Below are 140,348 nucleotides of genomic sequence, written 5' to 3' on the forward strand. Positions count from 1 at the left end.
AGATAGATAGATAGATAGATAGATAGATAGATAGATAGATAGATAGATAGATAGATAGATAGATAGATAGATAGATAGATAGATAGATAGATAGATAGAATATAGTAACTCCAGAGGATTGGACTAGGCCACCCCTGACCCAAACCAGGCCAGCTCCCAATCAGATCCAGGTGCTTTTCAGAGTGGAGCATCATGTGAGGCAGAAGTTTCCTACAGGTGACTCTGCAAACAGGAGAGTCATAAATCATCCTGAAGGCAGAGCTCTGTGTGTTTTAACTGACACACACACACACACCACACACACACACACACACACACACACACACACACACACACACACACACACACACACACACACACACCTGTTTGAGGTGCAGAGACTCCAGGTTTACTTTCTTCTCCTCTTTTCCCAGACAGCAGCTTCTTGTCCCAGTTTTTACTTTTATATGCCACCAGCTTCCTCCAGCTCTTTCATGTGAAGGCGTCCTTGTTTCATTCTCAGATTTATCTCCCAGGTTCTGTCAGTCTGTGTCCCAGTTGCACTAGAAACTACTAAGACAGAAAAGATTTCCACTAGAGACTTTTGTTATGCATCATGAAACTGCTCAGTGTTTTCTTTTAATTACAGGAAAACATAAATACAAAAATATACAAGCATGGATAAAATTGTTGTTACAATGTAAACAATTAATTGAGAAATAAACTGCCATCCATCAAGTTAACTAAGAGTGTTCATTAGACCTTTTTTCACTGTTGTATTTTGGCCTCCATCCTGAAGAGGGCCCCATTGGTCAACTTTAAGTGAAACCAGATAATACAGAATTAAAGATGGCGGCCATGCAGAACAGGAAACAGAAACAGTTCAAAGTGAGTCCAGTGTTGAGATGCCAGACGCATTTTATTAACAGCGTGATCTTCTTCTTTTGTTCAACAACATATTAGCGTATAAAGAGAAAGAAGGAGAAAATTTCCACCTCAAAATCTCTAAAATTTTAAGAGTTGAACATTTTCTCCTTTTGCAACTCTGAAATTTCCATATTTTTCTTTATGCCAACATGTCTAATTTCTGATACTGATCTAAAAATTCTATTTTTTTCTAGCAAATTAAAAAACTGTTGAACTCACAAATTACAAAATTCTTAAAGAAAATTACTTAGACTAATGCAAATTTTTTTAGTTATTTCCTACAAAATGTTTGACTTTTGAAATCACACATTTCAAACATTTTCTAGGAAGTTTCTAAATTTGTTTCTACCTTTCACAGCCTTATTACTCATAAAGTCACCCAGTGGAAAACTGACAACTATAATCAGAGATAAAATTAGAGATACGTTTTTCAGTCAAACGTATCTCTAATTACGGCCAAAACGTAATTAGAGATACGTTTTGGCCGCACCATATTGTTCATTTGTTTATAAGTGTCACATTTTCAAACTTTAATTAGTGAACAATTTAGGAAACTAAATATGTCCAGCTGCATTTTTATCAACAAACTAAATATAATATTTAAATAATTAGCTTGCCAGCTTGTTTAAACTGTAACTTTGAAAGCAACAGGCTAAGTAACAACAATTATTGCTGTAGATTTTTGGCTGTGATGGCATCCCATAATCTTCCGTTTCATAGAATCTAAAGAACCAGCATAAGTTCTCAGGTTCTTCAGGACTGCGTTTCCCACAATTCCAGTTTTCGGCGCTGGCTGATGACGCATAAAGGCTGCTGCTGTAACCTTGTTGTGTTGTTTTCAGATGTGAGTGTTTAATGTGAGTTTAAAGTGTTTAACTGTTGGGCTTTCCAGCCATGAGCAGATTCATCCTGCCGGTTTCCGTGTTCGGTACGGTGGCCGGAAGCGCCGTTTTGATCAAGTGAGTAACTCAGAAAACTGTCAGGATTTTACTCACCACCTGCTGTCACGTTTTCTCGTTTCAGCTCCTGCAGTTTCTATTTTCTGTGTTGCAGCAGAATTAGAGGCTCTGCAGCCACAGAAACATGAAACTCAATGAATGTGATGATCTCACTAGTATAGTCCAAGTTCCTTTGAAAAGTTGCTGTGGATGGTGATGTTGTGGGCAGACAGAATCTCCAGTAGCAGTCAGTCTTTCAGTGAAACTCAGGAGGCTCCTGACTGAAGACTAAAGCTAGCAGCTCACAATAAGGTGTTTGCTGCCTTGTGCTATAAAAATAAAACTTGATTGATTCGTGCTGCTAATCCATGTCCTTTGCTTTTGCTGCTCTATTTGGATGCAGTAGGGCTTAAGGTGGATGGAAGATAGAGATGATTTGAACTTCGCAGTTCAGACTTTTCAAACTGAGAAATTTCCCTGTTTTCCAGAAAATTTCTGATGAATCTAAACATTTCTCAGTTCTTTGGCAGAAATGTTCTCTTCCAGTTGTACAATGCACAGTGGCATATTTATTATTGTTATCTCTATATATTTTCATAGAGAGGTGCATCACACTTTTTGGTTTTTTTATTCACAAACAATTGAGAAAAAGTTTTTTGAGTGGAAAAGGTGAATTTCAATTGGTTTCCTAGGAACCGTGTGACTGGGGGCCGCTGTCCCAGCAAGGCTGGGATTAAAGGGAAAACCGTCGTGATAACTGGCGCGAACACGGGCATCGGGAAGGAGACGGCGAGAGAACTGGCCAACAGAGGTCTGCAGACACAACACTTCTTTACTTATTCTGGGTGTTTCTTGCTAGTAACTGTGTTTTAAAAAAATAAAAATAAATATGTATATATATATATATATATATATATATATATATATATATATATATATATATATATATATATATATAAAAATTCCCTTCTCACCCACCGCGGGTGGTTCTTATCCTCTGAGCTCGGGTCCTCTACCAGAGGCCTGGGAGCTTGAGGGTCCTGCAGTATCTTGGCTGCGCCAAGGACTGCACATTTCTGGACTGAGATGTCTGATTGTTCCTGGGATCTGTTGTAGCCACTGCTCCAGTTTGGGGGTTACTGCCCCGAAGGCCCCGATGACCACAGGTACCACTGTGGTCTTCACCTTCCAGGCCCTCTCCAGTTCTTCCCTGAGGCCCTGGTATTTCTCCAGTTTCTTGTGCTCCTTTTTCCTGATGTTGCAATCACTTGGTATTGCTACATCTACCACAATGGCTTTCCTCTGATGTTTATCCACTACGACAATGTCTGGTTGGTTCGCCATTACCATTTTGTCTGTCTGGATCTGGAAGTCCCACAGGATCTTAGCTCTGGCGTTCTCCACCACCTTTGGGGGTGTTTCCCACTTTGATCTTGGGGTTTCCAGTCCATATTCGCACAGATGTTTCTGTACACTATGCCTGCCACTTGGTTATGTCGCTCCATGTACGCTTTCCCTGCCAGTATCTTGCACCCTGCTATGATGTGCTGGACTTTCTCAGGGGCCTCCTTGCACAACCTACACCTTGGGTCTTGTCTGGTGTGGTAGATCTGGGCCTCTATTGCTCTGGTGTTTAGGGCCTGTTCCTGGGCTGCCAGGATGAGGGCCTCTGTGCTGTCCTTGAGTCAGCTTTTTCCAGCCATTGGTAGGATTTACTGATATCAGCCACTTGGGTTATTTGCTGGTGGTACATCCCATGTAGGGGTTTGTCCTCCCATGATGGTATCTCTGGCACCTCAACCTCCGTTCCCTGTTGTCTGAGACATTCACTGAGCACATTGTCTGTTGAGGCTTTGTCCCTGATGTATTTATGGATCTTAGTTGTTTCGTCCTGGACAGTGGTTCTCACACTCACCAGTCCTCTGCCTCCTTCCTTGCGGCTCGTGTACAGTCTCAGGGTGCTGGATTTGGGATGGAACCCTCCATGCATTGTTAGTAGCTTTCTAGTCTTAATATCTGTGGCTTTTATCTCCTCCTTTGGCCAGCTAATTATTCCAGCAGGGTATCTGATTACTGGCAAGGCATAGCTGTTTATCGCACGGATTTTGTTCTTGCCATTGAGCTGGCTTCTCAGGACTTGCCTTATTCGTTGGAGGTATTTAGCTGTGGCTCCTTTCCTTGTGGCCTCATCGAGGTTGCCATTTGCTTGTGGTATACCTAGGTACTTGTAAACTGTCCTCTATGTCTGCTATTGTTCCTTCTGGGAGTGAGACCTTCTGTGTGGATGACCTTCCCCCTCTTTGTGACCAGCCGACCACATTTCTCTAGTCCGAATGACATCCCAATGTCCGTGCTGTAGATCCTGGTGGTGTGGATCAGTGAGTCGATGTCTCGCTCACACTTGGCGTACAGCTTGATGTCCCCATTTTTGAGTCAGGCCTATGCAGAACAGTAGCGGGGACAGAGCATCTCCTTGGTATATGCCACATTTGATGGACACTTGTGCAAGTGGTTTGCAGTTGGCTTCAAGGGTGGTTTTCCACAGCCTCATCGAGTTTGCAATGAAGGCTCTCTGAGTCCTGTTGATGTTATACATCTCTAAGCATTCAATGATCCAAGTATGCGGCATTGAGTCATAGGCTTTCTTGTAATCAATCCAAGCCATGCACAGGTTGGTGTGTCGGGTTTTGCAGTCTCAGGCAACTGTGCGGTCTACGAGGAGTTGGTGTTTGGCTCCTCTGCTATTTACACCGATACCCTTCTGTGCCGTGCTCATGTGTTTATCCATGTGTTTGCTTATCTTGGCCGCTATGATGCCTGACATGAGCTTCCAGGTTGTGGAGAGGCAGGTTATTGGTCGGTAGTTGGGTGGGACTGGACCCTTTGATGGATCCTTCTGGATTAGGATTGTCCGCCCTTCAGTTAACCATTCAGGGTGAGTCCCACTTTGTAGCAGCTGGTTCATTTGGGCTGCCATTCGCTCATGGAGAGCAGTGAGTTTCTTTAGCCAGTAGGCATGGATCATGTCAGGCCCTGGTGCTGTCCAGTTTTTCATACCTGAGACTCTTTCTTGGACATCTGTCACAGTGATGGTTACCGGGGCTTGCTCAGGGAGGTTGCTGTGGTCCTCTCGTAGAGAGATCAGCCACTGTGCATTGCTGTTGTGGGACGCCTCCCTTTCCCATATGCCTTTCCAGTATTGTTCTGTCTCCAGCCTTGGTGGGTCTGCTCTGTTGTTATTGTTACCCTGCCATTGAGAGTACACCTTAGTGGAGAAGAGCCGGTTAATCCTTCTGGATTCATTCTCCCTTGTGTATCTCTTTAGGCGGCTGGACAAGGCTTGGAGCCTCTGTTTGGCAGTCTCGAGTGCTTCAGGTATGGGCATCTGCCTGTACTTTCTGGGTACTGGTCTTTTCATTGCACCCTTGTGGAGCTCTGACAGTTGGCTCACTTCCCTCCTTGTTACCTTGATTTTAGCCTCTAACCGTCTTTTCCATGGTGGGTATTGGGTCTCATGGTTGCTCTTATAGCCAAGTATCTCAAGGATCACTGATGCTGAGTTGTAGATCAGCTCATTGGTTTCTGTTATGGTGTTGGTAGGGATCGTTCTCAATGCTGCATTCACATTCTCAATGAGACTTTCAGATGGTACTTCACTCAGCCGTTGTAATTGGCGCCGGGGAGGCCTGGTTGTCATTCGGGTCATGATTCTCTCTCTCAGGTCAGCAGCTGTCTCGTTCAGCTCTGTTTCGCTCATTGGGGCCGTGTATCCCCTCACTGGGTGGGGACTTGTAGTTAAGTCCCCACAGTCCTGACATCCGGGTTCCTCCCTTTTGCCGTAGCATTTGTGTTTGTATCTCGTCAATCTCAAGTTGTGATAGCAGTTGCCGTTTGCGGATGTTGGAACACTGAGCTACTAGTTGTTTAGCGCTTAGTGTTGACTGGGGATGTCGAAGTAACCATTCCTTCCCCAGTCTTTGCATGTAACCTCTCTCACTAGGGTTACTTGAGTAGTAGCATTCCAACAGATCCACATTTTCATCTCTCGCCCATTTCCGTCTTGTTCCAGTAGCCCATTTGTCATCAAGGTGCTCTGGTTCCCCAACACCTGACGCAGACCTTGTTTGGCCGGGCGACGTCTGAGCCGGCATGTTATGCAACTTAGTATCTCTCATGGTATGAGGTAGGCAGTAGCTTGAAGGGTCTTGCCTAAGGACCCAGACTGGATTCGAACCCTGCCCTCTCGGGTGATATACTGATGCCTTATGTATTGAGCTATATATATATATATATATATATATATATATATATATATATATATATATACTGTACACACCCACAATGTTGACATAGACATTGACATAGCTGACTGGACGAGACAGCTGCTGACCTGAGAGAGAGAATCATGATCCGAATGACAACCAGGCCTCCCCGGCGCCAATTACAACGGCTGAGTGAAGTACCATCTGAAAGTCTCATTGAGAATGTGAATGCAGCATTGAGAACGATCCCTACCAACACCATAACAGAAACTAATGAGCTGATCTACACTCAGCATCAGTGATCCTTGAGATACTTGGCTATAAGAGCAACCATGAGACCCAATACCCACCATGGAAAAAACGGTTAGAGGCTAAAATCAAGGTAACAAGGAGGGAAGTGAGCCAACTGTCAGAGCTCCACAAGGGTGCAATGAAAAGACCAGTACCCAGAAAGTACAGGCAGATGCCCATACCTGAAGCACTCGAGACTGCCAAACAGAGGCTCCAAGCCTTGTCCAGCCGCCTAAAGAGATACACAAGGGAGAATGAATCCAGAAGGATTAACCGGCTCTTCTCCACTCAACCAGCTAAGGTGTACTCTCAATGGCAGGGTAACAATAACAACAGAGCAGACCCACCAAGGCTGGAGACGGAACAATACTGGAAAGGCATATGGGAAAGGGAGGCGTCCCACAACAGCAATGCACAGTGGCTGATCTCTCTACGAGAGGACCACAGCAACCTCCCTGAACAAGCCCCGGTAACCATCACTGTGACAGATGTCCAAGAAAGAGTCTCAGGTATGAAAAACTGGACAGCACCAGGGCCTGACATGATCCATGCCTACTGGCTAAAGAAACTCACTGCTCTCCATGAGCGAATGGCAGCCCAAATGAACCAGCTGCTACAAAGTGGGACTCACCCTGAATGGTTAACTGAAGGGCGGACAATCCTAATCCAGAAGGATCCATCAAAGGGTCCAGTCCCACCCAACTACCGACCAATAACCTGCCTCTCCACAACCTGGAAGCTCATGTCAGGCATCATAGCGGCCAAGATAAGCAAACACATGGATAAACACATGAGCACGGCACAGAAGGGTATCGGTGTAAATAGCAGAGGAGCCAAACACCAACTCCTCGTAGACCGCACAGTTGCCTGAGACTGCAAAACCCGACACACCAACCTGTGCATGGCTTGGATTGATTACAAGAAAGCCTATGACTCAATGCCGCATACTTGGATCATTGAATGCTTAGAGATGTATAACATCAACAGGACTCTGAGAGCCTTCATTGCAAACTCGATGAGGCTGTGGAAAACCACCCTTGAAGCCAACTGCAAACCACTTGCACAAGTGTCCATCAAATGTGGCATATACCAAGGAGATGCTCTGTCCCCGCTACTGTTCTGCATAGGCCTGAACCCCCTCAGCCAAGTTATCAACAAGACTGGCTACGGATACAGACTCAAAATGGGGCCAATATCAGTCACCTACTCTACATGGATGACATCAAGCTGTACGCCAAGTGTGAGCGAGACATCGACTCACTGATCCACACCACCAGGATCTACAGCACTGACATTGGGATGTCATTCGGACTAGAGAAATGTGGTCGGCTGGTCACAAAGAGGGGGAAGGTCATCCACACAGAAGGGGTCTCACTCCAGAAGGAACAATAGCAGACATAGAGGACAGTTACAAGTACCTAGGTATACCAAGCAAATGGCAACCTCGATGAGGTCACAAGGAAAGGAGCCACAGCTAAATACCTCCAACGAATAAGGCAAGTCCTGAGAAGCCAGCTCAATGGCAAGAACAAAATCTGTGCGATAAACAGCTATGCCTTGCCAGTAATCAGATACCCTGCTGGAATAATTAGCTGGCCAAAGGAGGAGATAAAAGCCACAGATATTAAGACCAGAAAAGCTACTAACAATGCATGGAGGGTTCCATCCCAAATCCAGCACCCTGAGACTGTACACGAGCCGCAAGGAAGGAGGCAGAGGACTAGTGAGTGTGAGAACCACTGTCCAGGACGAAACAACTAAGATCCATAAATACATCAGGGACAAAGCCTCAACAGACAATGTGCTCAGTGAATGTCTCAGACAACAGGAACGGAGGTTGAGGTGCCAGAGATACCATCATGGGAGGACAAACCCCTACATGGGATGTACCACCAGCAAATAACCCAAGTGGCTGATATCAGTAAATCCTACCAATGGCTGGAAAAAGCTGGACTCAAGGACAGCACAGAGGCTCTCATCCTGGCAGCCCAGGAACAGGCCCTAAACACCAGAGCAATAGAGGCCCAGATCTACCACACCAGACAAGACCCAAGGTGTAGGTTGTGCAAGGAGGCCCCTGAGACAGTCCAGCACATCACAGCAGGGTGCAAGATACTGGCAGGGAAAGCGTACATGGAGCGACATAACCAAGTGGCAGGCATAGTGTACAGAAACATCTGTGCAGAATATGGACTGGAAACCCCGAGATCAAAGTGGGAAACACCCCCAAAGGTGGTAGAGAACACCAGAGCTAAGATCCTGTGGGACTTCCAGATCCAGACAGACAAAATGGTAATGGCGAACCAACCAGACATTGTCGTAGTGGATAAACATCAGAGGAAAGCCGTTGTGGTAGATGTAGCAATACCAAGTGATTGCAACATCAGGAAAAAGGAGCACGAGAAACTAGAGAAATACCAGGGCCTCAGGGAGGAACTGGAGAGGGCCTGGAAGGTGAAGACCACAGTGGTGCCTGTGGTCATCGGGGCCCTCGGGGCAGTAACCCCCAAACTGGAGCAGTGGCTACAACAGATCCCAGGAACAACATCAGACATCTCAGTCCAGAAATGTGCAGTCCTTGGCACAGCCAAGATACTGCGCAGAACCCTCAAGCTCCCAGGCCTCTGGTAGAGGACCCGAGCTCAGAGGATAAGAACCACCCGCGGTGGGTGAGAAGGGAATTTTTTTTTTTTTTATAGTTTTTTTCAATAAAAAGTTTTGACAGGTCTCTTTTTTTATTATTATTATCTATTATTTTTTGGCCGCATCAAATTGGTGTATTCCTCAAAACATTGACATGATCACCAACCGGATTCTGCCACTGTTGCAAACCATGAAGACGTCCATAACAGGAAGCAGTTGGAGGACGGTGTTTATTTATGTTTAATGATTTATCATGTAATCAAACTTATTTACACGTTATCTTAGTTACGTTTCTTATTTACCAGAAATACCACTAATGAAATTTATTTTTAATTAGCGGAATATTTATTTCGAGCTTTAAGAACATTGAATCTGCTGAGAGGGATTTCTTATGGCCTGCTAGCATAGCCGTTAGCATAGCCGTTAGATGCTCCCGTTTTTACGTTCTGTTGGTCATTGTCTCATTGGTCGTGATTCTACGATGAATATTGTTGCGTTCACAATAAGTTACAATACTAGTGTTAAACAGGGAGCTTCAGGAAGCGCGATCCGCCATAATGGATCAAACCGGAAGTCCCCAACATTAGTGGAATATCGTTGTCATGGAAACGCGGTTTCTGACGCACCGTTTCTTGGCTCTCCAGGGGGTCGGATCATTATGGGATGCCGCGACATGGCGAAATGTGAAGAGGCAGCGAAGGAGATCCGAGGGAAGACGCTGAACCCGCATGTTTATGCGCGGCGGCTGGACCTGGCCTCCATGAGCTCCATCCGAGAGTTCGCAGAGAGAATCAATCAAGGTGCAAACCGAACCCAACCAAACCCAGGAAACATGAGGCAGAGTTTCTAACGAACCTGCTGTTTTATTGCAGAGGAGAAGAGCGTGGACATCTTGATCAACAACGCCGGAGTCATGCGGTGTCCGGAGGGGAAGACGGAGGACGGCTTCGACATGCAGCTGGGAGTGAACCATTTAGGTAGAGTTTCATCCAACTTCACCGGTAAAAGCGCAAAACAAACAGAAAGAAGAGAAACGGTTTTCCAGACATTTTCACTGTTACAAATCTGAAAAGTGTGGCATGTATTTGTGTTTCTCAGTCACTTACAGAGAAGAACCCCTTGGAGTTTTTTTCCTCGGGAAATTTTCTCATACTTTCCAACATTTTATTTCCAAATATTTCTTTTTATCAAACACTAAGAACAGTCCAACTATTTGTAAATATGGTGTTTGCTAACTCTACTAGCCAAAAAGCACAGTTGGGTAGTAACTAGTTACTTTTACTCAATTACATTTACTTGAGTAACTTTTTTTAAAAACGTACTTTCAGGAATATTTTTATTATGCTGAAGATTTTTACTTTTACTTGAGTAATTTTATTACGAAGTATTTCTTCTCTTACTTGAGTAAAAGTTTTAATTTTTTTCCTGTCTGAATGAACAACAAACTATTTGAACCCAAAATCTATAGACTCAGACACAGACCTGCAGGTTAAAGTTTCATACGTTTTTTTATTGAAAAAACTGATTTGTAAAAATTTACTTTTTTCTGACTGTTATTTTTTGAATTATTGTCATTTAGTGCTGTAAAATATAATATTTATTTCTCTCATTTGTGACTGCATCTTATTTTTATGCCTTTTCTAAATGTGCTATACAAATAAATAAACTTGATTTATTGAAAAGCTTTAAATATGGAAAATAAATCAACATAACAGCAAATAAAATAAATTATAAACAAAATTATTCTTTGAAAAAGGGCAAGTTGATACCAAAGCACCAGACTGAAGACTTTTATCATCCAGCTTCTGGTAAAAAGAGAAAAACAAGAAACCATGCAAGTGGAAATGATTGAGTTTGTTTGAATCTGTTATGCACTTAATTGATTTATTGCCTGTTTGCTCGCAGTAAGAAGGTTTCTCTTAAACTTTAAACCTTTTCTACGCCTCTGACTTCCTCCAGGCCACTTCTTGTTGACGAACCTCCTGCTGGAGAAGCTGAGAGACTCCGCCCCCAGTCGTGTGATCAACCTGGCCTCGCTCGCCCACATCGTTGGAAAGATCGACTTCGACGACCTGAACTGGGAGAGGAAGAAATTCGACACGAAGCAGGCGTACTGTCAGAGCAAACTGGCCAATGTTCTGTTCACCAGGGAACTCGCCAAGCGGCTCGAAGGCGAGTCCGCCAGCCGCTGCGCTCGGTGTGGGAGGCGGTGTGCGATGAACGCGGTGTTCTAACCTGAGCTGTGTGTGTGTGTGTGTGTGTGTGTGTGTGTGTGTGTGTGTGTGTGTGTGTGTGTGTGTGTGTGTGTGTGTGTGTGACAGGCACCGGAGTGACGGTGAACGCCGTGCACCCTGGGGTCGTCGCCACGGACCTCGGCAGACACACCGGCCTGCACCAGTCGCAGTTCTCCACCACCGTTCTCAGTGAGTCTGCTGAACCGTTCATTAGGTTTTCAATAGAGAAACATCTGAAAAGTGTGGCATGCATCTGTTTCAGACAATCTGACAACCCTCAGGAAACATCACTGCAACCAAAAGTACTTTAAAAAAATCACCTGACGATCTGAAAAGTGTGGAGTACACCTCGATATAGATCCTGTGAGCAACTGGAGAAACTTTTCACTGCAGTTTCAACTGAAAATCTAAACAGAAAATTTAACGTCTTTATGCAAGTCCTCAATTGAATTCAGGTTTGAACTAGATTTGTCTAGTTCCTTAGATTTGTGTCTAGTTGCTTATTTTAAAAAGTCGCTAGATTTGTTGCTTTTGTGGTTATTTGAAAATGTTGCTTTTTGCGAAAAATTGCAAAATTTGTCACTATTGGATTTTTTTAATAAAAGTTTATTTGTTGCCACTAGTTTCTTTGAGAAAAGTCGATTTTTGGAAAACGCCCTCCGCGCCTTCCTACCATTAGCCACGTCCACATCGTCTATAAGCCACGCCCACATCTCCTCCAAGCCCTCATCCTTGGAACGTTTCAGAAAAGCTCTGTGGGCGGAGCTTAATTTTTATATTGGGTTTAGTTTCACTTTACTACTTCATGTTTAGCTGTGATCAGAAATCCTAACAAAATCTACTGATTTTTGACGAGTTGCTGTTCGCCTCCTCCTCCTCTGCCTCAGGCCCGTTCTTCTCCTTGCTGGTGAAGAGTCCGGAGCTTGGCGCCCAGCCCAGCGTGTTTCTGGCCGTGGCAGAGGAAATGGCGGGCGTGACGGGTCGCTACTACGACGTGATGACGGAGAAGGAGCCGGCGCCGCAGGCGCTGGACGACGCGGCGGCGCGGCGGCTGTGGGAGGTCAGCAGCAGGCTGGTGGGCCTGCAGGCCGACACGCTGCTTCCAGCCACAGCCGGACCCACAGAACCAGAACCAGCTGGAAATTAGCTTCACTTTGAACAAGAGGGTACAAGATATGACTCCAGGGCCGGTTTGTGACCATTGGATTCATTTTCTGTGGCACTTCAAGATCTAAACTTTTTCTTTTAGTCTTTTATAATATTAAATTTGTCCACAATTAACCAAAGATTTTACTCAAGTAAAAGTAAAACTACTTGAAAAGCGGTATTTAAAGTTACCCCTTTAAATAAAAAGGCAGAAAGTTTAATTAAAGATGTTTAAAATAATCACTTTTGTCAGAGACTGTTCTTCTGTGCTGGAGTTTCTGTTAAAGAAAGTTGGCCTGCAGCGCCCCCTGTCTGCCAAACAGTTGCATGCTGCTGCCTAAAATAAATGACATGAAGCTTCAGCTGAAGAAAACTGGCAATTAATTTCATCAATTTTTTTACTCACAAATATACTTTTTTATTATGTTCACTTTTTGGTACAGTTTTTATTTAAAAACTTGATCTACGTTTATTTGCAACAAAAAACTGAATGTTGCAAGTCACTGAATATTTTTAACTTATTCTAATGTTTGTAATGTCTATACTCCTGGACATTGTATTACATATTCTGTTTCTTGTTTTTCTAAGAAAAGGCATGTTTCTAATAAAAAAAATAAAAATAAACAAGTGAAATATGTTTTAGTATTTATTTTAAATTTGTTTTATTTGGGTTTGTCATCTCATGATGTTTGGATCCTGGTTGTTCATCATGGAGGCAAAAAAGAATTAAAACTTGAGTTCTGATGAGTATTTCTGCTCTGGGTGTATGGAGCTAAATTGGTGCTACAAAGTTGGTTGAAAAGAAAAATCTGAATCTAAAAAATTATTTAGAAACTTAGAAAAAAAAGCTTGAATTCAAGAAGAAGTTTGAACATTTTTTACCTGTTTGTTTTCAGTTCTAAACTTTTTTTTTTCCAGTTTTGAAATATTCTTATGAAACAAACCAGGGCCCCATATTAGTTCCATACATTTAGAATAGTTGTACTTTTCTTTCACTTTTCTTTCAAATATTTTCATCAGTTTCAAAATAAGTTTTCAGTTTCAAATATTCTTTGTTTCATTTTAAAGATATTTTTCTTTTGAACAAACTTTTTGGCACCAGTTTAGCTCCATATGGATGGCTTTAAAAGACCACTCAGCAGTAAGGCTGAAACTGCCTGTGGCGGAAATTCCCGACGGGTCGTTCGGCTCTGACGGAAAACGACGAGCATCAAATAAAATATGTTCTAGAAAATTTCTGAGATAAAATTTGAATTTTTTTTCTAGCATATTCTTGACGCTTATGGGTCAGAAATTAACTTTTTGTTCCGGAACATTTCGGACATTACTGAGTTTTTGTTTGCAAATTTCTGATTCGATGTTTTGGCATAAATTTATCACTACTTTTTTTTTCTATGTCCGCCATAAAATATTACTAAATAATTTTATTAAGATTTATTATCGTATTATTTTGACTTTATTTTCATAATTTTATTTCTCTATTTTTCATGAGTATTTATTAAAGGATAGATTTAATTCTCTGCCGGAGAAATGAGACTTTTAGGAACGGAGATGAACAATTACAGGAAAAGACTTCATTACCCAGAATGCATCAGTGGAACTGCGTTCAACGTCCAAGGTCCATGTTGTTCTCCTGCAGAGCCAGAGGAACAGACCTGAAGAATTTCTCTGTGACAAATTTGGGTTTTAGTTTGTGGTTCTTCAGTCGCGCTGAACAGAACCAGAACCGAAACCAGTTCATTTCCTGCAACAACCGAACCGACAGAACCGACTTTAACTGGACCGGAGAGAACAGAGTGAGTTAAAGTTTTATAGAGATTCTCCAATAAACTAGAGGAATGTTTGACTTTGAGGCCAGAATTTAGTCAAGTAAACAAAATAAAGTGTTTCTTTGCTTCCCGGTTTGATCCTTTTAAGCTCAAACTGGGATGTACTGGAAACCGGAACACAGCAGCAGAGACTTTGGAAAAGTATTCACACCCCTCTTTTACATTTTGTTGCATAAAATTCTCTGGATTTTAGGAAAAGTTGTGCAGAGGAAGAAAATGGATCCATTATTTTTTCCATATCCAGTTTTCAGGTTTTTAAGAAAGAAAACAGCAAGTATAAAATACTGGAAGCTTGCTTAACAAAACAGGAGTCCTCCAGACCACTAGGGGGAGTCTGCAGTAAGAAAATACTCAACTATGCTGGAGTTCTATAATTTTGTAAAAATATGAAGGATAACATGTTCTCTTTCTTTTTCCAACTTTCTTCTCATCCCATCTTTCCTGTTTCTGGTAGCTTGGGATTTGGTGATGAGCTCCCCCTAGTGGTCTGGGGGACTTTGCAGAGCTCCATATGTGCTGATGTTTTAGTTATTTGTGTAACTTTTTAAAATTTGTTGTTGTGTATTTTGGAGTTTGAATCATGCATGTTTGCCTCGCCTCTCACAGTTTGCTGTGTGTTTCCGTCTGCCGGCCTCCGTACATTATAATTTAGCCTCTGTTTCCCATCAGAATGGCAGAACACAGAAGAAGAGAAGAACTTCCTGAAGATGTTGGTTCAGATGACTGCTTGGCTTCATACACACACATCTACAGCCCAGATTTACTAAAGTAAGCATCCAATCCTAATTTGTTTGTATCTATTTGGGATTTCTTGGATTTATGCTGTATTTTTGTCTCACTGCTTGAGAGAGATGTGATGATCTTGTTTTGTTTTAGAGATCAAGTTGCTTTCATCACAGGAGGCGGATCTGGAATAGGACTTCGTATTGCTGAGATCTTCATGAGGTGAAGGATTTCCCGTCTGTTTACTGATTTCTGTTTTAATCTGCTGTTTATTAAGGCCAGGAACAAAAAAACCTAGCTAGATATATTATTATTATTATTATTATTATTATTATTATTATTATTATTTTAGCACATTGGCAACAGTGGAGCTGATGTTTGTGATTGGTGCTTTAGTTAATACTGGAAACCCGTGGTGGTAATCGAAATCAACATTGTTGAAATTAGCACGTTAGCATTAGCTTCCACTGAATAAAATGTTGGTGTAGCGCTTTAGCTTTAGCGCAGCTAATGATTGGTGCTTTGGGATTAGCACTCACTGCTATGTTTGCTGATGTTTGGGTATAAACACCTTTGTTGAATTTAGCGATTTAGCATTAGATGCTGCTAAATACAACGGTGGTGTAGCACTTTAGCACTGCCTTGAAATAAACGTCATGCTGTTATAAACTTTCACATTAGTGGAACTATTGTTCATTAGTGTTTTAGAGTTAGTGCAGCTAACATTTTAGCTAGCAATGCCTGCTAGTGGTGGTGGGTTGGTAGTTTTTGTTAAATATCTGGTTGGTGTAGCAATTTGGGATTAGCTCTGCTAAGTAGCACAGTGGCATAGCGTTTTAGCATTAGCTTCTGCTAAATATCTTCTTGATATCAGAGTTCAATAATTATTTATTATCTGTCTTTTCCAGACATGGTTGTGACACGGTGATCGCCAGCAGGAACCTGGACAAGCTGAAAGAGGTTTTCTTAATATTTTCCCAGTTCTGGTAGAATATTATCTATGTACCACAGCTCTGCGTCGACTTCATGAAAATGTTTTCCAGGCGGCGGCGAAGCTGTCGGCTGCTGCAGGACGACGCTGCCTCCCGCTGCGAATCGATGTGAGGCAGCCTGATGGCATCGCAGCCGCTGTGGACGAGACGCTGAAGGAGTTCGGCCGTTTGGACATCCTGATCAACAGTACGTGATTTAACCCGCATCGCGTCTGCTCACCTCAATTCCCCCCAAAATGATGCAGTTTTAATGAAATGCAGCAGAGTTTATTCTATCCCTTTCCATGTGCGTCTTTGTCAAGAAATGGATGTGAGGAAAAACAAAATGTATATATATTTCTGCTTTTATTCTTCATTATGTCAGTTGTGGTACTCCGTACATAAATCCCTCTTTAGAGACAGTGAAAAAACTGATTTAACACAGATGCTGCTGGAAACTTCCTCTGTCCTGCCTCTGCACTCTCTTTCAACGCTTTCAAAACCGTCCTGGAGATCGACACCATGGGAACGTTCAACACCAGCAAGGTGGTTTATGAGAAATGGTTCAAGGTACGGGACTCCATCTGTGTTTTCATAAAAACAAAAACATGTTTATTCTTCAAAATGTGATTTAATCTGAAACAGTTCACTTTAAATCAATGAAAAAATATCTTCCATTATTAGAAAGGAAGTGTATATTTTGACTTGGATCCAGTTTTAAAGACCCTGATACTGACCAAACATTTAAACTTCTGAATTCAAAGACAGTTGCAAAAAAATCTGAAAACAATGTTTTTCTAATATGTCTGGCATTTAGCAAATAGAAATAATTTGTTAATTCTAATGAAGCTAAAACAAGAGAAGTTTGGTCTGATTTTACTTCAGATAGTAGCTCTGTTTCCATTGATTATATAACTGCACAATTTGAAATTCTGAAACAAATTTGTTTAATGGAAACACGCTAATTAAAAACAACAACGTGTTTTTGTGAAGAAAGTTTTGACGTATTTCATATTGAAATTCATTTATTTTTGCAAAACTGCAATGGAAATACTTTTTTTCCGCATCATACAAATCACATGACCAACAACTGGATATTACTACTGGCAGAAACGACAAAGAATACTACAGGAAGTATTGTAACTGAATTACATGCATCTTTTAAAGAGGCAGGATCATATAAATTGGACTTTTCTTAGCTGCTAAAAGAGGGCAGTAAGTTTGCTAAATGTTTTTCAGTGAATTATGCTCTTCATGCTAACGCTAACAAGTGCGGCTGCTTTCCCAGGATCATGGTGGCAACGTGGTGAACATCTCGGCCACGCTGGCGTACCGAGGGCAGGCCCTGCAGGTTCACGCTGGCTCTGCCAAGGCAGCAAACGGTGGGAACAATCCTGGTTTTATTTCCTGCTTTAATGTGAGAATGATAAATAAATGACGGGAAGCTGCTGTGTTTTAGATGCTATGACGAAGCACCTGGCAGTGGAGTGGGGGCCCAGCGGAGTACGGGTCAACGCCGTGGCCCCGGGTCCGATCTCTGGTACTGAGGGTTACCGCAGACTCGGTAAACATTGAGCCCATTAGATTACTGGTGCGACTCAATTAAAGTTTTTTAATTAATGGCAATTTTAATCCTAAACTTACGCATGGACAAAATGAGCAACATTTTAAAAACCCACTTTTGTTGCTAACTTATTAAGTAATTAGACCTATGAGCTCAACAGATATTTATTGTTTTTAATCTGTTCTGATGAAATTTCCAACTTGTGAAATTCAAAAGTCAAAAATTTACGACTTTTGGAGAAAAAACATTCCAGAAAGTTTCTAAAGTTACTGTCAACATTTCAGATTTTTTCTCAGTTAAATTTAAAAATTTTGTAGCACAGAAATGTTTGAGTCATTTTGTGCAAATTTTTTACTTTTGGACCTCAGAAATTCCCTTGTTTATTTTCTTTTATCTTGAAGGTTTTTCAGCAGAAATGTTCTCCTCTGTCGTAGAAAACATGCCTGACTTGCTTGCCGTTGTTTCAGGCGGTCCTGGTGCCGAGGCCGCAGGTTCGTTCCAGGCTGTTCCTCTGCAGCGAGCCGGCAACAAGACGGAGATGGCCCACTGCGCTCTCTTCCTGGCCAGCCGAGCGTCTTCCTACGTGACGGGGGCCATCTTGGTGGCGGACGGCGGGGCGTGGCTGACTTCGCCCAACGACGTCTCGGCGCTGCTGGGTATAGCCGCCTCTAAACGCGCTAAGCTGTGAGTCCTCCTCCTGACCAGGTGGGTAGGAGGAGGTGCAGCTTCTGGAGAAACGCTCCTACGGAGAAAGGCTCTGATTGTCCAAACAGAAATATGAATATCTAATAATTACATTCATTTCATTCCTGCAGGTTACTGGTCACCGGAAAAGAAGAAGGACAAGTGATCAGGAGAAATCAGGACCTTTCTAAAGAAATTATGCAACTTATGGACAATGTTTATGTTTATTATGCATTCTGCTGCTTTAGGTGTTGGAAGGTTTCTAGTAGAGAAGAACACAAATAAATTATGTTCATACTGTTTATAAGGAATTACAACCGTGCATTAGGATTAATAAATTAGTACATTTCAGACAAAAAATGTGATATTTCTTAGAAAAAAATTATTTTAAAAAAATCTCAAAGATTTTGATATTAATTCCTGAAATTTTCTTGAAACACCTTTGATATTTCTGAGTTCAAAAAGTGAAAAATTTTCTAGAAAAATATCTTAAAGATTTTATAGAAAAAACCTGGAAATTCTAAAGTCTCATATTTAAATTTTTTGAATTTTCAATTTTGAAATGTCAAAATTTTTAAGATCAATATCAAACATTTTCTAGAAAGTATCCTGACACCAGACCTTGAAAAATTAAAATGTCAAAAATTTTAATCCTGGCTGAAAATAAAGAAAAAAACTGGGATAGATTAAAAATTGCAAAAGTTTTTTTGAGGAAAGTTTATACTTTTCAAAATAATCCTAGAAATCTTACATTTTTTCAGTGTTTTGGCAGAAATTTCTTCCTCTTTTTTCTGTCCACCCAAATACGTTGTTGTATGTAAAGCAACAATCCAGTTTGTCAGTACTGTAAAACATTTCCTTTGATTTATTCAGCAATTAAAATCTTTCTATTCAGTTGTTGCTATGACAACTTGCCTTCTCAGCTTTAAACTATTATCTACGAAACAGTTTAAAGCTGGAATTTAATTTAAATTGTTTAAAATGTGATTAAGTTTTAATGTGATGCAGTTCTGCTGAATGACAGCAGGGGGCGCCAGAATCCTGTAAATACATCGACGAGCAGCTCAGTGGCTCATTATTATGAAACGATGAAATATTGCCCTTATTTTTGTTTTATTCTGTTATTTATCATTGTTATTATTATTTTTAGCTTACTGCAAGTAAGCTACTGACTTTGAAGAAAGTCAAACAATGATCTGGATTTGATTATTGTGACTCAATGTTGTGCACAGAAAATTTTCAAAGGTCTGGCTAATAGGGTTTTAAGTGTAAGGCAGCGTAGACAAAAAGCAAAAACTTATGAATGTATGTGTGTGTGTGCGTGTGTGTGTGTCTTTATATATGTGCATTAGGGATAATAAGGATGTATTAAAATCACTTTAAAGTAAACTTTTTCTTATCAGAAATTATAGTAAATATCTGCTAAAATTAAAACATTTCTAGTTAAAACAACATATCTTCTCAGCCACAAATGTTGAAAATTTGCTAGAAAAATTTTTGTAACTAATCTCAGAAATTTTCTCCAAAAATTGGAAATTCCTGAGTTTAAAAAGTCAAAATTTTTAACATTTGAAGGTTTTTATATTAACTTTGTCAATTTCTCAAACTCAGATATTTGAATGATGAAAGACGCATGAACGATTTCTTGTAGCCGTCTGAATTAAAGTTAATATATTTTGTTTTATTTTCAAAGATTTATTTTATTTTAGTTTTGGAAGAAGATGTGTCTGTATGCCTTTCTATGATCTAAACATGACTCGATATTTCGAGAGGGTGTCTTGGCCCCCGGGGGTCCCCACTTGGTATCGCCCCTGCCCTAGTCGACCTAAAACAGAACTAACGGTTAAATATGGTTTAAAGTTTTCCAGTGAACGGAAAATGTCATATATATATTTTTACAAACACTGTATGTAAATACGCGGTTTCCATCGACGTTATGTTTTGTACAACAACTTCCGGTGGAAAGCTGCTGTGGAGCCTCACACTGCGGGGTATTTTCTATGCGTGCGTCTGACGTCATCGCTGAGTGTATGCGGCTGGAGGAGGCGGAGGAGGAGGATGGGACGCTGCTGATGCTGATGCGAGAGCTTTCTCTGTCTGATCAACATCGGTGGACAGAACCTCGCATCACGGATCTACCGAATCTCCTCTGAACACCTTAGCTGTATTTTCCTGGAGAAGAGAGGCACTGATCCGGAGAACGACGCCGGATGTGAGGAGGAAATAACGGTTCGGACTCGTCACTCCTGCTGGCCTCTCGGCTGGCACAGGTGGACAGAGCGGGGAGGGGAGCGTTACAAACGGAAACGGGAAAAAATGAAGACATAACGCTGGATTATAAGCCCCAAATAGGACAAACTGGCCGTTTTCGCTCATTAGGGCTGAAATGTTAACCTGTTAGCCGCTAGTGGCTAATTTGTGTAGCTAGTCGGCTAGCAGCCGCCTCGACCAATGGCCGCGGAGGAGGCAGATGCTCGAGGGAGGAGTTAGAGCCGGTTGTCCGGCATAAACACGGCGGCTTAACAAGCCCAACAGCTGGAGCTCGTTTCGGCTTTGTGTAGCGCTAATTACCGCCTGAGGTCCAGCCGTTGGTGCTGGTTCGGCTCGGAGGCCGCGAGGGGAGGAAGAGCTGATGTTGGATGTTTTCTGGCTCAGCAATCATGACAAGAAAGCAGGCTGTGAGTGAAAACATGTCCAGTGTGTTCAGGTACCGGGTTACAAGTGTTGGTCTGTTTTAATTAAACGGAACTGATAGTTTGACTCTTGTTCTCTGGGAATTCAACGTTTGGACCATTAAAACATGGCGGTGAATTTGAAAAGCTGCTTCCTGACCAAACAGGTTGTGTAGATGGAGCCCACAGTTGTGTCTGGCCCTGTGGGGCATGCTCAGTGGGAGCCAGAGCAGCCATTTCCGCTGGGATTTCAACCAGTGGACCCAGACTGTAGAGCTGTTCTGAGTCCCAGCAGTACTGGTCAGACTGGTTTGGACTTCAGGAAAGGTGACTATAACGATGCAGCGCCTCAGAAAAGTGTGGAAAAGCCTGTAGCCCTGGAGGACCTCATCACAGTCTCAGCTTTTTCCTGTGAGGATCTGCAGCTGGAAGACAAACAAGCCAGCGCCTACCTGCAAGGATTGACTTTAACTGAAAGTTTTGAGGAAATCAGCGACAGCACTTTGTCGTGGCTCTTCTCTCCAAATCTGACTGACGTGATGAGGAAGGAGTTGACTTTAAAAGCAGATTCCCATGAGGAATCCAACGCCGTCGCTGATCAGGGCGATCTAATAAGCCTCGGCTCTCCTTTTAACGTCTCCAGGAGGAATTCTGCAGAGCCGTTTCTGCTGGTTGACCTCTCTGGGGTCACCCAGGACTCGCCCAGCGAGTTAAACGCTCAGATTGCTGCAGAGGAGCAGGCAGCGGTCCCTCCCTCTCAGACTTTGTCACCTGAAACCGGAGACAAAGGTTTATTCCCTGATCAAGTGACTGATCTGCCTTTAACCAGCAGCTCTGCTGAGAGCTGCCATTCGCCGCCTTTGTTGGATTTCGATAGTCCTGCTTCTGTTGTACCAAAAAATGAGGCTCAGTCTGCTGTAAGCGGCCATGTTCCTTCTGAGGAAAGGAGTGAAAACGATGAAGACGCTGTGGATTTGATGGAAGACCCAAGTAGTTACTCTGCTAAAACACAGTCAAACCAGGAGGAAATGGCTCTGGATCTGTGTTTGACTGCTGAGGAGGTTCATGATGATGATGGTGGTTCAGAGGAGAGGCAGCATCAGGTGGAGGCTTTTGATTTAAACCAGCCTCCTCTGCCGGCGGCAGCGGGAAACGCCAGCCAAGACGACATGTCTTCTCTGAAAGCGGTGTTCGACGCCTTGGACCAGGATGGAGATGGCTTCGTCCGCATCGAGGAGTTTTTGGAGTTTGCGGCGGTCTACGGGGCAGATCAGGTGAGATGGCCGTTTCTCCCTGCAGGAGCCGCCTCTGATCGGAGCGAACGCCAAGTAAAATGATCCACAGATCCATTTATTATTGATTCTCTGAGAGTCCGACTTCAGGAAGCCCGTTTAACTCATCCGCTTGAAAACATCAGTTCCTGTCTGGGTTTTAGGTGGTCACTGAATCAAATATACACAAACGATTAATTGATTCATCATGATTAATCGACTAATTTAGTGATTAATCATTGGACTGGAGTATACAGACTCAATATAGGCCTTTTATTGGAAAAAAAAACATTCAGACTAATAATTGAGCCGAAACTACAAACTGCGTACATTTGGTATTTATGATGGAAACGTGTTCTTCCCTCTGGGAGTTTTAGCTTCACCTGGTTCAGATTTACAAAAATTATGCTATGGTGGAAATAAAAAATAAAAATAGGAAATGTATAATTTCTTGTGCGGTGAACCAATGCTGGTATTTGTTTCTGATGGGGATTTAAAATCTGCCAAGCATGTCATTAATTCAGACCGAAACCCGTCAATACGACAGATTCATCTGTTTGTTTCCACTTCCTGTGGTTTGGGATGATCTGGCTGCTATGTCCACCACTTCAAGCCTTTATCATTACTGCTAATAAAATAAACCAGTATAATATATACTAATTTAGAGATTTATCTTTGAATGAAAATGGGACAGATTGCAGTTTCCAGGCTGATCACTTTAAAAGGCCTGATCATCCAATTTAAACATTTTTAATAACTGACACTGTTTGGTATTTTAAGGTCACAATAACCCTAAAATGTTTCTGGATTATTAGAGAACATTGAACAGCAAATTAAAAGTAAAACCAAACATTTTTATCAACAGAATCCACTCTTACTTGATTTATAGGAAGCATTGAACGTTATGCTGTGACAGCAGCCATTGTAATCGATATGTGACACTAGCATTAGCGAGGGCTAAATAACGTCACTATCATACAAGTCCATCAGTTATTTATATATATATATTTTGGCATTTCCTGTTTACATGCCGTGTTTTTCATATTTAAGCAGTTATGAGGCTCAATGGTGAAATCTGAAAATGCCTCTGCTCCAGGTACCCAGCAGGTCGTTGCTCAGCAACCAAAGAGAGAGTGATTTGATGCTGCTAGCCTAGCTAGCCTTGCTAGGCTAGCTAGCCTGGCTAGCCTAGTTAGCTGTGAGAAGCTGAGCAGCTAAAGCTTTTCCTCTGCCTGCATCTCCCAGGTTATTGAATATTCAATCACTTGTGTTCTCTATTGATATTGATTCCATGTCTGTCCTGATGTTTATTATTGAGTGTTGCTGACCTTTAGCAGTTTATGGCGTAATCACTGAAGTGTGTCGTTAACCTAGTATCACTGGCTGAACTGGAACTGATGTTTCAGACTCTGGGCCGTTTCAAACAGTTCTGACTCTGTTGATGTTGGACCCAGTTGGTCGCCCTGCTAAGTCTTTTGAATCCCTCTTCTCTCGGGTCGAAGCCCGTTAGGCCACACCTCTGTGTCCCCGGTTAGAAATGTTTAAGGATTAGGACTGAAATGTTTTCTCATGAGTCAGACTGTCCACCAACTGAAAACCTGTTGACTGATTTAGATGCATTTATTTTGAAGGGCTAACTTTTACATATTTCCCATTAGCTTTGAATGCTGACGGCCATTTTCCCTTTACCCTTTTAAACCAACCACTGCTTGATGTCACACAATGCGTTTTCGACGACTGTCATTTTATTTATATAATTTCAAAGTGATGTGTACCAAAATATTAAAACTGAAACTGAGGACTTTGCTGTTTGTCAGAGTCCCGTCAACTGGAGATCATGTGTGACGACTGAGTTACAGTCGTCTCAGTGGTTAGCATTAGCTTTAGCCTGTTTGTATTTTATTTATAGTGCTTTCTGAAAGTTTTACAGAAATCAAGCACTGAAGTATATCAAACAAGCTCAGAGGTTTGGTATTAACTTCTAATATTTTGTGTAGCGTTAGTTTCCGCTAATATTTTTACATGTTTAGAGTTAGCTCCTGATTTATGTTCAGGATTTTAGCATTAGCTTTTGTAATTTTATGTATTTAGCAGATTAGCTTGTGATTATGTTTAGCTATTTATGGTTAGCTTATGGTCATTTTGTTTTCAGTGGTTTAGCCTTAGCATAGCTGAGAGTCTTCCCTTAGTTAGTGGCTAATGAAGCTAACATTAGCTACTCCCCATTTTAGCACAATTACAGTTGTGGCAATTTTGAAAAATGTCTGTCAGAAAAAGGAAATGCAGGATCAAAAATCATTTCTATGGTTCAGAATATGAAGCTACAATTGATGCCCAACAGATTGATATAATTTGTGATTTTAGTTCAGAAATAAATTTTTTATGATGACCACAGTGGCCATCTTGAAGGATCTAAACATTATCAGCACATATGATTTCTGTAGGTCCAATTATATATGATTTGACACCCAAAGCATTAATCTGTGGTAAATGAACATATTGGCTGCCATCTTCAATTACTCTGTAAATGTTGTTTAAAAAAATAATAAAGTCCCTGGGAACATTTGTACCAATTTAGGTTGGTTCTTATTTCCACATGGGGAAAATAATTCAATTATTAGACAGACTTGAAAATCTGCAGTCTTGCCCTCGTCCAGATCACATCAGAGTGTCTGTGCTGATCCGACCAGGCTGGCACTTTGCACACGCAGTGATTGCATCTTTTTGCTGCGAGAAGCAAACGCTTCGCTCCCCTCCTATCAGCTGGGATACGTGTTGACACGGCCTCCGTGTTTGACAGGGCTCTGCCCTCGTCTGTCCTTGCACAGCAGTAATCTGGTGATAACCGTTTTGAATATTATCCACACCTGAGCGAGTCCAATCCACAAAGTGATGGTTTGCGCAGCAGCGCCAACAGAAGCGCCAACAGAAGCATTTCAGCAGGCGGTTGGGAAAAACGAGTGAAACACCATTCAGACCGAGACGTTACTGTCAGGTTTCCCTGTTCAGGTTAAAATTAAAGATGATGATGATGATGACGCCTGTCTCTCTGCCCAGTAGTTGGATTGTTCTGATGTTGGTTATAAGCTGGAAACGGGTTTGGGTTTGGCTATCTTTGCAAATTTCCCAGGAAGCCGCCAGGCTGCAGGGAAACATTCATCTGGTATTTGCATGATTTCCAGTTGGGTCTTTTGGTTCAAACATGCAAATGGGGCTCAGGATATGTTACTAAGATGGCAGATATATTTATGCTCACACACACTGTATTGTTGTGAACATTTGGTCTGGATTAGATCCTCATGGTGCAACATGTTGGACTTTTCATGATTAGGCCTGATGAAATAAATCAGTTAATTGCATCATTTTATTTTATTTTCTCTTTTTACCAAAAAGAAGCAAAGTCTCCAGGTTGTTTGTTTTTAAGAATTATCTTATTTTATATTTAAAATGTCTTCCAGTTCCATTGTCAGCTCTTTATTAGAATTTAAGGGTTATATTATGTGTTATTAAATTATTCTCATAACTTTAAAATGATCTCAAACACATTATTATAATTTACCACAATCATTTCTGGGACAATTTGCTGTCCAGAAAAAATTTCATTGTAGGGCCACAGCAGTGAAATTTGTGCTTCAGTTTGAACTTGACTAATTTCTCAGGATGTTCAGTATTTTCTGCTCGAAATGTGAAGTAAAATGCAGTTGTAGTGAAAACGGTTCTTCTTTTTTTCCTTGTGACCTCATCATTGTGCGTGATGACCTGCTGATGAATGCTTTGCCTCCAGGGGGGAATAACCTGCAGCTCGCATCTTATTAGTGAGTTTTTCTGCTGAAGAAACCTTTCTCTCCTCGGGTCTCTCCTCGGGTCTCTCCTCGGGTCTCTCCCTGGCTTCGACCCCACTTCCTCACAAAAGCTGCGGCCGTGTTTCCCTTCACTCTTTCACCGCTAATCCACAGTGGAATGTCCTGCTGTCAGAAACCACCGTCGTTGTTTGTTTTTGAATTCCTCCCCTGGAAAAGTTCAAGATTATTGCTGCTGCTTTTGTTCCGACCCGCTGCTGGTTTCCTCCGTCTTGTCGGAGCGGGTCAGAAATCCCCGCGGTGGAAGCCCGTCTCTCAGGTTGCTTGTCTCGGTGAGGTCATGCACAGCGGCGGTCTGAGCCGCGGCGCTCGGGCGCGCCCCACCATCGATCGCACACAAATAGAGGAAACAGAAAAACCACGAAGCTTTGCTGCTCCTCTAACCAGCAGAACCCGCTGCTGCGTCCCAGTTCAGCAGAACCGAACGTGTAATTCAGGAACCAGCTGGCATGAGATTCTCACGGTGCAACATGAACCAGAAATAACCAGCGGTGGAACTAATTACATTTTTAATCCAGTTTATTTACAGACTCTGTAATTTATTGACAAAATAAGAAACATTTTCAGTTCAAAAACACGTTTTGCAACTAAACTGAATTTAAAAACATCTGAGCTCAAAGGCAGAAATTATAACTTTTAACCCATTTAAACCCACCGGTCAGAATAGTGACCAAGAAATTTATTTCACTTTCACAGACTCCAAAAAGCTTACTGATTAAGTTTTCAGTTAATGTTCAGCAAATACTTGAAGTTTAGAGCGTTTGGATAAAACTGATGCAGTATTGCATGTTTAGAGTAAATTATCTCATGAATGTTTGCGCCTTGGTTGTGCCTTGGCGAGGGGACGACTGCCACAAACCTCCCGAAGAAGAGATGAATCAAAACTGGTTTCAACGGATTTCAGTTATAAATGTTTGACCCAGTTTATCTGGTTCTGCTGACCTTTAGTTTCAGCCCAGATGTAGATTAAACTGCTCTGCTGGGACCTGCTGCAGTTAATAACGCCGATGGAGGCCGACCAGCTGCTCTGTTTAGCATCTTGTGGTTGTGAAGGAAAACGTTTCTCGAGCCGTTTGCTGCTAAATATAACAGATTATTAAATACAGTCAGGAGCTTGTCGCGTTCTCGCAGCCGAGGCGTTTCTGGATCGGAACATCATGACTCATCGCCATGCGGTGAGAAGCTGAACGCGTTCCCTCTGACCTCAGGCGAGCGTTTCCAGCGTCGGGTTCAGCCCAAAGGAAACCTCAGGTCACCTCAGCGAGGGTTTCCTCTGTTTACACAACCAAACACTCTCACTTCCTGTCGCTTACCTGGCAAAATCCTTGCATTCTTTCAATGATGGGTTGTCAAGGTTTGGAAAGTGCTTGGTTTCTGTACAAAACCTTGAAAATGCTTGATATTCAGACTGCAGAGTTTTGCTGTAAAATGAATCCTAACATTTGATTAAAAGTCATAAATGTGGAAAACTTTTTACAGTAGCAATAACGTGTAAACTGGAAAATATACACTTTTTATTCTCGCCTGAAGTTAAATCAGACTAAACTTGTTTTAGATAAATTAAAATGACAGAAATTATTTTGCTAAATGCCAGAAAACTTGGCAGTAATTACTTTTGCAGAGTTTCTAACTTTCCTTGAATTTGTGTTTCAGTATTTAATTTGAGCAGGAAGTTAATTCATCTTAACATGATTTACTTGAATTGTTTCATTGTAATTATTAGTAACTCAGCAACTTATTGATTGTCTTGTTATATATTTAACACCTTGTCTTGACTGGATGTGATCAAGCCGCCATCTTGGTAGGCAAGCGAACCATCACAAAGAAAGTATATGGAAAATAAACTTGAAGCTTAATCGCTGCAACTTAATTTTATTACGTTAGTTGGACAGAACCGAGGCGAGAGGTTCTCTCAAGCTGTTGCCATAGCAACCACCATGACGGTTGGTTGCGGATTCCTACCAAGATGGCCGTCGGCTTCCAAGTTTCCAGAAATGTGGCGACGCTTGAGAGTTGTGTGATGAAACTCTTGTTGTTTTGTTTATTTATTTCCAAAGTGTGGTTTTGGAAAAGTTTGAAAACTCGCCTTAAATTCTTACAGTTCTTGCCGTTTCCTGCTGAAACTTCGGACCCAGACCGTAATCTCTCCGGCTTGTCGGAGTTACTTTGTTGGGATTTTCTGGCCTCTTTGAGTCGCAGCTCAGCGTCGCTAAGGCGATCAGCTTGTTTTTATTTGTAACTGATATCGGGAGCGAAGGGGAGAGAGGGACGGCGTTCACGTCTGACACTTTGGACCGGTTTTGGTCGGGATCCTGACCCAGAGCTCCCATTTGATTCCTGTGTTCATGAATCGGTTTAAGTGTGCTGCAGACAGCAGGTCCCCGCTGGCTCCCAGTTGGGATTTATTTCCAGCTCCATGTAAAGAGCGACTGGTTGCCAGGTGAGCGGCGGAGCGATGCAGCATGTAGGTGCGCTTATGTAACCCGTTCCCTGCAGCTCCTGCGCTGCAGCGCTCCATGCTGAGTGTGAAACCAGGCAGTCGGCTCTTTTAATCAGCTTTTCTTCCTCATTTTTAACTCCAGGAACTTTTTCCTAACCTCTGTTTTCCTGTAGACGTTTTGAATTTCAGCCTTTTTTCCCTCAGAGTTTAAAGGCTTTTCTCTTTGTGGTGCGTAAAAAGCTTTTATGAAGCCGCTGTTGCACCCAATTCAGGACAGTTAAACACTCGAAATCTGCAAATGCAGATTTTTATTTCTGGAGGGCAGCAGCGTTTTATTGGCCGATTTCTGCCCTGTAATCACATTATACTGCTGTTTGTGAAATTATGTAGAGTGAACTGTCATCATAAATGTTTCTCACTGAAGTCACAATGCCGCTTACTCATTAACAGAAAAACCTTCACTTGCATCATTTATTACATCATGGTTGAGTTTCTTCTGCTGCTTTGCTGAAAGTAAAATCTGTTTTTTTTCTCTCTCGCTCAGGTGAAGGACCTGACCAAGTGTTTGGACCCCAGCGGTCTCGGCGTCATCAGTTTTGAGGATTTCCACAGAGGAATCTCTGCCATCAGTGATGGAGGTGAGGTCGATGCGTCTCGTTTCATTTGTTCCTGTTTTCACTGAAACCTGAAGGTGGATTATTCTGTTAATCCAGATTAAGTCTCAGGATGTAGTGAACTCTACCTCATCTATAATTTATGATGGAGTCGTTGCCTGTCGGGATAATATTGCCTCTGGTTCTGGATGCTGTGCAGCTTTACTGCTAGACAGCTGGTGCAATGTGTAACTATGGTAACTGGCTTTTCTTTTTTACAACTAGAAGTAGCTGAGTTGCATCTTAAATACCTGAACTTTGACCCCAAGGTTTACAAGTGTTGAAAAGAAGAACATTCAAACAGTTTCTTCCACCTGTCATAATAAACAAGGATCCCCTACTCCAACATCTTTAACCAAACAGTGACGTTTATGTAGAAGTCCCAAAGTCCAGTTATTGATACGGACCTGTGAGTTTTATCTAGAACACAAAACACAAAAGTCAGTGGCTGTTGAATCTGCAGAAGCCTTTCATAACTACCACGAAGGCTAGCTCTGCTAATCCATGTCATTTTCTTTTGCCGCTCCTGTTTAAGGGAGCATTCACACTAGCTTTGGTCGCTTTAATCCAACTCCAATCCATTTGTCTAGACCAGGGTGTCAAACTCCAGTCCTCAGGGCCTGCAGTTTTTAGATGTGCCACAGATACAAAAACTGGAATGAAATGACTTAATTACCTCCAGCTTGTTCTCCAGAGCCTTGCTAATCACCTGTTATTTTCAGGAGGTGCAGCAGAGGCACATCTAGAAGTTGCAGGTCACCGGTCCTCGAGGACTGGATGTTGACAGTCCGGTTCGGTCGGGAAGCGTGAAACTGATCTCTGATTAGGACTAAAACCAAAACTCTGATCTGGGTTTGGTTGAAGTGAACTCTGGTTCAGTTTGGATGCGTATGTGAAGGTTAAGCAGACCACTGACCGCTTCAAAAGCAGGAAGTGGACCACAGCACAGGGCTTTCTGGGTAAATGCCACCAAAACAAACCCAGCATTAGCAGGAGAAATGGTTGTTTTTTTACTAAAGATGAATGAGAACTCCTCCAGAGAACTGAATCCACTGAACCACCAGCTGATTTCTGTCGGGTTGGAGTAGCGGATCAGAACCTTCTTCATAATGATGGATGGAAGAGAAGCTTTGAATTTCCTCTTCCTCTCGGTGCTTCCATGAATCCTCATTTTCAGGTATTTGAGATGCTGACGAGTTTCCAAAAACGCTACCTTGTTGCCACGGTTACGCTTCATAACTACTCTCCAAGGAAGAAAAGTAAAAAAATCCAGAACCAAAAGCCATAAGACGGAACAAATCAGAGCTAATGTAACAGATCTGTGTTCAACATGGCGGTCCGGCCCACAGCATGACGCCGCCCCTCTCAGCTCCACCCCACATTGTTTCTGGGTTGAGCGTCTCTGGTTACTGACGGCATGAATAAGTCAGGATGTTTGGAGACACATGGTCTGATTGGCCGGCTTTCAGAGCGCTTGGACAGAGCGTCCTATTCGCTTCAATTATTCACCCTCCTCCTCTCTGCTTTCCCTGCGCCGGCCCGGTTTCTGGTTCTGGCCCGGTTTCTGGTTCTGACCCGTTCAGCTGCTGCAAAATCACGGCTGGGCTTTCCAGCCATGTAATGACAGATTCTTATAAAACACGTCCAACGTGAAATTAGTGGTTTGGCCTGCGTGTAAAATGTGAAACTAGAGTTGAGTTTGGGTTCAGGATTCCCACACGCAGAGGTTAACGGAATATTTAACATGTTTAACTGGTTATTTTTTATTTTTTAAATGACGGAAAAATTTGAAGCCCGTCGGTCATTTTGGAAAGTTATAATTCACACCCTGGACTGGAGCACATGCACAGACATTACAGACTTCACACAAAGAGTTAATCGCAGAGGAAACTAAAATCAATCGGTAAAAAAACCCTTTCTGAACGTCGTCTCATGGACTCTGAGCTAAATGCGTCTTCCTGACCGGGAGCTGACAGCGTGTTGAGTTACAGACCGAATGCTTTGGAGCGTCTGGTTAGGAAGTGCATTTCAACCATTGGTAGAAATGGTGCGTTTAATTCAAGTCTCCATACAAAACAGAGAAAACTAAAGAGATGCAATGCTGAGCTTATCCATGTATAGTCTGAACAGAGGAGCCGGCAGTTCATCATCCAGCGGTTTTAACTGGAGCTGGCAGACGTTGACGTCCCGCTAACATCCGTCTGTTTCAGGGAAGCAAAACCACGCAAAAAAAAAAATCAGCATAAAAACGCAGACCTGGACCACACAGGGTTAAAAAAAAAAAAAAAAGTTCAGTCGATCGGTTTGGATCAGACGGATCCAACTGATTGAACCAGTGCAGATTTCTCTGCAGATGCAGAGAGGAATTTGTGAGGCTGAGCGTTCAGGACGCAGCAGGTGAAGCGCTGCTGATTTAAGTTTAAATTTATTTTATTGTAAGTCAGTGGCTTTTGTCACAGAGAAAAAGTTGGATGATTTGTTAATGTGATTATAATTTGATGGAAAATGATTGATTTTTAAATGACGGAGAGCAAAACAGCGTCGCGACCTCTGCCCACACGGCTGAACAAAAACCTGCTTTAAGTTTTATCTGGATAAATCCTCATCCGATCCGCCGGATCCTTTTACTCCCATTGTGTCCAGGATGAAAGGAAAAGGAGCCAAAACCTGCAGATCCAGCCTGACGGGCTCCAACTGACTGCAAAACATTATTTATGGTTGAAACATTTTTTCTGCCTGAATCAAATTAAACTTTTCTTGCTTTTGAGACGTTAGAATTACAAATTATTTCTATTTGCTAAATTACAAAAAAGGAAAAACACTTTATTAAGAAATATTTATTATTCCTTAATGGCTCAATGACCTATTGATCTGTGCAGTCAAAATAAAGGTTGGCTTATATTTTATTTGACATTCTTATTGATTTTATTTAAATGATGGTTTTGCTCTTTGACCAGTCGGGTGCAACAGACATTTCAAAACTTAAAAATGTTACCTAATCAAATTCAAAAGCACTTTATTGATCCCAAAAGGTATTAAATGCAGCTCTGTTAGAGTTAATGCCTCGTTCTAGATGGTGACGGCTGTGGGCAGGAAAGATCTCCTGTAGCAGTCAGAATTACAGCACATTTGAAGAAGCCTCTGACTGAAGACACTTTTTTTTGTTTCCCAATGATTCAGTCTGAGGCTTCTTCAAATGAATTTTTATGGTTCCACTTTACAATAAAGTCATCAATGACTAGATAAATTGATAACATGGCTATTGACTATTGCACTCTTTATAAATCATTAATTACTTATTGTGCCTTAAGGGTGAAAATTGGAATAAATGCTAAAAAAAATTACATTTACAAATGATTCATGTGTTTAGAAGGTAGAATAACAACTCTAGATTGTCTCCTCTTTGTGCTTAATTCATGCATAATAAACGGTTATTAATGATTTATAAAGTGGTAATATATCTAAATGCTATTGGCCATCTACAAAGGACACATTATTGTAGATGTAAATTAAAAGTTTAGTTTATTTCAGCTGCAGAATGTAAAATATTAACAGTAAAAAAACTATTCCATTAGAAATGAAAAAGTGAATCTGCTGCTGGTTTGCAGTAGTGAAGTGAAGGTGGGGTGTTTGACAGTGTTGCCCCGGGCCGTGGAAATGCCTCGCTCCCTGCTGAGACTGGAATGTCTGGAGCAACGTTAAATATTCTCACTGTGACGTCAGACCAGGTCCTGCAGGTGCGTCGGATCCGCCGCCACTGGAACCAGTTCATGTTTCCTCCCAGTAAGGTGCCGTTGGCCGCAGTGGCTGATGGGACGCGTCTCAAGCCTCGGCTACTTTTGCTGCAGGTTTCTGCGGTCTCCTCATGGAGCCTCTGGTTCGCCTCAGATGGAGGTCATGTCATGTTTACCGTCACGCTTTTACTGCTGCCTGTAAATCTGCCCGACCAGGACATCTGGGGCTGCAGTGCGCTGTAAAAACATTCACACCAATTCTGTCACGTTGTAACCACGAACCTTTGTTTTTATTATGTGATGAAGCAGCAGAAAGTTGTGAATCATTATGAATTAAAATCCCAAAAGTGTGGAGTACATTTTTTTAAACAGCTCCAGGCTTTTCTGAGCTTCTCTTCCAGATTTTCACAACCAAGAATCTGTGAACCATAAAATTAAAGTCTTTCCATATATTGGTAAAAATCTGATTTAGACAAACTCAGGCTAGAGATCCCTGGATCTCTGGATTTCAACCATGTGGCCGTATGAAATCTTTCTATTTCAGCTTTTTGTTACTGGTTTGTGTTGGTTGCTGATCGCTAAACCAATTTGATCAATTTATTAAAATTTTCTATTTATAAAGATTACATTTTAAAGTTAAAAATCTGGATTTTTAACTTTTTTTTTTCTCCCATTTTTTGGGTTCTCATGGTTCAGTGATGTTAGGCTGCCATCTTGTTTTTCTGTTTAGCTGAACCTCTAATTCAGGTCAACTTGATGAAAGTGTGAAAAACATGCTGATGTTTCTGCAGTTTTCCACCCAGAGGAGAATGTAAACAGAGGACTCCTGTCCTCATCTTACCTGTTTGCACATCAACAGCCGCTTCTCCATGTTTGCTCAGTTTCTGTTTCTGTTTGTTTCTGTTGCTGCTGTGCACACCAACCCGCCTCCCTGCTCTGTCAGCAGGCCCAGAACTGCAACTCTACAGCTACAACCCGGGGGACGGCGCCGGCGGCTGCCCAGAGGAGTACGACGAGGTGAGACATCCCTTCCACTTCCTGTTGACCTAGTTGGTCCCTCAAACTTCCTGTTGTACCTCAAACTTCCTGTTGTCCCTCTGGCTTCCCGTTGGTCCCTCTGGTCCCTCTGGCTTCCCGTTGTCCCTCTGGCTTCCCGTTGGTCCCTCTGGCTTCCCGTTGGTCCCTCTGGCTTCCCGTTGGTCCCTCTGGCTTCCCGTTGGTCCCTCTGGCATCCCGTTGGTCCCTCTGGCTTCCCGTTGGTCCCTCTGGCTTCCCGTTGGTCCCTCTGGCTTCCCGTTGGTCCCTCTGGCTTCCAGTTGGTCCCTTTGGCTTCCCGTTGGTCCCTTTGGCTTCCCGTTGGTCCCTCTGGCTTCCCGTTGGTCCCTCTGGCTTCCCGTTGGTCCCTCTGGCTTCCCGTTGGTCCCTCTGGCTTCCCGTTGGTCCCTCTGGCTTCCCGTTGGTCCCTCTGGCTTCCCGTTGGTCCCTCTGGCTTCCCGTTGGTCCCTCTGGCTTCCCGTTGGTCCCTCTGGTCCCTCTGGCTTCCCGTTGGTCCCTCTGGTCCCTCTGGCTTCCCGTTGGTCCCTCTGGCTTCCCGTTGGTCCCTCTGGCTTCCCGTTGGTCCCTCTGGCATCCCGTTGGTCCCTCTGGCTTCCCGTTGGTCCCTCTGGCTTCCCGTTGGTCCCTCTGGCTTCCCGTTGGTCCCTCTGGCTTCCAGTTGGTCCCTTTGGCTTCCCGTTGGTCCCTTTGGCTTCCCGTTGGTCCCTCTGGCTTCCCGTTGGTCCCTCTGGCTTCCCGTTGGTCCCTCTGGCTTCCCGTTGGTCCCTCTGGCTTCCCGTTGGTCCCTCTGGCTTCCCGTTGGTCCCTCTGGCTTCCCGTTGGTCCCTCTGGCTTCCCGTTGGTCCCTCTGGCTTCCCGTTGGTCCCTCTGGCTTCCCGTTTGAAAGGAGCCACAGCCTGAACGCCCTCTGCACTCGGCTGTCGTTACCGTGTCGATGGCTGCGCAGGCCCATAACCATCCTGGCGGGTTTGGCTTCTGGCCCTCGAGGCGTTGGGTTTCCCTTGACAGAAAATCAACCGGCTGGAATGCGCAGCAGTGTGTGAAGTTGTGTGTGTGTCTGTGAAGTTGTGTGTGTGTGTGTGTGTGTGAAGTTGTGTGTGTGTGTGTGTGAAGTTGTGTGTGTGTGTGTGTGTGAAGTTGTGTGTGTGAAGTTGTGTGTGTGTGTGTGTGTGTGTGTGAAGTTGTGTGTGTGTGTGTGTGTGAAGTTGTGTGTGTGTGTGTGTGTGTGAAGTTGTGTGTGTGTGTGTGTGTGAAGTTGTGTGTGTGTGTGTGTGTGTGTGTGTGTGAGGTTGTGTGTGTTTCCAGTTGTGGTCGACATTTCTGGAATTCCGGCCACCGTTTGGGTTCAGGTTTGGGTATCTTTATATTTAACCTGCGTTTCTGCAGGACCTGCAGTTTCTGCTGCTGCGGTGTTGGTGCCCCCTGTTGGCCGTGGCTTGAACTACAACTCTTCTGCAAATGTTTTTCTGACTGAGTTACAGTTCAATGCTTGAAAAAAATAAATGTTTATTAAATGAATGTGATTAGTTGAGTAATTATATATAGCTTTCCTTCCTGTTTTATTGAGATTATTTTCTCACCAAGAATCACTGATCATTGGGGTTGGAACTAATAATTTAGTAATATTCTGACTAATTTATTGGATTAAAAAAATGGCACATTGTGCAGATTTTTCTCTTACTCACTTGAGCCCTTATTAAACATTGAAAATGCAAAATTGTTTTTTTTTTTTGGTATTGCCAAAATATAAGGTATTGTTTGAATCAATTAGAATCTGGTGAAGCTATGCTCTTTGTGGAGTTTGGCTAAAACATGTTGCCAGATGAATTTTGGTCTTTAAAAAGCAAAATGTAAATATTTTGTAGAGTTTTCGTTCAACTGCTCTCAGTATGTTTGGTTTTTTCTTCTTCTGTAGGAATTAATTCAACAATTGATCATTATTTCAACAGATTAATCGTGATTAATGCGATAACTATTATCTTCACAAGGTTCACACATCAAAAATTATAATGTTTGAAATATTACAAATTAAGTAGGATTGCCATGGTAACAAATTTTCCAGTTATTGCGATAAATGATATAGTTTTGAAGTGATATAATAGTATCAGCATAATGATACATTCTCAGAGATCAATAAACTTCAAATCCTTGTGAATGTTTAACATGTATCCAAAATAATCAAATTAATTGTGATAAAAAGGCTCATTGAGACCAAACATCAAACTTTTATCATTCAGTTTTTGGTAGAAAGAGAAAAAAATAAATGTTGAAAATGGAAGTTGAGTTTGTTTTAATTGACTTATTGTGGCAGGCCTAAAATAAGAAATGAAAGCAGACTCTCTTCAGTTCAGATTATTACAGCTGGGAAATGATGGGAAAACGTGGAGTGAAGCTCCAGCTGCTCCGCTTGCTGAAACGTGTCGCCTGAGTTTGGAAGAAGTTCGACCTGCGTCCGCCGCCGCCTTGCTTTTTTTCCTCTAGGTTATTTTTATTTGGCCTGAACGGCGTCTTTCTCAATGGCTGATCTGTTCTGTTGCTGTTTGCTGTGAAAACACGGCAGCCCAGGGTGTTTGGCAGCAGCAACGCCTCGTCAAACACGCTCAGAACGTAGTTCCTGAAAGCTCGCCTGTTTTGATCGTAAACAGTGTTGCTGTAGTTTAACAGTCTCAGTTTGGCCCTGGATCGCGGCTTAATGATTTCTAGGTCCGGTGGGTTAGGAAGTGGCAGCTGACCCAGCTGAGACGTCCTGCTCTTTGGACTCGGCTCCAGTCTCCTCCCCTCCCCTCGGCCCGGCCAGCCGCGCTCGGCCGAGTGTGGCTGCGTTTTCTCTGACATCCCCCCTGTGCCGCGCTGACGGCGCAGGAGTTATTGAAGGGGTTTTATGGCGACTCTGTGGGTCAAACCCGGTGGAAAGGATGATTCTGGACAAGGCGGTCGTCCCTCTGAGCCCCACTGCTTCCAGTGCCTCCAGTAAACTGGTATGTTGTGGTGTAGCTGGCGGTTAAGGTGTTGCCTTAATGTTGTTGTTTGAACCTGTTGCTTCGAGGTGTTAAAGCTTTGCTGATAGCTGGTGAGATAATGAGCTTAACTTGTCTGGATTCACCGTCTCTGAAGTATTTTGATCGTTTGTTTGCTTTTCTTCAGGCCAAGAGAAAATAGTTTATTTTATTGAAACAGTTTATTAAGAAAAGAGAGTTTTAACTGCAGAAGTGTGGAGAAACGTTTCATTCTCTGTTTGGCTTATTAAATGCAGGTTGTTCAATAAATGCAGGGCTGCAATTAAACACTACTTCAGTTATTGATCAACTTTCTAATCAATTTATTTGATAAGAAAATATGTAAATTTCAGAATTAATTTTTTTTCACTTTTAAACAATCTTTTAAATTTAAATAATTTAAATGAACAATTTTTTTTCTAAAACTCAATGATGGCGTCTTTTAGAGAATTCTTGATCGTTTGTTACAAAACAATTAATCTGCAGCTGAAGAGATTTAAACTCCTTCCTTTTTACTTAACATCAAAACACTGCAGGATGATCTGTTTTAATTTAAAGTTACTAGTTAATAATTTGATACCAAAAGGTGCGTCATATCATCCTTATCTTACAGCATTTAGATTTATTTTACAGGGTTTTGTTTTCTTTATTTTAAATGCAAAATGTTTTATTATTACTATTTTGGCCTATTTACTGCTCTGAATATGAGCTGTATACTATTGCTGACGATTAATCAATTATTTAGTTTATTTAAATTTTCTATTAATCACGATTAATCATTTCAACCTTGGATAAATACATCAAAATTAAAAACCGAATTTCTTTGTCTGTAGATGAATCACTCATCACTTCACTTTTGAGCAGATTTAAAGATGGGATGAAGGCTTTAAACGCATAAATCTTTCTTCGTTGGGTTTCCAACCCCGCTGGGTTTCAGCTCTAAACGCCAGATTCGTTTTCTGCAGCAGAATGAGGTGACGGACAGCGCGTACCTGGGCTCAGAGAGCACCTACAGCGAGTGCGAGACCTTCACAGACGAGGACACGGGAGCGCTGGTTCCCCCAGAGATGCACGAGGACGTGGAGACGGACAGCGGCATCGAAGCCACGCTGCACGACCCCGACGATCGGGGAAGCAGGTCTGTAAATGCCCTGTTGATTTCTGTGTTCTGACCCGGTTCTGACCTTTCGTACAGCATCACATCGGAGTGGAGTCAAATTACAATTTAATGCTATTGGGCTCTTTAGATGTGAACAAAGGTCATACATTTCCAGTTTGGTACCAATCGGATGATCCATGTGTGATTTACAGATGACCGTATGCGTATGGCGAGGGACTGCAGTTCGCCATTTGAACACGCCGACATGGTTCAGCCAGTGTTGACAGAGTTCATGTCATTTTACGTCAGTTTGCAAAGGATTAAATCCATATAAAAGAGTAAAAAGGCATACAGCAGAAAAAACAGGCGACTTCCTGTTGGAAGGGGGCGGGGCTAAGGTGATGTCATCAACTGAACATGACAATGTGACCAGGACTGGTCTGTATAGAGACATTTAAAGTCTGTTGCAGCTGTGACCTTGCATGTGGAAGTTATTGAACCTTGATGTTTCATGGTGAATAGTCAAAGTTTGCCCCTTAGCCACGCCCACATGCTTTGATGTTCAAGAAATCTTTTGATAACTTTTGACCTTCGATGCCTCAAGACTGAGGCATCGAAGTGAGTGATTCTGAAAAACTGGGACGAGTTCGATCAGATACCATGTCTATAAAACAGAGAAAATCACGACTTTGATCCAAAATGGCCGACTTCCTGTTGGGTTTAGACCATGGCTCCAAGAGACTTTTTTTGTCCTGTCAAGATACACGTGTACTGAGTTTCATAATTCTAGCTTACAGCATGTCTTGGAGCTGATCATTTACAGTGTTCTAGGGGGCGCTATAGAGAAATTGGGCCAAAGGTTGTTTCCCTCTGTGGGGGATGAGAATCCATCCCAGTCAGTTTGGAGCAGCTCGGCCCGAAACTGTGGCGTTCAGAGTCAAACGAATGGCAACGGCGTTGCAGGTCACGAGGCCACGCCCACCTGCTCCATGGACGCTGGTCGGGGTTGGAATCCTCAACATGTCTTCTGTCTCTGGGCACAGTTTCATGTTGATGAGGATGAGGTCAAAGGGTCAGATGGCGACCGTTCAGTTAAACATGACGCACTAAAAATCTGATGAATCGCCTGAATCTAATCGTTCTGCAGGCGTCGGAGCCCGACAGGTTTTCTTTTTTTAAAAGTATTTTTAGTTTTTCTCCAAACGTGGATCTGACCGCTGCTTTGAATGGCATCCGCTGCAGAAGTGATGAGTGTTTTGTTTTTTGGTCTGAGCGAGTTGATTCGTCCAGCAGCAGGAGGAAGTGCAGCGTAGCGCCGGTATCTGCTGACTGGGGAACCCGTCTGTCCGGCTTCTTGACACCGACGCCTTCGGACTTCCCGCTCCAGGCGTGAGCTGAGAATTCCAGGAAGTGTTGATTCAGCGTTTTTCTTCCCGATTTTTTTTTTTTTGCCTTACTCTGGCAAAAGCTAATCTAATCCCTTCATTCCTCTCCCACTGACTGAGGCCGTTAGCTGCTGCTGCTGACTGGAGGTCGGCAGATAAACCGTGTGACTCCAGTTGCCTGTTTACCAAACGCAGGGCTTGTTGGGCCGTCTGAGCTCCTGTTGTACCAGCAGCTGCATCAGTCTGTGGTTTTATTGCTACATCAGGACATTTTCCACACTCTGTCACCTTACAGACATCAGTGGGTTTTATTTGAACTTTGTTTCGGAGCAGAACTAACGTCAACGCATTTATACGTCAGAATGGACGTGTGAAAGTCCAGAAAGGAAATGAGCAACGGAAATCAAAGAATTTGATATTAAAGGGGAGCCGTTAGGCAACATGTACTTTTTGAGTTTTCCATCATGTTATAATGTTGCTCCCTCATTAAAAACACCTGGAGTGTTGCTTTGATGCGTTCATAAATGTTTGAAAAATACTTTAATCTCCATGGTTGTACAAAACTCCTAAGTGGCCCTAGCCCCGCCTTCGAGACGCAGCTCCGCCTCAGAGCGTTTTCCAGTTTATAGCACAATCAAGTTACTATGTTGCCTTCAGTCGCTATGAAAATGCTACAGATATCAAGTATGACTAAAATAACTTCTTGATCCAACGCCCTGAAATTGGGCCTCTGTCTCTTTAAAAGGTTCTGCTTTGATTCTTTCATGCATGTTTGAAAAGCTTGAATCTCTCAGGGCAACCACTTGGAGGCACTTCAACACCGGCTGACATCAATTTGTCTGAAGCTCCGCCCTCTTTTCTCCAAAGCCCCGCCCTTTTCCCCGAAGCTCCGCCCTCTTTTCCCCGAAGCTCCGCCCTCTTTTCCCCAAAGCTCCACCCTCTTTTCCCCAAAGCTCCGCCTACTTTTCCCCAAAGCTCCGCCCTCTTTTCCCAAAAGCTCCGCCTCTTGCATGGCGTCACTCAGTTAATCTGAAATCGAACATTGAATCTCATCACAAACCTGGATGACTTCCTCATGGATGTTTATGGCTCACCGAAAGTAGCTCAGTATTGACGTATATATTTCTATTTTTGATATTTATAGCTTTTAAGTTTTGACATCACATCAGTTTATCCAGGAAGTGACTCAAGAATAAAATGTCTAAACGGGTACTGATCAGCAACTGATCAGATCATCAGTCATTTGATTTTCAGATGCACCAAAACATAAAGTTAAGAGGAAATTTGGTTATGTTAACAACTAAAATGACAATAATTCATATAAATAACAAAATCAGACTAAAGAAAATCACTTTATTTCAATAAAAATGTGTCTGAGTTTCTGGTTAAAACATGTTTTTTATTGAGTGGGTAGAAAATCCGGAAGTTTTACTCAAGCAGAAATAATTCATAATAAAATTATTCTGGTGAAGGAAAGAAGTTCAGCTGAGTAACTATTTAAAAAGTTTGGTGAATGTAACTGGTTCCTACCGACTGTCAGTCATCGAACCCTAAAGTACGGATCTGTTCACTCGGCTCAGGATTAACAATCTAACAGGATTAGTCCCTCCTGCCTGCGTCCACACACACCCACACACACACACACACACACACACACACACACACACACACACACACACACACACACACACACACACGCGCGTTCGGACCTCGGCTCGGTCAGCGGTACCGTCTGTCTGTCGCTCAGCCTGGGATCTGATTAAGCCAATCGGAGCGCCGTCCTTTATGTGGCGTCTGGTCCGTCGCCGTTTTGCTTCGCGTGGCGTTGAACCGTGAAACTTCAGGATTCCTCTCTGGTTGTCAGGAGTTTTGACCCCAGTCGCCCCCAGGCTTTCTCGCCAGGGCAGCGCAGGGCGTTCAAAGATGCGATCGCGCTCGTCGCCGGCCCTCGGCGCCGGGGACGTCGGCGTGGGGCCCGCTTGCAAGGAAACGGGTAAAATGTAAGTTTCAAACTAGTATTTAGAACGTTGTGACTCGAATCCGTCGCCTCAATCCCGTTTTTTTGTTTTTCTCCTGGTGATTTTAACTTCCTCATCCTGCGGTGCCTTCAACATGTCCTTGAAACAGGAAAACAGACTCATGTTTTCATGAAGTTTCTCCCATTTAAACATCACAGATGGCCTTCCTGCTGCCACAGAGGTTGAGATTTACGAGTTCAGGAGGAGCCCTCGGGATTAGAGTGAATTAGCAGCTTAGCTTAACGAGCAGCCGCTGAACTTGACCAGATTGCTGCGGTTCCTGGGGAAAGATTCTGTCGTCTGGCCGGATTCTGGGTCCTGCACCAGTTTCTGTTTTTAAACAGGCAGGAAGTGTTTTTACTCATTTTGTCGCATTACAAACAGAAAATCCAGCGTCTTTTACTGGGACTTTATGCTGCAGGGCAACAAAGCAATTTATAACTGAAGTGTTTCAGTTTTTAAACACAAATCAGAAAATTTGTGTTCAGTACTTTGTAAAGATACTTTTGTCTGTGTGTACAGCCAGAAGATGGTGGAAACTTGTTACTTACTCATTGCATAAAAGTATTTAGATGTACAACGCTGAACTTTATAGTTTCACTTGAGTGAAATTCAGGGCCACTACTCTTCCAGTTCAGTAAACTGTCTGGATGCTCTGTTCTCTGAGAACAAGTCAAATGAAGGAAGAAGAAACACGTTTTAACAAAACCAACGTTGAAGTGAGACCTCGCGTTCACACAAAAGCTTTGATCACCCTGCAAGCTGCCTGAACACTTTCTCAGTACGCAAGTAAAAGAAGCTCTTGAGTAAATAGTCACTTCAACAAAGATGTTGAAGTGCAGATATTGAGATATTATTAAAAAGATGATAATTAAAGATTTGCAGAATTTCAGCATCTCTTCACTCCGCAGTATTTAAGTGCCATTTTAAAACCCCCCAAAATGCATTAAACTTTTCTAAGTCACTGTTCCTTTAAGTGCTGTTAGCATCCAGCTAAGTTTTCTTATTTCTCTCTGATTTGGACCTGAAGTGAACTGTTTGTGGTTCTGGTGCTGCATGCTGTCTGATTGGTGTGCGACTCGGTAACCTGACGTGTCGGCGCCCCCTGCAGGTTTTCCCTGACCTCGGAGCTCCACAGCCACTCCCTGGTGACGGTCATCAGCGGAGAGGAGGAGCACTTCGAGGACTTTGGGGAGAGCAACACGTCAGACCTGCTGCTGGAGAGCAGCGTGGACGACTCCATGGGGAAGGGCGACGCCACGCTGTCCCCGCCGCCGGAGCAGATCAACGGCTGTGCCGTCATTTCCCCCAGGTAGGAGCGGCCGCCATGGTAACGCCTCAGTGCCATTTATAAACAGAAACAATGTTTCCCATCATGCTCGCTGATAAGGAGTGAAACGCTGTCGCGTTCCCAGCTGAGGCTTAAATGTATCGAATGCGGTTCACTCCCTCCAGACTGAAACTGTGGTTTGGTTTGAATTCATATGTGAACGCCCAGCGGACTGGAGACTGCTCCAAAAGCAGGAAGTGGACTTCAGAGCAGGGCATTCTGGGTAATATAAATGCAACCAAAACATTCTTGCTAGCTTAGCGCTAGCGGGAGAAATGTTTGTAATCTGCTAAAATCAAGAAAAATCCTTCAACCGCTAAATTCTGATGCTACATTTTTTGTTTTTGTGAATGGAGGTACTTCTGAGGTTTTTGTCATTTCCTGCAGTGGTTCTTTGTGCAGCGCCCCCTCAGGCCAGGAGGGGAAGAGGTTTTTTAAAAACGATTTGGTTGGTTTGACTCGGTTAAATGTGGAAGGAAAACGCAGCAGCTGAAAATGTAATAAATGTTTGTTTAGATTGAGTTGGAAAACGCCATAAATTTTACCCTCAAAGAAATCTGCAGAATGTTCCACAGAATGTTTTAAACCGATGAATCACCAGAATAAATGTAAAAATAATCACCAGCTGAATCAGTTTGTTGCTTTATAAAATGAATTAAGTGAGTTTGATACTAAATGTCCACGTTTGGTTGCTGAGATAAAAGAAACAAACAGATTCACCCACTCAGTGTGAATGCGTCACTGTTTGGAGACAGTCACCCTCACGGCTGTGCATGTGTCCACACACACACACACACACACACACACACACACACACACACACACACACACACACACACACACACACACACACACACACACACACACACACACACACACACACACACACACACACCTCCGTATTCCAGCTCTCAGAACGTGCAAACAGCTTAAACGCTGTTTAGCAAAATGTTTCTTCACAGCAGTGACTCAAAATAATGATCAAATATTAACTGCAGTTTATATTTTATTTGTCCAGTTAAAGTTCTGCATCAGTTTTATATTATTGTAGTTTTTAAAAACTCAGACACTTTACAGTTTAATGCGTTATTCTTTCATGTCATAATCTGTAGGAAACTCCAGAAGGACAAAAAGGATTCTTCTTCTTTCGGCCAGCTTAAAGCTGCATAAGTGAATTGTTTCCATTAGCACATTTAGCTGCGTGTACCTGAGGATGATTGACATCACTAAGCCTTCCTAGCTCTGATTGTTACAGCAGTATTTGCTCAGGCGGAGATCCGTCTTTTCTCAGATTATCTGACTCAAAACAAACTAACATGGAGAGAAGTTTAACAAGTTTGTAAAAAAAGCTTTTTTTTATTTATTTAAAGTTACGTACTGCAGCTTTAAGTGCAGTCCTCGTTACTGCCCACCTTGGACCACAAACGGCCCCTGCGCCTCACTTTGAACACCCCTCCTTTAGATGAATCCACTGTTTTTATCTCTTGTTTTGTCCAGAGCTGAACCACAGCCTCACATCACTTTACGTCTTTAAAGCTCTGCTTTACAGGACTTCCTGTCGCACCTGAATGCACCTTCACCTCCTCCTGTCTGCCACTCACCTCCTGCTTCCTCTTCTTCTTCTCTCCTGCCTCTCCAGCGCCCCCGCCTGCCTCCCTGACTGCTTCCAGAGCTTCCTCAGGGAGGAGGCGCTGGACTTTTTCTGTAGCCAGTGTCACAGGCAGATCAGTCGCCTGGAGGATCTGTCCACACGCCTCAATTTCCTAGAGATGACTAGGTAACACGCGGCTGCTGTTCATGTCTGCGGTGCTGATTCGGCCGCATGTCGCCCGCATGTCTGCATGCTGCCTTGTAGAGACTCGGTGTGTTGTGGTGAACGTCGTCCTCATGTTTATTGTTCTGATCCCGTTTTGTTTTTCCATCCTGGCTTCTTTTAGTGGCTTTAGTTTCATGAGTTAAAAACAAAGTTTTCTTTGAAAGATAACAAACTGTTAAATCGGATTTATTTGAAGTGAAGTTTTTGTATCGTTTCCTTCATGACTGTAAAGGCCGGACAGAACCCGGATCAAATTCAGCTCCTGGTTTTTAAACGGCTTGCAGAAAAATATGTAAGGAAGCATGAAAATTGGAAACACAGGAGAACAAACTGAGAAAAATGATGTTTGTTTCCTTCCTTGTTTCTGTTCTGGTTTCCTTGTTTCCTTGCTCATGTTTCTGATTCAACCTGCAGGATTTTCTTTAGTTTTTTTTCCTCTAGAGATTTTAAGTTTGGAACCTTAAAGAATCTGGAGGTTAAAAATGTGAAGCAACTCTTAGTAACACTGATCAACAGACCAATCAGGCTTTGAGTTTAGTTGATTCTTCATCAGTCCTGATATGAAACCTAAAACTTTTTATATTTCTGTAAATCCTGTGTGTGAACCTGCTCTTCCATCAGAACCTTTAGAGCCTCGTAAACCTGCTGCGGTTTGTTTGCTGTGAGTCGCTGAGCTTTATTTTGGTGACCGTTTCTTCCTCTCACCGCGTTTCCTGTCTCCCTGCAGCGCCGGGAAGCGGCTTTCCAGCAAGAAGGTGGCGAGGTGAGTGGAGCGCTCGCCGTCGGGTTAGCAGCCGTTAGCGAACGGCGCTCTGACTCCTCCTGCTTTCCACAGGCATCTGCTGCAGAACAGCTCCATGACGCTGGACACCATGAGCGACCTGACGCGGGACATCCTGGAGCTCGCCGACAACGACATCACAGACAAGGTGACGATCAATTGTTCTGTAATCGATCGATTCCTGGCGACGCTGAACCAATTCAATACACTGAAGGGTTTTAAATGTGATCAAGTTGTTTAACTTCACTGCATATCATGCACTGGATGTGATTTGATTAATTTTAAATTATTTTTTATTACTCAGTAAAATCAGACTTTTTACAAATCTTTTTCTTTTTCCTTCATCAAAAAATAAACATGGAGTTTCGTTTTGATTCTTTCATGCATGTTTGATAACATGCATGAGGCGCAGCTCCTTCAGACTAGCCAGCAGCAATTAGCAAACAGCTGCTGAGCTCCTTATAGGAGCCGCTGCTCAGAGCAACGCTGGTAAAACGTTAAAGGAGCCATGATGGCCTCCAGGAGGCGGGCGTTTTGTAGCTGAATGGTTGCCGTGGAGATTAAAAGATTTACCAAACGTGCATCAAAGAATCAAAGGTTTGGTTTTTCCACAAAATTTAAACTGAATTTCTGGACCGATTTGAACAGAAAAATTAGTTTTTGAATAAAAAATTGGAATAGAATTACCATAAACGGAGAGATTCATTTCTCGAGTTGGCATCCAGCCTCAGGCCCTGACCTCTGACCTTTCCCAGGTGCTGCTCCTGGAGCGGCGCGTGGCGGAGCTGGAGAAGGAGTCGGAGGCGTCGGGCGAGCAGCATGCCCGGCTGCGGCAGGAGAACCTGCAGCTGGTGCACCGGGCCAACGCGCTGGAGGAGCAGCTGAAGGAGCAGGAGCTGCAGGCCAACGAGCAGCTGCAGCAGGAGAACCGCCGCCACAAGGAGGCGCTGTGCAAGCTGGAGAGGGAGAAGGGGCTGGAGCTGGAGAACGCCCAGGCCCGGTGAGGAGACGGGTCGCGGACCGGCTTCAAACCGGCTGCTAACCTGGGATTATAATCTGGAGTACGGAGAGAAATCAGGGCCAAAAACTGAGTTTAAAAAATTATTTCGGACAAGTATGGAAAAAAAAGTTGAAACTGGAAAGAAAACTAGGAATTAAGATTTGAAAAAGCAAATATTTTAAATTGGGGAAAAGCAGTAAAGAAACTAATCTGAAAAGTTTTTTTTTGTTTGTTTGAAATAAATGTTCATAGAACTGATTTGGAACATGAACAAAATGTTTTATTTCAAGACTTCAGAAATGTGTTTTCATATTTTAAAGTCAGATTAATAATCTGTCTGTTGCTCAGGCTGCAGCAGCTGGACGATGAGAACAGCGAGCTGCGGTCCTGCGTTCCCTGCCTCAGAGCGAACATCGAGCGACTGGAGGAGGTAAAACGGATTTTATTCCGTTTCTCGTTCTGTTCGTGTGTTTTCGGTTTCAGTGGCTCAGACGTTGTTATGGTTTCAGGAGAAGCAGAAGCTCCAAGACGAGGTGGAAACTCAGACAGACAGGCTGAACGAGGAGACGGAGTCCCGCAGGAAGATGGCCGACAAGCTGAGTCATGAGCGCCATCAGAACCAGAAGGAGAAGGAGAGCACCCAGGAGGTGGGCGGGGCGGGCGGGGCCGGTGGGCGGGGCCGGTGGGCGGGGCCGGCGGGCGGGCGGGGCCTTCTGCAGCGACTTGGCTGTTGCTAGGCAGATTCTAACGTTTCTCTGTTTCTGCGTCAGCTGATCGAAGACCTGCGGAAGCAGCTGGAGCATCTTCAGCTCTACAAGCTGGAGGCCGAGGCCAAACGAGGCCGAACCCCCGGCGCCGGGCTGCAGGAGTACCAGACCCGGACCCGGGAGGCCGAGCTGGAGCAGGAGATCAAACGACTCAAACAGGTGAGCAAATCTCCCGCTCTGGTGCAGCGACTTAAAGGGACAGCAACATGAAACTGTAGCTTTAATCTTTCCATCGTGTTTTTATGTTTTTCCCTCATTAAAAACGAAGCTGAAGTTTTGCTTTGATTCTTTCGTCATGTTTGAGAAATCACATAATCTCTATGGCAACCAGTCAGCTGTTAAAACTCGTGGTTGGCTCTAGCTCCGCTTCCTACATTCAGCTCCGCCTCCTACATTCAGCTCCGCCTCCTACATTCAGCTCCGCCTCCTACATTCAGCTCCTTCAGACTAGCCAGCAGCAATTAGCAAATGCCTGCTGAGCTCATTACAGGAGCTGCTGCTCAGAGCATCGCTGGTAAAAAAAAAAATGGAGGAGCCATATTGGGACGACTTCCTGGAGGCGGAGCTTCAGACAGAGCAGCACCTTCTTAAAGAGACAGAAGCCCAATTTCAAAATGTTCAATCACAAAGTCAAATTTATTTTTTAACCAAATTTGTTTTATGTAGCATTTCTGAAACTGAAGTTGAAAAAGTTGCTTGATTGTGCAATAAGCCGGCAGCATGTGCTTCGGTTGGTGTTTCCAGGTTTTAACATCTGACGGTTTGTTTCCAGGACAACCGAACTCTGAAAGAGCAGAACGACGAGTTGAACGGACAGATCATCAACCTGAGCATCCAGGGAGCCAAGAACCTGATGTCGGCCTCCTTCTCCGATTCCCTGGCAGCCGAGATCAGCTCCGTGTCTCGGGCCGAAGTGAGTTTAAAACAAACCCGATTCAATTTAACGGGAAACGGAACCGAGACGAGTTGGTAAAAACGAACAGCGCGACGACTCGGTTAGAAGTTTGATGGTTAAAAACAGGAACGGAGGAAACTGTGACATGTTGAGATGGATTTGTTTTACTCTGGCTGCAGTAGAGAGAGGGAGAGCAAGACTTCAGCAGATAACAGAAAGGCTGAACGAAGTTGATCAGAGGAACTTTTGTTTTATTGTTTCTGCTTTTAACCTTTTTGTAATGAAGATCTATTTGCTGTTGGATAAACTCCACTAAACGGATGATTGGGTCTCGCTAGCTAACCATGCTAATTGATAATACAAGCGTCTAAAACCGTCGGCTCTAAATGATTTTCGTAAACGTTTCTTGTTCACTCTATTATAATTCCTTGACACAATCAGAGTTGCTCAAACTGGATCTGCTGGTCAGAAATTGGTCGATAAATTTGACCTGATTTTTGTAGATTGACAGATAAGAGGAGAAACCGATTAACTTATCAATTCTGTTGCCATATTTAGCAACTTTTCAGGTCAAAAACGGTTCATCCAGAACCGGGTTCAGCAGGTCAGAATGTTGAAATATCTGATCGGCTGTAGATCTGACATATTCACTTCTGTTTGTGTGCCTGCAGCTCATGGAGGCCGTTCACAAGCAGGAGGAGATCAACTACCGGCTCCAGGATTACATCGATAAGATCATCGTGGCCATCATGGAGTCCAACCCCTCCATCCTGGAGGTCAAATAGACCTCAGGCGCCGCCGCCGCCTCCACAGGCTGTGAACTTATTTATAACTAACACCTGGCACCAGGAAAACCAGGGAGAGGATGTGAAAATTAATTTATTGGACCTTCTTAAACACTCACGACTCCAGACTGGTTTAGAAAAGACGACGATGAATTTCTACAAAGTCCAAGGCTGTCAGTAAAAAATAAGCTTGTTTTTGTTTCTTTTCGGTTTGAGTGGATTTGTGCGTTAGCTTCCCGAGCGCCGTTGGGTTCTGGTGACTTCCATTATTTGGCTGGAGGAACCGAGCCCCCCCTGGTGGCTGAATGTGGAAATGCAAGTGTACATTAGCTCCTCTTTTATTCCCAATCAGTTTCTAATTGACCTGAAACGGATCTGCTAGCTCTACCAAAACGCCTTAGAGGAAGGTTAGTCAAAGTTTCATTCTGCTGAGCGCCATAAGCGACTCGGTCCGACCCGAGGAAACCGACCCAGGCTGAGTCGTGTTTTCACAAACCGAATGAAGCGCAGGTCAGGGGTCAACAACGGCTGTCTGTGAAGCTCAACCCGATGAGGAAAGTTTCTCCTGATCAGAAACTCCTCCAGGGTTTTGTGTGTGTGTGTGTGTGTGTGTGTGTGTGTGTGACGTTGCTTTTTCTGTGTTTGTGTGATCCAAAATGGCAACACTAAATGCGGTGAAAAGCATAAAACAATCATTCCTGTAGGGAGAAACTGACCAGATGAAAGAAGTGATTTATTGTTTGGTTTATGTTTACAATTAAACAGGGTCCTGGATGTCAGGCGGGCTGGAATAGCGCTACATGCATTTAAAGGGCCAGCTGGGGAAAACACACGTCTTCCTCCCTGCAGTCTCTCTCTGCGTCGATTCAGGATAAACCCAGAGAACTCGGCCCCGCAGCTCAATGAGTTAGCCGTTAGCTGTAAACCTCCAGAAACATCAGTTTGGTTTCGGTGAATCTTAACCTTTAAACAGTAATTTACAGAAACAGATCATTGGAGGCGGTGCGCCACTAAAAGTCTTCCTGTCAGAAAAAGTGAAGCTAACGACTACTATGAAAAGAATTAGCAGGTAACCTCAAAAGATTAATCAAATTCACAAAAATCACATTGATAATTTGAACAGTGATTGACAGAGGTAATTGTTTGTGTGGTGGATGGAGGCGGTGCACCACCAATAGTCTTCCTGTGTGAAACGCTTAGGAAGAACAGAAAAAACTGTCGCATTTATAGTCGTTTGTTTTCTAAGCAATGGAAGAAGCTAAACATTCATACAAATTGATTTGTTTGTGTATCTGGTACTTATGATCAGGAAGACTATTGGAGGCGCACCACCTCTTTAGTTCCCCATCTGAAGATGGGGAGTTTTTGTTTTTTTTAAAAGGAAAACTCTGCAAACAATGTAACGGTTAGCTTGAGGCTAGTGCTAGCTCTGGATTTACTCCGTATGACACTGCAGTGTAAGATATTGACTGCTCATAGCTCTTCAACAGAACCAGTGATTCTGTCCCTTTAAATGAATCCCGACCAACCCACTATCCCAGTGCAGCCCGCCTGATCCCAGCGTCGTCTTGCTGAGCGAAGCAGGAAAGTTTAACGTGTTTTTACTGCAACGATGAAATGCCGGCATTTTGACAAGTTGTATGTGAAGAATTTAGCGTCGTGTTTTGCACTATGATTTTTTTTTTTGGATGAAAGGATTAATTGTAGGAATCTGTTGGAGAAGGAACCGTATCACACTACGACGCCATGTTGAGTCGAACATATCCGATGATTCTGCAGCGTTTCTTTAAATGCAACTCTGAGCATCAAGCTTGGAGATTTCAGACATTTTTGTAGCAATAATGCAGGATAAGAAATGAATGGAGGGTAATTCTTCTTTTCTTCTGCTGGGTGAAGACATCATGCACCACGAACAGTTTCTGGACTCTTAACGCCGACCTTTGACACCAGTACGTCTGATTTCCTTGTTTCTTCACTCTGTCTGCCTCTTTCTCACTGCTCTTCACTTGCCACGCCATGAAGGAATAGACAAAAAAAAAAACAATGGCCTTGGATGTAAATGTCTTGTAAAGTTTTTTTCTACACTCATTCTAGATTCTAGGTATTTTTCTAGTCGCAGCAGAGGAGCGGAAGGTCGCCTGTGCCATGTAGCATGTAGCGTGTACAGTTTCCGTCGGGGTTCTTCGTCTCACGCCGGTATTTATTCAATATGATACACTGACCTGTTCTGCTGAAACAAACATGTTTGTGCTTTATTGAATTCACATTTATTGACACTGATCATTGTGGCGGGAGAGTTTTAGCGAGGTGAGAGTCAGCGGAGCTGCACAAGATGGCCGCCTGAGGCCGGCGCGCTCTTCCGTGAAGCGTTCTTCCTGTCTTCCCGGAGGGAGTCGGTCCTGCATGGATGCACAGAGTTCTTGTACATCTCTGATCCACGATCACTAAGATGACATTTTAAAACCTCCTGGCTTTCACAAGGGTGAAAAAGGTTTAAAGTTTAATAATTCCTGATTTCTTTGAGTGAAAATACAACATAGATGCATTTAGGTGTTTTATTATGCCTGCATATTTTTTATTTTTGTAGATTAGATTTGCACTTTGACCTGATCCATCGTCTCATTTCCTGGTTTAAAAATGCCCAAAGACTGATTCTGTTCTGGATTTTTTTCTGAAAGAAACTGACCTGGTAGCAGAGCCGGTCCAACAAAATCTATGGCCTTTGACAGAACGTGGTTTTGGGCCCCCAAACGACCATCACAGCTAAAAAATACACACAAATTAAAGCAGTTTTTTCTTCTAGTGCTACTTCTAAGATGTTGGCCTGTTAAACCAAACATATTTTACTCTGTTTTACTGTCTGTCTGTCTCTAAGGCGCTAAGTTGCTGCTCAGTTTGCTTCTACCTTGGTCCGGCTCTACCTGTAGTCTAAACACTGTTTCTCTCTAAACCTGATGATGAGCCCTGGGTAAAGTCAGTTGGTTTTAAGTTAAGCGATATACATCCAAGCTGTAAATATGAACATTTTTGCAGACTTCTTTCCTGTTTCCTTCAAATGCGTCTGAAGGTTTGCTGAAGGCGTCGCCATCAGTCTTGCTCAGCTTGTGTGACGGAGAAGGACGGGAAGCAAATACTGTAGAAAAGAGAATCTGTAAGAAGTAAATTTATTCCTATTTTCAAAGATAAATGTATAAATTAATGTATAAATTATAACAGTATTGGGTACAGCTGTATAATATTTTTGGAGCTCCCTACAAATGATTTACTCCTAATTGTTACTGGGGAAATATCTCATTTATTGTAAGAAGAGAATTTAAAGGTAAAAAGTGGAAGTAAGAATAGAATAAATAAATGGAATAAAATAAACTGTGTTTTGTTTTTATGTAAGCACTTAAAAAAATCTTTGTCATTTATGTTGAAAGGTAATTAATGTGATTAACACCAACAATCACTTTACTGACTCAACATTAAGGCTCTAACTCCCCCTGCTGGTTTGAATGTTTACTGCACTTTAAATGTTTTTAGATTTTAATGTTGAAAAATGGCATCAAACTGTCATGAAAGCCACATGTTGGTGTGAAAAATTAGTTCAGTTTCAAAGTGCAAGTTAGAGGCAATAAAAATAAGTTTTTAATGCACACTGACTATCTGTTCCAACAAAAAAAAAAGTTTTTCCTCATCAGTAAAAATGCAGCAAGTCACTTTCAGTTTTCACTGCAGCAATAAAGTAAAAAATTAAGACTATTGAGAAAGAATCGGGAATCTGCAGCTCCAGAGCCACAAGTTGCTTTTTGACGCAGCTTAATATGAAATAATAAAAATATAGATTTTTCTTTTTTCTATTTGTTCCCGGCTTGTAAATTTGATGTTGGATCACCAAAAAGCAAAAAAGTTTTTTTTTTTTAAATAAAGCATAAATATGTTTTCCATATTGTCTGCATTATTGCCCAATGAGTTGAGTCAAAATGAAGATCAAATAATTTTCATAATTCTTCCCCTGACGCGTTTCAAACAGAAAATGCGCTCGCATTGATTTATTTTAAAAACAAAACGGCACCCGGAACCAAAGTCACAGCTGTTGCACTACCCGGACGTGTTTTGATGACGGACGCCTGAGAGTTAAACGGTGTTTTTTCTTCAATATTTCCATTAAACGTCCAGCGTTAAGTGTTGATAAATGTTGTGGTTTTGGTTCTGGTGCCGGACGGGTTGAAGCCGATTTACTAAAATCATTCCGTCAACAATCAGAACCTGAATTGGAGGGAAACTATTGGATCGATGGTTTTGATGTCAGGTTGTTGATTCATTTCGATGGATCCGGGTTCGGTAGGTTCGGCGGTTCGGCTGAACGTGGCCCAGTGCTGCAGGTCTCTCTCCTCCTCCGCGGATCGTAAAGATGTTTCTGACGCCTTAAAAACGCTGAACTCGTATTTGGATGACGGGGCTGAAAGCAGCAGCACCGCGGCGGAGCGGGACGAGTTCCGGAGGACCCACTACAGCCGAACCCTGCGGGTTCTGGTCGGGCAGCTCCAGGCTGCCTGGACCCTCAGTCTGTCCTCCGGGCTGTGGGAGCCGCTGTTCCTGCAGGGGCCGCCGGACCAGGCGCTGCTGGTGCTGCTGGAGGCCGTGAGCCAGCTGCGGTGAGGCGATAATCTGGATTATCTGTTTTAATCTAAAGGGGGAATAAGTGAGGCCACGCACCGGGACGTGAAGGAAGAGCAAATCCATCCCCCAGTAAACCAAACTTTTGAGCCGAATCTTAGACATGTTCATTTTTTGCACTGAAAGAATGCAAAGAAAGAAAAATTTATTTTAAAACTGCTGCAAATTAAATTGAGATGGATAATTTACATTCTGTGGATTAATATTTCTTAAAGGGTAATTTTGTTTAAAGACTGGATAATCCATTATTTATGGTTCATTTTTAAAAGTTTTTATTTAAATTTCTATTTCCATTCTTTATATATACATATGTTTTGTTTTGGATATTTAAAGGGGGATTGTTATAACAATGTAACTACGAGTTTACGAAACGCATCACACTGAAATCTGACTTATTCTGTGCAAAACTAAAGTTCATTGACCTTTCAGTCATATTATCAGCCATTATTATTGTATCGATTGAAAATCATCAAAACAATATTATCGTTTATCGCAATGGTTTCTGGGACGGTTTATGTCCAGCCTGATGGGATCCTCTGTCCGCTCCCTGTAGCCCCAGCGCGGCTCTGGACCGCCTGGTCAGCGTCACGGAGCGCTTCCTGCAAGGCGGCCGCCTGGCGGACCTGCTGTGGTCCTTCTGCGTCCGGTCGGTTCCATCAGACTCGGTCCAGCTCAGAGAGACGCTGCTGGCCCGGTTAGCCGCTCTGCCGGACCTCACGGCCAACAGGCTGCACCCCAACACGCCCCAGCTGTTCACGCCCCAGCGGTTCTACCCGCTGCTGGCCTCGGAGATGCTGGTCGCTCTGGAGAGGACCTGCAGCGCCCTCAGAGGTGACGCCATTTTGGCGGCATTTTAGCTAGCGCGAATTAAAATTAGCAGCATTTTAGCTAGCGGAGATTTAAATAAGCGCCATTTGAAATTAGCGCCATTTTAGCTAGGAAATTAAAATTAGCGCTATTTTAGGTAGCGGAGATTAGATGTGTTATCTTTTGATTGTGATCAACTGCAATATTTTCCATTATTGATTGATTGATTGTCTCTGCTTCCTGATGTCTTCCACAGATGGTGTCGATTGCTCTTTGACATTTGTAGCTCAGACACTGGGGAAAGTTTGCCTCCAAGGTCACAGTGGTGAGTTTGAAACCAGGCAGGCTGACAGATTTAACGGCAGCATTTGGTGAAGTAGTGGAAAAATGGCTTCCATGGAAAAATTAGGATCATAAAGAGATGACTGGACATCTGGACAAAGATTAGAGCTCACATTCAGCAAAAGAAATAATATATATATATATATATTTTCCCCAAATCCAGTTTTGGCAAAATCCAGGTTCTTTTGTCCATACTGTACTGAACTCAAATCTGAATTTTGGCAAGCGTAGCGCAGTGCAAACCCTGGGAGACCAATAGAAAGAAAATATGTGGACAACGTGCAACAGAAAGATACATGAACAAAATAGCTGCTGTCTCTGAACTGTGGAAATAAACGGTTATAAATTCAGCATCTCTGATGTTCTGCTCCAGAGCGCCACCTGCAGTAAGCCCCGTCCTGCTGTGTCTGTGCAGGCCCGGTTCTGGCCGTGATGGCGCCCCGCCTGGCTGTCTGCACGCGCTCAGACATGGTGTGGCAGAGGGTGACCCAGAAGCTGCTGCAGGACGTCCCGGAGCGCTGCATGGAGAGCGTGCTCACCGGCCTGCTGCAGGCGGCCGACAGGTGAGCCGACCGGACAGGTGAACGGGCACCGGGTCAAGGCGGGTTCTGATTGTGTCTTTGGTCCGTTTCCAGCCCCGACGCCTTTAGCCGCATCGTGGGAAACCTGGTGTTAACCAATAAAAAGGCTCAGTTTGTGCTGACGCATAAAGTGCTGCTGCTGCAGTATAAATATGAGGTCAGTCTGCAGCCTGACGGGGAATTTATTAGATCTGTATTTATGTGATGTTGTTGTATTTACTGGTGTTTGGTTTCCAGACTGCAGTCCTCAGGACCGTCCTCGGGTACCTGGGCTCGGACCGGGACCGAAGGCCGCTCCTCCTCCAGGTTCCTCATCTAAACATTCAATATTATCATCACTGCTGAACGTTCAAAACAAAGACAACGTTATAGCGTTCCATTTTTATACTATCTTTAACATTTTATCTTATTTACTTGAAGCTAACGTTAAGCGCTACAGGAACCCGCATTTAGGAAAATGATTTTATAAAAACACGAGAGGAAAACTGTAATATTACAATAAAGTAGAAATAATCTGTGAATAGTTGTAATAATACTGGAATAAAGTCATTAAATAGGAAAATAATGTCATAATAATGTGAGAATAAAATAGTAAAATGCATGAAAAAGGTGTTTGATGATAAAGTTGAAATAGTGCAAAAATAAATTCAGAATAATCCAAGTATAGAGTTATATTTTAGGAGACTGAAATAAAGAATAAAAGCAGCAAAATGTCTCCCAGGTCTGATGCTGGGTCTCCTGCTCTGAGTGTCTCCTGCTCTGAGTGTCTCCTGCTCCGAGTGTCTCCTGCTCCGCGTGTCTCCTGCTCCGAGTGTCTCCTGCTCGAGTGTCTCCTGCTCCGAGTGTCTCCTGCTCTGAGTGTCTCCTGCTCTGAGTGTCTCCTGCTCTGAGTGTCTCCTGCTCTGAGTGTCGTCTCCTGCTCCGAGTGTCTCCTGCTCGAGTGTCTCCTGCTCCGAGTGTCTCCTGCTCCGAGTGTCTCTGCTCCGAGTGTCTCCTGCTCTGAGTGTCTCCTGCTCTGAGTGTCTCCTGCTCTGAGTGTCTCCTGCTCCGAGTGTCTCCTGCTCTGAGTGTCTCCTGCTCTGAGTGTCTGCTCCGAGTGTCTCCTCTCCGAGTGTCTCCTGCTCCGAGTGTCTCCTGCTCCGAGTGTCTCCTGCTTGAGTGTCTCCTGACGTTTGCTGTGTGTGTCTCAGGTTGTGCGCAGCGTGTCGCAGGCCTGGGCCAACGCCAGCGCGGTCAAACACACGCCTCAGGAGCAGCAGCTCTACGTCAGCAAGGCGCTGCTGCTCGCCGCCGGCCTGCTGACGGACGCCGAGCTGCAGGAGCTTCGCTCAGGTGCAGATTAAAACCGTCGTTTATTTTAGTTCTCAACAACGTCAGAAAATCTGGCAATGACGTTAGTTGCGATTTTTCCTCTATCGCAGGTTTTGTAGCATCATTCATGTTCATGTGGGATTATAATCTCATGAGGTTCTTTTTCAACTAGATAAACTTCACATCAGCATGAAAAATGCTTACAATTATTGAGAAATAATTGCTATTCAGTGATATTTGGTCCTGAATGTCACTTTTCAGGTGAATATTGGAGCTAAAAATAAATTCTTTATGATTACAAGAATGAAATTGTAATAAAACAAGAGACATTTTGAAATATTACAGAAAAAAGTAATGATTATATGAATAAAATCATAAAACAAAACAAAAGAATAACACTGTTACCAAGATGAAGTTGTGCAGCTACTAGAAAAAGTTTTAAAGTGGATATAAAGTAGTTACTAGGATAAAGTCTTACATCGATGGATGCTTTTTGAACGCGGCTCGTCGTTTCCTCCAGATCTGCTGCAGTGCCTGCTGGGCGGCATGCAGAGCCACCTGGACAGCAGCGCGGTCGGCATCAGGACGCTGGGCATGGCGGTGGGCGAGTGTCTGAGCGCCCGCATGGACCTCAGCGGCGCCAAGCTCCAGTTTGAGGTACAGTCAGCAGGACGCCGTGGCTTCAGCAGAGACAGGAAGCTGGTCAGCGCGACGGGACGAAAAGAATGAGGAAAATAAATAAAGACGTAACAAAACAAGAAAAAGTTACAATAAGAGACAAGAGTCTGAAACGTTGTGCTGTTTTTGTAACAGTACGACAAGAATGAAGAAACCCTGGAGCTGCTGTCTCTCATGACCCCCAGTGTGTGTCCTGACCCCGATCGTGACCCCAACCCTGACCCTGACCGTGACCCCAACCCTGACCCCGACCCTCAGCCTGCTGATGGGTGAGTTTGAGCAGATATTGATTTAAAACAAAGTAAAATTATTACAGATTGTTTGTTCTCTTGTTCTCAGATTAAACGGTTCGTTTAATTCTCTCTGTCATTTTCGGTGAATCTGTCGTCTGCAGGTCAGAGGCGACCAGAGAATCGTCTCGGGTCAAATCAGCCTCCCAGAGGTCAAAAAGCGATCCAGAATCTGACCTCGACAGGTGAGTCGTTTCTCTAGTAGTCTGATTTTTACTTTCATTTGAATCAATATTGAATTTAAATGTAATAACCTCATTTCTTATGGACCAGCGATGATGATCTGCCTCCGTACGACATGTCAGGAGACGTGGAGGCGAGTCGGGCGGCGCCGCCCCGATACCTACGGGACTGTCTGGAAGGCACGGCATGGTCCAGTTCTCTCTGTCCAGTTCTCTCCGTTCGGTTCTTTCTGTTCAGTTCTTTCTGTTCGGTTCTTTCTGTTTGGTTCTTTCTGTTTGGTTCTTTCTGTTCAGTTCTGTTTGGTTCTTTCTGTTCAGTTCTTTCTGTTTGGTTCTTTCTGTTTGGTTCTTTCTGTTTGGTTCTTTCTGTTCAGTTCTTTCTGTTCGGTTCTTTCTGTTTGGTTCTTTCTGTTTGGTTCTTTCTGTTCAGTTCTTTCTGTTTGGTTCTTTCTGTTCAGTTCTTTCTGTTTGGTTCTTTCTGTTTGGTTCTTTCTGTTCAGTTCTTTCTGTTTGGTTCTTTCTGTTTGGTTCTTTCTGTTTGGTTCTTTTGCAGAAATTGAAACCCATCTCTAATGTTCTCCTGGTTCTGTTGATCAGCTCTGATTTCCTCTGACGACTCGCAGCGAGTGGAGCTCAGTCTGAGAGCGGCGGAGAGTCTGGTGAGGAGGAACTTCTTCGCAGCGAAGGAGGTGAGAGCAGAGCGAATGTTTATATCCAGTTTCTTATTTTGCTCTTTATTCTTGTTCCTTCTTTATTGTTTTATTTCATTTGCTCATTTGGAAAGAAGAACAAAAACATGCTTCTGTTTCTTTCTTTCCTGTCATTTGTTTGTTTGGTTGTTGCCTACTGTTGCCATGGTACTTTCATGATGTGATTCCTGGTTCTGGTTCTGGTTCTGGTTCTGGTTTTGGTTCTGGTTCTGTCTCAGATAAACTCTGGCCTGTCATAATAATTTAGGCATTTTTTAATCCAGCTTGTTTGTTTTTCCAGATCAGTGTCCAGATGACCAAAGTGCTTCTTCACATGGAGGATAAATTCGGCGTCAGCGACTTCCTGGTTCTGCGGCAGGCGGCCATGGTGGCTCTGACCGCCGTCGACTCTGTTCCTGTACGGCTTTGATTCGTTCTCTGCGTCCAGCTTGACGTCGTTACGCATCGTAAATCAGTCCGTCTCTGTCTGTCTCAGGTCACTCAGTACTTGACGACAGAGTTTTACTCCTTGAACTACAGCCTCCGGCAGCGACTGGACATCTTGGAGGTGAAACCAGCAGCTTTTGCATCTTTTACATCTTTATAAATCTCATCATGTTTGGGTTCTGCAGGTCCTCGCCTTGGCAGCTCAGGAGCTTTCCAAACCGGCCGGCGATAAAACGACCGCAGCCGCCTCGGAGCCGACGCCTTACCAGAGCAACAGCGCCGCCAGCTGGAGACAGGAAGTGGAGAAGAGGATCCAGAATAAAACCAAACGCATTTCCAAGGTCGCTGCTTGTCTTAGCGCCTCGTTAAACTTCTTAAAAACTTATTTTACAACCAGAATTATTACTGCTAAATCTGCAGCGGCCATGTTGGTTGCAGAAAATGGCCGCCTGCTTTTGGAGGGAGCAGAAACCCAAATGGAAGCAAAACTGTGAAAAATGGAAATGAAGCAAAAATACTGAACTACAGGTTTAAAAATAACTCACCCAAATCTAACTTAGTTTCTCTATGGGCTCTTATTTTCATCATCTCTGCACCAGAATAAAGCGAAACCTTGGAGGATCCATCAGAAGTTCAAAACTTCTGAGAAAATAAAGAAAAAACACAAAATCATTTTACCTTGATACGTCATATAAACCTTTCAAAATATAAATGTTGATTCAGCTGAAGTAAATTGAGCCAGTTAACAGGAGTTTTAGTCAAATAGAATCATGTTGTTTAATCCACTTTGACTGGTTAAAACCTGTTTTTGGACGTTTCCCTCTGTAGCCGTGTTCCCATTCTGTCAGTCAGGCGTTAAATAAGACGGCCTGCAGAGCTAACTGTGTTGCATCGTGTTGCGTTGATGTTCCTGCAGCGCTGCGCCCAGCGGGGGGCCGGAGCCGCTCCAAACCGCTACGCTCCTGTGGCAGGATACTTCTTCTTTCCTCTCCTCAGAAACTACGACAAGTTAGTATTTCAGTGGAGCTCTGAAGACTGGAATAGTTTTTACTGATGGGTTAAAGAAAAACTCCTTTCTGGCAGGCCGGAGGTGACCTTTGACCTGCTGGGCAGTGACCACCTGGTTCTGGGCAGATTGATCCACACACTGGGCCTCTTCATGCACCTGGCTGTCAACGCACCGGTATTTATTATATTATATTATATTATATTATATTATATTATGTTAATCAGTCATATGGATTTGTGTTAATCCAGGCTCATGCTGTTTATTCCCAGGTAGCTGTACAGATGGGAGCTGCCTTGCTGGACTTTGTGTGGGCCGTTCGGTACCACACTGACCAGTACGTCTGACTCACATCGTTGCTTCACACACAGGCTGACTGGAAAGTCTGGAGATTTTATTGGTTTCTAACTGGTTTCTGGTGATTTCTGCTGGTTTGGTGTGGTTGAAGGACGGTGAGGCGAGGCGTCCTCTTCGCCGTCTGCTCCGTGTTTCTGAGCATGCCCAGTCAGGCTCTGATGACGGAGCTCAGCCAGCAGCTGCTGGAAACAAGAACCTGGCTGGCAGGTAAAAAAGAAAAGACAATATGATCAATAAAACACTAGAATAGAGGATTCTGGGTTTCTCAGGATTCATGATCCCACTGTCTAAATGTTCCTTTCCTTCCTTCCTGTCCTTGTTTAATTCCTTCCTTTAATGCCTTGTGTCCTCTTTCATTCCTTATTTCCTTACGTTATGTAATTCTGTCTCTTTATTCCCTTTTTCTCTAATTTCTTTAATCTTTCCTTCCTCCTGCCACAGAATCTCTGTTTTTATATTTTAAAAGCAACATAAAAATTTAAAAAGTCTAAGTTTCTCCATGAGACTGAAACCAAATTTTCACAACATAGAAATCTGAGGAGAGCAAAGCATGATGGGACATTTCTCTATCTGACCTGAAGTTCACATCTCCTCCTGCAGAGGGTGTTTCTGTCAGCGGTTCCCCATCACACACACACACACACAGACACACACACACACACACAAACACACACACACACACACAGGACGTTCTGTGATGCGATTCGCTGAGTTTTTATTTCTTTTTTCTTTTCGCCTGGAGCAGAAAATCAGTTTCATGTTGATCTGAGACTGAAAGCACAAAACAATGTTTAGTTTCTCGTCTCTAAAACCCGGTTCTGGTTCTGGATGTGCTGTCTGTCCACAGATGTGGCCGAAGCGGACCCGGACGCCGACTGCCGCAGTTTAGCCGTGCAAAGCCTGGTTCTGCTGGATCAGAACCTCAAGAAGCAGCTTCAGAACCCGAATGGCCTCAGCTTGGAGTCGTGACCGGGTCAACATCTGCATCTCTGGTGGAGATGACGCTCCAGATGTTTCCTCCAGATCAGGACGTCCTCTAAACTCTGCATTTACCGTCGCAGGTGCTTCGCTTTTTTTACACTTCCTGGAACATTCATCCGGACACAGGAAGTGGACTGGTGACCAACGTGATGCACAGGAAGTGGACTGGTGACCAACGTGATGCACAGGAAGTGGACTGGTGACCAACGTGATGCACAGGAAGTGGACTGGTGACCAACGGGATGCACAGGAAGTGGACTGGTGACCAACGTGATGCACAGGAAGTGGACTGGTGACCAACGTGATCCCATTCACTGCAAAAAGCTCTGGCAGAAACACGTTCACTGGTTTTTGTCATCAACTTTCTGTTTCAAATATCTCAGTTCACTTGAAATCAAACAAAACTATCTTACAAGTCACTTTTCATCATGATGGAGGAGCTTGTTTAGTCAATAATCACAATATAGAAGAAAAAGTTTGAGTTCCATCGCCTAGCTACAGCCTGTTACCTAGCAACCACAGCCTAGCAACAGCCTGTTACCTAGCAACAGCCCCGTTACCTAGCAACCCAGGTCTAGTTGCGCTGGCTGATTATTTCTCTTTAAATAAAACATTTATTCCATTTTATAAGTGAAATAATCTTCCAATGGAACTTTTATTTTGTTTCTTTTTAGCATCATTAAAGAATTAGTATCTTAAAACTAAGTTCTTATTTTGCTTTAAAAGTTTCAAAGTTACTTGTGAGTTAGTTTTGTCTTATTTGTAGTTTAATAAGACATTTTCACTAAAACTAGACAAAAATACTTGGTCATAGTTTGTGTTTTTGCAGTGTGTAAGCCTGCTCCTCTTTCTGCTTCAGTTCTAAATATCAGGATTAAAACATAACTTCCTTTTGACCAACATGTTTCCGGTTCAAGCAGCAGTCTGTTTCCAGAGGACATCCTGAGAATATTTCTGTCCAGAAAAGCTTTTGGAAGTAATGGAAGAACTACTGCATCCGGTCGTGACAGTCATCTGTACAAGCTGGAATATTCTCCAATTAAAACTATTTTTGTTTGAGTTTTTTTTTTCACATGTAAACGAATGAATTTGATGAGCTTATAAATATGTGTTGCTTGGCAAGCTTGGTAAAGATATATGAAATACAATAAAGGCAATTCATTATTTTTATTTTGATAGCATAAATTTTATTGTAATAAAATAAAATAAAAAATCCAATGTGAGGCTAATATTGAAGCAACTTAACCCTCCTGTTGGTTTGTTGTGAATCAACACGTATGTTTATCTAGGATACCAATGAAAGTTTCCCTTTTTATTTAAAATATTCCACTTTTTAACTAAATGTTACCTTTTGCGAAGGTTCTGCCGTCTTAGAACAAGCTTAATGTTGGTTTATGATTATGAAAGTACATTTGAAATACTCTAAAACGTATGTTGGTTTGGACCCAGCATTCTCATGCTAAAAATTAGCATCAATGCTAAGCTTAGCAAAATTGTAGTCAATAGCCTGTTGAGAATCACAAGCATGTTGCTGAACTGAAGCAGAGCTTAAAAAGACAATGGCAGGAGGCGAGAAAGCAGAAAGAGAGAAAATTAGTAGATAATCAGCAGCCTGAGAGCTGAAAAGGACGAGATCTACCAGAAAATGTCAAGAGAGATTGCGATGGTTCAAAAGAGGGAAAAGACGACACAACAAGAATTGGATGAGCTTCATGTTTTATTAGAGGATCTGAGAAATAAATATGAACAAGAACAATTACAGCAAGAGGTTGAAATATACCAGAACCAAATACACCAGGATCAGATGGCTCTTTCTAAAGTAAAAGAAGAAAATATTAGGCATGAGAGAAACCAGTCTGAGATGCAGGAACAACTGGAAAGATTACAGCTGCAGTTGAGTGAACAGAGAAAAGGTAATTTGACAGTATCTCATTGTAATGAGATAGTGTCTCACTGTAATGAGACAGTATCACATTGTAATGAGATAGTGTCTCACTGTAATGAGACAGTTTCTCATTGTAATGAGACAGTATCACATTGTAATGAGACAGTTTCTCATTTTAATGAGACAGTTTCACATTGTCATGAGACAGTTTCTCATTTTAATGAGACAGTATCACATTGTAATGAGACAGTTTCTCATTGTAATGAGATCAGAATAATCAGAAAAATCTGCCAACATAGCACAAAAAGTAAGAAAATTTGTGATTGGAGCCTTAAGCCAACTTTTGTACATCATAATCAAAGTACTGTTTGAACATACTCTACTAAATAATTGGAACAACATAACAAAACGTTAAAATAGTGCAGTTTGTGATCCCCTCATGGATTTTCGTACAGGCACTTTCTGAGTCATCTATCGCTCACCATCAATGTTCCATCTTCGGTACGGACTCGGGTCCGTTCGCTGTTTTCCGTAGCTCCGCCTCCTGACGTAGCCTTTGAGGTTGTCATGGGCAACTGAGAAAGACGCTTTTCCAGTAGACGGCACCGTTTGAAGTAACGGTCCGTATGTCGCGCTCCGTCCGTTGTGACAAAGCGAAGTGTGGCTAATTGGAAAGGAGAGACAGGAAAGTAAGTCTTCACTGCCAAATGTGTTTTGTAGTGTTTGGTTTTTGTGTGTGTTTTAGCGAGGAAGAGACTACAGGCGCTAACTTTGCTAGCTAGGCTAATGCTAACATCTAATTGATGCTGTAAGGTTTGTCCTTTTCCCCCATAAAGCCTGTGGCTTTCTTGATAGCTGACTGTTACTGATTAGAGCCCGTAATCGAGTTCATTTAAACCTGCTTGTGTTAATGTTACACGTTGTTAATGCAACCTTAAGGTAAATTTACCCTGAACGTTAGCCAAAATAGAATAGAAATATCATCTAATGTGAGGAAATTCGGTTGTGTCAGAAGCCAAGTGACAGACAAATGTAAACATGGAGCGTCACAACATGAAACATATGAAAATAAAGAATAGGAGACAAATAGTACAGTACAGTTTGCTGCACATTAAAAGAAATGTGCAATAGAGTTGAGTCATTTTAAAAAGAATAAACAAAAACAAGAGATATTTTGAAAAAAAAAAATTAAAACTGCACATTTTAATTCTTAAAATGATTCTTAAGAATCTATTTTATTTATATTGTACAAATATCAATAAAACAGACTGGATGACTAAAGCTGTAGTAATATGTAAATCATAAAATATGCTTGATCATTTTCATTCTGAAAATCTTTGAGGGAAATTTTGTTTACACAAAATCCATTTATTTATGGTTACAATTGTTTTTATGTTTAGATTTACTTATTTTTATATTGTTTTATTTTGGATATTTAAAGTGTTCTTAACAATTTTAAAGTTTATTAAAGGGCAAACCTGCATTATCATGTCTATATATTACGTAAAAATATATAGATGCAGGTAAACAACAATATTATTGTTTATCGTAATAATTTCTGAGACAATTTATTGTCCAGCAAAGTTTGTTTTACCAGATCAGGCCAGATCACATTTTCAACTTACCTGTGAGAAAGATATCTAGAACATGATTACTGATTATTCTAGAACAAAGAATAAAGTTCTGTCTGATTAAATGTAAGTTGAATAAATCATCACACATATATATTTAGTAATATGTTCCTAACTCCATCTCTGTCATGCAGCCGAACTGAGGGAACATGGCGGTGTATTTCGACCACCCCATTGAAGCCCCTGACAGAAGCAATCTGCCGACTCACCTGACTTGGCACTCCACGCTCCCCATCCTCGCTGTGGCGTCGAGCGGCCCTGCTTCTGGCGGCAGCGTGGATCTTTACCTGCATCAGGTAAACTGGGATCATCTGTAGAGTCACTTCAACGCATCGGTTTTGTTTTGTTTGGTTGATGTATTGAACTGTGTTTTAGAAAATATCCAAGATGAAATCCTGAGCCGTTTATTTCCAACGTTACGCGAAATGAGCAAATATTCCAGCTGTTTGAACTGTTCTTCCTCCTTAACATAGGAATGAATTAATTTACCAGCAGATCTTTAACTGTTTATTCCTCTCACTATGATCAACAAATCCTGTGGATTTGGAAACATTTGCTCTTTATTTACCTACTTAAAAAAAGACTTTACTATGCATTTTTTGTATATATATTCTGCTGTTAATATTAGTTATATCACTTTGTTTCACTTTTATTAAGAGCATTATTAGTTATGGAGGAATATTAAAGATATATTATTTAGAAAGATTGCTTAAATGTGTTTGTTGCCATTTGTTTTGTCGGTTTTTATGACATTTATTGGTTTTCTGTTAAATAATTCATAACCTGGTTGTTGCACTAATGTCCTACTGTATTAATCTCCATCTCATATTAACATTTACAATCATATTCAATAAATTAGGATAGATTTTCATACAAGGTTCGTTTATTATATTGAAGTCTTTCGCAAAAACTGTTGATGTCAAAACGTTTCATGTTAAAATGTTAATTTCACAGCAAGATCCTTTTGAGTCGGTTTGAATTGAATACAACATGGCGCATATTTCTAATTCAAGAGTTTATATTGATAAGGGAGTCTGCATTGATAAATTCACATCAGTTCTGATGTTTGAAGCCGTTCATGTTTCTCTGTGGTCCTGTCCAAACTCAGGGTGAGTGTGTGAAGAGCTGCCATGTGGACCGGGCCCAGCCGGCCGCCGCGCTGCGCTGGCATCCTGTAAAGCCGGTTCTGGTTCTGGGCTGGGAGAGCGGGGAGGTGGTGCTGCTCACGCATCCGTCCGGAGATCAGACCGTGCTGCCGGCCGTTCACACGGCCCGCATCGCGCTGCTGGAGTGGAGCGGCTCCGGAAGCCGCTTGGTCACCGGAGATCAGGTTCGCTGCTTCGTAACGCGAATAAAACATGAACGCTGTTTTTATTCTGAATTTAATAATCATTGTGTTTTGGAAGAATGGAGCTCTGGCTGTGTGGAAATTAGATGCCAGAGGAAGACTTTTAGGAAATCACCTCGTTAAGCACGACTACAGCAAACCTTTAACCTGCTGCATTTTCAAACCTGCCTCTCCTGGGATGTAAGTAGCTCACAGATCTATAAATCACAAAAAACAATTAATCAGCTAAAAGCAGATCAATAACTTTCATTCTGATCAATTCAAATCTGTTGTTTAGGGAAGATAGGATGGGAAAAAATATAGAGCTAAATTGGATTTGAAATGAGAAAAACTTTAATTTGAAAAGTAATTTTGAGAAGTTTGACTTTTTCTTTTCAGTTTATTTTTTTTTCTTAATGTTTTTAGCCCCGATTTTGCTCTATAAAAGCATTTTTGTTTATGTTTAGAGATTTAATAATCTATCAATTTCTGGGTTTTTTTGTTTGTATTTTTATAGTTTCTGGTAACTGTTTTATTTTGGATATTTGAAATATCTTCCAGCTCCAGTATATGGAGAAATATTCTCACTGGAGCTGGAAGATAAATGCAAATTAAATACATTGAAGTTTGTTGCAAACAGGCATAAAAGGAGTACAAAAAGTTTTAAAGTCACTTTCTAACATTATTATTGTTTTGGTTTTTATTTGAAGACATATTATGTCCTGACTGTGAAAGGAGGAAACAGAAAACCAGAATCTTTCTTCACACATGTAGATAGATCCACAGAACCGATTGTAATTTCTAAGTTGTTCTTTAATATTTTATTTATCCATTATCATTACTTTTTAGTTCAGATTAAAGAAGCAGCAGCAGAGGAGTTAAAAGAAAAGATCCTTGTACTTTAAAAGTTACATGCAAAGTGATTTATAGAGAAAGATTTAGATTTTTATTATTAGTGTAGGAGATGCAGAAAAGCTCCCAGGAAGTGTTTGAATATTTTGACCTTTAAAGCAAACCATGTTAAAATCGGAACGTTTCAGGTGGAAATGAGCATGTTTTCATACCTGATCTGATTGTTTCCATAGCGACGTGGCGACGTTGGCGCGGGCGTCGGTGAGCGGAGACGAGTCGGCTCTGGACATGTTCAGCTGGAAGGGGGCGCCGCTGAAGATGGGCCCTCAGGAGGGGCTGGGCTTCTACGTCAGCACCGCCGACGGTACGACGGCCCAAACGTTTCTGTGACACGGCCCCCAACGGCCCGGGAACCCCCTCTTTACAAACCCAAACACAAAGCTGCAAAATAGTTTTGTAGCGTTTTATTCTCTAGTCAGTAATTATCTTGTTCATTTAGCATAAATGCTGCCTCGTTTTTACTGATTTTAGATTATTATGAATTCTGATAGAAAATATTATGACTTTATCAAAGGGCTGGACAATAAATCAATAAATATGTGATCAATATCAATAGATAATACATTTGATACAATATAAAATGTAAAGAATATTGGTGGAATCTACTAACAGGCTCTTTAGTTGCCTAACAACCACCAGCAGTTTCTAGATCCCCCAAACTTATAATCACTTCTGATGATAAGAAAATATTATTTTATAATAATCACATCAAATTTAATTTGATTCCTGTCGTTCTTTTGGTTCATCACAGCAGAGTTTGGCTCCTTTGGTCTCCTTTTGTCAGAAACTTTTCCATTTCTAGCTCGCTATGCTAGCTTGAAGAGGCAGCCAATCAGAAAAGGGGCAGCAGAAATCACAGTGTTTTTTTCCACGCCGTTGAAACGGTTTGAAGCTGATGTGTGATGACCTGCAGGAAAGGTCCATGCTGTGGACGAACAGGGCAAGACAAGCCCGCTGCTGAGCGAGGACGGCTCCATCAGGAAGCTCTTCTACCTGGAGAAGAGAGGCGTGCTGGTGGTCGTCACGGACAGCCTGACGCTGTCGCAGTACACACTGAGACCAGAGGGGGGCGCTCACGAGTTCATGAAGGTACGCTTTGACCATTGGTTCCTAGAGTTAGATGTCTGGTTGCTGCAGCAAATTTTAATAAATTTAATAAATAGGTAAATAATGTAACAGGCAGAGTTGGGTACTAACAGTTACATTTACTTGTAAAATGTACTTTTAAAGGTATTTTCACTATGCTGCACTTGTTGCTTTTACTTGAGTAATTTAATAATTCAGTATTTCTACTCCTACTTGAGTAAAATTTCTGCATTTTCTGCCCACTGAATGAACAACAAACATGTTTCAATCAAAACTCCTCCAGACCCAAATACACACCTGCAGTTTATGTTCAAGTTTCATACATATTTTATTAAAAATAACTGATTTGGAAGAATTTTATTTTGACCAATTTTGTTATTTTTGGTCACTTATATGAATTATTGTCTTTTTTTTCTTAAAATACCAAAATTTCCACTTAACTTTATATTTTGGTGGGTCATATGGTGTAATTTTTAAATATTAAATGACTGATAATTTGATCAGTTACTCAGTACTTTAAACTTTTCACTCAAGTACAGTTTTTTACTCCTGTGTCAGTCATTTCTTCTTACTTTTAGTTGAGTAAAAACAAACTGAAGTAGTTCTCTGACTTTGTTTGGTTTCTGTCTGCAGGTGAAGTTGAGCAGCACAGTCGGGCCGAACGTCGACATCATCTGGACCGAGAACAGCCTCCTCATCACAGCCACAGGAGAGCCGGTCGTCAAGTCAGTTTCTGCCTGCCGTTCCTCTGCAGACCAACAGAGTGAAACGGGATTTTAACCTGTTGGATTATTTTCCTTTAAACGTGTCAGGATTTGGGACCTGGAGAGAGATGAGAACTATGTTCTCTCTCTGGACGAAACTCTAGGGTTTAAGAAGGGAGAGATGATCAACTGTGTTTCCTACTGCGCAGCCAAAGGTAAATTCATTTACAGGCAGAAAATCTGGAAAATACGTACTTTATCCATCCAGTAGTCGCAGCGTTTCTGCAGCCATTACCCAACCACACCACGAGGAACACCTACACTACAAAAATACAAAATCTTACTGGGTATTTTTGTCTGGTTTGTACTGCAAATGTATTTGTACGCTTGAAATAAGACAAAACTGTCTTACAAGAAACCTTTTAGGAAGATATTGATCCTTTGCAACTTCGTCACTCCATCACTAGTAACAGTGGGTTGTCTATTGTGAACTGGAAACATGCAGACAGACCCGGTGGGCCGAACCTCTCTGACTGCACAGCAGAAGAGGATACAGCTGATTTTTAGGCCTTGACGAGATCAGCTTCACATGTATGTTTCGGCCGATCACCTATTTCCCAAACTTAAAGAAACTGGCGCCGATAAATCAGTGCGCCTTTAGTAATAATCCTTAACGGACCGGCTGAGGGCCCGGCCTGTCCGTCAGTGGCAGATTCTCAGCTTTGAGTGGCAGTAAATAAGATCGGTTTTGAGATGTAAGAATTGGCCGATCGGCCAATCTTAAGGAAATCGGACCCAACCGAGAAAACCGACCCTCTCCCATCATTCTTTCAGAACGCATTACTGCTGTTGACTATCTCTGAATTATCTGCTTTCTTTAATGACGTGCAGAGATCCTGGCAGCTGGAACCTCCAAAGGCCGCATAGCTATGTGGAAGATGGCGATGCAGCCGATGAGCAGCAGCAGCTACAGAGCCGACGCTAAAGCCCTGTGGAAGCTGCAGACTCCCACTGAGATCCACGGGAACGTCACCGAGCTGCAGGTACCGCCTCAATCTGAGAACATCGTTTAAACAAACGGTTTTATTCCAGGAATACAACCAGAAATATCCCGCCTCACCGCGCGTGTGTGTGTGTGTGTGTGTGTGTGTGTGTGTGTGTGTGTGTGTGTGTGTGTGTGTGTGTGTGTGTGTGTGTGTGTGTGTGTGTGTGTGTGACTTCAGTGGGGCTCCAATCAGAACCTGCTGGCTGCCAACAACTCCAGAACCGTTCTGATCCTCAGTGAGCATGTGATGTCGGCGCACTTTGGCCAGCAGGTGGCGGCAGTGCAGCTCGCCCCGACTCAGCTCAGCATCACGAACTACAGCAGCGGACAGACGCTTCCTCTGCAGTGTGACATGCACATCAGAGGAGTGTGTGTCAGCAAGGTGAAACCAAGCAGCTGCTTCGTTCTGCTCTGACAGACGGTGAAATGAAACTTACTTTCCTGTTCCTCTGACAGGACTCTGTGACGGTCTGGAACGGGAAACACATCTCTGTCTATGATCTCTCAGGCTCGGCTCTGGATGTTACAGGTATTCACCCTTTGCAGCGATGTCACAAAATCATTCTAGGCACCACGACGGACGTCGGACGTGAAGGACAGAGCAGCGCAGCATCCTCTGAACATTTTTAAAGCAAAATCAACTGCATAAAAGCGACATCAGGTTACATATATGTGTTTTCTGACAGGAGTGCAAAGGTCGTTTCTGTCAGGGCGGAGGCCTGAGGAGCATCACGTTCAATAATACACCACCATAAACTCCCTGAAATTACGACAGAGCATAAGGGTCATGCTAAGAAAATAACTAAATGAAATAAGAATAAAGTCATAATATTCTGAGAATAAAATGACACAAGAATAAAGTCGAAATAATACGAGAATAATGTCATAATATAACTTGTGTTATTGCAACTTTATTCTTGAATTATTTTGACTTCATTGTGTGATTTTATTCTCATAATCTGACTTTATTCTCTTTTTTAAATGATCTTAGTCTCATAATATTACTTCTTATGGATGGTCCAAAGAGCCACAGGTTTCTGGTGTAAATATAAAATCCGTTAAAGTTTGTGGGTGAAACGTGACAAAATGTGAATATTCAGGTAGTTTAGCCTGTTTCCCTTCCATCCTTTGCAGGATCATTTCCTTGTGATTCCCACATTGTTGCTGTTCATGACGAGAACCTTTACACCGTGGAACCGAACCGAGTCCAGATCCGGACACCTCAGGTACGTGGCTACCTGCCAGAGCCGCATCCTGCCGTCTGAATCGGACCCAGTTCAAAGGTTTCTGCTGCTGTTTCTCCCTCAGGGGACGGTGAAGCAGCTGCTGACTTTCTCCCGGGCCGAGGGAAACCCCGTGCTGCTGGACGTGTGCCAGTCGTACCTGGCAGTAGGAACAGACACGGCACACATCAGGGTTTACGACCTCTCCAGACGGTAACTCGTGTCAGAACATCAAGACTAAAATAAAGTCGGAAAATTATGACAACCCAAAAACAAAAGATCAGTCTTACAACTGTAGTAAAATGAGGAATGTTGAGCATCTTGTGAAGTTATACTTTACAGATAAGGAAATACTTAACCTGTTAACACATCATCATTAGATTATTAGTCCTGTTGTTTATGATAATCTGATATTTACATGTACTATAACTTTATTCTGGGAATATTGTGCCTTTATTCTCAAAATGTCTTTTATTTATAACTAGTTGTATTTTCTTAATATTATGAATTTTCCTCGGACTATTTCTAATTATCATGAGAATATACATCTTACATAGCTTTATTCTAGCATTAGGAGAATAAACTCATAATATTCCGACTTTATTCTCGTACGGACTTATTCTTCTTTTATTACAACTTTATTCTTGTAATATGTATGTTTTTCCTCATGCTGGCCCTAATCCTCTGAACCCTGTTTTGTCTTTTTGCCATGTTTTCTCCTGCAGAGACGCCAAAGCTCACTGCGGCGCTAAGAATTTGTCCGACCACATCAGCGACCTCGGCGCCCTGAGGTCCGTCAAGTGCAACGCCAGCGGCAGCCAAGTTAGCCTGCTAGCCTCTCAGGTGACTCGGTGTGACTCAGTCACACTTTTCAAATCAAAGAAACATCATGTTTGCTTTTTAAGCTGTAGATTTAATTTGATCTGTTTGTCAGGTTAACGGGCGACCCGATCATAAAGTATATTTCTACGACATTGAGATGGACACTGTGACGCACTTTGACTTCTTCACCGGCAGTCCGTCCACTGGCGTCTCTCCGCCTAATGAAAGCGATAAGTAAAGACATTATTCTTATTGCTTGTGTGTCAAAATCATGACCTGCAGATCTTTTTGCAGCCATTTTTACGTGTGAAAGTAAATGTTGAGTCGGGGCCAAAAGCAACTTATTTAGATTTAAAGTGACAGATGCCCTAAAACAACTCAATGTTTTAACTGAGTTGGCTAAAATCTCATTATCTTAGACAATTTTGTGTAAAAATACAATAAAAATGATTTGTATAGACTACAGACTTATAATCACCTGTTCAAGGAACCTTTAAATATTGTTCATCTTTATAGAAGTACCATAGTTTTATATACGTTTGATAAGTATATAATCAAATGTATATTGATGATATATTCCTTATTGATTTTATTCCATCTTACACATTAACGCATATTTTCTGTCATTTCAGGCAAAAGTTCCAGGAAAATGAAATCAGCGGCCGTTTTCCTGTGTCCCAGTACTGGGATGAGAGCGAAGCTCGACTCTTTGTCTGCGAGACCGCGCCGATCGGCTCGGAGAAATCTGCCAACTCAGACTCGGTAGAAAACCGGCTGCAGTGGTCGTTGGTAACCCTTTGGCAGGCGGGATTCCTGACGCTGTGGCGCTTTCTCTCTCAGGAGGACGTGTCAGTGGTGACGCTCTTCTGTACGCAGGAACATGGACTCCTGCTTCAGGACTGCTTCTCCAGGCCTCCAGGCCTTCAGGCCCTCCTCGCCCTGGATGTGCCGTACTACTACTTTACCTGCAAGGTGAGTTCAGTCTCTCTCTTTGTTATTGTATTTGAGCTATGGGGCAACTTCTAGTGAACATAATTTCAGAAATGTTCTGGTTGTATTGGGGCCAAACTTAGGTTATATTTTCAAATGACAAGAATAAAGTCGTAATATTTGCATAATAAAGACACTTTACCAGAGGAAAGTCATAAAATTACAAGAAAAAACGAGTTTTATAGAGAAGTCAGGATCTGATGTGACCAACTTGTTTGGTTCTTTCTTTGAAATAGATTCAGTCGTTTGCAGAATCGTTTCAGTCCTGCTGCTGCTGATGTGTTAGATATAAGTATTTACTGAGATCTAAAACTGAAACCAAAGTATAGCTTTGCAAGACGCTCAACATTACTCGTATTAACCTTTAGTTAGTTATATTATTATAACTTTATTCTGTTAGTATTATGGTTTTTCTGGCATTATTTCTAATTTGTTCTCGTATTACTTCAACGCTATTCTCATACGACTTTATTCTCGTGAAACGTTTTGCTGGCAATATTATGAATTTATTCACATATTATTATGACTTTATTCTGGTAATGTTATGATTTTGTTTCTTGTCTTGGCCTGATACTCCGTCTGTGGGGTTTCATGATGAGCATATTTATTGTTTTTTATGATTGTTTTGATGTGAAAATGTGTGTGTGTGTTCAAACACACCCCAGCTGTTATTTCGGGGAGACGGTGTGTTTCTTCCAGAAGTAAGTGTTTGTGTTTCAGCAGCTGTGATTGTGTCAACATGTCGGCTCCCTTAGATCAGCATTAAAGCACATCCTGAATATTTCTGACCACATCACAAACACCTGGAACGGTTGAATTTATTGAGGGTTTTCCTTCAAATCCACACAGGATCAGTTTGATCCTCTCAGACGTTTAGAGTCAGGCCTGCTGACGTTTGGCCTCCACGACCAAAGTTTTTCCACCAGAAAGTCAAAACCTCGAACCTTCAGCGCGTTTTATTGTTATTTTCTGTTTTCTGTGCTTCTTATTGTCTGAAGTGAATAAATAAATAACAGGAGAGGATTACAGATGCTGGAAAAAAAAGTACTTTTTTCTCAGAATTTTGATTTTTTTTTCACTGAATTTTGACTTTAATATCAGAATAAAATTTATTTTTTTAATTCTGACTTTTGTCTCTGAATTTTGACTTTTTTTTCTCAGAATTTTTATTTTTTTCTCAGTGGTTCCAAATTTTTGTCTTTTGTGGTAAATCAATGCAAAGTGCTTAAACCAAAGAAAGCTACACAAACAATTTCTTAAAAGCATTCTCGCTTCGTTTTCCTCTAAGTACCAAAGAGAAAATAATTTAGAGATTCCAGCTGACCTGAAACAAAAGAATTTGATCTTATTTAACTTCAGACACTCGGATTAAAAACGCGTCTCTGTCTTTTTATTTGGCTCTCGTAAATATTTGATTTCAGCTGAATATTTTTGGCCATGAAAATCCACAATAAATCCAGATCTGTTCAGAAACCCTCCTGTTGCATCGTCATCCCACCTTCAACGTCCAGATAAATAAAAGATTCATTCAGATGATGGGTGTATGTAAACTTCTGGCCTCGGTTGTTTCCCTGTTGTTGCTCCCACCTGATCCCCGTTATTATTACCCCATGTTTCAGGGCTGGACAATAAATCAATGACACATGATCGATATCAGTAGGTGATGCATCTGACATCAAAATATACAGAATATTTTGTGTTGGTGGAAACAACGCATTCGCACTTTAGTTACCCAGCAACAAGCTGCTGGGTAAGTTTCACCTCATAACGACTTAAAAATAAAAAACGATGAGTTTTAAAAACTGGATAAAACAGGAAAGTTCACTACATCAGTTTGAGTATTTCTGATATTTGAAAGGAAAAAAATGAATCAATAATTACTCTGCAAAAACCTAAAATCTGTCTCAGTTCTCTTGAAATAAGACTAAACTAACTTAGAATGAGCGTTTCGGCAAATTCAGGAGCTTGTTTTAAGTGAATGATTGCTTAATATAGATTGAAATGTTTACACTTATAAGAGATATTTGTTTCTAAATTAAGTCGTCTGCTGGTGGAACTGGAACTTTTTCATTAATATTACCAAACTATTGACTTTAAAAAAGCTCCTATATTTGATGAAAGGTTCATTGTAAGTTAGTTTTGTCTTATTTGGAGTGTATTAGTTGCACTAGAAGCTAAACCAAAAATGTGTTTTTGCAGTGTATTGGTATCGACTGATATGAATCAGTTATGTTGGTTTTTAGCCATGTTGTCCAGCCCGACCATGTCTTGGTTTTATATTTACAAAATCTCGATGTAACTTTCTAAGAGCTCACCTTGCGACCTGGTCGTCTGATCCCAGCCAGGTGAGGAGAACCCAGAGGTGTCTCCACCGGCAGATCAGCCAATCAGAGCGGCTCCCGCTTCGCCCCCCGTCATGGCGTCCAGGCGTCCTCTCAGAGACTTCGTGGGCCTGGAGAAGTGCGAGAAGGGAACGCGGGACGCCATGTTGAACTTCAGCTTCTACCTGAGCGTGGGCGACATGGACGAAGCCTTCAAGTCCATCAAACTCATCAAAAGGTATGGCGCGCGGTTAAAGGGGCGGCGCTCCATAAGAGACGTACTCGAGGATGGGGTTGCATTGTTCTGGGCCCTGGAGCTGACCGCAGTCCGTTCTGAGCGGACTGAGTGATGGGGTGTTGGTTTCTGGCTGAATTCAGCTCTTGGCTTGCTGTATTAAAGCAGGGATTTTCAGGCTGCAGCCTCCAGAGGGCGCTAAGGGGCCTCAGAAAGTCCACAGTCTTTTTGTTGTATAGAAACGTGGCTGAATACAGGAAGTGTTTTCAAATGAAGACTGAACCAGATCCTGTTCTTATGGCTAAGAAAATATAAAATATTTTTTTAGGTTTCATCAAAGAATAAGCAAACTGGACGCTTTTTATTTAAAAGCATTTGAAGTTCTGGAGATAGGATCTGATTACTTAACTTGCAACATTTTGGTGATTTTATTTTTTAAGAATATTTTGTGTTGACCTGCGACTATTCCTGTCAATATAACAAATGTTGTTGGACAATAAATTGTCCCAAAGATTATTGTCATAAACAATAATGTTGTTGTTTTGCCACCATTTTCAAGTGATATTATAACGATAACAATGACATAATAATTTAGGAACAGATTCTCAAAGATCAATTAACTTTAATTTTGATGAATATTTAACATCGGATCTGTAAGACATAAATATCCAAAATAAATAAACAAAACAACATCAACAATAAATAAAATGAATTACCAAGTTTCTAAATAAAATTATCCAGCTAAAAAAATATTTAGTTGAGACCAAATCAGAAAACTTTATCATCCAGTTTTTAGTGGAAAGACAAAAATGATAAATCACTCAAATGGAAATTACTGAGTTTGTTTTAAAATAATATGCAATTAATTGGTTAATTGATTTATTGTAACAGAACTCCTGATCTGGTGCAAACGTTCACTTGTAGGGTGAAAAAAAAGACTATCACAGAACTTTTGGGATCATTTGAGAGGAGGAGGAACTCCTCGGTGTGTGTTTACGTTCCTAAACACACGCAGCCGGATCGGTCGGAACGGGGGAATCTCTTCCATTCATCCAGACATTACTAATCAAACCCGCTCTCTCCTCCTCCCTGTGTGCTTGTGTGTCGTCATAGGAAAACGTCTTCATCTCTTTGGTCCTGCAGAGAATTTGTGATTCATTCAGAATTTTATGCTTCTGTCAGTTTCTCACGTACAAACGCTGCGCAAAGGGAAATGGCATAAAAGCAAACGCATTATTCAACCGGCCGGATGTCCCGGCCGTTTTTAACAGGCCTGATGACAGCTTTACCGGGCGCAGCAGAGGCTATTTATAAGAGTGGCTGTTTTTAAAATGTATTTATTAAATACAGGTATTGTGTATAATTCCCGCATATCGCCACCCACTGGACGGCATTTCCTGCAGAAATAACGCGGCTCTTCTGGGACCGACTGTGAGCTAACAAAGGTTCTCATGGAGGCTCTTCAGGGTCAGACCAAACGCTGACTGCAAACTGCAGAGACAGTTTGTCTGCAGTTTATTCATGCTTTATTTGTTTAATCACTGTTAAATATTCAGATCATCAAAAAAAAAAACAACCCAGAAAATCAGATCATCTGAAGCACTTCAATGTGAAATAATTTAGAACTGAAACAATCATGAAAGAATCAATTTTTGAAACAATTAATTGTTAAGTGGTCTAAAAATGGTCACCTGATGGGAGAACAACACACTCAGAGCTGTAATTCAACCAAAACTGTGCAAAAATATAAAGATTTTTGCAGTTAAAATAGAAAAAGTCCTTCTTTGTTTGTAATTTTGTTCTATCCAGAACTCCTTAAGTGGCAATTGTAGCTTCACCTTGGTAAAAGCATGTGGAAAATATCCTATTTAGCACCTTTTTCTTTCAATTATTAATTGATTAATCCGAAAATAAACATATCATAGCTCCACTGTGTTGATGAAAGTTGGTCAGAAAGGCCTAAACCTTTTATATTTGTTTTAGCTGCGGATGCAAACTTTGCTACGAATTATCAAACATTCACAAATGGAAATGGAAAATGTCTTTATCCCCTTCAAAATAAGAGCATAAATATAAACATCTAACAATGTGATTAATTCTCAACAATCAATAACCAAAATTTCAACTCAGATTTCAAACTTCAATCAACTAATAGTTTTTATTACAGCCGAGTAAATTATCGCTTTAGAATTTATCAGGAAAAATTAATTTAAGCGAAACTTAGTGTACTAAATGTTTTCAAAGTTATCAAAAACGTTAAGCTAAAAACTAGCTTAGCATATTAGCGAAAGATGATCATCAACTTTATCTCTAACACTATTAACTCCGTTTTGTCAGCTGGTAAAACACATCAGCAGTAACAACAGCAGCCATTATGTTTATTCGGAAATATTTTTTTTATTGAATTTACAATGATATTTTGTTGATGTGCCCCATTTCTTGCTGCCCTGGAGGACTCGGACACACATTAATATCACACCTGTAATAGCACTATCCTAGTCTCTTAATTTAAGGTATACAGAATGTACCACAAGCAAGCAGAATGTAATAAGGAAAGCATCATAACAAGTAAATGTAATATTCACCGTCATTTTAAAAAAATCTATTTCAAAAACTGCAAAAAAATTCTAATAATTTCACATAAAAGTTTTTGTATTTTTGCTTCCACCGATTAGATCCACTCTGGTTTTGTGCGTAACGAGACCAAAATATTTACTTTAAGCCTGTAGCCTTGTTAGCATGTAGCCAACTCACCAATATGCTAATAACATTAGCATGTATTTAAATGTTTATGCACTTTCAATGATGGAGACAATATGAGGTAATGTTGTTATTCCCAATTCATAATTATGTACGGGACAATTCACTAAGTGCGATTCAACAAAATCAGGTCAAGTTCCAGCTTGATCTTTTTATAAAGATGTCGTATGGAAGACAGTTCATGTCCAAACTCAAAGTTGGCAACCAGTTAGCTCACCTTAAGGGGCTTATATAAGATTTCATACAGTATAAATGTATGTTTTGGCTGCTTCGTGGTATTTTGGATAAATATGTGCTTTAAGCAGCAAACATAATTCTGTTATATTCAAAGGAAAAACTTTGTAAAGCTGCAAAAACAAGTTTGTCCACAGGAATGCACCTTGTCTTTAGAGTCTCGTTACAGACATGCAGCCAAGAAATAATAGGAGCTTTTCAGAGCTCAGTGTTGTCGTTTCAGTCCATTTCCCCATCTGGCTTCGCTCAACATGGCGACTCTACATACTCGTTGTCCAGCCGTGGATGAAAGGCAGAGGCCAGCGGCGGACTGAAGATTATGACCCGCGGGGCGAGGCAGTCGTCCCGCCGGTGTAAAATGTTCCAGATGAGCATGGCGGCGGCCATAGTGGCCAGCAGGCAGGCTGCGATGTTCACGTAGCAGGAGTAGGACAGGTGTGTGTAGGGCCCAACCCGGTAGAACGTGACCAGTCCGATCACCAGCACAAAACCTGGAGACAAAACAGGGACGATATCAGCTTGCATAAATACAACACTCTGCAACAAATGGGACCCGTCATGAAGCTCTAAATTATCAACCCACAATTGACTGTTTTTACTTCCGATTCAGATATCTGAGGTTTAGAAACAGCTGATCTGGTGCAGAAAAACAGCTGGACTGACTTAAAACTACGACCGAAAGATGTATTACCATGTAAGTGTTTCGTATAGATAATTATTGATTAGGTTTTTGTGGTTTATAGTTGAAATACTTCCAAACTGATGGCATAACATTTCCTGTTTTATCTGGTTTTCTCTCCACGTTGTTTTTAATTTTGTAGCATTTATGAGGCAAAGCTTGAAACTGCTTCTTACCCAGCAGTTTGTTGCTACCTAGCTTAGCGGCTAACGTCGTTCCTCTGCCTACATCTCCCAGAATGCTGTGCAGTTCCAGACTGGAGTTCAGTGAATATTCTGTCAGATGTATAATCTGTTGATATTGATCACGTGTATTTAGCAATATATATTGTTATTGATTTATAATCCAGCTCTACTTAAAACATTTCTTAGTTTAAATTCAGATGTAAATCTCAAATGAAATGGTTTCAATAAAAATAGAAAAAACTAATTATAGACTCAAATAGACTGCCGCAGTTTATCAAGCTTGCTGAATTGATTTTTACCAAACTTGACGAGTTTAGTGAGATTCGAGTTGGTAAATGATCATCAGTTTGGAGAGCAGATGTGTGAAACAGCAGTCGATGAGAACCAACACTCTGCTGGTCTGTTTGTTGGTTTATTTTAAGTGCTTCACAATAATCCACCATTTCTCCAGGAAAAATGCTCAAACAAACCTAAGACCAAACAAAAAACTTTAATCCAAACAAAGCAATCTGAATGTTTCCTGTTCTGCGGCCGTGTCTTTATTTATTTCTGTTTGTTGAATATTTGCGAGGAAATAAACAGACATGCGTCCCTTTGCTTGTGTTTCAGCAGGGTTGGAGCACCATGTGAGGTCTTTGAGTCAGAAAATCTGTTTCCTCTTGGGAAGAACTCCTGAGATCTCCGGATTAGACTCCTCAAAAGCACAAAAATATCAGGCCACAGGAAAAACTTCCAGAAAGGCCTTTGAAATGTTTTTATCTCCTGATTTCCTCAATTTCAGAGAGTTAAACTCACGCAACCAGGAAGCCAGAAAGCGCCAGACCAGAACAGACCAGGGTTACAATAGTTTGAAGTTTTTCATTACAGTTTAGTTTTATTTCACTCTGACATTTTGTCTAATTCAGTTAGTTTCATTAGTTTTCAGAGTGTTTGCTAGTTTTTATTAGTTGTTATCAATTAAATACTGTTAAGTTTAAGTTTTATTAGTTATTGTAGTTGTTTTTTTTTCAGAATTCAGTTATTGTTGTATTCAAACTCAAAAATACTTTATTGATCGCAATATGAAATTAAATAGTTATTGTGATTATTATTGCGATTATGCTAACATCCGTTGGGTAATGAATACTCAGAATAAGACACCATTTAAAAAAATTGGATTTGATTATTGTTGAACGAAGGTCGTAAACACAAAAACAAAGAATATCATGTCTGTAATTTCAGTGCGTCTTATAGATCAGTAACGATACATATCAATAGATATTGCATCTGCTAAAATATCCGATATGTTGCTGGAATCGACCAACTGGCAAAAACCTGCCGGGTCAGAAGCAGTTTTGAGTTTCCCGCCGAATCTCACAACTGTTTCAAAATAACAAAAACAACATGGACTGAAAAGTGTGGATGAAGCAGAATACGCTCCGCCACCATTCAAGGAGTATTAAAACAAAAGACTAATCAATAATTATCGACATTGACTGATTCTAAAGGCTTACATGGTGGTAAGTTTCTCAGCCATATTGTCCATTGCAATGTCGTTCTAGTTAGTTATAGTTATTCCCCATTAGTTACTATTATTATTTATCTCAGTTAATGAAAATGTTTTTCAGTTCTCGATATGCAGATAGTTTCAGTAGCTATAATAACTTTGCTCCAGACCTGATGTCTGCCTGTTTGACCTTCACTTTCATTTCATGGCATTTTCTCCAGATTTCTCGGCGTTCAGGTGCGATCCGCAGCCATCCGACTGTCCGCGTCAGAAAACGAAGCTCATATCCTCCGCGGTCTAAATAAAGTCGCCCAAAATAATGAGTGGAAACGGGGATGCTGGCGCTTTAGGATATGAATCAGTTTGTTTCCGGTTAATTTCCATTCCTCCCTCCACTTCTACAGAAAGATGGTCGTCATTGTTTCAGACGAGGATGTGGACGATTATGTCTGTGTCATTGCATGTCTGCGTCTGTTTGTATGTGAAGAATGTGGCTGTTTTTATTGGTGTTTAACCTGTTTGGCTCCTCTTGGGATAATGAATAATCTCTTGTCAGTTTCTCTGTGTGAACCTCTCCTTTGGCTCGGACTTATCTCCCAAACTTCCTTCCCCTTCTTCCTCTTTCCATCCTTCCTTCCTTCCCTATTCGCCACACCCTCTCAGCCTTCAGCTTCATGTATTTCTGGATGTTTCACATAAACTTTGAAATACGGATTCAATTTATTAGTCCAGTTTTGAAAACTAAATTCCCTACAAATCAGTTTATTTTAATAATAATAAAAAAGCCATAAACTGCATTTATTTTGCTTTGAAGTACAGAAACACCAAATCTTACCCAGTATGCTTAGTTTTGTTTCTAGTGCAAATATCTTTTTGTTTGAATTAAGACAAAACTAACTTATAACCTTTTGGTGAGATATAGGAGCTTGTTTTAAGTAAATAATTCCTTGATATTGATCAAAAAGTTCTGGATTATTTCACTAATAAAATGGGCAAATTGTCTTGCAAAATTGATCTTCTAGTCGAACTACAACTTTTTCATTAATATTAAGAAATTATTTAGTTAAAACAAGTTTGTATTGTGTGCTGAAAACTTATTTCTCACATATCAAATAAAGTCAACTAGAGCCAAAACCCAGCTCTCTTTCATAAACATTAAGGAACTTAAAGCAAACTCTGAGAACTTTCTATTTATAAGTTTTGTCTTATGTTAAGTGTAATGAGACATTTACACTAGGAACTAAAGTTTGTCTTTGTGTTTTTGCAGTGCGGCAGCAGGCCCAGTGTTGGGCCGGGAATCTTGATTATTGTTAATGACGTCGTCCCGCCCTCTCACACTTCATGTTCAGTTCCAGAGAAATTTGGCACGTCCGAAAATGAAAACATTCCAGAGAAAAAGAGAGAAGGGTAAAAATATCTCCATTCATTCAGAGCTGAAGCCCATTGACCGACTCACTGGGGTGGATGGGTGAACGGTAGCAGCTTTTTCACCAAAACACTGAGAAACTAGAAATTCATTCTGCACTAATGGAATAAAAAAAACAATCTACTGTTCTGTCTGCAGCGATTCAATTCAAATTCAAAGATGCCTTATTCATCCCTGTGGGAAATTAAATAAATAAAAATAGTGTCTCACCAAAGTTTTGACACTTTTTAAATATTTTCATGTATCGTCAGGTCACATGCGTACACTTACACTGCAAAAACACAACATATTACCAAGTTTCTAGTCCAAATATCTGACTTATAGCAAACTAACTCATAAGGAACTTTTCAGCAAGACATAAGAGCCAATAATTCATTAATATAGATGAAAAAGTTCTAGTTCCACTGGCAGATTATTTCACTTATAATAAGACATTTTTAAGTGTTTTGGTTGAAAACAGATTTAAATGGACGAACCAACAGTTTCCCTGTTTGAAGCCTGAAGGCCTCGTTTACAGATCGTCCCTGTTTTCTCTTTCTTTCAGCTGGGAATGTGTAATCTGTTGGGATCTTCTTGTTGACCTTGTGCGGCGAGCAGGCAGACATCTTTCCAGAGAACATCATTATTTTTAGACGTTGAACTGAAAAGCATGACCAACTCTTGGCTGCTGAAGTCTGGGCTGGTTGTGTCGAATATGGAAAAGTCCAGTAATATTGGGAGGGACTGGATCCTCTGTCCAAGGCCTAGATAAAGCAGGAACGCGTGCTTTAACTGGACCAACGATAAAAAGAGGATGCTTTGCTGCTTTCTGTAAACACAGACATAAAAGCCAGTCCATCTTATCTGGACGGAGCGATTCCCACCCTGCTGCCATGTGTGCTGCAGGATATTTCACTGTAATAAACACACAAACACTGAACCTGCGTACGCACACTCCGCCCTCTGCAAGCCCACACACAAACATCGAAAACCGTCTTTTCCCCGCTCCCCCTCCTCCGCCTGCTGCGGCTCAGGGGTTTGCATAACAGGTAGTCGCAGACATTTCCTCGTCCTGAGCAGGGATATCCTGGCGCCCGACAGTCGCTGCCTGCTTCGCTGCGGCTCGGCCCGTGGACTCTGGACCAGGACTAAATTTAGATCCAGAGACCCTTCAGTTCTCGCTAAAGCCGAGAAAACACCAAGCAAAACGCAGCAAAACTTGTTTCTGCGCTGCAAAAATACAAAATATGACCAAGTATTCGGTCTGGTTTCTCCTGAAAATATCTTAGTGCACTTGAAATTAAACAGGATATAGGAGCTTTTTTTAGTCAATAATTTCTTAATGTTGATGAAAATTTACTTTTTTCATTGGCAGATTATTTAACTTATAACAATCAATTTTTCTAATATTTTAAGTAGGCATGTTCCAATAAGCAATAAATCAATTAAACACATGATCAATCAATTAATCACATGATAAATTGAAATGAGCTCAGTAACTTCCATTTGTATGTTTTGTCATTTTTTCTCTCTTTCTACCAAAATCTGGTGCTTTGGTCTCAACTAGCCATTTTTTATTAAGTATAATTTTATTTGTTGTTTGTTCTTCCAATTCCAGTGTTAAAAGTTCATTAGAATTGAAACTTTATTGATCTTTGAAAATGTGTTTGTGCATTCTTACTGCATTAAAAACTGCCTCAAAACTGCAATATTATCAGTTATTGCAATAACTTCTGGAAAATGTATTGCCTAGCAAAGGCCTAAATATCAGCTTGTTGTGAAACGCATAATTTATTCTGGTTGGGATTGGTCCATGGTCTACACCAACATGTTCAAACCTGCCCAGTTCTGCCTACTTTCAACATTTACACTCACATGTGAAATTGCCTGCAAACACATGTGCAATTATGCAACTGTATATCTTTGAAAAGCAGAAGTGACGCCTCCTGCACAACCATCAAGAATGCAGCAAGTGGTTTATGTTGTTAAGTGAACAACAGAACTCTGCACTGCAAAATCACCAAATCTGACCCAGTATTTTTGGTCGAGTTTCCAGTAAACTTAACCAACGCTACGTAACGGCAAAGTGCGCGTAGAATGTGGCTTATCTTTCCAGATGTTTATGAAACGGCTCATTTTCCAGGCTCCAAAAACCATAAACTTAATCCCAAAAACTGCTTTAGCGTTTTTTTGTTGTTTTTTTAAGAACTTGAGTTTTTTTAAGAAGCAGTAGAAACCAAAATGGAAGAGCAAAATGTGTCAGTTTAAGCGCTTATTCTTTACTATTTTTATGTCTGCGGATCAAAATCAAACAACGAGTGAAGGCTTAAAATAATTGATTATTATTATTATAAAAAATGTCCAGGAAAGCCGGGATATATTGCTTATCGTTGCGACCGCTGGCCCAGTTTGGAGCAGCTGGATACTCACTGGCTAGCTGGAAGAGCGCGGCGATGGCCTCCTCCCACCACTGGGACTCCTGCGTGACGAAGGGCAGCTCCATCAGGCCCAGGAGGAAGATGAGCTGGCCGGCCGTCAGCGCCACCGTCGCTATCAGGTTGCACGCTCGCATCATGTTGAACTGCACTGTGGGAGCAAAACGAACGCCGCGTCAAACCTCCAGGACAGCAGCAAAACGTGGAGGATTACAGTTGCCGTTGGTAGCAAGGTGGCATTGTAAGGCCTTGTTTTTATGAATGGAGAAGTGCTGCCAGTACCCAGCTGAGCGTTTCCCACAGTTGTTTTTGAATGGCAGTTTCTGAATGGAGCATAACAGAGGAAAAGCTTTTAAATGTTCACGTTTCTTCTGAGCGGTTCGGGCGAAGCCAACAAAAACACCAGAACCTGTAAGAACCGCCGTGCATTCACAACATTTCTGACCAACTTTCACAAGATGCAATCAGACCGACTTCATTAGACAGAGAACTTTCTACCAGCTGGGATGAAACGGTCTGACTGATTGGTGTGATCTGGATTTAACTGGATCTGACTGAACCGACCTCAATGGGGGTCACAAACGTTTCAACCTGCGACTTCCAAAATAACATGTTGACTGGCAAACTCCTAAAGACACATACATACATACATATATATATATAAATGATTTATTTAAAAATATACAATGAGATGGAATAAAGTGGAACTCCTTTTAATCCTAATTGGTTGAGTCAATTATGATGATTTTTGCCTGCAGTTAATAAAAATACATTGAAGACTAGAATATTAATATGAAAATATAAAGTTTTCTTAACATTTGATTTAATTACATGTATATATATTTAAAGTATATATTCTGTTTTTATTCATTTATTTTTGGCCCTATTGGCCCTCCATACACCTTAGACATCACTATGATTCTGAAAATCATTTTGCGACCCCTCTGGGATCCCAATCCCTACTTTTAGAACCCCTGCAGTAGATAAACCCCAAGTTAAAGGTCAGGGTTGAACTGAAACCCCTGAGTATTGGGAGCAGATTTTAACTTTTTGCCCCTACATTCATAACTGCCCCTCCCTTCAGTTAAACATAAACATATTTGAAAATGTCAGACTCTTGGCTACAATCTGATAAAAAGCATTTGAGTTGAGCAGGAACATTTGGACTGCAGGCCAGATATCAGTGACCAAGAACTTTCATTAAAAATATATTGTATGGAGCTCCGGTAGTGCCAAAAAAACAAGTATGTCCTCTGGTAGTTAATTAATTTATTTATTTTGCTGTTTTCAGCAAAATATGTCCAAATTTCTCTAATTTTTCTTATTTATACTGCATTTCCAAAAGCTATTCTTCCATTGGAGTCAAATATAAAACATTTTTAAATTATTTTATTATTATTGGGTAAAAATATATATATTTCAAAATAAGTAATTTTGGACATCTAAATATAAGTTTATTAAGTTTAATAAGTATCAACAGGAAATCTCCAGTTTTGTAGATGGTGCCAAAGGCAAAATGATTAAGTATGTTTTTACTAAAACATATGCAAATTTGCTTTAGGTTAGTGATGTGTGGATCTACGGTTTCCAAACGTTTATAGCCTTAGTTATGATATTTATAAAAGGTTTATATACTGCATCATGCAGGGGTGTCCAGACTTTGTGTAATGTGGGCTAAAATTGTCAAATCAAATAAATTTGTAGGACAAACAAATTTATTTAAAAAAACTAAGACAAAGCAAATATTTGAAATAAAATTTGGTTGAATAATTCATCTTATCTGTTTCAGTTCCAGTGTTAAATATTCATCAGAATTTAGTAAATGATATTTGAGAATAAGTTCTTTCATTATTATGTCAATATTAACATAATGGTGGAAAAATATCTCAAAACAACAATATTATAATTTATCACGAGAATTTATTGTCTAGAATAATTTGTTATTGTGACCAAAAAAATACAAATTTTTAACTTTTATTAAAATGTTGCTGTTTTTAACCTACTCAACAATACATAAATTATATTAATTAAGCAAATAATCAGATCGTTGATCCAAAACTAGAAATAATTTCACTTTGATCCATGAAGATTCGTTCAATATTTGAAGAAAACAGAAGATATTTAGTCTTTTCATCAATAAATTCAGGATTTGGTTCAGTCTTCATCTGAAAGCACTTCCTGTATTCAGCCAAGTTTCAAAGATTCCCAAACATTTTAAACCAGAACAGTTTTAACAGGCAACGCTGCAAAATATGCAAAGAGCCATTGACTTTAAAATGTTTTTTTTTTCTCACTTTTATTCACTATTGGATAATTATTGCATTTGTTTTGCATGTCAGGGCTAAGAGATGCACAAGCAGAGTGATTTAAATTAATAAAAGCAGTATGCTTGTGCTGCGCCACCTGAACTCTTACGTTTGACGGTGCTGCGGGACTCCTGGTAGCCGGCGAACTCCGACCCCCAGCCGATGGCGGCGCAGTGCCTCTGCGTGCCGCGGCCGGCCGCCTGCAGGTCGTCGCGTCCGCGCTCGGCGGGACACGTCCTCCACAGCCCCACGCTGCGCTTGCGGCCGTCCTCCAGCGCCTGCAGAACCCAGCTGGGCGTGAAGGCCGCCACGTTGTTGAGCACCAGGGACAGCAGCGCCACCGCCACCGCCGCCGCCACCAGCCTGCGCGCGGCCATGCGACGCCCGCCGCCCGCCACCGCGCCGCCGCCGTCCTCCGCTTCCTCTGCTTCTTCCAGCTGTCACAGGAGTGTCGCTTTAGCTAAAGAACATCTCCATTCATCGTCATGCGGGAGCCGGTTGTCGTGGCGACGGATCCTCAGCCCTCCTCCTCGGACAGCAGCGCTGGTACCTGCGGGTTGGTCCAACCGGCACCGGGGTCCATTCCACCTCCTTCCACTGGCTGCAGCTTCACGCTCGCTTAAATCTGCACGTGTGTTTTTAGCGCTCCTTTGCACTTTTCTCACTTTTTGTTTAGTTTCTGCAAAGCAAAAGCATCGTCTTTAAAATAAATCTTCCTGCGTCAGTTTCTGAGTCGACTGGAACAAGAAGTCCTCTCCGTTTGTAGGTCAGAGTTGAAATGTGCTGCTCATCGGTTTGCACATGCCCTCCTCCAGGATCGATTTAAAAAAAAAAAACGGGTTTGTGTGTGAGCGTCTAAAAAAGAATCCCGTCGCAGACGTCACGGCCTGCTGGATTCTTTTGTCTGGAGAGCTGGGGGGCGTTTGCGAAAGTCCTCCTTGTCCCATGTGCAACAAACACGCCAGAGCCAGCCAGCAACAGGATGCGTTTCCTGAGAGGAAAAGAGGCCAAAAGCAGACCTGTTCCTCCTCTTGTCTTTCCTTTTCTGGCTCTCTAGATCTCACCGCTCCACTTTTTAATCTGTGACCATAAACAGAAACTTTGGCCGTTTGCGCGCGCAGCTCGCATTCTTATGTTTCTGTTGGCCTCCACCGGCGGGGCCCCCAAAGATTTGGGGTATTTCCTGTTGCTCAGCTTTCAATAAACAAGCCACATCTGTATCTGCTGAAGCGAAGAGGAGGGAGGCAATGCAAATGGCGAACAGATGGCGTAGGAATTTAAAGATCTGGAGACGAAGCCGAGGTTGAAAGAGACGGAAGATCGGTTTACGTCAGAGAGGCGAAAAAAAGGGAAAACAGTTCAAAGTGTTCACTGAAAATTTCTGCAGTTTCACCTGGAAGTATGTAACAAACTGCATGCAAAAAGTAGGGCAAAAGGTCAAACAACAATGAAAAGGATAGATAAACTAAATCTGAATAGTGTGGCGTGCACAAATAATACCCAGTAAGATGCAAGAAATGCAGCAGAAATCCAGTTTAAAGACATTTATGAGTTAATAAACAGAGGAAAATGTTGCACATGACCCTGAATAAACCATTTTCACAGTAAAACATGGTGGTGGCAGCATCATGGTGGGAGGCTGCAGAAGACTTAAGAACGACTGAAGGAAACGACATCAAGAAGGCGACACTGAGAGCAACTTCCTTCCTCACAAAATGGAAACAATTTAGATTTTAGCAATTAGAGGATTTCCCTGTAGTCTTTGGCTAAATACCACAAGTCATTTCTCCGGCTAGCGCTAAGCTAGCATGTTTACTTGGGCTATATTTACCCAGAATGCCCTGCTCTATAGTCCACTTCCTGCTTTTGGAGCGGTCTCCACTCCGCTTGGCGTTCACATATGCATCCAAACTGAACCAGAGTTCACTTCAGCTGAACCCAGACCGAGGTTTGGAGGCAAACAAGAGTTCACTATTTCGGTCTATTACACATTCACACCAAATCGGACTTTCTATGCAAGGCTGGAGTTGGATTAAAGCGGACCAGAGTTGGGTTTAAAGCGACGGTTGTTCATGGTGTGAATGAACCCAAAACACACTTTTCCTTAGAGAAAATCCAGTAAAGGGAATTTTTGTTGATGTAACACGGCTAAATCTGAACAAACTATGAAAGAAAGAAAATCTGTTTTCTAAAAGCTAAGTATAGATTTTACCCTGTTGCTGGGAAGAACCAGCCATGTTTGAGTCAGGCCTCATTGCCAGTAAGTTGAGACAAACAGCAGAATAACTCTGACACGCAGCATCATTGTATTTCTTTGAACAAGCAGGAAGCCATCGGATGTATGCACAGCAGCAGTTTTCACTGCTGAATAACAAACTGCATCAGAATGAGCCGCAGTTTCTCATCCCTCTCTGTTTTCTTCCTGTAGTAAAGCGGTGTGGGAAAACATGGCACGGATGTGTGTGAAAACCCGCCGGCTGGACGTGGCCCGAATGTGCCTGGGGAACATGGGGAACGCCAGGGCAGCGAAAGCCGTGAAGGAGGCGGAGGCGGAGCCCGAACCCGAAGCCCGGGTGGCCATGTTGGCCATTCAGCTCGGCATGCTGGTGAGACGAGGAAATTATCTGATTAATGAGAAGAGAAATCTGGCAAAAACTGATTCTGGTTCATCTTTTCATTACTTTAGTTTAGGATAAAGTTTTTCCCCCATTTCAGCCTCTGAACTCACCAGCTACGTTTCCATTTATGTAAAAATTACACAAAGTGAAATTAAGAAAATTTATTTGCTTAATGCAAACTCACCAATTTTGAAGAAATAACTTATTCTGGGATGAAATGTATCGAAATAATTGTATTTTGCAAAACTCCAATAGAAGCACTTTTAGTCACATGATCGGATGTTACTACAGGAGGAAACGACAAAAAGACAACAGGAAGTGATAAGAGAATGATGTTATTGCATGAACAAACTTATTTTAATTGTGTTTTTTTATCTAATGGAAACACTGCAATTGGGAAATTGCTTTTTTTTTTATCTTATCAAAAAATAATCTAAGTTTTGTGCACATTTGTAATGAAAAGGCATCTACTGTGAACGATAGTTTGAGTTGTTTTCCGGTGGCCGGTTATGGACAGACAAGGATAAACCTGTGGCCTATGCAAAACAAATTTATTCCGAGATAATTGTAGTCTGCTCTGTTCTGCCATTGTGAGCTGCTCTCATAATAAGCTACATTCGCTAAAGCGAGACACCAGCTTAGCATTTGGAATGAGCAACAGTAACACAACATAGGTTGTTTTAGGGTGTCTTGTCACTTTAAATCCAAATAAGCTGCTGCTGGCCACGCCTCCCAACATCTACATAAACAGATGGGCAATTATGCAAAACGGCCATCTTTGAAAAGCAGAAGTGGAGCCTCCTACACAACCAACAAGAACACAGTAAATGGTTTCTGGATGGTAAGTCAACAACTAAACGCTTGTCTCTTCCAGCAGCCATTGTGCAGCGCTTACAGATGACCAAACATGCTGGAACTCCATTTTGGTTGTTAGGTAACGGCACAGTGTGACTCAATAATCGGGAGGATTTTGAAACGACTCATTTTCAAGACACATAAAACATGAACTTTTTGCCAAAAAAGGCCAGGTGGTTTTAGGATCAGTATAAAAAAGCATAAAAAGATCATTTTTCATTATAGGTCCCCTTTAAAGAACCTTCTGTCCGGCTTTCGGTGAGGCTGCGTCCCTTCAGGCCCAAACGGGACTTTCCTGACTGAAGGCATTTATCTCCTTCCTTTCCTGTAACAGGAAGATGCAGAAAAGCTGTACAAGAGCTGTCATCGCTACGACCTGCTGAACGCCTTCTACCAGGCCTCCAGCGAATGGCAGCGAGCTCTGGAGACGGCCGAGGTTCACGACCGCATCCACCTGCGCACCACCTACTACAACTACGCCAAGTACCTGGAGTCCATGGGCCAAAAGAACCTGGCGCTTACTTAGTAAGACACAACGTTTAGCAGGAGGCTTTGGCTGGATTTACTCTGGAAATGAGGGGCAATAAGGGGCAATAACCAGCGTTTCTGTTCCAGTTATGAGAAATCAGACACTCACCGAGTCGAGGTTCCCAGAATGCTGCAGGATGACACAGTGTCGCTGGAGTTATACGTTACCAAAGCCAAAGATAAGTAGGTTTTTCATGCTCTGACGTCAACAACACAACTGTCTGCATGACATGGATAAAGTTTAAAAGTCCCTCATCTCGCGAATCCAGGAACATCTACAAGTGGTGGGCCCAGTACCTGGAGAGCCAGTCCAACATGGAGAGAGCGCTGCTGTTCTACGAGCGCGCTCAGGATTACCTGTCACTGGTCCGAGTCCACTGCTACCTGGGCAACATCCCAGAGGTACTTCTCTAAAACACGTTCAGCTAACCAGCCGATCTCTCCTCATGACACTGAACAAAACCTAATTAGGAAGAAAAACTTTTCTACTCACCAGTTTTAGGAGAGACTCTCTGAAGCCCTTTGAACATCACATGCTCAATTCCAAAGATCTTCATCTCAAAGATTTGGCATTTATTTGCAGCGCTAGCTAAAAAACTTGGCTGCGCTAATCGTAGAGCACTAATCATAAACATTTGTTACCCAAAAACACTAAACCTACACAATGTTTAGCAGAAGCTAATGCTAAAGCTCTAAACTCTGCCATGAATTAATAACACGTACAACATATTGTTCAGGTATTTTGGAATCGAATTGAATCGAATTGAATCGCCCCCAACAGCTGTATGGTTGTGGATGAGAAGCACATCCAGAACTTTGAGAGGCATTGCTGCAGTATGAAATTACTCAAGCAAAGTAAAAAGTACAACGAAGCACAAATAGTCCTACAAGTAATTTTTTCCACAAACGTTCTAAAGTAAATGTAACTGAGGAAATGTAACGAGTTAGTACCCAACTCTTCATATGAATCTGTTCATATGCCTGCAGGCGTCGCAGATAGCCAACAACACAGGTGACAGAGCAGCGTCGTACCACCTGGCCAGACATTACGAGGGTCACGATGACATCAAGCAAGCAGTCCACTTCTACACCCGGGCCCAGGCCTACAATAACGCCATCCGACTCTGCAAGGTACAGTAATCTTCTCCAGACTTCAGGAATTTTTTTCTGTTCGGTTTCCTCAGCTTCGTTTCTGAACAGGAGAACGGTCTGGATGACCAGCTGATGAACCTGGCGCTGCTCAGCAACCCGGAGGACATGATGGAGGCCGCCTGCCACTACGAGGAGAAGGGCAAACACCTGGACCGGGCTGTGTCGCTCTACCACAAGGTCAGTGCTGTCGCTCTACCACAAGGTCAGTGCTGTCGCTCTACCACGAGGTCAGTGCTGTCGCTCTACCACAAGGTCAGTGCTGTCGCTCTACCACAAGGTCAGTGCTGTCGCTCTACCACAAGGTCAGTGCTGTCGCTCTACCTTGAGGTCAGTGCTGTCGCTCTACCACAAGGTCAGTGCTGTCGCTCTACCACAAGGTCAGTGCTGTCGCTCTACCACAAGGTCAGTGCTGTCGCTCTACCACGAGGTCAGTGCTGTCGCTCTACCTTGAGGTCAGTGCTGTCGCTCTACCACAAGGTCAGTGCTGTCGCTCTACCACAAGGTCAGTGCAGCGGCCAGGTCTCCACAAGGTGGCGGTGTTGCATCATATGCAGGGTGTACCATGTCTTACAGGGGCAGCATTCTGTGAAATCTACTTTTTAAAATTTTTCCATCATGTTGTAATGTTTTTTCCTCATCAAAAGCAAACCTGGAGAGTTGTTTTGATTCTTTCATGCCTGTTTGAGAAATCCTTTCATCTCCATGGCAACCATTCAGCGGTGCATAACACCTGAACATTTTTCCTCGTCAGTCATGCGCATTAATCTTCATTGCATTGTGTGACTCGAATCGGTTGAGGCTACTGCTAATGAGCTGCTAATTTGCCCTTGAAAGCTACATGCTTAGGTTTCTTTGCATCATTCAACTTCATTTATATATATAGCAACAACAGTTTTCTAGACAATGTTTGTTTTCTCCACTGGCTGTAAACAAATGTGAGTTTTGTGGTTTTTCCAGGCCGGTCACGTCTCCAAAGCGCTGGAGTTGGCGTTCGCCACCGAGCAGTTTGCTGCTCTGCAGCTCATCGCGGAGGAGCTGAATGAAAACTCCGACCCTGCGCTCCTCGCTCGCTGCTCCGACTTCTTCATCCAACATTCCCAGTATGAAAAGGCGGTGGAGTTACTGGCAGCGGCCAAGAAGGTAGCCGAGTCACACAGTTCTTACCTTCCCAGCTGTTGGCCGGTTCATGACCTGATGCATTTTTTTGTAAACGTTCAGTATCCCGAGGCGGTGGAGCTTTGCCTGACCCATAACCTGACCATCACAGAGGACCTGGCTGAGAGGATGACGGTGACGGACTCCAAGGATCTGACGGAGGAGGCCGGCAAGGCTCTGCTGGAGAAGATCGCCGACTGCTGCATGAGTCAGGGCAGCTACCACCTGGCCACCAAGGTGTACACACAGGCCGGCAACAAGCACAGGGTACGACTGTTTGTTCCAGTTCAGCAATTCACCTGGAATATAAATAATATCACAATAACCAGATCTAGGGCTGATGTAAACAAATATTTTGGTGATCAAATAATCTATTGATTATTCTTACGATTAATTGAGTAATTGGATATAAAAAAGATCAAATAAAACATTGGGAAATCTCACATAACAGCACTATTACTATCGCATATCAACATCAGTCCAATTTTTCATATTTGAGCTTCCTTAACTATAACTTTTCTGTAGTTTAGAAAATTAACTCCTAACAATAACAGCTCCTGGAGTACGGTAGTCTTTTAACCTCCCGGAGCGGTTGGATGGTTGGTTGGTTGGTTGGTTGGTTGGTTGGTTGGTTGGTTGGTTGGTTGGTTGGTTGGTTGGTGGGTGGGTGGGTGGGTTCATTGTTTCTGACTGTTGCCGGGTAGAAATGTTTTCCTGCAGTTATTTAGAATCTTGTGACGAATTGATTGTTTTCCTGTTGTTCCTCCTGTCAGACACAAATCCCTCCTCCACATGATGACTCTTCTTATTTTATCTCAGGCCATGAAGGCGCTGCTGAAGTCGGGCGACACGGATAAAATCGCTTTCTTTGCCAACGTTTCTCGTCAGAAGGAGCTTTTCATCATGGCCGCCAACTACTTCCAGTCCCTGGACTGGCGCAAAAACCCAAAGAACCTGAAGCGAATCATTGAGTTTTACACTAAAGGAAAGGCGCCGGACCTGCTGGGCGGCTTCTACGAAGCCTGTGCTCAGGTAGAGAAACTCCAGTTATTACTATTATAAATGGTTTGTTCTGGCTCTGTTGCTATGCTAATAAAATGTCCGATTCTTTACTTCAGTGACTCTGTTCACAGATACTAGATAAAAACTTTGAAAATGATGGGTTTTAACTTCTGTTCTCATTAAATTAGGTGGAGATAGATGATTACCAGAACTATGAAAAGGCTCTGGATGCTTTGATGGAGGCGTTCAAGTGCCTGTCCAAAGCAAAGGACGGTTCCTCTGGACAACAGGAAGTGAGGTTAGCCAACCTGCAGCACAAGATCGTCCTCATCAAGAAGTTCGTCCACATACGCAGGTAAAACCATGAGAAGGTGCAAATAAATGACAAAAATATTGAACAAATATCAACTACAGTTGTGAATATAGACAGAAATGTTTGAATAGTAAATGGAAAGTATAGTTAGTAAAAGCTACATACTGTCTGTCCAACTCATGGGTTGAACCCTTTGTATGATGGACTATAATCTGGATTTTTTGTAATGATGAATTTAGTTCTAAATGTTTTCATTTTTTTGTACTTACAGTTTCTGGTTGAAGTATTTGAAAAGTAAATAAGCCCAAATTTTTGTGCATTTTTAAGGATATCTTGGTGTTTTTGTGCAAGTTTTTACATTTATCTGTAAATTACTTTAATTCTCTCTCGTCCAGTCACAGATAAAAGTTGCTAAATTTGATGGTAATCAGTTTTTTTGAAAAACTCATCACCGGGTCTAAAAAGTTGCAAAACGCAGCGATAAATTAATTAATTTGGCAGCAGTTCTTAATGCCTTGTCCTGATGACAACCTCGCTTAGCGGCATGCTTGGCCACGCCCCTCTGTCTCTAGGCTCCGCCCACTTTGGTGGGATTCTTCAGACAATGCCTCGGGGCGGGACTAAACTGTCCCAGGTTGGTTGGCTGCACTAAATCATTCAGTCAAAGCCGTAACATTAAATGTATTTTATTAGGATTTTATTTTATAGAGCAGCTGTGGCCCGTATGACGGCACCTCGCGATAAAGTCGTGCGTAGTTTCGCTCGTCTTCCTCACGGTGACAGGATGTTGGCGTCTCTCTGCAGGTTGCACTCGGAGGATCCAGACGAGGCGGTGAGGTTGTGTGAAGCCTTGCTGGAGGAACCAGAGTTGGACCCCGCCGTCCGGATCGGAGACGCGTTCGGCTTCCTGATCGATCATCACTGCCAGCAGGGACGCCTGCAAACGGTGATGCTCAGCAACCGCTCACAGATCATTACGGACCAGCGTTTCCAGAACAGATCTCCAGTCTGAATTATTACGGCCAGAGCTCAGAGATAAATCCAGGAGCAGAATCTCAAAACTTTCTGGTTTAACGAGATGCAAAACCAGAAAATGTCTCTTTCAAGCAAGACAAGTTTCATATCGTTTTAAGTTTCTCATTAAAAGCAGAAAACTTTCCCAGTTATTGAGAAGCAAAACATGTTAAATCAAGAAAGTTTTGAATCTCGTTTCAGAAAACCTTAATACAAGATGAAAACTCGTTAAACGGCAAAATAAAAATACACTTTTCTGATATGTTGTGATTTCTGACAGTGTAAAGAAAGTACTTCTCAGCCCACTTTCTCTAGTCGAAGTGAAAGAGGTGTGGATGCTTCACTGTTACGACATTTCTTCTTTAAAAGAGAATATATTGTGATTCTAGTTAAGTATAGACGCTGTTACAGTTGTTTTAAAATCTCGTTTAAAGAGACGCTTCTCCTGAATTCCTTCTGGCAGTTAATCTCTTCCGTAAAGCCGATGTTGAATTTTCTCCCTCAGGCGTATCAGAAGCTGGAGGAGCTGCAGAAGCTGCTGCCGTCTCAGAGCATCAAGTACTACATCAGCCAGGCCAGCCTGGACGCGCTGCAGAAGGAGATGGGCTTCCCTCTGGAGAGCGGCGACCACAAACACGTCCTGCGGGAGGACGACGAGGTGGAGGAGGACCTGACGGTCTGACCGCGCTCCACTGCCCACACAGACTCTTCAGCAGGTTTTATATTCGTATCGTAGCCAAACAAGCAAATAAAAGTCGGTAATCATCACCTAAAGTGATATTCAAACAAAACGGAGCAGTCAGGATGTTTAATGTTTCCAGATTTACTGGGTTAAAAAAATGATTTTGTAAAAAATCGTTTTGAAATTCAAATGAATCTAAATAAATGCAACGTTTTCCAAATGAAACCTAAACTTACGTCACCTTCAGAAAGAAGAATGACATGACTATAGTTTATTTTTTAATACTTTTATGATCGTTTTTAAATCAGGAATTTGCAAATATTGTCTCTGAATGTAAAACTTCATCCTTAGATTTTCTGTTTTTGTGGTTTTTATGTGTTTTGTACAGTGTTTTAACTCATCTGATGGAAGCAGTGTCAAAACTTTATTTAGAAGTTTTTTGCAGCTATTTTTGATAAAACACCACTTCCGGTACCAAACATGAACCGTCTTCATACGGTCTTCTAAATAAACGGTTTGAGGATGAAACAGAATAGTTTTGGGTTTTCTGTCACTCAGATCTGTAAAAACCTGCAACAAAAACTCCTGAATGTTTTGGTTTGAATGCAGCTGTAGATCCAGCCACACGGGGGCGCTGTCGTCAAAGAAATCACCAACCAGTGTATCCAGTTTGTAAAGTTACACCGAGTTATTTCACCTGTCTTATGAGATTCATTTATCAGTCATTCAGCTTGAAAGTGAAGCTACTGGAAAATTCACTGAAAAAACTAAATATTCCCAAGAATTTTTTGTTTAATTTCTACTGTAAATATCTGAGTACACTTAAAACTAAACAAACTTACAAGCAGCTTTTCAGCAAGAAAAGGAGAATGTCTGAATTCAATAACTCCTTAATATAGATGAAATAGTTCTAGTTACACTGATTACATAGAAAAAATGTTATAATAATCTGCCAGTGGAACTAGAACTTTTTCATCAATATTCAGGAATTATTACCTCTAAACCAGCTGCTTTCTTGCTGATAAGTTACTTGTAATTTAGTTTAGTCTTATTTAAAGTGCACTAAGATATTTACACAGAAATAAGAGAAAAAAATACTTGGTAAGACTTTGTGTTTTTGAAGTGCAGCAGTTTCGCCGACACACACCTGAGCTTCGTGTTGCTGCAGAGTGACGAGGAAAGACTGAAGGTAAGTTTATCCAAAGACCTGCTGCGAGAAAAACGTCTATGGAAGAATAACAGTCTCAAAAAAACTTTGTTTTTCTTGCATTTATTGGACTGAATTTTTATCCTGTGCAGTTTTTATTCATTTTAAATTTGCCGTCAGAAATTGATCTACAAAAATTTTACCAGAAAAAAAATCTACCTTAGAAATTTTGTGAAATTTCACCCAAAAAATTTAAGTGCTGAAATTTCCCTCCTGTGCCCCAGATGGCCCCCGAACTTTTAACGCCCCTGACCTAGAGAGTGAAAACTGTTTAGTCAGATCGGAGTGTTTCCCAACCTAACATCACTTCAACAGAACTGCAGCCCAGACTTTGACTAGGCCACTCCAGAGCCTTCATTGTGCAATGTTGAGTCGTTCAGATGGATTTTTGTTTTGCAGCAAAACAGAAATAAGACCTGACAGCGGAAAACGGGGGAGGAGATCAATCTTTTTCTGATTATCTGCCTCATATTAATAAAGTTACATTCTGCAGCTTTAAACCAAAGTCCCAGTGATGGATCCTCAGACTGACTGGACTCAAATACAAACCACCTAAAACAGTTTTATCTGTTTTCTATTATTTATCATTTTTTCTGCATAAATCTGGTAATCTGAGCAAAACGGCGTCTCCTTTGATTTCCTGCAGCAGATCTTTTTCTTTCTACCTAAATCAGATCCAATGTAGGGAGCGTAATTCCTGCCCTTTGAATCCAGATCAATCGGAGCGACCCGGTTAAACAGCGGGTCTCTGTGCCGCCAGTAGGTGGTGCTGCTCAGACTGACGCTCCGCTCTATGAAAGGCCCCAAAGAGATCCAGCCTTGAGAAAAAAATGCCAGGAATGTTTGCGAAGCTTATGTCAATTTCACGAGCTCAGGAGAAGAAAGCGCTGCGACAATGAGGGGGGAGGAGGGTCGCCCTGGTGAGAATAATGTCATTACATGTTCCCCATACATGCATACTTTCCCTCAATGCCAGCCAGGATTTTTGCACAACAAGGGTTCGTATTAATTATGTGGACAGGAAAGAATTTCCTTTAAATCCCCATAAAGGTGAGTTAAAGGAAACAATTTTATTATTTCATAAGCCAAAATGAAACATGGAGGCCGTTTCTGTTGGGGAAATTTAACAATCTGAGGGCAGGGTGTGAAGGTTGGAGAGGAGTGGGAAGTGGGATTCTGTCAGTGATGTAAAAACTCCCAGGACCCTGGGAAACGGGTGGGGGAGGGGGGAGAGTTGGGTTTGTGCCAACACAGTATCTGTGCCAGAACTCTGGGTGTTTCTGGGGTCTCACCGGCGGATCTGTGGGAAAATCAAAACCAGGTTTTACTATCTGCAGATCAAATCTTCCATCCGTAAAACGGCTGGAAAAGACTTAAATACGTGTAGCTAAAACTAAGGCCTTAAATTGACTTAAATTCATTTTTTCAAAAGTAAGTGTGTTTAATGTGTTTTCCCCAGGCAAATGTTTGAGTCACACTTTATCGCATTCTGTCACTCAACATGGCTGAAGCTACCGCTAACTTACTGCTAATACCCCTCCTAGCTATCCAGTTAGCTTTTTTTTTTGCATCAATCATGGGTAAGTGTAAACTTATTGTCTATTGGCTGGACGAAGTTACATTTCTATGGAGATGTTTTGGCATTTACCATAGATATGTGCAAATGCTGTCCGGACAGCGTTTGTACATATCTATGGAGATGTGGGCCTTAATTTCCATCTACAAAGATCTTAAAATGTCTGCAGTTTGAGACTTACAACTTAAGATGGCTGAGGCTAACGCTTACTAGCTGCTAATACTCTTTGTAGCTAACTTGCTTTCTTGTATCTATCATGGATAAGTGCAAATTTATCAGCAGTTGGCTGGATGATGATTGCACAGTTCTGTGTAGATTTTGGTCTTAAATTTCATTCATGGAGGTTTTAAAGTCTTAAGTTTGAGTTATGACTGACGATGGTTGAGGCTACCGCTAACCTACTGCAAAACTTTGAGTTATTTGTCATAAGAGAAACAAAATAAGGTTGTTTTCTTGTTGCTCAGCCACAGAAGAAGAAGAAATGAGATGTTTGCAGAGCTACGTGAAGAAGCTCTACTGTCTGTAGACTAATAATGATGAGAAGCTGAAACGTTGCACAGCTGGTCTTCAAGGCAAACTGCCAGCTTCTCTTAAACCCCAACAGTTTTTCTACTGTTGACTTCTTGGTATTTATCCAGTAGGTGGTCACTATTATCATGTAAATATGGATCCCAACTGCATTCCTCCACCAGCTTAGCACAATAAAAAAAAGATTTTCCCCCATGTGGGCATTTCAGTGATGTTATCGTTGAAGTCGTGGGGAAAAGCTCGATCCGTCATGCTTGGTGGGATCATATGTGGTTATTTTAATGGGAAGCAACTGTTGCCCGTCTTCATCATGTAACCGGATGATTGTGGCTCCTGTCAGAGCTGCTCTGGATTGCAGCAGCTCTTCCACCCAAACATGAACAATCAGTAAGATGATGCAATAACTGTGATTCAAACTGGAAATGATGAATAATCTCTGAGAAACGGCGGCAGCTTCAGGGCCTCTTAGAGACGGTGGGCCCCTCATCCAGACAAAGCCTGCAGGAAACACCCGAAACTTCACTCACTCAACTGCAGGAGGCTTTTACTGTCAGAATATTCTGCCGCAACAAGCAATCAGTTCATCACATGATAAATTAAAATGAGCACAATAATAATTTTGTCGATCCTCCCCTGTAATATTGTTGAAAAGCCGCCATTTTGAGAAACGCTGCAAATATTTGTACAAAGTAGTAAATCTGCACTTTCTGCCACTTTTTTCTGTTTTCTCAGTCTGTTATTTTCTAAAATGCTATTTTGGTTATTGAGTCCTTGGTTATTTAGTTTGATAACTAAATATTTAGTTATATAACCAGCTAAGTACTTAACTAGCTAGCTCACTAAATTTTTAGCTTCAACCTAAATGTTTAGTTTGGAACTAAATATTTGGTTAGCTGGCTAAATATTTAGTTTGGGTTTTAGCCTATTTGCTATATATTTAGTTTAACTAAATACTTTAATATTAGCTGGCTAACTAAATATTCAATTATCCAGCTAAATAGTTAGTGTGAACCTAAATATTCAAATATTTAGTAGTTAACTATTTAGTGTGAAGCTAAATATTTAGTTTGAGGATATTTAGCCTGCTTGCAAAATATTTATTCTGCTAAATAAGTAGTTTTAGCATATAAAGATAGTTAATTTGTTTTAAACTGAATATTTAGTTGAATATTCCGTTTCAAGTTAAATATTTACCTTATTGCTAAATATTTAGTTTTCTAATTATGCATTTATTTCTTAACTGTGACATTTATGGATAAATGAGCGACTTTTAAAAATAAACTCCAATTTCTTTTGTGACAGACTAAATAACCCAAAATATTGCTGCTAGTTTTTGATAGCTTTACCAGCCCAGAGATTTAGCTTCTCCTGTTAGCATTAGCTTACATGCTAAGCTAAAGCTAACGAAGGTTGCTGCTGTCCTGCAGAGAAACTCTAACATCTGGAATCTTTTGAGCTCTCCCTGAAGCTTTAGTCTGTATTTCTTTTAGCTTTATAAACTTGTTTCTCTGTTGGAAAGTCCAGGATAAAATGGCCGACCTGACGGTTCGGTTCAGAGGAACAGAGGAAGTTCCTCACATGGCCGGCGCCGCGCCGCGCGTCAACACCGCCTTTGTTTCAGGAGGTTGATGCTTAATTGATACAAGCTTAATGAGAGATGCCAGTGTGTGTGTGTGTGTGTGTGTGTGTGTGTGTGTGTGTGTGTGTGTGTGTGTGTGTGTGTGTGTGTGTGTGTGTGTGTGTGTGTGTGTGAGAAGGATCTGTGGGAAATGGGGCTGAAACTTGATTGTTCTGACAATTAATTTGGATTTGAAAAATTCACATTCTGCATATTTCTCATTTAGCCAAATACATTAATGAGCAAATAAATTTCTGCTTTAAATAAGAAAATACGTTTGTTACAGAACAAACTTATATCATCGACATGTTTGACTTATTAAAGCAGAAATTTAGTTTGCAACTAATAACTGGATGCAAATCGGAGATTTTTTTATTTATTTGTTTATTTTCAGAATTTGATCCAGGTGAAGCTAAAACTGCAAAAAACTCCAAATCTTTTGGTTTTGAGTTTGGTTTTAGTTGAGACGACATCATACACGTGAAATAAGACAACGATAAATAACTTTAGTTTTAGTAAATAAATCCTTAAAACTTCTAGTTCCACCAGCAGATTATTTCACTTAAAAGACGTTAATATGAAAAATATGAAAATGAAACTGCAACGTTTTCATCAATAGTAAGTTAGGAATTATTTACTATATATTATCTTGCTGAAAAGTTAGTTGTAAGTTAGTTTTATTTCAAGTGTATTCTTTGGAAAGTAGAACAAAAATCCTTGGTAAGAGTTTGAGTTTTTGCAGAAAGAAAGAAAGAAAGAAAGAAAGAAAGAAGAAAGAAAGAAAGAAGAAAGAAAGAAAGAAAGAAAGAAAGAAAGAAAGAAAGAAAGAAAGAAAGAAGAAAGAAAGAAAGAAGAAAGAAAGAAAGAAAGAAAGAAAGAAAGAAAGAAAGAAAGAAAGAAAGAAAGAAAGAGAGAAAGAAAGAAAGAAAGAAAGAAAGAAAGAAAGAAAGAAAGAAAGAAAGAAAGAAAGAAAGAAAGAAAGAAAGGATAAAAAGGTAACTTGTGAGAGGAAGAGTGGTTACAGTCAGGGTGAGGGAGGCGAATTGATGAACAGCAGCGAGGGAGGAGGGACCAGCGCTGCGTTTCCCACACTCGGCCGGTTCCCACACTGGACCCGGATAATCCCGGTCTTAATTGGGGGAGAATTCCAGCGCACATGTTCCCCTGCAAGGGGCGCAGAGCCGCTGACACATCAGCCGGGCCGCCGCACGCTGCGGGGGATGCAAACAGGCCGCCGGCTGTCAGCAGCTTCCTTTGGTGCAGCCACTTAGAGCTGCTGCAGAACAAACCAGTCAGTACAAAACCGAGCAGGCTGCTTCTAGACTCGCTTATTTTTCTAAATCACTTCCAGTTTCATTGCACATTTGTTTTGTCTTGTTTGTCAGATACAGTCAGACACAGGAACCACAGAGTGAAGATGGAAAAAAAGCACATTTCCACCAAAAAATGTGAGAAATTTTGTAGAAAATAACAAGAAAATATTTCAGTTTGAAAAGTAAAAACTTTCCCTGAAACTAATTACAGACATTTTGAGACTAAATTGAAACTTTCTGAGTGAGAAGTCACAAATCTGCTGGAGGAAACAAATTTGTATAAAATTTTCTGAGTTTCAAAACTCAGAAATTTGTGAAATTAGTTTCAGAATTTCAGATTTTTCTCTTGTAAATTTGTAACTTTGAAGGCATCAGTGAAGCTCCACTTCCTGCTTGGCCACGCCTCTCCGTGCCGTTTGGCCCCGCCCACTAGGAGTTAAAAGTAGTTTGGGGGCGGAGCTAAACTTTCAGGAGGTTAGTTGCACTTCAAATGTTTTCCACATGTGAGAAACATTTCTAACTCTGCTATGGGCAGCAGTTTTTATTTTATAATTATGACGAAAAAGAGAAAAAAGGCCAGTTTTTGAAGTGCAAAATGGGTTTATTTTGTTTCTGACTGCTCAACCTTTATGTTCCTCGCGGAGAAGAAACTGATTATCGCCCTGAAAGTGCGATAATGGTGTTGGGGTCCAGCATGTGTGGGATCTGCGATTCCTTTTTTCCAGCCTGAGAGGTCGGCAGCATGAACTCATATTTGGTGGCTGTGTTGTGATAACAGTTTATGAGGATATTTATTACCTTGTTTCGGCGTCTGTGTTTCATAAATCAGGATTAGAAGCGTATTAGAACCGGTCGGGGCCAGGTTCGGCCCGGCTCGGCCCTGATGGATCCTCGCTGTGCTGTGTGGAGGGATTAGGCTCTGGAGGAACAAAGGTTCTGCTCCCTGCTGCTCTTCACTGGTTTAACCCCGCGGCCCGTAAACGTGCTTTTGGACTCGTTCTCCTGCTCACCTTTGACCTCTTCAGGCCACCGTAGGTCCCCTCACACTTCAGAGCTGAATATGGGATTTTCTAGCAGGAGACACAATCACACACAAACCTTTAACTTTTCTCTTGTTTCACATTAAAATCACAAACTACAATAAATTTAGTTGGGATTTAATTTTTGCTTCTTGTTTTTTTTCTATAAAACTCAAAGCTAAGATGTTTTGATACGTAAACTAACAGATTGGTTTCTGTCGGTTCTTTAAAGTTGCTTCAGGAAACTCAACAAATGAGTTTTTTTCATATTGGACAATTGATTTAATTGTACATAGTTGCTGCTGTAGGAAACATTTCTGCATGAAGTATTTCATGAACGTTGTGACTTTCTGCAGGCGAACATTCAGTCCAGTTTTTATTGTTTGTTGAACACAAAAATATGGAAAAAAGTTCAGAAAATCAAATCAAAACCAATCAAGTTTTTATTTTTTTCTCCATTTTTTCTGTGTCAGCCGCAGACATCTGTTGCCATGGCAACCGGCTGACCACAACTCAGCGGACCAGTTAAAGTACAACCGGAGCATCAACACCAAAAAATTCAAACATTTCCCTCACAAACATCCAGTCTGCTACGTTTTTATGTTTTCAGGCTTTTGTTCGTTTTGCCATTATTAATAAATGAATTGTAAGTTAGTTTTACGTTAAATGTTTGATATGTGAAAGAAAAGGGCAGCCAGTGAGCGCCATACTGGTCCCAGTGGCCAAGAACAGGTAAAAACCAAGAGCTGCAGAAACTTAGAGTGGTTTCTGACTCAGAGGGAGATTAGCGGGAAAACATGGGACGGCTGGTTTGGATCGGAACCAGAAACGAGCAGCTGTGGACGGATCTGTGGGAAAGATTGCATGGAGGAACCATGACTGGACGGTTCCAGCTGAATCATTTACACCACAGAGGAGGAAATGAATCTATATATATCAATCTATAATCGGTCAGATGTTCTCAGAAAACTGATGAAAACTCGTTTATTCCCAGTGATGCTCTAGTTGTTGGACAGTCTGTCTTTTTATTTCTGTTTATTGGACAAAACTTTCCAAATTAGTCACTAATTAATCCCACAAAGTTGTTGGGATTTTATGTGACAGATTGAAACAAAGTGGTGAAGCGATTAAAGACCCTCAAACATTTTTCCAAATAAAATCTGGAAAGTGCGGCTTGTGTTGTAAAACTGACACATTAATTCAGGAGAAAGAATCAACAAAATGACAATAATGCAGGAAGTTCAGTCAAATTGTTGCATGATGTTTTAGTGAGGAGCTGCAATCTGAGGCTCTTTGTTTTGGCTCATCAGGCTGCAGCAAGAACTTCGGTCCGGCCGGACACAAACACACACACACACACACCACACACACACACACACAAACACACACACACACACACACACACAGAGGATGTTAAAGGGCCAATAAATGGCTGGGCGTTTCCCTGCCGGCAGCTCCTGGTCCAGGTCGGCCACTTTGTGATGCTTTGTGATGCTTTGTGATGATTTGTGATGCTTTGTGATGCCCAGTGTGCAAACTGCCTGCTGCTGCAGTGCAGATCTTTGCATGCATGGAGCTCAGGTTTTACTGAGTTTAATGCAACATGCGGAAACAGCTGCTGATTTTACTGGAAAGGTTTGGAAAATGTTCTGCAGTCTGAGCTCAGCTTAAACATGTTCATATTAACCTAAACTGTTGTTTGCGGAATTTAAAATATTACAATTATTCCAAAGATTGTTTATTTATTATATTATCCAGCTACAGAGATTGGCGTTTTTGACCCAGTAACTCGATCCTGAAAACGATCCAAGAACGTCATGGAGGTTAATATACAAAACATCTGGATCAGTGGAGGGTCCTGGAGGGTCGGACCGACACACCTGGATCCAATGATGGCTCATTACAGGCCTAAGAAGAACATTGACCTGCTGAAAAGGTCAACAGAGAATAAAACATGCAGGATGCCGGACCTTCAGGGCCCACTTTGGGCCCCAGGTCTGGATTAACGCCAACGGCCTTAAAGTTTTATTAGTCGTTATATACAAGGCACCTGCTGAAACAAGCTAACGTGACTGAGCTAATACAGTTAGCCAGAGCTAATACAGTTAGCATGTGTCTTTAGCAGAAGCTGACGTGAAACCAAGCTAATGAATTCACAAACATGGAGATATCTATTGATCTACTGTTGACTAGAGCTAACGCTGTTAGCTAACTCCTTTAGAAGAAGTTAGCATAATTAGCTAATGTAAAATCAAATAAATTAGGAAGATAAATGGATGTTTAAAGTGAGCAGGAAGCGTCTTTAGGTCTTTTTACCAAACTGTTCTGATATATTTGAGGAAATGTTTCGATCCTGATGCTAACAGTAAACAGCCTGTTAGAAACTGGAGCTCTTTCCAGAAATGTTCTCCTTTCAGGCGCTGCAGCAGTTTATTAGGGCCAACAAAATGAAATGATGAAAATAAAGTTGTAGGACAGCAGGAATAATGTAGAAATGATACGAGACTAATCGTACTATTATGAGAATAAAGTCATAGTTTTACAATTTGCTGGTAATATTATGAGTTTATTCTCATATTTTTGTTTTACTTTTAATTTTTTCTACTTATGGCCTTTATGTTCTGCCGTACATGTTGGCATTTCCAAAAAAAAAACAGCAAATCTGCCCATGTAGCATTGCAGCATAAACATGATTCCATTTGACCTGATAAAAACTAAACATTTTTCACTGTTTTCTGATAAAATGTTAGAAATATCAGGATTCCTGTGGAGTCGGTTCTTCTTGGCGCATGCGGTCAGGATGGGGCGAGCGACTGCGTGGCACTTTCCCCCCCGTCCGCTCCGCCAGCCGCGATTTATTGCTTCCCGAATCCAAAAACAGGAGCCTGAGCACAAGAGGATTCCAACTGCTGTTTTCAGACGACCTTTGACCCCAGCGGCCCTCCGCCCGCCCAGTGCCAAGCGGTCCCTAAATCTCTGGGCGTTTTGTTCTGGGCTTTCAGGAATCTGATTGATCGGTACTTAAAGTGACTTACGGCTGAGAAACGTTTGAGGAAAACTGAGCAGTTCAGTCAAGAATCCGAAACGTTTTTCCTTCTTAGACGATATTTTAATAGCACAAAACAGAACATAAAAATAATCCACAATATTTTTTTGTTTCCTTCTTTATAAAACTTCTTATGAACATATTTACATTCATTCTGATATTAACATAAATTTACATCATAAAAATGGCAGCATAAGCATATCACGGTAATTTGGTGTGAACGTTTGCTGCTTTGTGAAAACATAAAACCTGGAAAACCTTCAAACTTGTTGGGATATAGAACAAAATACAACAATAAAGTGAAAATATTACAAAAAGAAACAAAATGACAATAAAAAAGCAGTTTTCATGAGAGAAAAGCTTGGATAGAATGATACGCCGTTATTTGAAACAACCATTTCATAAGTGATAATTTGATGCTAAAATATGAAATATTTCCTCATTTGTAAAACTGAAACCAAAGTATAATTTCACAAGATGCTTTTCTCATAAAATTACTACTTTATTATCTTATTCCAACTTTATTCGTGTAGAAATTTATTGTTGTAATGAATTTATTTTCCAGAAATATTTACATCCACAAGGAAACAGAGAAAAACGGCAAAACGTTTTTACTCCTCCACACCAGTGAGTGGCGCTAAGCACGCAGTCTGGGACATGAGCTTAGTAGTAAACAAAACAAAAAAATCCAAAGCAACGAGTCAATTTGAACTTTGTCTCACTTTCATTAAAAGTAATAAAACAACCAGTAATCCGCCATTGTTCTTGTCATGTATGATGTGTTTGGGGTCAAAGGTCACTGTAGAACCTGCTAAGAATATTTACGTTTCTGGGGGAACGGATACAGTTAAAAACTTTCTGTTAGCATTTCAAGCTGGTTCCCGAAAACCCCAGCAGGAGTTCAGCCTTCCTGTTTGCTACTGAAAGTCCAGGTCTCTCTACAGACGCAGTACTGAAAACACATTTTCCTTACTCATTAGAGCTAAAGCGGCTAATGCTACGTCCTCTTCACTCAGCATTAGCTTCTACACTGATGAGCAAAACTGGTAGCTGGTTGTGTTCAATGACTGGAAAAATATCGGAGTTTCCAGACGCCAGCCAGTCGACAGCAGATATATTGGTGCATCTCTATAACATTTATATTTGGAGGATTAATACGCGTCGATATTGATTAGATTTATTTCAGCTGGTTTTTTTAAATAACCAGATTTATGGCTATTTTGTCCAATCACCACCTGATTTATTGTGGCAGATTGTTTGCAACAGGAAGTGAATCCATGATGGCAGCATCAGCTGCTCTCATCTGTTCATATATTAAATTCTCGTTGCTCCACTACATAAAGTTGCTTTGTTCCCTCATTTGGTTTTCAGTGCTTGCAGCATTTTCCCTCCTTCCTTTGAGTGCAAATATTCTTCAGCGATTCTTATCGAACCTCTTCGTCTGGCTGGACGATCACAATAGTTATCGATATCAGCCGATATCGATAATTACTGATTTATGTTTTAAATATCTGAAGTAAAGCCTCTCCTGTTTAACTCCGTTCGTTGTGTCTTATTGCTTTAGCAGTTTTCAGGCGGCGGATTTGAACCTGCTGTAAGTCACTCAGCAGCTTGTTGCTAGGCAACCAGAGAGAGTTCAGTGAATATTCTGGGATGTTTTCACAGATGGTGATATTTATCGTTATTGATTCATTGTCCAGTCCTCCCTCCTCGGTTAGAGGACAACACGAGCCGCTGGACGTCTGACATCATCCACCGAAATCATCCCACAGCCGCAACAAACCACTGAGATTTCTTTGTTTTCCTGAGTTTTAAACCAACAACCCTCAGACGACGCGCTTGAGAAAATAGTCCAAAGCTAAAATTCTTTTGTTCAAGTCCAGGAAGTCATGCTGAGGATTCACTTCAAACCTGGCTGCAGCAGCCTGGCGGTGCCTGCCTGGCGGTGCCTGCCTGGCGGTGCCTGCCTGGCGGGGGCTGCCTGGCTGCAGCAGCCTGGCGGGGGCGGCGGCTGCTTGGCGTTCAGCGCCACGGTTTCATCCGAGCATCTCAGTCTACAGGAAGTTCACAGGGGATCTGCTGGGCGGCTTTGGCCAGAGAGTAAGTCCTCTGGAAGTCCTTGTAGCGCGGCGCGCAGCCCAGCCAGGCCTCGCCGAAGTGCACTCTGCCGGTGAAGAGGAAGCTGCCGGGTCCTGGCCGGACGCCGCACTGCAGCAGCGTCCGCACCTCGCCGCGGCTCGCCAGCCGACCGCTCCCCGTGAACAGCGTGTACTTCTGACGGAAAACCCGGGTGGCGCTGACCTTGATCACGGCGGCGCGCAGCGTTTCGTCCTCCTCCACCGACCGGATGTTCCCTCGAACGACTGCAGAGAAACAGGAAGTTCATTTCATGTGCAGTGCAGGAAACGGCATTTCAATAAAATAACGCAAACAACTTCCTGCTGGTTCTGGGTGTTCTCACTCCTGATACGAACCAAAATTACAAGATTGGTCACATTCGGAGCTGCTGCGGTTTTCTTTCACCTCACTGTCAAAAAAAACACAGCCTCCTGGCCTGTGGGGGGCGCTGCACCAAGACCCACTGAAGAAAACAACATGAAAACCTTCCTTCTTCACAAAATGTAAACAAAAACAAAGTGGCTCACATTTTAGCAGCTGGAGGAGTTCTGTTGCTAGCACAAGACTAGTGCGTTTGCTTTGGTTGTATTTACCCAGAATGCCCTGAGCTGTAGTCCACTTCCTGATCTTAGAGCGGCCTCCGGTCCGCTTGGCATTCACATATGCATTCGGACCGAACCAGAGTTCACTTTAACTGAATCCAGACTGAAGTTTGTAGGCTGGCAGCAGATGAACTCTTGGACTCTAAATGTGTTCACCGCTCTGCTTCAATCAGGAGGATAATTAGCGCTGCGCTGCCTCCAACCCCAATTTCCTGTATAAATAATAATTGGCTTCTGTTTGGAAAATTTGCCCAAAGCAAATATTCATAAAACAGATTTTGCTAAAAGTCCAGGGTATCTTTCCTGCTTCACATGTTATAAACAAACGTAACCTAAAATCAGCTTCTAAAATGCCGAACTGCCCCTTTAAGCTCCAGGAGTTTAATTCCCGTCAACTTACCAAAGTCGCTGGTGCAAACCGCCATCAGGATCTCGGTATCGTTGCACGGCCGGCAGGCATCTGAGGAGACAACAAGCAGCCGGAGTCAGTCGACAAGTTCAAACCGCCAACGTGAAATAAACACCTAGATGCAAATCAGAGCCGACAGGAAGGAGACAAACGGGCTGGAGCTCAAAGCAAAACAACAAAAACAGAGGAAACGAAGCGCCGCCATAAAACTGACTGCTGCTGCAGAGGAGGAGGAACCAGAGGAGGAACCAGAGGAGAAACCAGAGGAGGAACCAGAGGAGGAACCAGAGGAGGAGGAACCAGAGGAGGAACCAGAGGAGGAACCAGAGGAGAAACCAGAGGAGAAACCAGAGGAGGAACCAGAGGAGAACCAGAGGAGGAACCAGAGGAGGAAACCAGAGGAGGAACCAGAGGAGGAACCAGAGGAGAAACCAGAGGAGGAACCAGAGGAGAAACCAGAGGAGGAAGAACCAGAGGAGGAACCAGAGGAGAAACCAGAGGAGGAACCAGAGGAGGAACCAGAGGAGGAACCAGAGGAGAAACCAGAGGAGGAACCAGAGGAGGAACCAGAGGAGGAGGAACCAGAGGAGGAACCAGAGGAGAAACCAGAGGAGGAACCAGAGGAGGAACCAGAGGAACCAGAGGAGGAGGAACCAGAGGAGGAACCAGAGGAACCAGAGGAGGAGGAACCAGAGGAGAAACCAGAGGAGGAACCAGAGGAGGAACCAGAGGAGGAGGAACCAGAGGAGAAACCAGAGGAGGAACCAGAGGAGAAACCAGAGGAGGAACCAGAGGAGGAACCAGAGGAGGAACCAGAGGAGGAGGAACCAGAGGAGGAACCAGAGGAGGAACCAGAGGAGAAACCAGAGGAGGAACCAGAGGAACCAGAGGAGGAGGAACCAGAGGAACCAGAGGAGAAACCAGAGGAGAAACCAGAGGAGAAACCAGAGGAGGAACCAGAGGAGGAACCAGAGGAACCAGAGGAGGAGGAACCAGAGGAGAAACCAGAGGAGGAGGAACCAGAGGAGGAACCAGAGGAGGAACCAGAGGAACCAGAGGAGGAGGAACCAGAGGAGAAACCAGAGGAGAAACCAGAGGAGGAACCAGAGGAGGAGGAACCAGAGGAGGAACCAGAGGAGAAACCAGAGGAGAACCAGAGGAGGAGGAACCAGAGGAGGAACCAGAGGAGAAACCAGAGGAGAAACCAGAGGAGAAACCAGAGGAGGAACCAGAGGAGGAACCAGAGGAGAAACCAGAGGAGGAACCAGAGGAACCAGAGGAGGAGGAACCAGAGGAGAAACCAGAGGAGAAACCAGAGGAGGAACCAGAGGAGGAAGAACCAGAGGAGGAACCAGAGGAGGAACCAGAGGAGGAACCAGAGGAGAAACCAGAGGAGAAACCAGAGGAGGAGGAACCAGAGGAGAAACCAGAGGAGGAGGAACCAGAGGAGGAACCAGAGGAGGAGGAACCAGAGGAGAAACCAGAGGAGGAGGAACCAGAGGAGGAACCAGAGGAGAAACCAGAGGAGGAGGAACCAGAGGAGTGTGGAGGTGAGGATCCTCCAACACTTTAAAGACAGATGAGCTTCACACCTTAAAGTCTCAACCAGCTGAAAAAAACACAAAATCCTACCAAGTAATTTTCGTATATTTTCTCAATACACTTTAAATAAAACAAAACTAACATAAATAACTTTTGATTAAGAAATAGGAGCTTGTTTTAATAATATTGATCAGATTATTTTTCCACGTTATCAGTGGAACGATCACTTGTAATGATAATAATAGTGGGATTATTCCTTTATAATTCCAATATTAAGGAATTAATTACTTTAAAACAAGCTCCCATTTCTTGTTAGTTAGTTTAGTCTTGTTTCAAGTGAACTAAGATATTTGCTCGGTAAGATTTAGTCTTTAATTATCTCTAGTCAGATTTATTGATTAAAACCAACTGAAGAAAATGGACTGAACTTTTTTTTAAAGTTCACTTCGGCCCCCACTCAACCCAGAGAAAACTCATTGATAAATGGGATTCCTTCCTCTTCTTTCCAGCCTAATAAGAGTTTTTTTGTGGGGGGGGGCTGCAGACGAGTTGCCCCACAGAGAGGCAGTTCAACAAAGGAGGCCTCAGCGTTGCCTCAGCAACCGCAGTAATCCCAGAATACTCATTAAGAGCCTCAGAGCCTCAGAGCCCCACACTGCGCCTCCATGCGCCTCCTCAGCCTCCATGCGCCTCCTCAGCCTGGAAACTTTGGCTGCTTCCTCCCTCCAACCAGACCAACATCAGGATCCAGGCTGATCCTGTACGACTGCAGCAGCACACAGGCTGCAGCAGCACACAGGCTGCAGCAGCACACAGGCTGCAGCAGCACACAGGCTGCAGCAGCACACAGGCTGCAGCAGCAAACAGGCAGCAAAATGCTGCAGGTGCAGGAATTAATGCAGAATAAAAAGGCAACATGGAGGAATCCTCCAGACCACAAGGGGGAGTCTGGAGTCCGTCATTTTAAAGACGCTGCATTTCCTAAATATTGTCAAAGACATGAAGCAAAGGAAGTGGATCGATTCACAATATCCATAATATTGATACCAAATCGATATCGATTTAATACTTTTTTCAGATTTTCTAGTTTGTGGTTTGTTTATTGTTGTCATAGTAACTGTCACGACAGTTTGGGATCCCTGCCAAAATGGCTGCCAGCTACAAAATTACCAGCAGTGATTTCTCCCATGAGAGCTTCCTGTAATATTTGTTACTGCAGGCTCCCCCTAGTGGTCTGGAGGACTTCTGTTTTTGCAGCATTTTCGTTTCCTGCAGTTGCAGCATTTTGTTATTTGCAGTTTTCAGTTGGATTTGTTTTCTTTTTGTCTGTTTTGGAGCGTTTCGCCATTTGCTGAGCGTTGGCGTCTTCTCCTGGTTAAATGTGAAACCTTCTGACTCGCCTTCTCTGCTGATGGCGTTGGAGTCCAGCGCCATGCGCGCCGTCCAGCCGCCGCGCAGCTCGTAGCGGAACGATGCGGTCCGCCTGCTGATGTCCTGATGCGGCGTGGCCTGCAGGAACAGCGCCACCCTCTGGCCCGGCGTGCGGCTGAAGCAGCGGACCCTCGGTGGGGGCGACGCCTCCATCCGGTCCCCCACCAGCAGCTCCAGCAGCCCGTCCCTCTCCAGGTACAGCTGGGCGCCGTGAAACTGCTCCGACGGCTTCACGCAGGCCGTGATGACGCCGCCACCGGGGCCCGCCGCCGCCACGGGGGCCAGGCGGGGCGTGAGGGTGAGGCGCAGCGCCCCCTTGGGGTACAGCCAGTCCAGGGTCCCCTCAGAGCAGTGCAGGGAGATCTGCTCCACGCTGCCCTGCTGCTGCGATAAACCACTGAGGGCAGAAAAAATTAGAAATTAATATTTACGTACATGCAGGGAGCTCCCATGTATTTATATATATATATATAAGATTTTATTTTCCTGATCTGCTGCTTCTGGATCCTGTGGGAAGTGAAAATATTGCAACCCGGTCCAGAACTTGTAAAATAGTCTCCATCTTCCCAGCTGTAAGCAGGAACTACCAACTTTATCATGCACACAAAAAAGGGATAAAAATGTTTTTAAATCCATTTTATGTGGTGTTGACAACATTCCACCGCCCACAAGTCCAGTGACGCCCAGGGCAACTGCCCACATGAAAAACCAGCACAGCACAAGAGCATCAGGACATTTCAAAGTTTGAAGACGATAAAAAACAATAGAAAATGATGCTAAGCAAAATACTAGTTCTGTTTTATCACTGCAAGAAAGTATATTTGTATTGTTCCTAGTGCAGATGTTTTAGTACACTTGAAATAAGAAAACTAACTTAAAGTAACTTTTAAGCAAGATTGAATATAGTTTTAAAAATGACAAAGTTCTACTGGATGAATTTTTGAGTTATATGAGGAAAAACATCTCGTCATAAGTGAACAAATGTCTCAGTGGACCTGGTGCATTTAGTAAAAATCAATATTAAATAACTACTGACTAAATTAAAACAAGCTCCTATATTTTGCCAGAAAGTTACTATTGAGTTAGTTTGTCTTATTTTCAGTGCACTAAGATATTTGCAACAGAAACTAGACAAAAATACTTCGTTTTTTCTTGGGGGTAACTTTAGAAATACATCCATAAATACAAACAGAGCTCCTTAAATTAACCAATCATAACTATTTCATCAATAGTACCACAAAAATATGAAAACATTCTAACTCCATGACTTTGCAGATGGTCAGTGGCCCCCAGGAGCCCACCTCTTTTAACCACCCCTGTTCATTTATACAATAAAACAGTTTTACGGAGTCCAAGATGAGATTAAAGTAACTTTATCAAGAATAAAAAACAGATGCAGGTTCCTGAAAAGTTACAGCAAAGGATAAAAATAATGAAAAGCGCCCCCTGGTGGCTGACATGTGAGAAAACGACTCAATGTTTGTTAAAACGTCACAAAAATCAAGATTTCGGAAAAATAGAAGCGATAAAAATGAAAGCTGCTCGTTTCCCTCCATGAAGTTTGTCTGGATGAATCCTGCAAACATTTTAATCCCGCAGCAACTTCCGGCGTGTTGCATCCAGAACAGCTGATGTCTAGTTTTCACAGGATGCGACGTTTAAAGCAAACTACATCAATACTCGCCTTCCTGTCCAGCTGCACTGATCCTCAGAGTAACTGGAGAAACACGAGTGAAAAATCCCCAACAGCAAAATCCAGGTTGCGTTAATCCGGCGCCCAAATCCAGGCATTTTCAACCAGTTGACGCTCAAATGTTTATTTTTATTCCCAAACCTGCTTTTCTTATCTAAAGCTCCCGATGTGAAGCTGCGGTTGAGTCTCCATGCTGCTGAAGCTGCTGAAGCTGCAGGATGCCGGCCGCCTCTGCGCGTCTCCAGCAGCGCAGCGCAGAACTTATTCAGAAACTTCCCGACCAATCAGAGGCCGAGCTGGGAAACTTTAAACCAGCCGGGGAGGAGAGGGGGGAGAGGGGGGCGGGGCTTGGCGGGACGTCCGGGCCAATCAGGAGCCGCAGCTGAGATGAACCTCCTGCTGGGTGGGACTGTCTGAACAAACTTAAAGGAAACTTCTGTTTAAATAGTAGAATCAATAAAGATGTGAATAGAAAAACATTTTCCACCAAATATTCACATTAATAAATTCTCTCTAAATTCTTTTTAAAAATAAAAGTGGAAATTTCTGGAATTTCCTCAAAGTATCAGGATTCAACACCAGAAAAAAACCAAACATCATTTCAGTTTTATGTTTTCAGGCCTTATGTTTATTTTTGCTGTTATGAATATCCCCCCCCCCTCTTTCTCTCTCTCTTTCTCTCTCTCTCTTTTTCTCTCTCTCTCTCTCTCTCTCTTTCTCTCTCTCTGTTTCTCTCTCTCTGTTTCTCTCTTTCTCTCTTTCTCTCTCTCTCTCTCTTTCTCTCTCTCTTTCTCTTTCTCTCTCTCTCTTTTTTCTCTCTCTCTCTCTCTCATTTAAACTTCACCTGATTTATTTTTGTTTTTAAAATTTGAAGTTTTAGCTTTGAAACTTGGACTTCAGCACATCAGTCATATTGATGTGATCTGATTCAGTTCAGATCACATCAATAACCTGATTCTCAGACGTTAGACGACGATGATGATGATGACCTCCCCCTCCTCCCACTGGTTTGCCCTTTGACCTCTCCCCTGCTGGGCTTGTCTTTCATGTTGTGGTATTTATAACCAAATCAGCGGCTGATCCAGCGGCTTTTCCCCAAACATGTCTGAGTGACGAATGTCCAGTTATGATGGGCTGCAGTTCGGGACAAAGGCGCATCCCAGGAATCCAGCTGTGCTGCAGTGTGCAGCAGGATGAAGTTTGAAGTTTAAAGCCACAGGCTGCAGGACGGGGATCCACATGCGCTCTGGAGTTCATCATGTGCATCGGTGTGAATGCTTTCATAAAAATGTCTCTTAAAACCAACGCAGACTGGGTCAGAACCACAGCTTCACGTTTCACACCAAAAGATGTTCAGCTGTTTGAATCCAACTCCACTTTAACAGAAAGTCTGGTTCATCAGGGGAGGTGTGAACGCTAACCGAACTCTGGTCCGGTTTGAATGCATATGAGAACGACAAGCGGACCGGAAACCGCTTCAAAAGCAGGAAGTGGACTACAGCGCAGGGCATTCTGGGTAAATCCAACCAAAGCTAACATGCTAGCCTAGTGCTAGCAGGAGAAATGGCTCCAGAAGACAAAAGGAAAATCCTTTTACTATCTGACGCTGCTCCATTCATATTGTGTGAAGGAGGAAGTTGCAGCCGTTTTCATCAGTGGTTCTTGGTGCAGCGCCCCCACAGGCGGAGAGGGGAACACGTTGCTCAAGGGGTTTGATTCAGTCGTTCTTGAATCTGTTCGTTCCACTGACAGATTATTTTCATGTAATACATGAAAAAAAAATCTTTTGATGTAGTACTTTTTTAAAACATTTGGAAATTACTAAGTTAAATTCCTCTGTCTTGCTGAATAGTTGCTATTAAACTAGTTTTGTCTTTTTTCACTAAGATACGTGCAACAGAAACAAGACTAAACATTCCTGGTAAGTTTAATAATTACTGTACATGTTATTCATGTAAATGGCAGCAGAACGCATTAAGGTTTGTTGTTGTACTGGGGCGAAATGTGAAAAGGTCCAGAACTGATTTTGGGTTTTCAGACACAGAAATTCTGGATCCCAGTCGGAGGTTCGCGTGAACCTGTTTGTTTCCAGTTCTGGGTCCAGAACAATGCCACCTTTGACTGCAGTGAAACTCAGCCTGCTTGTCCCTCCATCCTCGGACCAGTGAACCAGATTCCCGCTGACGTTCGGCTCCCAGTGTTCCCACCACTGCGCCAATGGGAGCGTCTTCAAACAGAGCCTCTGTGCGCATGCGACGGTTTCCGTGGGACATGCAAACACAGAGGATGGACTGTTTGGTCGTGTTTACAGAACCTCAACATTCCCCTATTATTGACCTTTTCTCAATGTCACACAACCAAAGACTCTGTTTCTGAACTTTCCTGTCAGCAAATGATTCTGATTGATTCATGACTTTTACACGGTGCATGCAGGCCAGGCTGGAGTCGAATATCCAGAGAAACCTCAGCACAGCAGCGACAAGCAGCCGGAAATGACCTGATGGAAAAACCTGCGCTGAGGGATGAAGACGTTCCCATAGTTCCTGCTAATCTGGTGGATCTGGAATCACTGCTGTCTGTTTACAATCATCTGTCTGCTTATGAATGAAACTTTTCACCTTGCAGCAGTGCTTTGATTTTGCTTGCTAGCTAAATATTTAGCTTCAAAAAATTAACAGCAATATTTTGGATATTTAGCTTGTTTGGAGATTCATTTGGCAAAGCCATATTTTCTTTTTTTTGTTAATTTATTAAGATCACAGTTTCAAACTAAATATTTAGCTAAGAAGCTAAATATTTATTTAGAATTTAGCTTATAATTAAAATATTTAGTTTGAATCTAAATTATTCTAAAGCTAAGTAATAAGCTAACTAACTAAATATTTATTTTGAACTTAAATATCAAGCTTCATAATAAGTTAGCTTGCTAACTTATTATTTTGTTTGAATCTAAATATTTATTTTGAAGGGAAATACTTAGCTTGCATGATAAATACTTAGAGACTTAATATTTAGTTTACCATCTAAATATTTAACCTGATGCTTAATATTTAGTTTTAGTCTAAATTCAAACTTAATATTTGCTAAATGTTTTGTTTCAATGTAATTATTTAGCTTACTAGCTAAATTCCTGCTTTCTTAAGCATGAAACTAAATAATTAGTTTAATACTTAAATACTAACATTTAGCTTTAAACTAGTTAGCTTGCTAAGTATTTAGCAAGTTAACTTGCTAAATACTTAGCTAAATAAACAGCTAGCTAAATAGCTATTTAGCTAAATTGCTAGCTAGATAGCTATTTAGCAAGTTAGTGACACATTTAGCTTAAATGTTTAGCTATAAACTCAATATTTAGCTCGATATTTAGCTTCACACGTTGCTTGCTAGCTAAATACTTAGCGTCATGCTAAATATCCAGAGGCTAGGGTTTAAGATCATGACACATGTTCATATCAGCAGCTGTAATATTTTATCTGGACCATTTCGATCTTTTCCAAACTCCTTTTGTTCCAGTTTTTCTCCAGCATCAGGTCTAGTTTTCCAGGACTCGTCCTGGCAGCTGCTGATTCAGTCGGCGGACATGTTTCCGCCTCTCCTGCAGGTGAAGCTCGAGGCTGTGAGAACTAAAGTTCACCATGTTTCTGCCCCGCATGTGAAAACCGACACCTGCGCTCCCATTACGCTGCCTCAGGACGGCCGTGTTGTGTTTGTCTGCGTAACAGTAAATTTCTCATCTCCGTCGTGTTTGTGTGCGACTGAAGCCCAGTGGGAAGCGGAGGCCTAAACAAAGCAAGGGAGAAAATGGCGGACACAGCTGGAGCTGCGCAGCGACACCCTGAGAAAAGCTCTCAGGGATCACTGCACGGCCCCTTCAAGTGTCTCCGCTGGGATGCAATAACTTTTAAAGAGGTTTGTGTTCATTTCACACAAAACATCTCCAGTGTTTTATGTGAGAAAGTTTCTGCAACTAGTGCAGAAACACAAATTTACCGAGTCATTTTGCTATCTCAGTACAAAATAAGACAACTTTAAAATAACTTTTTAGCAAGTGTTTTTTGTAATGGAACTAAATATTGACTTAAAACAAGTTTCTGATTCTTCATGAAAAGCTGCAGTTATTTCAGATACTATAAACTTGACTAAAATACTTGGTGATATTTCTTACTGATTAAAAAACAGATTAGACAGTAATGGGTTGTGTAATGTGTGCACAACCTGTTACACATAGGAGCAACTAAATAACTTACTCATGTGCAAAGAAGGAAAAGCAGAGATACTAAAGAAATATTTAGTTTCTTTTTCAGTGATTCTACTGCAGAATTACTTATAGATGTAAGAAAACTAAAGAAATATTTAGCAAATGTCCCTACAAATTTAGATTAGAGATAAAAACTGAACACACTGCAAAAACACAAAATCTTACCAAATATTTTTTGTTGCGTTATAGAGCAAATATTTTAGTACACTTAAAATAGAGAAACTTTTCAGCAACATGCAGGATTTAAGTAAATAATTCCTTAATATCGATTTGAAAAAGGCTCGTTTCATTAGCAGAGTATTCCACTAACAACTAAATATGTTTTTAAGTGTGTTGAGCTAGGACTTTTAAAATCAACATGTAGGAATTATTTATTTAAATCAGGCTCCTATATCTTGCTGAAAAGTTATTTGTAAGTTAGTTTAGTCTAAATAGTTGGTAAGATTTTGTGTTTTTGCAGTGTATGCATCAGCATTTCCCTGACTCTTTGTTACACATTTCCATTTAAAAAGATTCATCATGTGTGTTTTCTGACAGCCTTTATGTGGTCAGCAACACCAAATATAAACTAATTATGGCAGCTGGGGTCAGAGGTCACAGCTGGGTGCCTTTAGGAGTTCATTAGTGAAATGGAGGGCAGAGGCAGCAACTTCCTCTGATTTCACTTATTTTGTCACTTTGGTTTGTTTCCCCTTGACTTTCATACATTTATTCAAAATATGTTTCAACAAAAAGAATATTGATGAAAAAACTTTCTTACTCAGGTTTTACACTAATATATTCATTTAATTATAGTTTTTGCAGCCATTTTGTGCAAATGCTTATTTTGAAGGACATTCAGTTTCATCAGTTAATCTTGTTTTTTCCATAGAAAATGCTTCCTGGCTCTGATTGGCTGTGGCTTTTCTTCACTGTATACCATAGAAAACAACTGGGTCATTTTTTCCCCGTCTCAAACAGCTGCCGTAAATAAACACCATCATTGTACGGAAATTATATTTTGTTCCTGGAAACCCCAGAGAGACGCCAGAATCCCACAGTGCACTGTAAAACCTAACCTCATGGAAAGTTTCCCCAAACATCTCCAGGTAATCAGGAAAACATGGAAAACAAAAAACGAGGATTCTCTGCTTAGCCTGAACAGGAAACACCTTTTTAGGTAAAAACGGCTCGGCTCCGCTCAGTTTGGTGTTTTTGTTTTGCAGCTGGGCTGAAATCGGCGCCGTGTTTTATATAGACCTGTTTTAGTGTGACATCACAAGATCCCGCCCCACCACTTCCTGCTAGAGGGCCGAAGGCTAACGATTCTAACAATGACTAGCATTGGTTTGAGCTGTGGAGTTGTCAGCATGATGCACCAAATCTTAAATGTACGCCTGATATCTGAAAGAAAAATGGACGCTTTGCTTTGTTACGTTACAAAAACGAGACGACAAGGTCAGAAAACGGAGTTAAGAAAAAAGTAGGTCAGTTGTGCTAGCTTGACTATGACAACTTTAACATGTAGATGGGCTGCAGAACTTTGTGGGTTTTGGTTCGGTTATAAAAAAAAGCAGGAGTTTACTGAGTTGTTCTGGATGGTTTATGAAATGAACCTGCAACTGGTCCACAAATACAAATAAACGCCACAGTTATTCTGTAACACATTATCTTCCACGTCGAAGTGGACAGTTATCATATCATTTATTGTTTATGGGATAAATGTCTTGTAGGATTTTTGACGCTAAATTCCAGTTAATGTTTTAAAAAACTGACTAAAATATCTTTGTTGTTTTTTTCTCCACATCAATAAATTTGATGAACTGAAGTCTTGATGTGCAGTTTATTAAATTACACATCTTTAAGTGAAGAAGCTTCAACTTTTCAAGAATGACATTTATGATTGTTCAGCAGTCACTTTAAAAACAATTAATGCGTAGTTTATTATCATTTTTCACAAAAGTTCACATAAAAACCCTGATTTCTTTTTGTCCTTTTCGCTCCGTCTGTCTTTTGTCAAAGTTAAGTTGATGTCAATAATGAAACCAGAGAGTTGTGGTGATTCAAACAGGCAGGAAGAAGAAAATAACCGACCGACTTCAAACATCTCTGAGCTTTGAAGAGTTCAGCTCCAAAGCAAACAACCCAAACTCTTTTCAAGTGGTTCCTGCCGTGGTCTAGTCAAAGGGTTTGATTTTTGACGGCCAGTGTTTGATTACAAGCGCAGTGGCTGCTGAACGTGCAGGAAGTTTTGGTGGCTCATGAGGTCTGGGGTAAATTTAGACCAAAAGGAAACAAAAACCATGATTGTAACCAGACAGAAACACTCTCATCTTTATTTATTTGCTTTATTTTTATTTCTTCAGGAGCTCAGAATCTGAAGTTTTGCTCTATTTTCATCCAGATGGTGCAGAAGTTATTAACCCAGTAGTAACTAGTTACTTTTTTACCTGAGTTACTTTTTGAAGAAAATATACTTTCAGGAATGTTTTCACTGCACTATTTACTTTTACTTGAGTCATTATGAAGTGTTTCTGCTCTTGAGTAAAATTTCTGGATTTTGTGCCAAACGAATGAAAAACAAACTTGCTTCAACTAGAACTTCACCAGTTTTCAGGTTTAATCAGTTTATTATGAAAGAAACTGATTTGGAAACGTAAAACTGTGTTATTTATAAGAATTATTGTCATTTTGGGCCTTAAAATGCCAACATTTCCTCTTAACTTTACGTTTTGGTCCATCTGATGATGTAATTTGTAAATATTTGATGTTTTGTTGCTCAAGCCGCCTTTCTGCCTCGTACTTTTCCGTTCCTGGATGTTTAGTTTCTGCTGTTGTGGAGGGAAACACGCTGATGCATTCGCCCAGCGGTGCCTCCAGCAGCCTCGGTCGGGTCCACAGGGGAGGCTGGTGCTGTTGGACCCGGCTGGGGGTCAGACCCGGGTTCGCCGCCGTCTCGGCCTCCCTGCCCCCGACGTCCCGTCTAATTGGCTGAATCACTTTGGAGGGAAACTTGACAAGAAGCAGGATCCCTCCAAAAATCACAATAGCTTTAGTGTTTCCCATATTGTCCGCAGACAGATGTTGTGGCTCCCGACCGCATCCACATTTCAATACCTTCTCTGGACACAATGGAGGAAAACACAAAGGCGGCTGCATTTTGGCGGTCAGTGCAGATGCATAATTTAAGCTGCCAAGAAGTTTTTCATGTTTCAACTGGACAAATATGTGATTTCACATTTTACCCCATAAAATAATTCTTATCAGTTGGTGAAACTAAAACCGAAACGCAGGGAAGTTTGTTTGATTCTGTTTAAAACTTTCTGTTCTGGTTGAAAGGATTTCAGAAACGTTTCATTTATTTCACGTTTCGTTTCCCGTTTGTGAAGATTCAGTCAAAAATTGACATCAGTAGTTTTGTTATTCAACCTGTCATAACAGGAAAATGGGTCTTAATTTTGTCATTCATTAATTTATAAAGATTAAAACAAATTATTTTTGTTGGGAAATTAAATATTTAGTTTACAATTTTTAGCTCTGAACTAAATATTTAGCAGAACGCAAGCTAAATATTTAACTTTTAGGCAAGTATTTATCAAATGAAACTATATATTTCAGTGGTGAACTAAATACTTAGTTCCAGGATATTTAGTTTCAATATTTAGCTTCAAATTGAATATTAGCTTCCTATAGCTAAAGCAGCAACCAGCAAACTTTCTGTCTTTTGTTATTGTTGTCAAACTTTCTGCTGACTGAGGGTTAGGGTTAGATTAGGATTAGGATTAAGATTAGGGTTAGGGTTAGGGTTAGATTAGAGCGCTCTGCTTTCTGGAAGTGTAGAAAGTAATTACTGTCGGGCCGGGACTTTGACGTGTAAATTTTGATCACTGAATAACTTAGATTTTAACACAGCAATGCAATTAATCACTTGTTTTATTATTGATTGATTTTTCAATCAAAGGTTCCGGTCAGAAGGCGTTTCCGGTACACCTGTAAATCTGACGCACTCGCAGCATTGGAGCCGCTTCTCTCCGCCCACTACAGGCAAAACGATCTGATTGGACGATGTAAAAGACTAATGTTGTGCTAAAAGGCGTTAGCTTATTAGCAAAAGCATTCGAGCCTAAAGTAGAATCTCAGTGCTAAACATGTAGCAGCTAACGCTACTATTAGCATCCATAAACGATCAGGGAGATCTTCTGATCGATTATTAAGCAAATACAGATTAAAAACAACAAATGTCTCATTGAGCAACATGTCTGTTTATTCCAGAGAACCAAAGGTGATACTCAAGTAAAAGTAAAACGTTTCTGCCCCAGAAATGATAAAGAATTAGGTAAAACATCTAACTGATCACATTATCAATTGTGTAATATTTCAAATTCATTCGACCAAATTATAAAGTTCAGTGAAAATTTTAAGGACAAAAAGTCAATAATTCAAGTTTAGTTTTTCAAAAAATTACTCAAGTAAATGTAACTAGTTACTCATCAACTCTGGTTTATTCAGTCATTTACTAGCAAAAATGTTTCTTGAATTGAAACATTCAAAACTAATCGATAGTTTGGATTAAAATATGATTATTTAACTACTGGCCATGCTGTTAACCACATTACATTTAATCGAGCTTCACCATTAATTTCTGGTTAAATTCTTCAAAATTACATTTTCTTTTCTTTTTCTTTTGTTAAATAACTTAAGAACGTCCTCTTCCTCCTCCTCCTTCTACTCCTCCTCCTCCTCCTCCTCCTCCTCCCTCCTCCTCCTCTTCCTCCTCCTCCTTCTACTCCTCCTCCTCGTCCTCCTTGTGACTCCTTCTTCTCTGAATAGATTTCAGTCGGCCTGCAGGTCATCCTAGGCTGAGCAGGGAATAATTGGGCTGCCTACACACACACACACACACACACACACACACGCACGCACACACACACAGAGACTTTAAAATTTAAACCCCCACTCCTACAATGGGCGGCCCAGACAATAGACACATGCCAACACTCTGACTCCCGCCGCGCTCTGCAGCACAAAACCTCCCTGTTTATCCTCAGTCCTTCTTCCCTCCTTCATGCTGGATCAGCAGAATAATCAGTGATGAGATTAGATTATATGTGTCATGTTTCACATTAAATCATGGAAATAAGTTTTATGGATGCTAACTCTAAACTGCGCCTGCAGGGATTATTAGTTATGACCAGTGATGGTTCACCGTTTAAAGGTTCTTGGGGTTAAAGTTAAAGTTCCTGCTTCCTGTGAAGCTAGGAAGGTTGTAGCCGAACATGAAGCCGAGTTCTGGATTTATTTAAACTGAATGAATTATAATCTGGGTTTTATACTTTAATTAAAAACATAATTCAGGCTGTAAGTCTTTAACATCTTAACTGCAGCAGAAAACTCTGATAAATCTCCAATAATTATGAATCCAGATTAAGTTTCACATATTTCAATATTTCAAGCGTTAGTTTCTTTTTACTGCACATTTTAATCTCCAAACTTCTGAAAATAATTCTTATGATTTGGTGAAAGCAAAATACTTTTTTAAAAAAATTCTGAAATAGATTGTTTTGTCTGTTTTAAACTTTGTGGATTTTTACTTTTTGTTGCATAAATATGAGGATCTGTTTGGGTTGTTTAGCCTGTCAAAGGAAAAATGGCTTATTTTGTAATGTCTTATTTTCACCAGGCTGTTCGTTCATTTATTATTGTCACAGTTTCAAACTAAATATTTGACTCTCATCTGGAGATGTAGCTTAAAGCTGAATATTTAGCTTGGAGGCAAATATTTAGTTTACATAATAAATACTTAAAGTTCAAACTAAATATTTAATTAGGAAACTAAATGTTTAGCCTCAAACTAAATCTACTGGTTGCCCGGTAGATTCGGACATCTGCTCCACCTCCAGCTGCTGTGGTTCTGAGTCAAACCAGCCTGTCCCCCTCCTGGCCTCTGGGGGCGCTGCACCAACAACCACTTCAGGAAAGAAAGCTAAAACCTCTGAAGACACTGAGAGCAACTTCCTGTTTCACCAGAGGAAACAAGATGGAGGCGTCAGAGTTTAGTGATTTCTCTTTAGTCTTTGGCTGAAGACCAGGAGCCATTTCTGCTGCTAGCGCTAGGCTAGCATGTTAGCTTTGGTTGTGTTTACCCAGAATGCCCTGCTCTTTGGTTCACTTCCTGCTTTTGGAGCGCTCTCTGGTCCGCTTGGTGTTCATATTTAAGCCGAACCCGAGGTTCATAGGACCAGAGTTTGATTTGTTGGGCTGGATTAAACCTCCGCAAATGAACCGGACCTTCTGGTTCAGATTAAAGAGCACCAAACAGGACTGGTGTGAATACAACCTAAGACCAAACAAATCTGGATTTAAACGTCTTCTGCAGGTAAAATCATCCATTAATGACTTCTTAGATTCCTAATTTTAAGTCAGCAGAGCTGAATTAAGAGATAAAATGCCAGCAGTTTGACAACGAAGAGGTGAGATTTAGGGCTTAATCTCCAGCGGTAAGCAGAGCCGCTTCTGTTTTCCGTCCCCCGGATGACCATTAAAGTCTCGATGGGACTATAACTGCATCCAGGCTTTTATCTGCCGTCTTTCAGCGGCTCCATTCAGATTCCTTGCTGACCCGCAGCTCATCCCTGAGTTTCCTTTTGATGGGATTATTTTAAAGAAGCGGCGTCCGCCGCCCTGGCCTGTTGCTCTCAGCACCTGCACTCCAGCGGCCTTCACCTCGTCAATGAACCGCCGGTTGTGAAACTGTAGCCTTGCATCTGTTGCAGACGAGGGACCCGGCAGAAGTCTGAGCCGAACCCGACTCCGGTTTCCTCTTCATTCAGCCGGACTTCAGCCGTATCACGTCTCCGTCCCCGAGGGCCGCTGTGGCCGACGGCTCAAGGTAACAGGTGGAATGACCTGCGGAAGAACAGCAGGCCTCGTCACTTCAGGCTCCACTTTCATGTTTAAGTAAAGAAAGTGACATGAAGCCTTTTGGGGTAAATCTGTAAAGTATCAGAGGCTCTGAGATACAAAACCAGAGGAGAACGTTTCTAATCGCAGAAGTTTTCAAGACAAAATTGAGAATTTCTGAGTTTGAAAAGTTTAAAATTTACTAGAAAAATTTAAGAAAATCTGAGATTAATCTCAGAAAATTTCTAGAAAACATTTTGAGTTTCAAAAGTTGAAAACTTTCAAAATTAAAGTTTTAATTATGAGAAAAATGTCTGAATTAGAGAGAAAAGTGGAACTGCAGAGCAGTTTACAATAAAAATTTATGCAAAATTCAGACAATAATCATTTTTTAAAAATTCTCCGCAGAAATAAAACCTGTATTTTGAAAGTCTGATTTCCTTGTTTCCTGCAGAAGTAACATGATCATGTGGCTCAATGCGATAAACGCCGACCTGGCGCAGAATCTTTTGATCAGGAAACTTAATCACGTTCTTTACCGCGTTTCCATTCAGTGAATTTTTTGTAATTCTGATTTGATGGAAGCAGAAAGAGGAAAAATCCGAGACAAAACCCGGTTTGCTCTTCCTGCAGACGAGTAAAAAACAGAGAAACTTTATGTTGAAGGACCGACGGCCTGCATCGCTGCACATCAATTAAAATTCAGATTGATCCTCGGCTCCAAGTCCAGGATTTGTGCCGATCTGCACATGTATGCAGGCTAATCAGAGCCTCTTCACGGGTCACTCAGGGTCAGACGCTTGTGATGGAAATTTTGCGGCAGGCGTAGGAAAACAAAGCCGGAGACCGTTGACATTCTTCACGCATGAGACAACAAACCGAGGAGAAAAACCAAAATAAGATCAGGCCTGATATTAGAAACACTTGTTTTAGTTTCTCTGTTCAGCCTTTTGTTTTCGGTCTTTGTGTCGAAACCGTTGGATGTTTGATGTTTCCTCAGAGGAAACGCATCACTTCCTTTCAATGGCTTTTATTTTTATTTTCCAAACTGTCCAGGCTCTTGCAGGCATTTCTCTGCAGACACAGCAGAGCCGGCGGGAAATCTTAAAACGATAAGATTTAATGATAGTTTGATGGAGCTGTTCTGAAAGGATGACCTTTGACCCCCAGTCTCTCCTCCCCCATCCTGGTCGCTGGTCATTTGTCAAACTGATCTGATTAGCGTCCAGTTTGGGAATCTGACGACGACACACTTCAGGATCGGGACAAACCGCCTTTCAGCGTCTCTGCAGGAGAACAAACGGATGGATTGTTCTGGAGAGAAACGGAGGGATGGAGGGATGGAGGGATGGAGGGATGGAAATACAGAGATGGAGAGACACAAAGAAATCAGCAAACAAACTAACTGTGAAAACAACAGCTAGCTTTGGATTCAGCTGCTGCTTGATCAAATTTATTCAACATTTGGTATGGATTGTCTTCCATATGAGATCATTTACACACTTTTTTTATCAAACCTGGTTAAATACAGGAACTGACTAAAACTGGATTGATTGATTGATTGATTGATTGATCGATCAATTCAACACCAAAGAACACTCAGACATTTCCCTCTCAAAGAACACAACATTCAGTCTGTTACAGTTGTCTGTTTCCAGGTTTGATGTTTATTAAGTGATTATTATTAAATGATCATTGTGGTAGATTAGCCGTGGCGGCTAGCAGCTAAGCTAACACAGTGGTGGTTGATTAGCCAATTTAAACCTGTCAGATTTAGTCGCTTTTTTTTATTAACTGATCCAAAACACCAAATTCTGCAGCGAAGTCAAACTAGCATAACTGAGCTACTTCAGTCTCGTTTTGTTTTTGTTCAAACATTTTATTGATCTGTGAAAGGTGATGACCTTGTTGCATCGATTCTTCTTTTATAAATCACATAGTTTAATATTTTAGAGTGTTATGTTACCAACTTGACAGCTAAAAGCAGTGATAGCTAGCAGCTTACGGTCTAATTAAGTTTTTTTACATGTTACAAAGAAAGTTACAGATTTTTATCTTCAGAAACCAACTGAACATCAAACCTCAGCAAAACTGAAACTTTTGGGGGATGGAGCCGGCGGAGCCTGGTGACCCTGAAGAGCGCGACCTCAGGCGACATGTGAAGAGTTGCAGCCGGGGGGAAGGGAGGGACGGAGGCGTCGACACACAGGGAGGGAAAGTAACTTCTTGATGCCGCTTCAGTTCCTCTGGACATTTTTTTATTGATTTTAATGAAGAAATGAAACATTTTATAGTTTCACTTCAGTTTTCCTCACAATTTTTCTCAGATTTGTTACTTTTTTCCTCAAATTTCTGTCATTTTTTCTAAGAATTCAAACATTTTTCTGAAATGAATCAGATTCCTGCATAAATATAAAATGAATATTTTCATTATTTCATTATGAATGGATGATGACCCTGATGACCCTGTGCTCCCGTTTCATCTGCTGAGCTCCTGAGTTTCAGTTTCCCTCCAAACGTTCTGGTCCGTTTCAGCTCCTCGCTCCGTTTCCGTCCGGCCTGCAGCCCGGCGGGGGGCAGCCGCTCAGCTGTTGACCCCTCAGGGTGTGAAATACCTCTGGATCAACGCAGCGTGCTCCAAAACAAACTCCTGCATATCGGTTTACCCAAGACTTTGTTTGTTTGTTTCTAGATTTAGTGAAAAGAAAAATGTCCAGATTGGTTCTTTGTGTTTGGTAAATATTATCGATTTAGCTTCCGATGTGAATTTAATGAATATTAAATATGTTTTTTAAAAACTGGTAGATTTTTGTTTGGTTGATGCGAACAAAGGGAAAAAAACTGATTGTTTTAAGTTGTTAAAAATGTACAGAGTGTGGTTTGTGCCCAAAAATAAAATTAGTCAATTAATAATTAGGGCCACTGAAAAATATAAATTCTGACTTTATTCTCAGAATCATCACTTTATTTTCAGAACTTTGATCTGAATCTCAGATTACAACTTTTATCTCATTTCAGATTTTTTTTTATTGTTCATATGCTGTCAGACAAATTTAGCTTTAAAACTCAAACCTATGTAATAAATGTGGAGCAGACTGTCAGCATGGATAAAGTGAAGGTTTATAAGTTATTTAATCACTTTTATAAACTGACGACATAATTGACATACACATGATAATGTTTGGTTATTTATTTTTTGGATTTTGAAATCGATCGACAGAATTAGTCCTCCGAGAATAAAGTCAGAATTTATTTATTCTTGTTGGCACTGATTTTCTTCCGTATAAATAGGTACATTAATAGAAATAAATATCTATTCATAGATTTATTGCTATGTTTTAGCTGTGTGAATGATGAACCTGACTTTTTTGAGTCATTCATATTTTCCATCATCAGTTTCTGATGCGATAATTTAAAATGAAAAATCATTGACGGAAACACGGCTGAAGTCAGGAAGAAGTTTTCCCCAAATATTCAGGGCAATCCGGGAACAACTGCTGTTTGAAATTGGACAAAAGTTACAATTGAATTGTTGAGATCGATTCATGTGGTAGAATGTCCTAGTCAAAGTCCAGGCTGAATCCAATTGAGAACCAGTGGGAGAAATGGAAAAATGTCTCTTGATATTACGTTAAAAATCTTGTTCTGATTACAAATTCATGAGACTTTCAGGAGATTCTGACTCATTTTCTTCCTTTCTGTGCTGCTTTGTGTTGGTTTATCGCCTCAGAATGAATTTTGGTTGTGATTTGACAGTTTGTGAAAACGTTTAATGTTTTTTTCCAAAGCACTGTCTATTTGACTCTTCCCATTCAGAACCACTTGAACAAACTGCAACAAGTCTTTTAAACATTCCCTCTTTTCAAAGTGAGCAAACAGTCGGGATAAAGGCCTGGATAAAGGCCCGGCGTCGTGGCGGCGCAGAGCCTTTGTGTTTTCAGGAAAACCTGTTCGCTGCGTCTCTCTCTCTCTGCTGAAGCGTTTCTGGCTTTCGCAGCGTGAAGTTCTGCCAAATGGGAGGAAAAAGACAGACAGAGAGAAAGAGCACCTCAAACAGGAAGTGGCAGCGCCAAAAGGATCAGGCAACTTCCTGCCCAGGTTGCCATGGTTACTGGACACTGGCCAGCTGCTGCAGTCGTTAAAGACAGACTGACTTTTAAATGTGAGCAAAACGGCACTAATGTGTTTAATGTGTTACAGATTATTTTACAACAGCGTGTAGAGTTTTTTTTTTTTTTACTAGAACTTTTTGGAGATTAACGTCAAAATTTTGTCTTGTTCCTTTGATCATCGTGACTCTGGTGAGGAAACTTCTACAAATGATTTCTGCATCCGGTACAGTAGAAAAATAAAATCTATAATTAAGTGTAACGAGTTTGAATTCACAAAGAGGAAGTGACCTCAATGTGCTTCCTGGTTGCGCCAGTCGCAAATCTTTCATATTCCCATTAACTGACATGCTAATGCTAATGGTGAACTTTTTTTCTTTTTTTAAAAACTACTTTAAATTTAAAAAAAAATGTATTTGGAACTTGGAAAAAATAAAAACGACTTGTCTTCATATTATAAATATTCATCAGATGTAAATTCTTTGGGTTCCAAACAGATCATCAAACGTTGTTCTGTGTGTTTCTCTGTGTCTGAATGAATGAAATGACTCCCGCAGCATAATGCTGCCACCATCGTCCTGATGACTTCATTTCTTTTCCAACATGTTTCAGTTAAATTTGCCTCATTTTGTCTGAATAACAGGAGCTACTGCATAACTATATCAACCAACACCTGCTACCATTAAATCCATTAAACACTCAAATTTATCCAAGCTGGAGTTAAAAAATATGAATAAAAATGATGATATGGTCAAAAAATGATCTTGCCTATTAATCGTATAGATAGAAAAACTCTGAGTCGAGTGGAAAATCGGTTTTTGTTTTGCTGCATTGAAACTTAAAAGAGATTTAAAAGAGCCCTATGCAGCTTTCTGCTAACAAAAAATAAAATTAAAAAATGCAACAACAAAAAAATCATTAAAAAAACTGCATTGTTTCAATCTGTATAAAATGAACTAAAATTGTTGCTGAATCTTCAGAAAAATGAGTTTCAGGAGGTTTGAAAAGTTGTGAATGTTTCTCAGCATGTCTGGAAAGAACTTTTTAAAATATGTTGTCATGCTGTGAGCTGCAGAGACAGAGTTCGGTGTTACGGCAGTGGGTGAAGGTCTGTGCGTGTTTTACAGATTAGCTGTGTGTGTAAACACAGCTGGGAATCCCCCCGCTCCTCATTGATCAGGCTGTTTGCTCAGAGATGCGTCCTAATCTCCCCACAGAGACGCGACTCTGTCCACAACCACAGTCCTGCTAATTCGTTAAACTTGGAGCATCTTTGTGTCCACAGATCTCTGTGGGTGGCAGGACTCGGATAAATTCAATATCATATCATCGCTGCAAACGTTTAAAGAATCTGATGATCGGTTTTCTTTCTGCTGACAAACCAGGAATCTGTTTTTTGGTGAAATGCATTAATATCTCTGTCCTGTGTAGCTTATTGATTACTGTAAACTGTCCACTACTGTAAACTGAACCTCTGTTGTTTCAGAGCGCCATCTGCTGGTGATTACTTTGCATTTCATGTTTTATATTTGTGGCTGGGGTTTTCTTTAAAGTTATATTTAATACATTTATCTTCACACTGAAATAATCAACCAAAAGACAACACTCCTGGCTATCTAATATGGAAGTCCAAAACTGACATAATTAAAACTAAAAGTAGAAATATGTATGTTTTGCTTATACATACATTGTTGTAAAAAAAAAAAAATTATAGATATATATGTTTTGTTTTTTCGATTTTCCTATAGACACATGTTAAAACACATATATTTGCTTTTCCCTTTTTCTTACACATGGATTTATGACCAAACATATCTGTATGAGAAATAGGAAAAAACAAGGAATACATATTTGTTCATGACAATTCAAATATAAGAAAAAGCAGAAATGTGTATTTCTGCTCTTATTCTTAATTATGTCTGTTTTGGCCCTCCATAAGCATAAGAAAAAAAGTATGGTAGACCATAACTGATATAATTAGAAACAAAGTAGATTTATTTTATTTTCTCCTACACATGGAATGTCAATAAAAATATATATAGAATGTCGTAAGTATATTGGCAGACATTATTTTGTAAAAAATTGAAAAAAAACAAAAAAACCTTTCTGCTTTTATTTTTAATGTCAGTTTTGGTCCTCCGTAATCTTATATGATAAATTGTTTGTTTTTTATTATTAGTTTCTGGGGGGAAATGGGACGTATCACAATATGCAAGGACCCCTAACAGAATAAACTGACCTGTACTTTATATATAAAATTACAACATAATTTTTAGGACGTTTTAAAACGTCAACCTATATTTCAACCGCGCTTCTTCTCGGCTTCCGTTGACGTCGCCTAAAAACGTTTGACGTCAGTATAACAACAACCTGTCATGACAGCTCGAAGAAAGAAATCTCCAGAACAATATTTTATGTGAGCAGTTATAAAGCCACATTCACCTGAATGTGAGAGTCACCATAAAAGGTAAGGTTCTGACCCGGCGGGTTATCCGAACAAATCCGAACTTAAACGGACCTGAGCGGGTGTGAGCTAACTTAGCATTAGCTTATGTCTGTGTTGAGACTGCCTGGCGGCGTTGTGGTGAAAAACGCCTAAAAACAAGGTTCTGGTACCGATTCTCTCGGATGGAGAACGACATAAGCTCATGACGAGGATAAATTGTGAATTGTGCCAGTATAATCAGAACTGGAAAAGCTAGCTGAAGCCGAACTCAGATTCTAACCGACATGTTAGCCTAGCTAAGTTAGCTTAGCATCGGTGTGTTGTCTCCAGGTTAACTAAAGTTAGCGGCGCTGCCTCTATTCTGTATGATGACAACTTCAACACCGATAACATGCATCATAATAATGCGCAAATGAGTTATTTTTTTGCAAATTTAACGCAATTTTCATCTCAGTAAGACACATTAAGAGTGTTGGTGGGGTGTTATGCTGTCCAGATGGCTAGCTGCCCATTTAATCTAACTGATGTTGTGAACAGTTAACTCAGCTGCCTCGCCGTGTTTCCATCAGTCTGCACAGTCAGCGAGTTAAAGTAACGCCGTGCGGGTGGCGTGGCGTTGCGTGGCACCCAGAGACACGCATTGCAGGTGCGTTGCAGCGGATGCTAACCAGCATTGTGTCTTCATTGTCCCCCAGTCTGAGTGCGATCCAGGGCGGGCAGGACATTCCGACACCTGCCACCAAGCCAGCCGGAGAGACGGGGAACAGGATCGGGAAGCAGGGCGAGGCGGGCCCCGCGGAGCCGGTGGAGAAGATGGCCGGCAGCCCCGAGAAGAGCTCCACCGCGCAGGAGCTGAAGGAGCAGGGGAACCGGCTGTTCCTCTGCCGCAAGTACCAGGAGGCTGCTTCATGCTACAGCAAAGCCATCGTGAGTCTGTTCCACCAAACACACATTCATGCAGATTTTTATCACAACAAGACAAAATCCAACCATTTTTATGTCATCAGCAGAGTTGGTCGTTACATTTACTCAATTACATTTAGTTGAGTAACTTTGAAAAATGTACTTTTGCTTTGAGTAATTGTTATGATGAATTATCTCGATTCCTGCTTGGGGACATTTTCTCTATTTTCTCCCCACTGAAGGAAAAACAAACATGTTTTAACCAAAATCCCAGCAGACACAGACCTGCATGTCTGTTAAAGTTTCATACGTTTTTTATTGAAAGAAACTGATTTGGAAACATTTTTTGAATGATTTTTATTTGTTAATTATATGAATTATTATCATTTTGGTCCATAAATACTAGTTTCCACATAACTTTATATTTTGGTCCATGTGACTCTGAAGATGTAATTTTTAAATATTAAATAATTCGATCAGTTACTCAGCATGGAATCGACTTTTCACTTTTATCTCAGTCGTTTCTTGGATGGCTACTTTTTATTTTTACTTGAGTAAAAACATGTTGAAGTATTTCTGTTCTTATTTGAGTATAAATCTTGGGTTCTCTTCCAGTAAGGAGGTTTTGCTTGTGAGAATGAAGGGAAACTACATTCCTGACAATCATTCAGATTAAGCCTGAAATTATAACAACAATTTGTTGCCAATGACGCTTATATTGTTGTTTTGAGACCACTTTCAGTAATATAACAGTAATAAAGTCATAATGTTGCAAGAGCATATTCTCAAAGATCATAAATATCCAAAATAAACAAACAAAACTATAAATAAAATGAATTATAAAGTCTCTAGAAACAGAATTGTCCTTCAAAATAAGAGCTGGTTGAGACCAAAACATTAAACTGGAGACTTTTTGGGAGAGAATGAAAAATGATTAATCATGTAAATGGACATTATTGAGCTCATTTTAATTATCCTGTGATTTAGTACAACAAGCCTCAAAATGACAACATTATCGTTTGTCACAATAATTTGTTCTGAGTAGCAAAGTTTATAGGTTATTATTAGGACTGAACAGTAAATATATCATCATGGTTCTCTCAGTGGGAATAGTTTATTGATCCGCTGTGTTTCTGTGGCATTCAGCTGAGTTTCTGTCGTCTGTTTCCTTCAATCTGCAGAACCGTAATCCGTCGGTGGCGGTGTACTACACCAACCGGGCGCTCTGCCACGTGAAGCTGCAGCAGTACGACAAAGCTCTGGCAGACTGCAAGCACGCGCTGGAGCTGGACAGTCAGTCGGTCAAGGCTCACTTCTTCCTGGGCCAGTGTCACCTGGAGCTGGAGAACTACGACGAGGCCATCGGCAACCTGCAGAAAGGTCGGAGGAAACGGCCAAAATACGCCTCTATAAACCGCTTCGTAACGGGTCGGATAATTACCGTCATCAGTTTCCTCTGTTGCAAGCGAAACATTTTCACTTCCTGTCTCATTTCTGTTAGAGATCTGAGTGTTCACCCAGAAATCAGCAGTGCTTAAATGCAAAATCTATAAATGTTTGGTGCAGTTTTAGTTTGATTGCTGTTCTTTCATTTAAGTTTACACTCAGTCGTTTCACGACTATATATTAAAAAATCAATAATCAATCAATGTTTGGCCTGTTGATCACTGATATACTCAGAGAAAAGTCATTGATTCTGGTCGCTGATGATAAAACATGGCTGCTTGGGTTCAACCGCTACATGGTTAGCTTCCTGATTTACTATTTTCCTCACAAGCTTTTGATTGAGATATTAGTTTCAGGATTCTGCCTGTTCTTATTGACTTCATCCTCTTAATGTCATTTGTAGCGTATAACCTGGCAAAAGAGCAGAGGCTGAATTTCGGAGATGACATCCCGAGCGCCCTGCGCATCGCCAAGAAGAAACGCTGGAACAGCATCGAGGAGAAGCGCATCAACCAGGAGAACGAGCTTCACGCCTACCTGACCAAACTCATTCTGGCCGAGAAGGAGAGGTGAGACATCAGACCGACATGTTTCACCTCTGGATGGAAACTGAGCTTTAAACATGGAAACTCTGAGCTTTAAACATGGAAACTTTGTTCTGGTTTTACAGAGAACTTGAAGAATACAAAGAGAAACAGGACGACAATCAAAATGGAGGTGATGCTGGAAAAATTTCATCTAAACATGTGAGTTGTTTTGTTTATTTACTAGCATTGCTGCTGTATGGAAGACCAAAACTGACATAATTAAAAATAAAAGCAGAAATTTATATTTTTTGGTTTTCCTTGCAGAAATAATTTTTAAAATGTGTTGAGTCCTGATGTCTTATTTCCTTCTTCCGACTGTTATAATAAAGTGATTAATTGATTGCTAAGTTAGTTGACGATTATTTAAATAATCATAATTGTTTAACCTTCCTGCTTGTCGTCGTTTAAAACTTACAGAAATACTGTTTAAAAGCTGCGTATTGATATCTGATTTTTTCATAATTCATCAAAATGTGATTAATCAATTGCTACATTAGTTGACAATTGTTTAAATAATCAATTAATCATCATGAATTGTATGAGATCTATTATTTAGTTTCTTCTGAACCTTTAAAAAATTCAGAAATGATGTATTTAAAAATTAAATCTGGTTTCATCTCAATGTGCAGGAGAAATATTTAATGGAGATGGAGGAGCTTTTCTCTCAGGTGGACGAGAAAAGAAAAGTGAGTATGGAGGATGATTTTCACTTCCTGTTGATCGTGTTCATTAATAACACAAACATGGAACAAGTTGAAGGGAAATAGTCTTTTAATTGTTTTCTTTTTATTTAACCAGTAAAACATTATGTGTACTTCAGTTTTGCTTTCGCACTGCTGGCTGTCAGCAGACGGATGATGATAATCTGGATTTATTGCACCTCAACTCTGCAGGAGGAGCAAATATGGTTTTTATATTGTCACCATTCTGACCTGGATTTCAGCGTCACATTTATCTGTGGATGCGTTTTTCTCTCCGTCTCTCCAGAAGCGAGAGATCCCAGATTACCTGTGTGGAAAGATCAGCTTTGAGCTGATGAGGGAGCCGTGCATCACGCCCAGCGGCATCACCTACGACCGCAAAGACATCGAGGAGCATCTGCAGGTAGAAACGCCCAACAGATGAAGATCAGCTGATGTTTGGAGGTTTTCTCCTCGAGCGAATACGCAGCTCAACGCTTCCCGTTACTGGAATGGAGTTGATACTCGATTATCTGATGGTTTCATGAAACTTTTGATCCCGACGTCTGAGGTTTAGTATCGGCTCATACAGAGAAACTACTTTAGAACACGGCATTTGTCTTTATCCAATTGATTGATTACTAAAATAGTTGACAGTTACTTCAATAACTGATTGATCACATTGTTTCGGCCCTGCTAAGAGCAATAATTTAGCCAACTTTTACAAAAAATATATTTTGTATTTTAAGATAATAAAAACAGTCTTTTTAAAAGTCTTTATTAATCAGTTACTAAATTAGCCGGCAACTATTACAATAATCGATTAATCATGAAAAATATGCAGTATGTGATATTTGATAGCATCTGATTAATCATCAGAATAATTGATTACTAAAATAATTGTTAGCTGCAGGCGTAGTGATTACTAGTTTACGGTTATTTCATAATCATCAGAATAATTGATGATTAATCAATTAAATAAGAATTTAGTTTCAGGCCCAGTTTTAAGCGGCAAATAGTCTTTTTTTTTTTTTTTTTTTTACACCTTTATACTCCAGTTATTGATTTTTGCATTCTCAATAATCAATTACTTGTTCCAGTTCTAAAATGCTTCTACTAAATGTGTATTTCTGTGGCTGTGCAGCGGGTGGGCCACTTCGACCCCGTGACCCGGAGCCCCCTGACCCAGGATCAGCTGATCCCCAACCTGGCCATGAAGGAAGTGATCGACGCCTTCATCCAGGAGAACGGCTGGGTGGAGGACTACTGAGGAGCCCGGCCCGTTTCCCCGTTCAGCTCGACGCTCGGAGCCTGGACGGCGCCAGACTGTAGAGAAGCAGAACAGCCTCACTGCGGACCACCAACCCGGAGAATCATTTCTTCTTCTGCAGTAAATCTTCTTTCTCCGGCTCTGAGGCTCAGTGTTAGCCGCCCGCTGCTCCCGTTAAGTTCACTCTCTTCCTCCTCGTCTTCGTCACGCTGTGTTTGGGCCTCAGATCGGGCGACCAGATGGCGCTCGGGTCTCTGCTGCACGCCGCGCTCCGGCGTTCCCACCCGTTATAAACGCAGAAGAAACAATCAGACTTTTTGTGTCGGGATCCATAAAGATGTTGGAGTTTTATTTGATGTTTCATCCAAGTATATTTTATGTAATTCTTCATGAGAAATGGACCATCAGTCACTAAAATGCCAAAAAGCTGTTGACTCAAAGGAAAAGGGAGCACGTTCCCTTTTCTTCCTGCAGGTGGCGCCTCTTGCACACTTGTCCCATCTCCTTACTGTAAAACGACGAGTAGATTTAAATAGGTCTCTTCTCCTTTGCATATCAATCACTCCCTCTCCCCAATGCAGATAATTAAGATAAGTTGAATGTATGGTTTCTATATTTCTTTTTTTATCAGAACAGTTTAAGGTTTTGGGAAAAGCCTCAAACTGGGAGCAGCAGACGAATCGCTGCATTAAAACAAAACTTTCCACGTTGCTGGACATGAGATGAAACGCCTAAATGTTGAAACCTGGGAGACTTTCAGCTGTTGCTGCGCTGTTTGGTCCCAGATGACGTTTCTGGACCCCAACATGAGGAGGATCGCATCAAGCATGAATTGCATTTCCTTGAACTAGGACAAATCTTTGCCCCGTCAGAACGGACTTGAGGTTCAGATGCACCACTGACTCGGTGTCTGCCACTTAAAATAAAAAACATGCTGGAAGAGTTAGAGCATCTTTGTCCATACCTCAGTCCAAGTGTTTGCTTGCTGGCTTTCCAGCATTTTCTGTAATAAAACTGCAAATACAGAAAATACTTTTGGTTTAGTTTCTATTGCAAATGTCTTAGTCAACATAAAATACGACAAAATTAAGTAGTAAGTCACTTTTCAGCAACATAAGAGCATTTGTTTAGTAAGTAATCCCTTAATATCGATAGAAATGTTAATTAAAATGTATCTGGCAGATTATTTTAATTATAATAAAAACATTTTTTATAAGTGAAATAATTCAGCAGAACTATAAATATTCCATCAGTATTGAGGAGTCATTGACTCAACAAGCTCTTATATTTTGCTAAAAAGCTCCTTATCAGTTAGTTTTGTCTTATTTGAACTGTACTGATATATTTACACTAAAACTAGGCAAACAGCCTTGTTTTGTGTTTTTGCAGTGTAAGCATCAGCGATGCGTCCTTAACGCTCTCATGTGATTTTGTTCCTTCAGTTGGTTTTTGGTGAAATGGCTCTTTATTGGAGTGACCAGATAAATCCAACATCTTTGAAATGAAGGAAATTATTTCTTATTGATGATGTTTACACTGCAAAAACAAAATGGTCCTAGTTTCTGGTGCAAAAATCTCAGAACATTGAAATGACAAAAAAAACAGTTCAGCAAAAAAAAGCATCTTGTTTTAAGTTAATAGTTCCTTACGAGATGAACATGTTCTAGTTTTATTAGAAGATATTTTTCACTTGTAGAAAAATATCTTGTTCTAAGGGAAATAATCCACTAAGATTGAGCTTTTTCATCAATTTTAAAGAGTTACTGACTCAAATCAAGCTCCGATATTTTGCTAAGAAGTTACTTGTTTTGTCTTGTTTTATGTGTCCTGAGATATTTGCAGCAGAAACGAGACTAAAAATGTTTAGATTTGGTGTTTTTGCAGTGAATAAAATGAGTTTTCAATCCAATGCTTGGTAGTTTACAGCTGAATGTGTCTGGTGAGTCCGGTCCGCCCGTCAGTCAGCAGGCCGGGTTTTGTGCTGAGGTTCAGGCTTTGTATATAAGTTGCTGGTGTTGCTCAGATTTTAGTTCATGAAAAGTTAGGATTCTTTTCTTTGTCTGGAGAAATCCTAGAAATTAATAAACTGTATTAAATGTAGATATGTTGATAACATGAACGCCTGGTTCTGTTTTCATTTTGAAATGTTGCCCAACCGGTGTCACAGCATTTCCTGTTTTCTCTCCAGTCAGGAGGCAAAATGGCAAAACTTTAAACTGCAACCAAAGAGTGAGTGAGTTACTGTATTCCACCATCCGAGCTCATCTTTGAGTTTTCAAACTCAGAAAACATTTCCTAGAAAATTTCAGTTTTACAAGCAAACTTGTAACTTTCAAAATAAAAAATTCCAGTTTTAGAAAATGTCAAATTTTCAGCAATTCATACATCTCTATAAAATTTCTCACATTGATCTGAAAATTTGATATTTTTATAGCAAATGTTTGATTTTTCAAACTTTGAAATTTCTAATATTTTTTTTAGAAAATTTTTGATTAAACTCAAAACTTCAGATTTTCTACTTGCAAATTTTAAACTTTTCAGGCTCAGAAATTTAAATTTTATTTCTAGAACATTCCTCTGATCGAGCTTAAAATTTCTGAGTTTTATTCAAAAATATTTGTAACTTTACAAACCCCCAAATTTTCATGTCTTCTAGAACATTTTTGAAATTAATCTAAAACATTTAGTTTTTTTTTTTTTTGAGGAAATTTGCTCTTCCTTTTTGTTTGACCCAGATATGTTGTGGCAGAAATGCTAATGCTAATGCTAATGCCAGGCTCCAGGTGTTTTTTCCTCTTCCAACCTGATCAAATCCCAGTCAGTAGACGAATGAAAGGAGATATTTTGAAAGCAGCTACGCCTGAAGTCTCCGGTTCTGGGTGAAATGACCGACGGTCCTCCAGGCTCACACACGGGTCCATTGTCATGGCGATGACATCATCACTGTACCAGCGGGGAAGAGCTCTGGTTCCCACCGCTGATGACAGCAGCAGACCCAGCTGCTGGAGGAAAAACAAACTGCTTCAAAATGGTAAAAACTATTTTATCATATTAATATTTGTATTATGAAATTTGAGGGTTGATTTTGTTTATCTGATCAGGATGAGACGTGTGTGTTTACAGGGCATCAACGCTGCAACCATGGTGGCAGTTCTGCTCGTCTCTTTGACCGCTTCCTTTGCCACACAAGGTAGACATTTTGAAACTGGTTCTGTAAAAAGGTTCTTTAAGCAATCAGTGAAATCCAACATCCTTCAAATGAAGGAAACTAATGAAATAATAAACATCAGTGTTTTAACGCCTCATTGAAGACATTTGCACTGCAAAATCACAAAATGTGTTGTATAGTTTCTATATACTTTAAGACATAAAAACTAACTTACAAGTAACTTTTTCCCAAGATGATGGCAGTTTAAACTATGGAAGAGGATTAGGGTCAATAACGAAAAAAATTATTCTGACTTTAAACTTAGATTTACATTTTTTCTAATATATTTTTGAATTTTCAGGCTTAGAAGTTTTTTTCAGAAAAATTCTGATTCATCTCAAAATTTCAGATTTTATTTTTCAGCAAAACTTCAACTTTTCAGCTCGGA

General features: G+C 41.4%; 9 protein-coding genes across 16 annotated transcripts in view; 7 read left to right on the plus strand and 2 right to left on the minus strand.

Moving 5' to 3' along the window:
• Window positions 1-1,708: 1,708 nt before the first annotated feature.
• Window positions 1,709-13,030, plus strand: LOC129377790 (retinol dehydrogenase 13-like). Its single transcript, XM_055057946.1, has 7 exons — window positions 1,709-1,865; window positions 2,537-2,655; window positions 9,685-9,840; window positions 9,913-10,017; window positions 11,000-11,212; window positions 11,362-11,463; window positions 12,162-13,030. Exons 1-7 carry the CDS (start codon window positions 1,801-1,803, stop codon window positions 12,419-12,421), a joined length of 1,020 nt encoding a protein of 339 aa, XP_054913921.1. The 5' UTR covers window positions 1,709-1,800; the 3' UTR covers window positions 12,422-13,030.
• Window positions 13,031-14,042: 1,012 nt separating this feature from the next.
• decr2 (2,4-dienoyl CoA reductase 2, peroxisomal) lies at window positions 14,043-18,498 on the plus strand. 2 transcript variants are annotated; one of them, XM_055057706.1, is made up of 10 exons: window positions 14,043-14,216; window positions 14,919-15,017; window positions 15,126-15,194; window positions 15,881-15,932; window positions 16,016-16,151; window positions 16,389-16,513; window positions 17,232-17,325; window positions 17,403-17,507; window positions 17,975-18,212; window positions 18,323-18,498. In XM_055057706.1, the coding sequence occupies exons 2-9, from the start codon at window positions 14,920-14,922 to the stop codon at window positions 18,193-18,195; spliced, it is 900 nt and encodes a 299-aa protein (XP_054913681.1). In that variant the 5' UTR covers window positions 14,043-14,216; window position 14,919; the 3' UTR covers window positions 18,196-18,212; window positions 18,323-18,498. The 2 variants fall into 2 exon arrangements, with proteins under 2 accessions (XP_054913681.1, XP_054913680.1); XM_055057705.1 differs by having other exon boundaries at window positions 17,975-18,163.
• A 2,108-nt stretch (window positions 18,499-20,606) lies between these two features.
• On the plus strand, window positions 20,607-52,115 carry rab11fip3 (RAB11 family interacting protein 3 (class II)). 6 transcript variants are annotated; one of them, XM_055057814.1, is made up of 14 exons: window positions 20,607-22,137; window positions 28,979-29,072; window positions 33,765-33,838; window positions 37,839-38,011; window positions 42,487-42,687; window positions 44,345-44,482; window positions 45,249-45,284; window positions 45,357-45,450; window positions 46,058-46,302; window positions 46,651-46,732; window positions 46,812-46,949; window positions 47,073-47,228; window positions 47,842-47,982; window positions 48,636-52,115. In XM_055057814.1, exons 1-14 carry the CDS (start codon window positions 21,040-21,042, stop codon window positions 48,747-48,749), a joined length of 2,784 nt encoding a protein of 927 aa, XP_054913789.1. In that variant the 5' UTR covers window positions 20,607-21,039; the 3' UTR covers window positions 48,750-52,115. The 6 variants fall into 6 exon arrangements, with proteins under 6 accessions (XP_054913789.1, XP_054913791.1, XP_054913790.1 ...); XM_055057816.1 differs by having other exon boundaries at window positions 37,842-38,011; XM_055057815.1 differs by having other exon boundaries at window positions 33,768-33,838.
• Window positions 52,116-52,812: 697 nt separating this feature from the next.
• telo2 (TEL2, telomere maintenance 2, homolog (S. cerevisiae)) lies at window positions 52,813-62,318 on the plus strand. 2 transcript variants are annotated; one of them, XM_055058041.1, is made up of 21 exons: window positions 52,813-53,389; window positions 53,965-54,242; window positions 54,475-54,543; window positions 54,976-55,123; window positions 55,196-55,298; window positions 55,379-55,447; window positions 56,332-56,473; window positions 56,973-57,109; window positions 57,266-57,399; window positions 57,525-57,605; window positions 57,694-57,782; window positions 58,200-58,291; window positions 58,593-58,709; window positions 58,788-58,859; window positions 58,924-59,079; window positions 59,655-59,746; window positions 59,822-59,921; window positions 60,017-60,081; window positions 60,193-60,308; window positions 60,949-61,093; window positions 61,163-62,318. In XM_055058041.1, exons 1-20 carry the CDS (start codon window positions 53,061-53,063, stop codon window positions 61,068-61,070), a joined length of 2,511 nt encoding a protein of 836 aa, XP_054914016.1. In that variant the 5' UTR covers window positions 52,813-53,060; the 3' UTR covers window positions 61,071-61,093; window positions 61,163-62,318. The 2 variants fall into 2 exon arrangements, with proteins under 2 accessions (XP_054914016.1, XP_054914015.1); XM_055058040.1 differs by having other exon boundaries at window positions 60,949-62,318.
• A 1,223-nt stretch (window positions 62,319-63,541) lies between these two features.
• ift140 (intraflagellar transport 140 homolog (Chlamydomonas)) lies at window positions 63,542-96,587 on the plus strand. Its single transcript, XM_055057827.1, has 30 exons — window positions 63,542-63,656; window positions 64,733-64,894; window positions 65,707-65,928; window positions 66,005-66,126; window positions 67,011-67,141; window positions 67,751-67,926; window positions 68,557-68,648; window positions 68,736-68,842; window positions 69,519-69,670; window positions 69,851-70,054; window positions 70,129-70,201; window positions 70,807-70,898; window positions 70,981-71,108; window positions 71,621-71,738; window positions 71,830-71,951; window positions 72,350-72,479; window positions 72,558-72,689; window positions 75,049-75,266; window positions 89,182-89,359; window positions 90,561-90,751; window positions 90,842-90,937; window positions 91,024-91,156; window positions 91,742-91,885; window positions 91,955-92,083; window positions 92,864-93,046; window positions 93,125-93,328; window positions 93,881-94,093; window positions 94,252-94,418; window positions 95,181-95,322; window positions 95,896-96,587. The coding sequence occupies exons 2-30, from the start codon at window positions 64,748-64,750 to the stop codon at window positions 96,070-96,072; spliced, it is 4,323 nt and encodes a 1,440-aa protein (XP_054913802.1). The 5' UTR covers window positions 63,542-63,656; window positions 64,733-64,747; the 3' UTR covers window positions 96,073-96,587.
• tmem204 (transmembrane protein 204) lies at window positions 77,636-87,996 on the minus strand. The gene is made up of 3 exons (XM_055057828.1): window positions 86,863-87,996; window positions 84,443-84,598; window positions 77,636-78,748 (listed from the first exon to the last, which is right to left on the minus strand). Exons 1-3 carry the CDS (start codon window positions 87,128-87,130, stop codon window positions 78,504-78,506), a joined length of 669 nt encoding a protein of 222 aa, XP_054913803.1. The 5' UTR covers window positions 87,131-87,996; the 3' UTR covers window positions 77,636-78,503.
• A 9,839-nt stretch (window positions 96,588-106,426) lies between the features above and the next one.
• metrn (meteorin, glial cell differentiation regulator) lies at window positions 106,427-114,393 on the minus strand. Its single transcript, XM_055058123.1, has 4 exons — window positions 114,166-114,393; window positions 112,451-112,878; window positions 109,500-109,559; window positions 106,427-108,742 (listed from the first exon to the last, which is right to left on the minus strand). Exons 1-4 carry the CDS (start codon window positions 114,270-114,272, stop codon window positions 108,429-108,431), a joined length of 909 nt encoding a protein of 302 aa, XP_054914098.1. The 5' UTR covers window positions 114,273-114,393; the 3' UTR covers window positions 106,427-108,428.
• Window positions 114,394-131,766: 17,373 nt separating this feature from the next.
• stub1 (STIP1 homology and U-Box containing protein 1) lies at window positions 131,767-138,871 on the plus strand. The gene is made up of 8 exons (XM_055058042.1): window positions 131,767-131,887; window positions 132,562-132,793; window positions 133,951-134,149; window positions 134,619-134,784; window positions 134,886-134,961; window positions 135,432-135,488; window positions 135,790-135,906; window positions 136,627-138,871. The coding sequence occupies exons 2-8, from the start codon at window positions 132,680-132,682 to the stop codon at window positions 136,750-136,752; spliced, it is 855 nt and encodes a 284-aa protein (XP_054914017.1). The 5' UTR covers window positions 131,767-131,887; window positions 132,562-132,679; the 3' UTR covers window positions 136,753-138,871.
• A 756-nt stretch (window positions 138,872-139,627) lies between these two features.
• The window catches only part of crp1 (C-reactive protein 1), a 3,257-nt gene continuing 2,536 nt past the window's right edge, over window positions 139,628-140,348 (plus strand). Inside the window, exons 1-2 of the mRNA XM_055058077.1 lie at window positions 139,628-139,783; window positions 139,876-139,942. Of these exons, the coding sequence (XP_054914052.1) occupies window positions 139,733-139,783; window positions 139,876-139,942 (118 nt within the window). The 5' untranslated portion in view covers window positions 139,628-139,732. The remainder of the gene's footprint in view (window positions 139,784-139,875; window positions 139,943-140,348) is intronic.

Source organism: Poeciliopsis prolifica, unplaced genomic scaffold (assembly GCF_027474105.1).
Source record: "Poeciliopsis prolifica strain line A6 unplaced genomic scaffold, Auburn_PproV2 SCAFFOLD049, whole genome shotgun sequence".
NCBI classification, from domain to species: domain Eukaryota; kingdom Metazoa; phylum Chordata; class Actinopteri; order Cyprinodontiformes; family Poeciliidae; genus Poeciliopsis; species Poeciliopsis prolifica.

Bases quoted from the DNA above. Each gene is read 5' to 3' on its own strand.
- rab11fip3 (XM_055057814.1), top strand. From the start codon at position 21,040: ATGGAGCCCACAGTTGTGTCTGGCCCTGTGGGGCATGCTCAGTGGGAG. The intron at 29,073-33,764 runs GTGAGGTCGATG...CTGCTCTGTCAG, and splicing joins CTCTGCCATCAGTGATGGAG to CAGGCCCAGAACTGCAACTC. The intron at 33,839-37,838 runs GTGAGACATCCC...CGTTTTCTGCAG, and splicing joins GCCCAGAGGAGTACGACGAG to CAGAATGAGGTGACGGACAG.
- LOC129377790 (XM_055057946.1), top strand. From the start codon at position 1,801: ATGAGCAGATTCATCCTGCCGGTTTCCGTGTTCGGTACGGTGGCCGGA. The intron at 9,841-9,912 runs GTGCAAACCGAA...GTTTTATTGCAG, and splicing joins CGCAGAGAGAATCAATCAAG to AGGAGAAGAGCGTGGACATC. The intron at 11,464-12,161 runs GTGAGTCTGCTG...CCTCTGCCTCAG, and splicing joins GTTCTCCACCACCGTTCTCA to GCCCGTTCTTCTCCTTGCTG.
- ift140 (XM_055057827.1), top strand. From the start codon at position 64,748: ATGGCGGTGTATTTCGACCACCCCATTGAAGCCCCTGACAGAAGCAAT. The intron at 91,886-91,954 runs GTACAGTAATCT...GTTTCTGAACAG, and splicing joins ACGCCATCCGACTCTGCAAG to GAGAACGGTCTGGATGACCA. The intron at 93,329-93,880 runs GTACGACTGTTT...ATTTTATCTCAG, and splicing joins AGGCCGGCAACAAGCACAGG to GCCATGAAGGCGCTGCTGAA.
- telo2 (XM_055058040.1), top strand. From the start codon at position 53,061: ATGGATCCGGGTTCGGTAGGTTCGGCGGTTCGGCTGAACGTGGCCCAG. The intron at 55,299-55,378 runs GTCAGTCTGCAG...TTTGGTTTCCAG, and splicing joins TGCTGCAGTATAAATATGAG to ACTGCAGTCCTCAGGACCGT. The intron at 57,400-57,524 runs GTGAGTTTGAGC...TGTCGTCTGCAG, and splicing joins GACCCTCAGCCTGCTGATGG to GTCAGAGGCGACCAGAGAAT.
- metrn (XM_055058123.1), bottom strand. From the start codon at position 114,272: ATGCCTGGATTTGGGCGCCGGATTAACGCAACCTGGATTTTGCTGTTG. The intron at 112,879-114,165 runs GCGAGTATTGAT...TTCTGCCCTCAG, and splicing joins CAGTGCAGCTGGACAGGAAG to TGGTTTATCGCAGCAGCAGG. The intron at 109,560-112,450 runs GCGAGTCAGAAG...TTGTCTCCTCAG, and splicing joins CAACGCCATCAGCAGAGAAG to ATGCCTGCCGGCCGTGCAAC.
- stub1 (XM_055058042.1), top strand. From the start codon at position 132,680: ATGGCCGGCAGCCCCGAGAAGAGCTCCACCGCGCAGGAGCTGAAGGAG. The intron at 132,794-133,950 runs GTGAGTCTGTTC...TTCAATCTGCAG, and splicing joins CATGCTACAGCAAAGCCATC to AACCGTAATCCGTCGGTGGC. The intron at 134,150-134,618 runs GTCGGAGGAAAC...TGTCATTTGTAG, and splicing joins CATCGGCAACCTGCAGAAAG to CGTATAACCTGGCAAAAGAG.
- decr2 (XM_055057705.1), top strand. From the start codon at position 14,920: ATGGCAGAACACAGAAGAAGAGAAGAACTTCCTGAAGATGTTGGTTCA. The intron at 15,195-15,880 runs GTGAAGGATTTC...TGTCTTTTCCAG, and splicing joins ATTGCTGAGATCTTCATGAG to ACATGGTTGTGACACGGTGA. The intron at 16,152-16,388 runs GTACGTGATTTA...GATTTAACACAG, and splicing joins TTTGGACATCCTGATCAACA to ATGCTGCTGGAAACTTCCTC.
- tmem204 (XM_055057828.1), bottom strand. From the start codon at position 87,130: ATGGCCGCGCGCAGGCTGGTGGCGGCGGCGGTGGCGGTGGCGCTGCTG. The intron at 84,599-86,862 runs GTAAGAGTTCAG...TTGCTCCCACAG, and splicing joins GTCCCGCAGCACCGTCAAAC to TGCAGTTCAACATGATGCGA. The intron at 78,749-84,442 runs GTGAGTATCCAG...TTTTGTCTCCAG, and splicing joins CGCGCTCTTCCAGCTAGCCA to GTTTTGTGCTGGTGATCGGA.